At 55.9% G+C, this 136,805-nt stretch overlaps 3 protein-coding genes and 3 non-coding genes across 10 annotated transcripts; 2 read left to right on the plus strand and 4 right to left on the minus strand.

Moving 5' to 3' along the window:
• The first annotated feature begins 4,587 nt into the window (after positions 1-4,587).
• On the plus strand, positions 4,588-91,672 carry ARMC9 (armadillo repeat containing 9). 4 transcript variants are annotated; one of them, XM_051999513.1, is made up of 27 exons: positions 4,588-4,775; positions 5,382-5,434; positions 6,176-6,236; positions 8,166-8,252; positions 9,615-9,740; positions 10,618-10,800; positions 13,271-13,426; positions 19,177-19,269; positions 20,554-20,578; positions 31,270-31,427; positions 32,781-32,879; positions 40,283-40,317; positions 49,992-50,103; positions 51,091-51,183; positions 52,280-52,370; positions 52,939-53,062; positions 54,307-54,446; positions 55,338-55,414; positions 55,695-55,769; positions 61,892-61,982; positions 62,896-62,951; positions 77,048-77,152; positions 78,031-78,149; positions 79,939-80,075; positions 87,757-87,883; positions 89,723-89,895; positions 91,321-91,672. In XM_051999513.1, the coding sequence occupies exons 4-27, from the start codon at positions 8,202-8,204 to the stop codon at positions 91,341-91,343; spliced, it is 2,469 nt and encodes an 822-aa protein (XP_051855473.1). In that variant the 5' UTR covers positions 4,588-4,775; positions 5,382-5,434; positions 6,176-6,236; positions 8,166-8,201; the 3' UTR covers positions 91,344-91,672. The 4 variants fall into 4 exon arrangements, with proteins under 4 accessions (XP_051855473.1, XP_051855474.1, XP_051855476.1 ...); XM_051999517.1 differs by having other exon boundaries at positions 4,594-4,775; positions 10,618-10,788; XM_051999514.1 differs by lacking the exon at positions 6,176-6,236.
• Positions 91,673-104,406: 12,734 nt separating this feature from the next.
• Positions 104,407-106,878, plus strand: B3GNT7 (UDP-GlcNAc:betaGal beta-1,3-N-acetylglucosaminyltransferase 7). Its single transcript, XM_051996477.1, has 2 exons — positions 104,407-104,501; positions 105,642-106,878. The coding sequence occupies exons 1-2, from the start codon at positions 104,407-104,409 to the stop codon at positions 106,795-106,797; spliced, it is 1,251 nt and encodes a 416-aa protein (XP_051852437.1). The 3' UTR covers positions 106,798-106,878.
• A 6,214-nt stretch (positions 106,879-113,092) lies between these two features.
• Positions 113,093-121,049, minus strand: NCL (nucleolin). 2 transcript variants are annotated; one of them, XM_051999524.1, is made up of 13 exons: positions 120,859-121,049; positions 119,610-119,720; positions 117,628-118,063; positions 117,077-117,298; positions 116,852-116,935; positions 116,527-116,665; positions 115,760-115,890; positions 115,538-115,664; positions 114,712-115,014; positions 114,489-114,625; positions 114,141-114,267; positions 113,651-113,886; positions 113,093-113,561 (listed from the first exon to the last, which is right to left on the minus strand). In XM_051999524.1, exons 1-13 carry the CDS (start codon positions 120,874-120,876, stop codon positions 113,494-113,496), a joined length of 2,139 nt encoding a protein of 712 aa, XP_051855484.1. In that variant the 5' UTR covers positions 120,877-121,049; the 3' UTR covers positions 113,093-113,493. The 2 variants fall into 2 exon arrangements, with proteins under 2 accessions (XP_051855484.1, XP_051855485.1); XM_051999525.1 differs by having other exon boundaries at positions 115,772-115,890; positions 120,859-121,048.
• LOC127563596 (small nucleolar RNA SNORA75) lies at positions 113,957-114,091 on the minus strand. The gene has a single exon (XR_007954038.1). It is a non-coding gene; the product is annotated as a small nucleolar RNA SNORA75 (small nucleolar RNA).
• LOC127563614 (small nucleolar RNA SNORD20) lies at positions 114,344-114,422 on the minus strand. The gene has a single exon (XR_007954056.1). It is a non-coding gene; the product is annotated as a small nucleolar RNA SNORD20 (small nucleolar RNA).
• On the minus strand, positions 116,736-116,805 carry LOC127563607 (small nucleolar RNA SNORD82). The gene has a single exon (XR_007954048.1). It is a non-coding gene; the product is annotated as a small nucleolar RNA SNORD82 (small nucleolar RNA).
• Positions 121,050-136,805: the final 15,756 nt, after the last annotated feature.

Raw genomic sequence — 136,805 nt, forward strand, 5'->3', positions numbered from 1 at the left:
TTGCTCGAGTCAACTCATCATGGGGGCGGAGAGCCAATGGTTCCCTTTTCAGCGGGAACATTTCTAACTCAGATTCCAACAGAAGTTGAATGAAAAACCTCCAAGGAAGCAAAGCTGAGTAGCTTTGAAAACAATGGGTTGTATTTTTTTTTAATTTTATGATTTATTTTGATTATTATAAGGTTAGGAATTATGATAATTTTGGTTGAGATGGAAATTTTTTGTTCGTATCAAATCCTCCCATGTTCTGCTGTGTATGTGTCGATGTCCTTTGTTTTCTTTCTCATTTTATATTTTAAGTTTTAAATAATTTTTTTTTCTTTTTGCTGAGGCAATTAGGGCTAAGTGACTTGCCCAGAGACACACAGCTAAGAAGTGCCTGATGGCAGATTTGAACTCAGGTCCTCCTGACTTCAGGGCTGGTGCCCTATCCACTGCGCCCCCTAGCGGCCCCATTTTAAGTGAATTTTCAAAAATTTCCCAAAAAATTGAATGGGGAGTTGGGTGATTGTCTATTTAAGAAAGTGATGCGCAAATTCAACTATTCAGCCAGTAACATGACAAACGCAAGAGAAGAGAAAGTAGAACGATAACGTGAAAGCAAGTGATGTGAAGTAGAATTCAAAGTTTCATTTAGAGTCCTATTTGGGGGGAACGGCGTAGTTTGATTTACTAATGAAAACTGGCAATAAATAATTTTTTAAAGAAGAAAGCGATGAGATTAAATGTAAAAGTGTCATTGGACACGTCTCCCCGCCCCAAACATTGTCCAGTGCTCTCCTGCCTTCAGGAGGAGGGAGGTGATTCCCCCCTTTCTCCGTGGCCACCTCCCATCGGGATTATGGGACTGGGTTCTTGCCGCCATTGTTTAGGAAGAGCCAGTGAGGAAGAGCTGGGGAATATCCAAAGGAGGGCTTCCAGAAGTGTGGAGGGCCTCGAGTTTATACTTTCTGAAGACGGGGAAGGAACTGGGACGTTTACTCTTGGAGCAGGGAAAGTTGCCCCCCTCCCCAGGTTCTTGTTTAAACCCAGAGGGCAGAGTCAAGTGGTGGGGGGGAGGGGGGAGATGCACAAGCCAGTAAGTAGAGACTGCACAAGCTTCCCAGCAGGGAGAGGGTCCCTAAGTGGGGTGAGCCGCCACCTTGGGGGTGGGGGGGCGGTGCGATCTAAGGATGTCGGCTGTGTTTCCTGTTTAACTCCAAACTGTTGCCCAACATAATTGGGTCTGGGCCAGTTAAAGTCTCGCTGTGGTCTTCGGAGCTTGCCTGGGTAGGGAGTCATTGAGTCATGGGTGGTGGGGGAAGGGCAGGATCTAGAGTCTGGGACCAATCCCCCCCTTAGAGTCTGCCGTGGGTGAAGGACATTTCACAGACCCCAAGGCAGGATGTCCTTCTAGGGAAGGCGAGTGAGCGCACCCCCCGTTTCTGGGGAGGTAATTAGAAGTGCAGGGGAAGCGGGAGCTCAGGAGGGGGGGGTCCGGTTTGAGGGCCAAGCGATAGCGGGGGAGATCAGGTGGGGGGGGTGAGGGAAACCTCCCACCGAGAGGGGCACTGGTTTGGAAAAATGATGGAATTATTGTAAACACCCAAATTAACTCTAAAGGTCGTAAGAAGAAAGATGGCAACTGCGTCCAGAGAAAGAAGAGATAAATACAAGTATTAGCGAATGACATATGTGTGTGTAACAGACACACTTATTTACACACACCTAATAGTAGGCGTCTGATAATAGCCATCTCTAGGGAGCGGGGCAGAAAGGTAAAAAAAGCAGCGTACACAACTTCATTATCTGTCTAAAAGGAATAACAAGTCGTGCCTAAGGGAGTTGGACTTTCCCATGCGATTAGCTTTTTTAATATATCATTTAACTGCTTGTTTTATTCCATAAATTAAAAATAAAATTTAGAAAACATTGGTGGGACTCCACCCCCCAAGCCAGCATTCTTTCATGGCAGCCACGAGCCCCCTCCCTTCTGGGATCCCCCCCTTCCCTGGCTTTCTCTGCCCCTTTAAAGCTTCTCCCCCCCACCCTTCCCCCTGATTTATGGCCGATGCTGGGATGTTTGACTGCGTGGCAGTGAGAAGAAGCAGACCTCCCGAGGGACGCGGGCAGTGCGTCCTGCACTGAGGGTGGGGGAGGAGGAGGGCCTGGGAGCCAGAAGGAGCCCTGGGCCCCTCCTTGGTGGGGAAGGCAGCTCATGTGGCAGATGGGAGTCAAAGGCTCTGGGTTCGAATCTCCCCCGGATCACTTGCATCCTTTGCGACCTTGAGGGCCGGTCCCTTCGGTCTCGGTTGCTCATCTGTAAATGAGGTAAGTCCGGGGGCCCCAGTAGGGGGTGGGGAAGAGGCCATGACCAAGGACAGCCATTTCCTTACAGAATGACTAATGGGTGCTAAGGGCCGGGCGCTCCCGGAGCTCTGCCCGGCTCAGGCACAGGAGGAGGAAGATAAGGGATGTGCCTTATCTGGGCCCCAGACTGATGGAGTCATTTCCCAGCCTGGATTAGCTGTCCCCTCTGCAGCCGTTCCTAACCGGACTAGAGCCTTCCCAGAAGTCTTGTAAACACCAATGTCCAGGAAAGTCTGAAGCTGTAGCTGGAAAAGGAGTGTGAGGGGAGTGAGGGCTCGGGTTCAAATCCTGGCTTTGCCATTTACACCTGCACTTCCATGGGCACCGTGGGCGGGTGCAACCCCAGGTCCTTCCCAGCTGCCTGTTCCATCGAGCTGAATTCAGCAAATCTCCGTTAAGCCCCTACTGTGTGCAGGACCCCAGAGCTCATCTCTGACACTCTCTGTGTGGCCTTAGATCAGCCACTTCCCTCTTCTTGGGGCTGGACAGGTGCTCCCCAAGGTCCCTCCCAGCCGTTCCCAAGCCCAAGATCTGACCCGACCCGGTGCTGAGGGATCTGCTGGGCCTTCTCTTCCCCCTTACTGTTCTCATCCCACACCAACCCGGGGCTTCCTGACTCCCAGAAACCCCTTGGGCTGGAGGCCTCTCCGAGGACCCCCCCACCCCAGCCCCTCTCCCCGGCTCATCCCTCCAGGGCTCAGCAGCCCCTCCTGGGAGCCAGTTAGGCCCCAGAGCTCACAGGGGGTGGGGCTCTGACTGGAATCCTACCAAACGGTAACAGTAACAGGCTGGGTGAGGATCTGGGATCCTTGTAAATGGGGCACACAGCAGGCACATCATAAATGCTTATTTCCTCCCCCCTCCTTTCTCCTGTCATGGCAATCAGCACCTTCCTGTAACTTGGGGCTTTAGCATCTGGTTCTTAACCTCGGTCCTGGGAACGCCAAAACCAAACAAAACAAAACCTGTCAATTGTACTGAAATATAAACGGTTTCTTTGTAAGCGCGGGTATTTTATTTTGTTTTTAAAGGTAACTGAGAACGGGGCTTCCCGTTTCCCGACAGCAGGTGAAGAACGAGTGCCGGGGCGGCGCAGGAGTTGCCCGGCTCCCAAGGGTCAGAGGCGGGGCTTGGCCCGGGCTTTCCCAGGCCGCGCTTCCTCCCGGGAAAGGGCAGAGGACAATCCCGTGCAATCTTATCACAGGACACGCGAAGCGCATTTGGTGGGTTCCCAGACCCGCAGGCGGGAAGGCATTGCTCACATCATTCAGTTCAAGCCCCGAGCCCAGAGGGCCTTGAGTGTGCTCCGGGGCCTATAAGTCCTGACACGGAGTCATCAGGACCCGGGAGCCGGGGCTGGGAGGGAGGACCACGGCGCCGGGGCTTGAGAGGAGGCAGAGGGGGAGCTGGTTCCCGGGGGTCCGAGCCTAGTGGAGCTCAATGAAGCAACCAGGAGCATCTCACAAATGCCCCCTGGCACTGAGCCTGGCACTGAGCTGACTCTGGGGATGAGCCGGGCAGGGCGCAGAGAGAAAGCTTCCCCGAGTTGCCTTGGAAACCATCCTCTCCCGGCTTGAAGGTGGAGGGGGACGGACCCTGGCGCTCCGGCTCCTCACACCCCCTCGGCCCAAAGGGCAGCTGCTGGCCGGGGCAGGACGGTGGAGGGTGGGCTAGCCGCTTCAGCTGGGGGGGAACCAGCGGGGAGACGGAGACCTCCCCTGTACACACAGGAGCCCGCGGCCCGCACACATGCAGGCGCACAAACGCCACGGGCACCAACGGGCACGCACGTAGACACGCCGACTTGGAGACGTCAGCCTCGCTTATGTACAGGCACCGGGCCCGCCCACGTGTGTACACGCGGCACAGGAGAGACGTTCAAACAACCCCCCAAAGAACCTTTAAGGGCAGGTCTCTGAGAGCGGGAGGAGAGCCGGGCCACCAAAAACAAAAGACGCCAATTGAACGTATCTTAAAAAAGGGACCGACGCGCACAGCCCCGCGGGGACAAACAGGCCGTGGCCGTGGCCGTGGCCGCCGCCGCCGCCAGACGCCCACGCCCACCCACAAACAAGCCGCAGGCGTCTAGGCCGAGCACTCGCGAGGCTGAGGCAATTACACCTTGGAAGCGAGGCTGGAGGGTGGAGCGGGGCCAGCGCACCGGGGGCGGGGCCTGAAGAAGTGGGCGGAACTGGTATCTTAACGTCCCTCTTTAGGCTGGGGCAGCCCGCTCCGCCTCGGCTCCCTCCCGCTCCCGCCCACGTCAGAGGCTCCGCCCCCCACGTGACTCCGATGCCGCTCAGGATTGGCCGCAGTCACAGTTGCCCGGGTGACGGCAGAGCGGCCTGGCCGGCTCGGAGCGCCCCGTGATCCGCGGCTCCCGGCGTCCCGACGTTCCCAGCGCGTTCCCGACCATTGCGGGCCAGGTAAGCGGCCTCCCCACAACATCCGAGGTTCCGCTCCGCCGCCGCGGCCTCTGGCGACAGCTCGGGCCGCCGCGTGGGTGCCTCCTCGTGGGCTCTGAGAGACCCAGCGGGTGCGCCCAGCGGAGGCCACGCCCCTTCCCGGACTCCTCCCACCTTGGTCCCACCCCACCCCTTCTCCCGGTATTCTCCCCAGCGTCCCCTCCCGGGTTCCCTGCCCCCTCTCTTGTGCCCTTCTCAGCCACGCCTCTCCCCTGGGACCCGTCCCCGGCTCCTAGGTCCCTGCCCCCCCTCTTGTGCCCATCTTCTCAGCCACGCCTCTCCCCGGGGTCCCTCTCCCCTCCTGAGCCGCTGCCCCTCCCCCTCCCTGGGTTCCATCTTCTCCTCTAGGACCTCTCTCCTCCCCTGGGGCCCCTCCCCCATCAGAGGAGGGGGTTTCCTCTTAGGCCTGGGTCTTCACCTGGGGGGTCCGGCCTTAGAAGCGGCTTGGTTTGCGCTTGTACCTAGGCGAAGTTGACCCTTTCCCTCACTTATTTAAACCCCATTTTGAGAAGAGGGAGGGGGTCCCGACCCCTGCCCCCTCCTCACTGGCGCTCCTTCTGTCCTCAGGTGCAGGGACTGCTTCATTTTTGTCTTTTTGTCCTGGGCCAGCGCCCGGCCCGGTAGGTGCTGCCTTTATGCTGATCCATGGGATGGTTGCGGCGATGGGGGAGGGGGTGGGTGGAAGGACGCCTTCTGCCCAGCTTTGGTCCATCTCCCCCCCGCATCCCCTTCAGGCCGCCATTGGGCAGACCCTGATCCCTGCGGCCCCCGTGGGGTGGGGGCTGCACAGGGCCCGTGGGGGTGGTCGGAAGGGGGGAGCCCATGCAGGGATCCAGGGAGGCCCCGAGGGTGAAAATGGAGAGTGGAGGCTTCCGACACTGACCGCCTCAGTGCCCGGGAAAAGTGGCCTGGGATCCTCGTGACCGTCCGAGGGAAAGGGGCCGGGGCAGTAGGAAGATGGGGTCACAGCCGGACCAGTCTCCACGGGGTCGTTCCCGGGAGAGGACAGGGGCTCGTTGTTTGGGGGGGTTGTCCCAGCCGGGTGGTGGCCATAGAGCTCTGGGAAGTCGGGGAAGGGCCAGGGGAGGGGAGAGGAGGGATACCCCGGGGAGGGGGCCCTGAGGAAGCTGCCGAAACGGGGACTGGCCACCTGGGGATGCCAGAGGCGGATGTGCGGTGCAGCCTGGGTGACCCCAGTCAGGAGCTTTGCTCCTCAGTCCCGCTGCAGTCTCCAAGATTTTCTTCGGTGGCTGGTTCTCTCCCCTCTCCGGGGAGGCTTTCTGAGGCTTTCTCCCAGCATTCTCCTTTTCTCTTACAATGGGGGCATCCGTATCATGAGTTCATTCCTCATCCCATTGCAGAAGGGATCTCCAGCCTCGGCCTCCTCCCAGCTTCCCTTCCTCCTCATCTCAAAATAATCAGGTGGGAAAGACCCCGAACCTAGAATTAGGAGGTTCTTGTTGTTCATTCATGACTCCACTTGCGCTTTTCTTGGCAGCAATACTGGGATGGTTTGTCATTTCCTTCTCCAGGTCATTTTACAGATGAAGAAACTGAGGCACGTGGGGTGAAGTGATATTTAGCCAGGTCACACAATCTGAGGCTGGATCTGAACTTGGGGAGATGGGCCTACCAGACTTTAGGGAAGGGTTGGATTTTGTGCCTTCCAGGGTCACTTCCAGTGAAATCTGTGATCTATGATTACTCTGGAGTAATAGGCCCTGCCCATGAAAGTTGGTTGAATTAAAACTTCTTTTTCCAAAATTGATCTGAAAAAAAACAACAAAGTAAAATGGGGCTTGAAAATCTGTGCTATGAGGGAAAAAAACAAAGTTTTCCACCCCTTCAAGTAATAATATGTTTTTGGTAGGGGAAAAATGGATTCAATTTCATTTTTCTTTGGGACAGTTTAAACAATAAAATTGAAAGCAAAAAAACTATCGAATCAATAAATAAAACTAAGAGTATGATTTTATGAAAAAGCCAACAAAATAGATAAACTGTTAGTTAATTTGTTTAGAAAAAGGAAAGAGGAAAATCAAATTGTTAGTCTCAAAAATGAAAAGAGGAAATTAGAGCAATAATTAGGAGTTACTTTGCCCAACTTTATATATAACCTGATAACCTAAGTGAAATGGAGGAATACCCACAAACATATAGATTGCCCAGATTAATAGAAGAGAAAATAAATTACTTAAATAGTCCCATTTTTTATTTTTTTAATAGCTTTTTACTTACAAGTTACATGTATGGGTGATTTTACAGCATTGACAATTGCCAAACGTTTTGTTCCAGCTCTTTCCCTCCTTCCCCTCACCCCTTCCCCCAGATGGCAGGATGACCAATGCATGTTAAATATGTTAAAGTAGAAGTTAAATACAACAATATATGTAGACATGTCCAAACGGTTATTTTGCTGGACAAAAAGAGTCGGACTCTGAAATAGTGTACAATTAGCCTGTGAGGGAAATCAAAATGCAGGTGGGCAAAAATAGAGGGATTGGGAATTCTATGTAGTGGTTCCTAGTCATCTCCCAGAGTTCTCTAGCTGAGCGTAGCTGGTTCAGTTCATTCCTGCTCCATTGGAACTGATTTGATTCATCTCATTGCTGAAGAGGGCCACATCCATCAGAATTGATCCTCATATAGTATTGTTGTTGAAGTCTATAATGATCTCCTGGCCCTGCTCATTTCCCTCAGCATCAGTTCGTGTAAGTCTCTCCAGGCCTCTCTGAAATCCTCCTGCTGGTCATTTAATAATCCCATTTTAGGAAAAGAACTAGAACTAGTTATTAATCAACTTCCTGAGAAGAAATCCCCAGCACCAGAGGGATTTACATGTGAATTCTGCCAAACATTTAAAGAACAATTAGCCCCAGTGCTTTATAAACTATTTGAAAAAATAGGGAACGAAGGAGTCCTATCAAATTCCTTTTATGACACAGACATGGTGCCGATCCCTAAACCAGGCAGGATAAAAACAGAAACAATTTAAACGAAGTCACCCCAGCAAGAAGTGACATGTGCCTGCGGACTCATAGACACAAAATTCTTAAATTTGAAAAAAAACTTGGAGGGCATGAAGTTCAACCGTTTTTCCATTGGGGAAACTGAGGCTTAGGAACAGTGGTTTTCTTAAAGTAACAGAGAAGGAAGGCTTTTGACTCTGCACAGATTATGTTTAGCATCTGTGAGCAGGGAATAACTGGGGATGGTGACCCTGGGGTGGCTAGACATTAACCTCATGGGAAGAAAGGGAGAGAAGACTCATTTCCATTACAAGCAGCTTTTAGAGCTTCATGGGTGGCTAAAATGAAGTGATTTGCAATGTGTTTTTTTTTTGTCTTCTAGGTATTTCTGTTATGAGAGCATCAGTGGGTGTTCAGAATGGGAGATATCCTGGCTTCGGAAGCTGAGTTGCTCGGATTGGTGAAAGAGGTATCCGTCCGTTTGTCGGTGTGTTCCACAGGCCTTTCCTAACTGCATGAGTGTGCAGGAAGCCCAGAACAAAAGGCCCTGCCCTCAGCCACTTCCACTCTTGGGAGACGGAGAAGAATAGGGAAAAAGGAGAGTGGAGAGGAAGCATTTGCTAAGCAAATACAGGGGGTAGTAAAAGTCTTTTTTTTAAAAAGCTTTTGTAGGGAGCAGCTGGGTGGTGCAGTGGTTAGAGCACCAGTCCTGAAGTCAGAAGGACCAGTTCAAATCTGTCTCAAACACTTAACACTGTGACCCTGGGCAAGTCACTTAACCCCAGTTGACTCAGGAGAAAAAAAAAAACCCACTGGGGGGAAAAAAAGCTTTAGTACTTTATTAAGCTTGAATAGAAATCAGGCCCATTTCAAGGGGCAGGAAGGTGGGACAGGGGCTGGGCCAGAAGGAAGCCAGGGATCTATTCCTGAAATTACAGAATTATGGAAAAACCCTGAAAGGTCTTTACAAGTCATAAAATTATTTAGTTGAATCCTTTAGGATAGAAACCAATGTCGTTCTTATTTATTGACTTTATTTTAGAATTTCTGAGCTGTAGGCCAGAGTCATGGATAGAAGGCTGGCTTTGGAGTCAGGAAGGCCCGGGTTCCCCCCTCTGACACACCCTGGCTGACTCTCTGTCCCTGGCCAAGGCTCTTGGCCTCCCAGGATCCCCCAGGGCCCCTGTCTCAGCCTCTGAAGTTACTGCAGGTTGTTTGTCTGCATCTGTGGAGGGAGTTTCCATGCTGGGAGTGCTCTCTGCCAATGAAATGACAGGTTTGGCCTGTCTTCAGAATCAGAGGCAAACCTCCCATAAATCCAAGACAACATCTCAGGACCGAGGCTCTTGGTGCCGTGGGAGGGAAGTTAAGAATACGTTTCTAAGTGACCAAAATAGAGAAGGAAAAACTAAGCAGGCCCTCACTTCTGCGCACTTCCCTCATGGCGTTAGAGCTGGAAAGGTGGCTCTAACCTCCCTAGGGACTCTGAGGAGGACCAGGGGGTCCTGGGCTCCCGGGTCCAGAGCCAGGAGGGCCGGGGGCCAGTCTAACCCTCCAGGAGACCAGAGTGGGTGAGGGTGGGCGCTCCATGACCCAGACAGGAAGGTGCCTCCTGGGCTGCTCCATCCAAAAGCTTCCATCGGCTGGAGGAGACAGGTGTGAGGCAGCTGGGGGCGGCTGGGGGCAGCCAGCGGGCCTGAGAGATGCTCCCTGTGAGCCGGGGCCCGCCCAGGCACCTTCCCCGGCCTCTGGGCCTCCCTCCAGCTTGGTCCGCTCTCGGCCCCCCCTCTGCCGTGGCAGACACCGGAGCCACGTCCTTTCTTTTTGGCAGTATTTAGACTTTGCTCAGTTTGAAGACACGGTGAAGACATTTTTAAAGGAGTGCAGAAGTAAAGGGAAGCCACTGTGCAAAACCCCGGCCGGCGCTCTGAGGGACTCGAAAACGCTGATCATCCAGGTACAGGCCCCGGGACCTCCCACCCGGCCTCCTGGGCCAGGGTCTGGGCGAGGGGTGGGGGTCCTTGTTCTGAAAGCTCTTAAAGAAGCAGCTCCTGCTGTTTGTCTCTGTCCCTTTGAGTCCTGCCAGCTCTCCCATGGGCTTATGGGAAGAAAGGGCTGAAGGTGAGCTGGGTGAGCAGGAGCCCGTGCGGGGATTAAGGTCGGCAGCCATTAAGTAGCCTAAGTAGCCCAGGGCCACCCAGCAGAGGTCACTGGGGAGTGGTACTTCTTGTCCCTGAGCCGGGGCCTCGGGTGCCCCTGAGGCTGCTGCTGGGCCTCCTCAGCACCCTGGCAGCCGCCTCCAATCAGCGCCAACCTCCCCTCCTCTCTCTTTCCCCGGGTTTCCGGCTAGCCTCCTCGGGACTCGTGCTTATATTTGGGGTCCCCCATGTTAATGAGACGAGGGGCCGGCCCTCCTGTCAGGAGAGAGTAGGGTCAGCGGGGACAGCTGGGGGCTCTGCCACTTCCCACGGCTCTCGAGCCGCCCAGTACATTGCCAAGGCAGCCTAATTTGCCCTTGGTTCTTGCCTATCCTGATCTCTGACACCACCTCAGGGCACAGGCTGGAGACTCTCAAAGCCTGGGCCAGAGGCCATTGGCCATTCCCCGGCTGTCGTCCCTGCGCCATCATCCCACAGATGGGGCCCAGCTCCACGCTGGGGCTGCAGACCAGGGGCCACGTCCTGGCTGGAAGAAGGGGGACTCGCACTCGTGACACCCCAGAGTGTGGAGGACGTGTCCTTCTGGCACGGGCCCCGGGGTTCGGGGGCCTTTTCTGGCGTGGATGGGCATTTTGAGCTGAGGTTTTCCAAATGGATTTGTCTCCTCCCCCACAGAAAGATCTCCTCACTGCGTTTGATAATGGGGACCAGAAGGTCTTCTTTGGCTTGTGGGAGGAGCACATCCCCAGCTCCGTGCGTGAAGGAGACACTCTGGCCCAGAAGCTGGAATTCTACCTCCACATCCACTGCGCCATCTTCCCCCTGAAGTGCGCCTCTGGAAAGCCTGTAGGTTCGGAGGTGGGCTCGAAGCTCTCATGGGGGAGGGACGGGCTGGCTCTTCCTGCCTTGGGTTTGCTTGGGGAGGGTCGTTTTCTGACGTGAGTGGATTCTAAGCAGCCCCTGTGATTTCTGCAATGAATTGTTATCTTCATTTATCCCTCTTATAAAAAGTGTGTGAGAAAGAATTAATTCACCAGATCCCTCCAAGAGAGGCCTTGGGATTGGCGTCGACTGGATGGTGTCCAAGTCTTGCCTTGTCTTTGCCAGACAAACCCTGACTGTGGGATCCTGGGCACTTTGTGTCACTGCAGAAGGCCAGGAAGGGTCAGCGGGCTCAGGTGGGGAAAGAGATTCAGGCCAAGAAGTCTTTAGAGGGTCCGGCCGGGGAGCTAGCAAGCATTTATGAAGCACCTACTGTGTGCCAGGTGCTGTGCTAAGTGCTAGGATGCAAAGAAGGAAAAAGGCAACATCCTCAGGAGGCTCCTGGCTAAGTGGGGACACTCCATAAAGATGACTGATCCACACAAGGAAGGCCCTGGCATTGAGGAGATCAGGGAAGAAGCCCGACGAGGCCAGAATTGTGGCTGGGTTTGAGGGGAGCCAAGGGATGGATGGGGAGGGGGACCTTTCCTTGCTTGGGGCTCAGTGAGAGGAGGAGGCAGGGTCGTCTGTCTGTCTGCAGGTGCCCCTGGGGTCCCTCGAGCTCTGGCACGTCAGCCTGCCAGGTCCCATGTTGGCTCCCCTGGGTCATTCAGGCTCTGGGGACAGGATGGGCGAGAGCCTGGAAGGGGATTCGGGGGCTGCCTATGGCAGCGTGCTTCAAGGCTCCTTAGCAGGCCTTTCTGGGCCTGGAATCTTCATTATCAAAAAGGATTCATTAAATGGCCATTCTGCATAAATGGCACCATAGCACAAAAGTGCCTCCTCGAAGCACCTTCCCTCAGGGAGCCTCCAGTCTGAGACAGACCCGCTTCACGTGCAGCCGGGTGATGGTGACCGCCAGTGTCTCCCAGACGAGGCCGTGCCCTCCCCCTCTGCCTGTGGCCCCTGAAGTCCTAGCGAGTCGCCCAGAAGTAGTGCAGACTGCCCAGTTACACAGTCAGTTGGGTTCAAGCAAGACTCGAACCCGGGCCCTCCTGCTTTGGCTGTCTCCCTCCCCACTCCCCCGCCCCCCGGCTGCCTTCAGAAGAGAGAGAACAGAATAAAGCTGTTGAACCCGGAGCTTTGTGAAAGAAGGACACTCGGAGGTAGCCGGACCATGGGAGAGAGGCAGTTAGGGATGAGAGCCGGACACCAGTGGGGGGCCCGGCCCCTGAAGTGGGAGGAGGCCGCCCAACCCTAAGTTTAGTTTAACTTCCTTGAGGGTAAGGCCACTTCTCGCACGGCTTCCCAGAGAGGCTGGAATGGAAAGCATGTTGTAAAAATTATACGCTTGTGGAATCATCCGAGTGTTTGTAACCACTGACTAAGTGTCAGATAAATAGCCAAGAAACAAAATGCTCTCGGCAAGGCCGTGAGCCAAGGCCCCGAGAAGCAGGAGCTGCAGCCGGGCCTCCGGGCCAGCCCTGTGTGCTTCCACGTTCGAGCTGGGCTCAGTGTAGACGGGCCCCTCGGTTGTGGCTTTCCATCTCACTGCGTGGGTGTCCCTTGGGCATTTTATGGCATTGTGAGGTTTTAGGACGGGCTCCGGTCTTGAGCCAGAAGACCTGAGTTCAGGTCCTACCTTGAAGGCTCCCTGGCTGTGTGACCGGGAGTCACTGGGCTCCAGGTAGTTCACCAAGGCTCTCAACAAGGTGTGGAGATTTGGCCTACACTTGAAAAAGAGATTTTCTCCATACCCTTGACATCCCAGGTCTGGATCAAAAAAAATTATATTGGATTACATCGATGTCCTGTGATTAATAACTTAATAGTTGTCCTCCAACTGTTGGAAAACAGTTATTTTCAAATTTGTGCCATTAACATTATGAATACATTTGGTACTTCTGAGTATTTTTTTAATGATTTTTGGGGGGATAGAATTTTAGTGCTAGAGCTTCAGGATCAAAAGGCCTGTTTTTAATCGTGCATATTATTCTCCAAAATGTTTACGCCAAAGTTGGGCCCCCCCCCCCAGCATTGCACTGGGGGCAAAGTCTGGAAGTTGGGGAACGATATAATTGATCGAAGAGAATCCGTTTGTTTGCTTGATTGTCAACCCCCCCACTCCCCACACACATAGCTCATACTTGCATTCACACATCTTACACACATGCTCACACTTAACCTTCCTCTCGGTCTCTGTCTCTGTCTCCTTCCCTCCCTCCCTCCCTTCCTCTGTCTCTTTCTATGTCTCTCTAAAAACCCCCCACATACACACCCTCATGCACCGCCCCCAAAAGAAGGCCCCACTGCCAAGTGACTTTTAGACACTAGAGGCTAGAACTGAGCCACCAAGCGAGCGTGTCTTAAGGCGACCCAGTGATAAGCTTCTTCTCTTGTTCCATAGGACAAAGCCGAGTTTGATGACAGGATTTCTTACTTCAAAGCCTACCTGGAGACCAAAGGAGCAGCCCTGAGCCAGACCACAGAGTTTCTTCCATTCTATGCCCTTCCCTTCGTTCCTAACCCCACAGTGCATCCTTCCTTTAAGGAACTCTTCCAGGTAAGAGCCACCCTTTGCCTGCCATCGCGGCTTGACTGAACACTGGTGGGTTGGAGATGGGAAAATGTAAGCCTTCATTAGGATTCAAGGAGGAGGACCTGGAGGATCTGTTAGAGGAGCTGGTCAATGGAAGAAACACCATTAATGTGTTCATTAGGAATAAGGCTAATGCATTTGTGACAGTGGGGATCCTGGGAAGATACCACAACCTAATGAGGCAGGATTCTGGGCTGCAGGTTGCAGAGCTTTTCATCTTTTAGAAAAACTGTCTGTGGCCTCGCATTGGATTTCTTCAGGGCCCGCTGTTCTGTTTTCCTGTGATAAGTTCATGTGAATATTTCTTTGGAGTGGGATTATAGCTTTATTATGGGTAGCATGATTTATCTGACCCGTCCCCTAGGAGCCCCCCCACAAAGGGAAATTCTTCATCCTGGGATCCCTTGGAAGCAGCCTCTCAATTTAAAAATTACTATTTTATTCTGAACTTAAACATCAAAAAGAGAAAACATTTTCATAAACACAGCAGAAAGCAAAAAGAATTCTATAGGAAACCATGAATTTGCATTTTCTGCCACTTTAGTATATAGTGAAAAGTTACATTTTGCATCCCTTTTTTAAAAAGCATATAATCAAAATCACATTTTGCACTACTTTAAGGATATAATAAAAAGTTTCCCTTTAAATAAGGGTTATTTTGAATAATGTCCTTTTCTGTGCTTCCTTCTGACCTTCCTTCTGTTATTTGCATATGAAAAAACTGCAGTGTCCCTCTTTATAAATGCTTCTTTTCTCCAACCCCATCCTCCAGAGAAATAAACAGAGTCAAGCAAAATGAATCCACAGAGTAGCCATTATCCAAATATACGTCTCTATACTTCTCGTTTAATCACTCTTTGTCAGGAGGTAGGAAATATCCTTCATCCCAGGTTCTTTGGAGACATGGTGAGTCATCATATTGATCTTAAGTTATTGATTCTTAAATTTTTCAAAGTTATTCTTCTTTCAGTGATAGTGCTTTTGTATAAAATTGTTCTGTTCTGGTTCCGTTCACTTTACTCTCTGTTAATTAATGCTATCTAGAACTCTCTGAATTCATCTTTTTTTTCATTTCTTTTAGCACACTAAGATTCCATTACATTTATATGCTGCAATATGTTCAGCCATTTCCTACTTGTCCAGGAGACACTCTGAGGTGACCCGCTGTGTTCCTACTCTCCAGTTCTTATTTAGCCCTGTTCTTTTCTTCCAAAATGCTTGAAGGTCCATTATTTATAAAGATCTATTTTCTCCCCTTAGCCTAATGCTCAGGTTGTAATACAACCAATGCTCTTGGTTGTAAGCCTATATCCTTTTTGTTTTTTGGAATAATATATTCCAAGATCTCCTCTCACGAATGGTAGAAGCTGCTAGGACTTATATGATCCTGACTCTACTTGAACTCCTCCTCTCTGAAAGTTTGTAGGCTTTTGTCTTTAAGGTGGGACCTCTGAATCTTGCTTTCAGAAAGCTTTTGTTGTATTTTGTTTTCACTTTATCCCTCTGGTCCTAATAGATTTGGACGGTTTTCATTTCTGATTTTTTGAAATGTAACGTCCCAATTTTTTTATCATGATTTTTAGAGAGTTTTTTAATTTCTTTGCTCTGTTTTTCAGATCATTTGTTTTTTGTCAGATGCCTTAATGTTTTATTTTTCCAATCTTTTAATTTTGTTCTAATGGAAAATGTTTCTTACTGTCTTTTGAAGTCATTGATGTTATTTATTCTATTATAGCTTTCTTGGCATCTGCTTCTTTAAAAAAAATAATATTTTATATTTTCCTCCAATTACGTGTGAAGAGAATTTTTAACTTTCAGTTTTTTTTAATTTTTCTGTAGTTATTTTATTTTCCAAATATGTAAAGATAGTTTTCAGCATTCGTTTTTATAAGACTTTTGTGTCCAAATTTTTCTCCCTTCCTTCCCTCTCCCGTTCCCCAAACAGCAGGTGATCTGATATAGGTTCAATATATGCAGTCTCTTAAACATATTTCTATATTTGTCACGGTGTGCAAGAAAAACCAGAACAAAAAGGAAAAAACTTTGAGAAAGAAAGAACCAAAAATTGAAAATGCTCTGCTTCGATCCATAGTCATTCTCCAAAGTTCTCTCTCTGAATGTGAATGGCTCTTTCCCTCCCAAGTCTGTTGGAATTGGCCTGAATCACCACATTGTCCATCCCAGTTGATCCTCACATAATCTTGTTGATACCGTGTACGATGTTCTCTTGGTTCTGCTCGCTTCACTCACCATCAGTTCATGTAAGTCTTTCCAGGCTTTTCTGAAATCAGCTTACTCATCATTTCTTAGAGAACAAAATATTCCTTTACGTTCATACACCATAACTTATTCAACCATTGCCCAACTCCTTGCCTCTGCCAAAAGGGCTGCTACAAAGATTTTTGCACATGTGGATCCTTTTCTTTATGATTTCTTTAGGATACAGACCCACTTAACTTTCAGTTTTTTTTTTTTTTAATTTTGAGTTCCAAATTTTCTTTCTCCCTCTCTATTCCCTCCCCAAAGATAAGCAATGATATAGATTATATTTATGCAATCATTGTAAATTGTATTTCCATATTGATCATGTTATGAAGAAACACACTAAAAGAAAAATAAAACACGAAAAAATACCCAAAGTGAAAAATCATATGATTCAGTCTGCATTTAGACTCCATCGGTGTTTCTCTGGATGTGTATAGCTGTTTTTCATCATGAGTCCTTTGGGATTGTGTTGGATGACTTTATTGCTGAGAGAACTGAGTCATTCAACAGTTGGTTGTTCGAGGATGGAGCTTGGGATCATAATAAAATGCTGTCTGCATGTCCCTAAAGACAAAGCGGCTCCTTCTTGTTCTCCTGATCATTCCCAAGCTGAGTCCATTGTTCATTCACATGTCTCTAAGAACTCTATTCTAACAGACCGACATGTGCTGTCCATCCAGCTGCGTGCCGTAATCTGGACAAGAGGCGTTCTCTGCTCAGTTGTTTTTTCCTGATTCTGGACCCCACATTAGAGGGACAAATTGTCTTTGGGGTCACATAGTCCGCACACTGCCATGCTCAAGGGAACATCAGGAAGATTTTCCTGTACATAGGGACTGCCTCTTCCCTTTAGATTTGACCTTTCTCTTTGACACCTTGTTCTTCCCACCAGAGTTTTTTGTCATCAGCAAATAACAAACACACTGGGATCTTACCTCCTTTGTACAGCTGTAAAAAGGTGTTCTCCATGGTCGATCTCCAATAGAAGTAGCCCGCCCATTTCCTTGTTGTCTCCTCAACATGGTGGTTCTCATAGAGCTTTTGTAGATGATAAGGATTAGTTTTTGATATTCTCTCTTGGCTGCTTTTTTTTTTTTTTTTTTTTTTTTTTTGGCAATTGAGTCCAAGATTTCCCCAAACCTTTGCTGTTCTCCTATTGAATACTCTGAGCATCAGTACTTGCCAGACTGTCTCCCATTCAGCACTGGTTTCCTCTGTGCTGGAGGTCTCCTTCCTCTCTTTCCATGTCTCCCCACCTTCCTCGTGGGGCATGTGGGCACTGGGATCTCAGGGCCTAAGGGTGGTGACTCTGCTGCCACTAGTGACAGAAATGACCGTCACCAGCTCCAGCGTCATCCTGAAAGATCCCTGGGTTGTCTTCTCTTGATTGGGTTCTTCCAAGCTTTCTACAAACTTCATGTTTAACCTCCGCTGTTTTATGAGGTGGTGTTGCTCATGATCTTTTGCGTCCTTCATCCACAAAGGTTTGCATTGACATTGCCCTTGATTGCCACAGCTTTCTCTTTGCCAAGGAAACAAACTGGCTAAATCCGTGCTCTCGGCAGAGTATTATAGTAGAATTAAACAAGGCTCTAGTTAATTGTCCCATTTGCTGGGCTCCTCTCAGCCCTTGTTAGGGTTTTTATGCTGTTTGTGGTAGGTACCGTGTCATAACAACCCAATTCTAGAAACCTTTTCCTATCATCAACAATAGTAAAAATCCTGAGAAAATGACCTAGAAGTAGTATTGCTCGATCAAAGGGCGTGCACAATTTTATAGCCCTTTGGGCGTAGTTCCAGGTTGCTCTCCAGAACAGCTGCTTTGGTTCATTGGTTTTCCACTTTCCCACAAATCCCCTTTAATATTGATCATTTTCTGTATTTGTCGTATTGGCCAATCTGAGAGGTGTGAGTTGTAAGTTTTCACAGTACTCCAGTTCTGGGAAACTTTTTTTTATGAAACAATGGCAACAACAAAAGATCCTGAGAAAATGGATCCGGGAGCACAGGCTCACAAATGGGCATTCTATCCCCTCGTGGCACTGCTGTTTGTTTTTACCAAAGAGTAGAGGGACACCCAATTGCCCATTTGCATCTTGGAGAGAACCAAAATTCACACATCCTGCCGCCATATTGAATTGGGACTCAGATGAGCTGAGTTGGAGGGCTGGGATCCTTGGTTGGGGAAGTGACAGCTAAGCTCAGTCTCCGCCCCTTAACTTCTTGGATTCTTGGTTCACTCATCTGTTAACTAATCAGGCTTCTGACCTTAGAACATTTTAATAACTGTTTCAGTATACCTGGTTTTTGTAATCTTTTAGCATTTGACTTTATGCACTTAAAACCATGGTTCTGAGAAGCGCTCTATAGACTTCCTGCCCAAAGCATCCGTAACCCAGAAAAGGGCCAGTGCTTTTGGACTCGGTGATTGCTGCTGGTCCTTTTGGCTCTGAGTTCCACTAATCATAACCTAGAATTCCCAGGCGGAGGCGGGAAGTTTGGGGGGGGGAACAGACAATCTCTCCCTCTCCGCGCCCAGCCGAGTGTTCTAGGCCCAGTCGGTTCTCCGTGCAGTTGTTGAATGACCAGATGAAGGAGGGATGGGTAGAAGGATTGGATACTCCTTGCCTTCGTGGAGATCACTGCCCCGTTTGGGCCAGTGACAAGGCAGCTGGTGCTGTGGATGGAGGCAAGGAGACCCAGATTCTGGTGCTGTCCTGTGACAACGTAGCTCTGGGCTGCGAGGTGGGCTCTGGGTCCCCCACGCTGACGAGAGCTTTCCTCTCCCAGGGGTCACGTCTGGTTCTCAGCGCGCCATCCTCAGCGCCGGGGGTAGGTGGGATGGGAGCGAGAGGGCATTTGGTGGCTAGAAAAGGCTTGGAAGGAAAAGTGAATTAGCAGGACTGATTTGGGAGGACCCAGATTTCCTCCTTTTCTCCCTGTGGGGCTCTGAGGCCCTCTCCAGTAGGATGGAGATGCCTGTCTCCGTGAAGACCCCTGCCAGGCGGACTGACACGATGGCAGCTGCTTAGCACTTGGTGCCACCAGGGCCCGGGGCACTCTCTTCATCATGATGCAGCCGCCCACACGATTCCTTTTCCCTTTGCTTTGGTGATGGCAGCTGGGCCGGGTGTTCCTCCGACACCCTGGGCGTTTCCACCCAGCAAGATGCTTGCTGTCCACGGTTTTAAATTACATGAACCATTCGGATGGTGCGCCGGGATTCTTCTCTCTCTGTTTATGGAGCCGCTGTGCTCATTTATTCCCCACCTGAGTATTTATAGGTCTGCATAGATGAGCCAGACCCTGAAAGCCGTCCGTGGCCAAGCGGCTCGCACTTGATGGCCCCAGGTTGGGGTCCTCGAGCCTGGGTAGCGTGGCGGCTGGATACCGCTGGACATGTTTGGTGAACGGCTCCTCAGCCGGCCATTCCTCTGTTTGCCTTCTAGGATTCCTGGGCTCCAGAGTTAAAGATGAAGTTGGAAACGTTCCTGTCATCGACTCTCAAAGCCAGTAACACGCCCAGGCTCTTCACTCTCTATGTATCCTTCCGACAGTGACGCAGAGCCCGGAGATAGCCGCGCTTTCCTAGACTGCGCCTAAGCCCCGAGCTGCACCAGCGCATCCCCTTTCTGGAAGGGGGAGCAAAACACTGGCCTTCTGCGGGAATGAGCCAGTTCACAAAGCGGCAAACATCGGTCCAGACGTTTGGCCCAAACTCACTTTAATTTTTAATCTAAAACTTTTTTTGATCCAAACGTGAAATTTTGCACTTTAAATCCAGATAGAGCAGAGCCTGCCTTAATCTTGACAGAAAGAAATCTTTGGGGATTGATCTCCTTCTGTGAGCCTGGGGCTTGAGTTAAAGTGAGTTGGCTCCGGCCTCCTTCCTGGGGTTCGGGGTCCTTTCTGTGTCCCCGTGTTGCCTCCTTTCCCTACCAAAAAGCCAGGGCCTGATTCAGAAGGGGCATTCTGTGTGCAGCTCTCTTAGGAGGCCATGGGGCCGGCAGAACAGGGCACTTGGGGTCAGGCCCGGATCTAACCCCATCTCAGACCCTCACTGGGTTTGTAGCCACATCTCAGTTTCCCCAAATGTAATAAAACAGGAGGTTGGGGTAGGGAAAGGGTTGTTTATAAACCCCATTGTACGTCACATCATTGTGACTTGATTGTACCCCTCTGCTGCCTTCCGGGATTCTTCAGAGTCAGACCTCCAAGGGCTCTGAGTGGCAGAACTATTCCCCTTTAATAATTATCCCGGGGGATTGCTATTATGGCTAGGAAATAGCTGTCAGCCGTCCCCTCGCCTGCTCCCATAGCTTGGAGCGCAGATGCGACACCGCGCTGGCCAATGAATGACCTCGGGGCGGCTGGGGGTGGCCCAGACACGCCCCACGGGGCTTTTCCTCCAGTGGCATTGCTCGGCCGGCAGCCAAGTGGCCCCGCTCCTCAGGTGGTCGGGGGGCCCTGAAACCCTAAAGCCCACGTGGGAGCCCCAAGAGAACTCTTGTACAACATAGAGAAGACTTTGGTGGGTTAATGAGCGTGTGGCGGCTGGCTTTCAGTCGTAGATGACCCTCTTGGGGGGACCGTGCCCACTGACCCCCATGGTTGTGCTGGGGAGGGAGGGAGCTCTCCGCTTGGAGGGGTCAGAGGCCTAGGGGTCAAGTCTGGCTCTTCTACTTCTCAGCTGCCCTGCACCTCCCGGGGTCTCAGTGCCTGTCTCTGTCAGAGGAGAGAGGGCCGGATCCCCCTGGGAAGGCTCTTCTCTCCCTAGAGCTGGGACCCCTCATCCTAAGGGATATTTTCCTGAACTTTTTCCACAGAAGGAGAGTGGGCAGAGCAACAAAGGTAAGCTGTCGCTGTGTGTGTGTGTGTGTGTGTGTGTGCGTGCGCGCGCGCACGAGGGCAGTCACGTGCACAAATGGGCCTCCATGATGAATGCCGGCTTGGCTGCTCACGTAATCTCTTGGAATGGGGGTCGGATGGATCGTGACTTTAAAGGGACAGATCTCCATTTCCCGTGACCCTACTCCCCTCTCGCGTTAACGCAGCCGTCAACAGGATGAGCTCAGAGGGCGGGTGAGCTGCTCCTTTGCCAGGAGAAGCCGGTGGACTTGGCAAAGGGGAGCCGTGCAGAGGTTCTGCTGCCGTGTTTGTGATCCTGCAGGACCCGCTTAGGAAGAAGGCATTTGTCAGAGAACCGCCCCGGTCTGCCCAGGATCTCCGGGCCAGAATATGGCTGTGCCCCCTGACCCATAGCCCCCCAGAGTGAGAGCTGCCCCGTCCATGCTTTCCCCGCACTCCTTCCTCTTGGCGCGGGTTCCCACGAGGGCAAACAAAATGGCGCCGTGGTTCTCGTGAGGAGTCGGGGGGGAGGCCGCCGGCCCCTTGTGCCACAGAACGGTCGTCCCGTCTTGGCCGTTGTTTCTTCCTGTCAGGACCTTGCAGCCAAGCGCCCCAGGGCCGGGCCAGGATGTGACCAGGCACTTTTTAGGTGCTTGCTGTGGGCCTGGCCCCCGTACCCTGGGCTGCCTGAGCCACAGGTCCCCAGTTTTCTCTCGACAAAATGGCCCCAAGGCATCAGGAACCCCGGCAGTAGGAACCCGGCAGTAGGGTCCTGGCCATAGGGCCCAGCCGTGGCAGACGCCTTCTTCCAGTTACTTTCCTGGAGTTCTCCCAGGTCGCCCTCCGGGTTTCCCTGCCAGGTTGGAAGCACACACCTGAGGGCATTTCCAGCCTGGCCGTCGCCTCTCCAGAGCCAGGCTTCCCACAGGGCCGAGGGGGAGGCGTGCGCTGGTGGGCCCTGAGGAGGGCCAGCGGGGGCCTTGGCGCTGCTCACTGTCCGGGCCTGGGGGCCCCTGACTTGCTTTGGTGCCTGCCGAGCTGCCGCAGGCTCTCTGGATCCCCTCGGCCAGCCCTGGGGCCAAGTGGGGCCCCTTGCTGCCCTGAATCCCAGGGGGGCTGGCGGGCAGGCCGGGACTCCCCTCATGGCTGAGGGAGGGTAGGTGCCCGTTCCCATCCTATGTTTGACTTTGAAGGAGGGGCTGCCCCGTCGCTGGGGTGGGATTGGAGGTGGGGGTGGAGTGGGCTGCCTCTGGGCTCCTTCCTCCCCGAAGGCTGGCACAGGAGGGCGTGTGCCATGCCCTGGCTGAGGGCACCAAGGGGATCAGCTGGTCTGCCAGCTCCTCTCCCACATGAGCCAGGGCGTGGGCACCAGGATGCCCATTGTCCAGGGGACGGCCCTCATTTGAGAGGGGGAGGGGCAAAGCCTTGGAGGCCGGCTGCCCACCTGGGGACCGTCTGGGCACCAGGAGGACTGACTCTGGCGGTGGGTTTGCCAGTCTGGGAGAGTGGCTGTCTCTGGAGCCCTCTGCTGGCAAAGGGCAGCGTTGCTGGAGACAGGGCTGACCAGCAGCTGGTGGTAGGGAGGTGCCCGCCCTGCTGGGGGAGAAGTGGAGGGGAGGACGAAGATGAGCCTTGGTTTTTTTTTTTGGGGGGGGGGCTGTGCCTTGAGGGAATCTGTGGAAGTGCAGGGAATGCTGGGTAGCCAGCACTGCCCTGCATCAGCTCAGGGCTTCTTGGCTGGGGGGCTGGGGCCTGGCTGTCACTGACGCCCCCGGAGCCGCGGCAGAGCCCCCTCCTCCCCTCCTTCCTTCCTCCCCTCCTCCCTTCCTCCCTTCCTCCCCTCCTTCCTTCCTCCCTTCCTCTCCTCCTCTCCTCCTCCCACCCTCGCCCTCTGTGATGCTCCCGGTAACTGAACTGAGGCCTCCCAGCGTGGGGATTCCGTCTGAGACATTGCCCATAGCGGTCTCCAGCTTCTGGGCTCGGGTTTGCCTGGTCCTCAGCCAGGACGGGTCCGGGGCAGGGGGAGAACGCCATGACGTCCGGCCACACTACGAGGAGCCCCCGAAGTCTTGTTGTTCCCGGGCCTGGATTTCCCAGGTCCCTTGGCGGCGGCCCTCGGCCACTCGGCCGGTTTCTGTTTCAAGGCTGTCCCAAAGCGCTCTTGCCCCCAGCACGTTTCTGGCCCCAGCGTCCGGTTCAGACCGTGGTCGCCCAGGAGTCGTCCCTGCCCCCTCGTCTCTCCCTCTCCCTCTGGCTCCTTCCACTCCCTGGAGCAGAGTCTGGATAATGGTGCCTGAATGGTGCCAGTTAACTTGTACTTGCCCAGGAAGTCCCTGCCAGGCCCCCAGAGTCTCACCTCATCGCCATGCTCTGGGGGGCCCCCTGTGCTCCCAGAACTCCTGGTCCACAGTTCAGGCAAGTGTGCGGCTTGTGGGCCCTGCCCGGGGGGCCTGAGGAAGCAGGGCTCGCCTCTGCTCTGCGGTCGGTCCCCTCACGGGTTAGGAAGTGAGGTCCCAGGGCGGCCCAGACTAAGCGTCCCAGCCCGAGGCAGGTGCTCTGACCCCCGGGGTTTGTCACAGTGACACAGGAGCAGCAGGACTTTGGGGGGTTCACAGCCATAAAGGATGCGGTGTCCCTCCTGGCCAGCACAGAGGGCAAGGGCAAGTCCAGTCGCTGAGCCGGAGGCAGAGCCCGGCCCTCCGCCTGGTCCTGGGCCCTCTCCCAGCTGGGAAGTAGCCAGAGGCACAGCCCCCAGGGAAACTGTGTCCAGATTGAAAGGGCGAGCGTCCACGCCCCTCCCCAGGCCAGGAAAGGTGTCCCCCGCCCCGGATCTGCCGAGGACAGACCAGAATTGGGAGGAGAGCGGCCCAAGCATCCCTCAGGGACCCAGGCTTGGGGTCTCCCACAAAAGCTGGGTGGAAAGGCGGCGGTGTTTTGTGGGCAGGAGGAGGTGGCCCCTCGGGCCCTTTCTGACTGAGATCCTCCAGGCTTCGGGGCCCTCCTCGACCCCTCGGCAGCCAGTGCCACGGTGGGCATTCCCCTGCCTCTGTACCCAGCTGCGTCTGCTGCTCCTCTTGGGGGTGCTCTGGGCAGAGGCTGCCCTGGGGATTCTCGTCAGGGAGGAGTTGGGCCCCGGGGCTGCCGCGGGCCCCTCTGGCCCTGAAATTCTGCGATTGGTCAAGCAGGAGAAAGGGGAAGGCCCGGCTTCCTGGAGTTTCCAGGATGGAAGTGCTTCTCCCCCCCCCCCCCAAATGCAGGTGAGCCCCTCCCCAGGACTTCCTGTCTCAGTGAACTTCTCGAGCCAAGAGATCTGCCTTTGGCCCCGCAGCAGGACCTGAAGCTTGTTCCTTTTTGTTCTAAGGCCGGTCCTATATTTGCCACATCCTGCTCTTTCCTAAAATACTTAAATAGAAGCTCATGGGCTGTTTTTGGGGGGAGCAGGGCAAAGGGGAAACCTGTTATCTCCTATGGACAGACAGCGTGGCGCATGCTGGGAATGAAAGGCAGGCTGCTTGTGTTGTTCTAGGCCGAGCTGGGGGTCCTGGCACAAGAAGGAGCAGCCAGAAGCCTCACGGGGCGCCCACCAGCCACGTCCCGGGGCTCACAGAGGCCCACCACAGAGGGGTGACTCTGGGTGGGCACCTTGGCTTGCTTTTGCTGTTCAAGGCCAAGGACCTGTGAGAAGCCTCCTTTCCCAGAGCTTTGTTCTGGCCCCGCGACAGCAGAGCCGTTGTTGGGCAACATTTAGCGATCGCCAGCACGGGTCTTGGAAACATCATGTTTTCATGACATGATGGAAACGGGCTTCGTTTTGTGTCTGGAAATAATGACTCCTCAGTGGCAAGATTACTGACCTCCTGGGCCAGCAGCTGAAATGTTTTCCTGTGGTTTTTGGGAAATGTTCCCAGTGAGTTGGGTAAGGTGCCGCCGCCTCAGGGGTCTGTCTTGCCCAAGGTGCTAGCACGTGGCTGTATCTAGAAATCTCGCACCTGTAAGCCCCCCGCGGGCACTTGGCAGCCCCCACTGGGACTCGCCAGCAGGAACCAGAGATCTGAATGGATTCTTGGAGTCCACAGAGGAGCCAAATGGCCAGCTCCCCCCTTTGTCCAGTCGGACATAAGGCGTGAGTTTTGTGCCCCCTGTGGTGCTTGATTGCTAGAGCCAGAGAGCATTCCGATGAATGAGAAAAGGAAGGAGCTGGTATGGGCCACAGGCTGTGTAAGTGGGGTGCCCACCTTGGGGGAGCCGGCACGAGGGGAGAAGCGGGGACCCCAGCCGAGGGCAGCCACACACCTGTGCCAGGAAGAGGGGCAGGACCGATGGATGGGATTGTGGCGCAGGGCGGAGCAGGAACCAGGAGATGGCCTGAAGCCAAGGGAGGAAGATGAGCCCTCCCAGGTCAGCGCCACAGGCTCCCTGGCAAGGGCTCCGTAGCAGGCCCCGGATAGTTTGCATCGAGTTTAGGGTTTATTCGGAGCTGGGCACGTGGTTCTGCGGCCTCAGCTACACGTGAGGGCCAGAAAGAATTGAGCGTTTGCAGGGACAGCGTTTCTATTTGTTTCCTTCTCCCAGCAAAGCATCGTGCTTGGATTGTTGGTACCCCATAAAGCTGGACAGTGACTGTCTGGCCACAGGAGGGTGCTCTGGGAGCTTGCCAAAGTGCCTTCTTCCCGAGGGCTTGAGACAGGGTCTGGCCAGAGGCCTTGATTAAAAGGGGCCCCTCCACCATGGCCAGGACTTTGGCTTGGGCTGGCCCATCTTCCCGGCAATAGGACATGTATGGTCAGGTTTCGTACCCCTAGGCACACTGCACGAGGGCTCCCTGATGCTTTAGAGGGGCTTGGAGGCCTTTCCATGCAGATCCTGGTGCCCCAGTGTGGCCTGTGATGGGCCTAGACCATCTGGGCAGTTGTCATTGAGCTGCCCGTGAGCTGTGGACATGGACCGGGGAGGGCTGGTGCAGGTCGGATCCAAGTTGTGTGGGGCAGGGCAGCCTCGTGGAGTTTCTTATAAGAGAACAGCTTTACACTAGAAAGTGTGATGATGTTTTCATGGAGTCCTAGGGCTCGGAGGGAAGTGGGTCTGAGGCATGGATCCTCTGATTCCCTGTAGTGGGGTCAGACCAGCCCAGAGTTGGGGTCCTGAGAGCCAGGGTGCGCCTCCAGGTTTTGCAGTCTGGGTCTCTTTCATGTCCAGACCTCAGTCCATTTCACTTCTGGGGGGGTCCTTGTTGAATCCTATCTCCCCTGGGAGCCATTCGTGTTAAAGAGAAACAAGAGGAGAGCATACAGAGCCTGAGACAGCCCTAAGGCAATGGGAGGCTCTCAAGAAAAGACTCTGATTACCTTTATACCATGGGAGGGGAAACTCCCATGACATCACAGAAAATGAAGCTAAATCTGAAAGTGGGAGCCACCAGGGTGAAGGCTGAGCTCTAGCATAGCTGGGGGGAGTGGGGGGGTGGGACAATATGAATATTCTACTGAGAGGAAGGACTCCCTGTGATCCTGGAGGTTGTGGGCCTGGGGCCCGGAAGAATGGCGATATTCCCAATGGAAATGGGACTTGGAAGATAAACGGGCTTCCTTTTCACATTCCTTTTAAGAAGTCACTTTGGACTGAAAAAGTTAGAATATATTCCTTCTCTGAAGAAATCAAAACCCAGGATGAATGAGATAGAAGGATGGAAGCCTATCTCCAACTCACCATGTCAAAGTGATATCTTTCCCTTCCAGCCCAGCTCCTCTTCCTAATGTCACCATTTCTTTTGAGAAAACACCTTTTTTCCCATTACCCAATTCACAGGCCCAGAACCTTCAGGGTCAGTCAGTCCCCACGTGTTAGCAAAACGTGCTACATTCACACCGTCATCTCTTGTCTGACCTTTTTGTTCCTTTATGAATTTTGTCGTTTTTTTCTACCTCTGTAAAATTATTCTTTGGTAGCTTTGTATGGCACCAAATAAGTAAATTAATTTAGGTAATACTGTTATTTTTATTGTGTTGGTTCAGCCTATCCATAAACAATATTTCTCCAGTTTGTTCTCTCTCATCATTATTTGTATGAAGAGTGTTTTGTAACTCTGTTCATATAGATCCTTTGTATGTCTTGTTAAGTAGACTCCCAAGCATCTCATCCTGTCTGGAGTCATCTTAAATGGAATTTTTCTTTTTATCTCTTCCTCTTGGGCTTTGTTGCTAATATAGTTGAAATGCTGATGATTTATATGTGGGTTTATAGTAAATTCTGCAACTTTGCTTAAGTTAACTGTTTCAACTAGTTTTTCGCTTGATTCTCTGGGAAGTCCCTAAGTTTACCATCATATCATCTATTAAAAATAAGTTTTATTTCATTACCTATTCTGATTCCTTCAATTTCTTTTTTCTTGTATTATTACTACAGCTAGTGTTTCTAGTAAATATTGAATGAGAATGGATAGTCTTGCTTCACTCTTGATTTAATTGGCAAGGCTTCTAGTTTTCCTCATTGTAGATCATGCTTGTCCTTGGTTTTAGATAGATACTACTTAACATTTTAAGAAAGATCTCCATTTGTTCCTATGCTGTCTAGTGTGTGTTTGGTTTGGTTTTTTTAGGAATAAATATCTTACATTGTCCATAGATAGAATTGTATGATTTTTAGAATTATTCACGTGGTCAATCATTAGTTTATTCCAATATTAAATCCGCCCTGTATTCCTGGTGTAAATCCAATCTAATTACAGTGTATATGATATTTGTGATACTTTTCTGAAATCCTAATTAGCATTTTATCTAACATTTTTGCATCATTATTCATTAGGGAAATTATCATTTTCTTTTTCTGTTTTTGTGCTTTCCGGTTTATGTATCAAAACTACATTTGCATCATAGAAGAAATTTGGTAGGGCTTCTTTACTTGTTTTTCTAAACAGTTTATATAGTATTGGAATGAGTTGTTCTTTAAATATTTGATAAAATTTGCCTGTAAATCCATCTGGTCCTGGAGCTTTTTGCCCCCAAAGGAACTCATTTATGTCTCGTTTAATTTCTTTTTTTAAGTTGAATTATTTTATGTTATGTTAATCTGGACAATTTTATAAAAATTTTATAAAAAATTTTATCTATTTTACTTAGAAATGTCAGGTTTTTGTCACATAACTGGTCAAAATAGTTCCTGGTAATAGCTTTAATTCCATTATCAGTGGTTATTCATTCATCCTTTTCATTTTTGAGATTGATAATTTGGTTTTCTTCTTTTCTTTTTTAAATTAGCCCATGGTTTATTTAATTGTGGATTTTTTCCCCATAAAATCTAGTTGTATTTATTAGTGACAGTTTTTTACTTTCACTTTTATGAATCTCTTCTTTGATTTTCAGGATTTCTATTTTATTATTTAATGGCGAGGTGAATTAATTTGGATTTATTTTCTAGTTCATTTTTCATTGCATTGATCTGCTTTTTCTCTCTTTTATTGATGTGAGCATTTAGAGATAAAACATTTCCCCTGAGTACCGCTTTGGCTGCATCCCACAAATTTTAGTACATTGTCGTATCATTGTCATTGTCTTTAATGAAACTATTGATTCTTTCTATGCTTTGTTCTTTAGGATTAGATCACTTAGTTTCCAAATTACCTTTTAGTCTGTTTCAAAAGCCCTTATTGAGTATGTATTTATATATATGTATACACATACCTATATGCATATCTATATACAAATATGTAAACATATATATTTGCATTATGATCTGAAAATGATGCATTTAATATTTTTATTTGTCTGCTTTTGTGGCTTTTATACCATAATAAAAGGTCAGTTTTTGTGAAGGTACCATGTACAGATGAGAAAAAAAAAATTCTCCTGTTTCCATTCAGTAGGCCTATCATATTTAGCTTTTCTAAAATTCTATTCATCTATTTAGCTTCTTATTTATTTTATAGTTAGAGTTGTTTAGGTTGGAGAAGGGTAAATTGAGATTCCCCTCACCCTCCTTAGTAACGTTATTATCTTTTTCCTCGTAGAATTCATTTAACTTTTCCTCAAGGATTTGGATGTTATGCGATTTGGTGCATGTTCAGTTTTGATATGACTTCATCGTCTTTGTTTTTGCTTTCTCTGAGATTGCTATTTCAGACTTTTTTTTTTAACATCAGCCACAGTACACTAGATTCTGCACCAGCCTCTTTTTCTAACTCTATGTGTGTCTCTATTTCAAGTATGTCTTTTATAAACAACATACTGTTGCATTCTGGTTTCTAAGTCATTTTATCATCTTCCATTTTATGGGTGAGTTCATTCCATTCACATTCACAGTTATAATTGCTAACTATACTTTTCTCCATCCTGTTGTCTTTTCTTTTTCTTTTTTTGTGGTCTGTCTCTTCCTCAAAACTCTATTTAGTTTTTAATCACTGCCTCCCTTAATCTACTTTCCTTTAGTCCTTTTTGCTTCTACTTTCTTGTGGGGTAAGATGGGTTTCTATACCTAACTCTGAGTGTGTGTAGATATGTATTTATGTGTATGTCTATGTGTACACACACACACACACACACCCTCATATGTAAACATTTTTCTTCCTTTTTGAACCAGTTCAGATGAGAATGAGATTCAACCATTTCTTGCTCCCCCCTCCCATAACCGATTTCCCCTCCACTGTAATACTCTTCCTTTTGTCTCTTATATATATCTCAGGTGTGTGTGTGTGTGTATATATATATATATCAGATACATTGTATATATCTCAAACATATATGAGACTTATATGACATATAAGAATGTCAACAGTTTAATCTTATGATTTCTCTGGCCGGGGCTTCAGTGGGCGTGCTGTCCCCGGGATGGCTGGTCTCTGACCATGGCTGCTGTGGCTGCCGGCTCTAGGGCCCACGTCCGGGGCCACTTCCAGCACAATCTACGTGCTGTGCTCCCGGGCAGCCCTCCCCCACCATCTGCAACCTCTCTCTCATCTCACTCTGACTTTTTGGCTTTTCCATTCAGAATTCAATTTGGCATCTTCTGTGGGAAAGGTTTTAGGGGGAACTCGCCAATCGTGACTTCATTTTGTCCTCCCGACTCCACCCTCCCAGAAGCTCGTTCTGCACAAAGTATGGGTTAATGCCCAAAGCAGGGCCTAGAGGACGCCTTTCTCCTCTCAGGGAGAATGGAGTCATTAAGCTACAAAGCGTAGCTCAAGAAAATACAAGACAGAGGAGAATCCCAGCCTCCCCAAAGCACGGAGGAAAGAAGGGATGCTAAATGTTGGGGGTGAAGTGAAGGAAGGAAGAAGGGAGAATGAGTCACGAGCTGACCCCGCTGGGCCCCCAGGCTTCGGAGCACTTTCTGGGCCTTCTCGGGTGGGTTTCAGCAGGTCAGATTGAAGCGGTTGCTTCATGCCCAGGTTTTACCGCCTTCTTCCCTCCTTTCTCCTCGGTCGGCCTGACCTGGACCTCAGCAGTCAATGATCCGCCTCAGGCGGGAGTTTCCAGCCTTCCTGCCCCCGTGGAGCTGTCGCCCCTAAGAGAAGCTGGTTTCACGAAAACCAGCGCGCAGCCTTGGCGTTCGTCGCCGTCTCCCTTCTTTCTCCGGAACGTGTTTGGGCCGTGCGGGCGGGCGACCCCGAGTCTCCGTAAATGGCCGGGCAGACCTTCCGCAGGGAGCTCCCTTCCCTCCTGGGAAGCGTTTCCTGTGTATGGGAAGGTTCGGTTTGGGGGATAAGTCAGTGCGCAGGCTGTGCCAACGATGGCCACAATTGCCCGAAGGTGACCTTGTGTGTCCCAGGCATGAGGGAAAGGGTTCCTCGGCCACGGCCTTTGGGCCCAAAGCAGTGAAAGCACCTGGATCCGGGTCCTCCAGGAGACCTTCCCCTCCTCCCTCTCAGCCCCAGTCGCCCGTGTCTCCTGCTCTTGTTTGTAGGGAGGACCTCGAGATCAGCTGGCTCAGCTCCTCCGCTGAGTCATCGCCTTCCTGGTCTTGGGAGGGATCTTACCTTTAGAATCCCAGCAAGAACCCAGGCATGGATCCCAGCCCTGCCGGAGTCAGAGGGGCTCCAGGGTCTGAACGGAGGCTCTTTGTGTCCTGGGTCCCGTGGCCATGATCACTGATGGCTGGTGCCCTGGGGACAAGCCTTGCTGCTCACTAAGCCAGAGAGGGCCCCGCCGAGGGGCTCCACCGGCACTCAGAGGCTCCAGGGCTGCCCTCCCCCCTGGGCCCCGGCAGGGAGATGGGGCCTGCTTCTCGGGGCCCCGGCGGGGAGATGGGGCCTGCTTCTCGGGGCCCCGGCGGGGAGATGGGGCCTGCTTCTCGGGGCCCCGGCGGGGAGATGGGGCCTGCTTCTCGGGGGCCCCGGCGGGGAGATGGGGCCTGCTTCTCGGGGCCCCGGCGGGGAGATGGGGCCTGCTTCTCGGGGCCCCGGCGGGGAGATGGGGCCTGCTTCTCGGGGCCCCGGCGGGGAGATGGGGCCTGCTTCTCGGGGCCCCGGCGGGGAGATGGGGCCTGCTTCTCGGGGCCCCGGCGGGGAGATGGGGCCTGCTTCTCGGGGCCCCAGAAGGGAGATGGGGCCTGCTTCTCGGGGCCCCGGCGGGGAGATGGGGCCTGCTTCTCGGGGCCCCGGCGGGGAGATGGGGCCTGCTTCTCGGGGCCCCGGCGGGGAGATGGGGCCTGCTTCTCGGGGCCCCGGGCCTGCTTTGTCCCTGACGCCCTCGCCCCCTTCACAGAGATGCTGCAGCAGCTGCACCAGCAGCTGGTGGAGGCCGAACGCAGGACCATGACCTACCTCAAGCGCTACAACAAAATCCAGGCCGACTACCACAACCTCATTGGCGTCACGGCCGAGCTGGTGGATTCTCTGGAGGCCACCGTCAACGGCAAGATGGTGAGTGAGAACCTGAGGTGCTCCGGGGGCCGCCACTGAGGGGGCTCTGGGGCCACAAATACCAGCTACGTTTTACAGTGAGGAGTGGCGGGGGAGGGTGGTGACCCACAGCGATGACCACCACCGGCCAGATTGGGGTACAGGGGTGAGTGCAGGCAGGGGGAGCTCTGAGGGCAGAGACCCAGCTCTCAGCCTGGCTAGCCTCTAGAAAGCCTTGATGTCCCCATCTGTGAAATGGAAGCAGTCCTTGTACCTCCTTGCCTTGAACGAGGCAGTGCTTCAGAGCCAGGACAACTTACTGGGTAAACCTGTTTACGGAGGGATGCCCGGGCTCTCTGTGAAGCCCTTTAACCCTGATGTTTCTGCCTGCCCGTTGGTCTCTTTCTTCCCTTGGGGCTGCCTTGCTTCTGGGGGGAGGGGGAGGCTGCTTTTGTACCCCTCCTGCCGCTGCAGCTGTGGCTCCCGGCTGGGGCCAGCTCCTTTCCCTGGGTTCTCTGCACTGGCCCCCTCACAGAAGCCCCTTTGTAAGTCTTCCCACTATCTGTTACTTGTTCTGTTGGGGCCTCCGATTTTATCAGGTTGGGGGCTTCCTCCAATGTGGATGAGCCCCGAGGTCTGAAATCCTTTGGCCAAGTGTGTCAGGGCCCACACTCGGACCAGGGCCCCTCGCTTCTCCCTCCGATATCCTGGGGAAGCGGCCCCCTCGTCTCAGGAGGGACCGTGGGAGGGTTCAGAACCTTCGTCAGAATCGGACCCCCGGAAGAGGAATCTCTAATGGAAAGGAAACTGGGGAGGGGGGCTTTGGGTCAGTGAGACGACCGGACGAGCCATAGTGCCCGTGCTCAGCCAGCCTGCGGCCCAGTGGGGGGGTCTCACAGCCCAGGGAGACTCAGGCTGGAAGTTGCACCTCTGAAGGAGGCCGTGGGCTGGGCCAATAATCCTGGGCCGGGCGGCCCAGACGGGACCCGACAGACACACGGGGCTGAGAAGTCAGGGAGCTCCGGTAACCTCGCCTATGGAGGCCATCTCTGTACTCGAACCGAAATGACCTCTCCATGTTAGCGTCCGGCTGTGGGGTCCGGAGTGCTCGGCCACAGCTCGGGACTGAGCCCCGGGAATACTGGAGGCGGGGGCATTCACCCAAAGAAGGGATGGAGGGAGCAGAGACAGAGTTTGACCCGTTCCTCAGGAATGGCACGTTGCCTTCTGGTTCGACGTCCCTTTTGTCCGGCCCTGCTCTAAAACGGAAGGGAAGGGGGGTTGTGGTTGGGGCGGACAGTCCGGCTGCCCCGCGGAGGGGCCGGGGCACGAGGGCTTTGCCCCCTGACTCAGGCACTTGTGTCCATGCCGTAGATCACGCCAGAGTACCTGCAGAGCGTCTGTGTCCGGCTCTTCAGCAACCAGATGAGGCAAAGCTTAGCCCACAGCATTGACTTCACAAGACCAGGAACGGTGAGTGTGCCCGGGGTGCGGAGCCTGGGCCCCTGAGGAGAGCTTGGGGCACAGAAATCAGAGAAGGGGGAGCCGTGGGCCCCCCAGAACCCGGCACCCACAGGCCTCCGCGGGCTGGAGCGGGCCGGGCGCACTGGGCCCCCAGGCCTCCGTCAGCCCGGCCTTGCCTTGTCCGGCCTTGCCTTGTCCGGCCTTCCACATGGACGTCCTCGGTCAGTCTCCTCTGGACAAGAGGGGCCGGGCTCATCCAGGGTCCATATCAGAGTGAGATGGTCCTGTGAGTCTCCCGGAGGCGCTTTTCTCTGCTGTAGCAGGAAAGGCTGTCTGGCGAGGGGGGATTTTGGAGGCCCCCTGAGCTGATTCCCCTCGGTGAAGCTGCCCCTGCCCAGGGGTGGGTGTGAAAGTCCACATGCCCCGTCTCTCCCAGAGTCTGGGGCTCCTCCTGCTCTTTGGGCCCGGTGGCCAGAAGGGCTGCCAGTGGCCAATGGCCACGGGGTTTCCATTAGGACAGAAGGAGTGTGGCTTGGGGGGATGTGAGGGCGCGCTGCCCCCCTACATCCCCTCTGTGGATACCCTGACCGCCGGCCTCTCCATTCTGTGCTGGGGTCTGGTCTCCTGGGACTTCAGCTGCTTTTTCCTTCCTCCACTGGGGGGCTTCTGCTCCGCTTCTGGCGTGGTCAGCTGTCTCACCCCCCAGCTGTCCCGGGTCCGAGCCAGGCTGCTGGGCGGGGTCCTTTCTACTTGGGAGACTCAGTGCTGACTTTGAGAGAGATCCTTCTTGGCCTTCTTTACCAAACTCGACTCCCCCTCTCTTTTTCTCCCGGAGGATCAGGAGGCAGCCTTCTCCCAGCCAAGGGGCTGGGCCATGATCGCCACTGTCTCTAAATGCTCCCCCCAGGCTGAGGAGGGGGCTCACCTGGTTTTTAATCAGGCAGCTCTCTCTGTTTCTGCCCAATGTTCCATCCTTTTGGCATCTCTGTCCCCTCCTCCTCCTTGGTGGGGACTCTGCTCCCTCCCTCCACTCCTCATGGGCCGTTGTCCCTCCCTGGATCCTTCCTCGATCCTGCGTGGCCGGCGGTGGCCCTTTGTCATCGTCCCAGCAGCCTCCGAGGCACTGAGCGGGCCTCTGAGCTGCACTCCCTTCATCATCCGGACCTCGGGGCTTGCTGAGTTCTCCGTGTAGTTTTGGGCATCTCCCATTTTTTGTTTTTAATGAAATCATTTACTTTTGAGTCTTGAGAATTTAATATTCTTTATTATTCTTGAGGCACTCCCATCCCTCCTGGCTGATTTCTCTGGTCCATCTTTGTCCAGGGGTCCTAGCAGACTTCCCAGGATTCCTTGGGGATTCTCCCTCCCGGGTCCGGAGGGCATCTTGAGGAGGGAGCAGTTGTGCCTCCCTCCGTGTCAGCGATCAGCCTCCACAGCTTGCAGACTCCGACCCGGCCCTGGCTGCTCGGCCTCTCGGCAGGGAACTTATATAAGTTATATAACTGGGGAAGTTATCCGGGAATGGCCGCAATGCTTTTGCTAGACGTGGTCTGGCCAGCCTCTGGGGCGGTCCTGGGCCTGGCGGGGCTTTCCTGAAGGCCTCCCCTTTTTTGTCCAGGTGACCTCCTTGCCCCTCCCTTTCCCCAAAAGCTTCCACCCTTGAGGTGAATGGGAGTGAGGAGCAGAGAGAGCCAGCCTCCCTTCCTCCGGGCCCCAAGGCCGGCCTCCAGCTCCTTGGGGTGACTTTGGACCAGTCGGACCGGGCCCCCCCCTCCCCTGCAATGGTTTAGGGTAATAAGAGTTAGAGATTTTTTCCTGGAGTTTCTTGTATTTCATTCGCCCCCGTCACAAATGACTTTTACAGTGATTCCAGGGCTCTGGGACCTAGATCCAGCCAAACTGGGCCCAGAAAGGCAAGGACCCAGCCCCTGATTCTGAGGAAGGGGAGACCAGGGAGAAGAGCCCTTGTTCTGCCCCAGGCCCCTTCTCAGCCTCAGCCACTGCCCAAGCTGATACACAGGGAAAAGGCATTTATTCGCTGCTTCCTGTGTACCAGGCCCTGCTCTGAGTGAGGCAGCACGTAGGGAAGCAGGAACCGGGGCGGGAAGGGGACGGCAGCCGTGCTGGGCCCAGGGGCAAAGTGTGTTTGTGAAGCCGCAGAAGGTAGGGAAGAAGGGATCCATCTTCCATCCTGGGATCTCTGGTCCAGAAGGCAAGAAGACCTGCCTCAGGTATGGAGCAAGCAGCCAGGCTGCCCTAGGTCCCCTGTCGGCCTCACCCCAGTCCTCCGGCCGCCCCATGTCCTCTGGGGGCCTTCTTGCCCTTTGGTAAAAACCGTGCAGAGACTCCCAGGATGGCCAGCAGAAACCCCCATTTGTAACCCCCTAAAGGGAGGGCAGAGCAGGTGGGGGGGGGGGCAGTGGGCAGGGAGAGCCACCAGGGGGCGCACTTGATTATTCAGTCTTTGTAACTCTCAAAGCATGGCCAAACCCTGCTGAAGAGATGCCAGCTGCCCCCCGGGTACTTGATGACCCCCCGACAGCCAGCCCCTGGGTCCTGGATGACCCCTTGATAGCCAGCTGCCCCCTGGGTACCTGAGACTGGGGGGGGACCCTCAGGACAGCTGCCCTCAGCTGTCTGACATGGGGAGCAGGATTGCACTTTTCCTGCAGAAGCTGCTGGGGTAAATGGAGGCGGGATGAGCTGCGGAGTTGGCCGCAGTGAGAGTTGCCCAATCTGGCGTGGGCTGCCTGCAGGGCAGAGGGTCCCTCCCACCCTGGTGATCACTTGTGGGGAGATGTGGAGGAGGTTCCAGAGTTCTGTGACATGGACGCCTGAGGGGACGGGGCTGGGAGCTGAAATGCTGCCTCCGGGCCAGCTGGCGATGACGTCCCCTTCCTCTCGCATCCTAGTCCTTGCCTCTCCTTGGTCCCCTAACCCGCTGTGGTCTCTGGTCACGGTCAGTATTATGACTGCATATTTAAAATCAGCCAGAGTCAGGAATTCAGGTTAAGGGAAAGATCTTCAATCTTTATTCTTTTTGAGGTGAAGGGGGATTGCAATAGCAATATGGGCAGCTGCTACAGGAAGCCAGCCAACAGAGGTGAAGGGGGATTGCAGATGAAGGGGGGTCGCGATAACAATGCAAGCATCTGTGACAAGACACCAGCCAGCAGTCTCTCTTTCCCCTTCCCTTCCCACTCCCCTGCCTCCACCCACCAAAACCGTCATTTCCTATACAACACATCAGGACTTACACAAAGAGTGGGCAGGGCCATTCTTTCTCCTAGCATATATATTAATAGAGTATGGTCCAATTACTATTTAGCCTCACATGCTTGGGACCTCAGTGCATCAACTCGAGCCTCAGTCCATTACATCTCCTGCTTTCTTTTGTTTTAGAACACAGGTGGTCATGCCATCCCTGACTCCTCAGGAAGGTCAGAGCCCCCAAGGGGAGGTGATCACGACCCCCTGACTTCTCAGGAAGGGAGGTGAAAGCACTAAAAAGGAGATGATCACGCCTTCCCTGACAGCTCAGGAAGGGAGATGAAAAGCACCAAAGGGAAGTGGGGGTTGCTAGAGGGTTTCTGGACTGAATGGTCTTATTGTGCACAAACCCATCAGCATGGGAGGTATTACACAAGCACATAGCAATAACGCAGAGGCTATTAGTGATGACTCTCCCCACAGTCAGTGCAGGCTTAATGTGGTGTAACAAACATGAATTGTACACACAAGTAATGGTATAACAAACAATATAAATCAACATGGTGTTGTAATAGATTGACAGAAGTCCTAGAAGGAGAGTATGTAAATAGCAGTCACACATACGCCTTCTTCAGCAGCCAAGAGATAGTCCAAAACCAATCTATTGTTCATTGCTTCACATATCAGGGAATCCAATGATCCCCCCAAGTTTTTGAAGTCCAGCAAAAGTCTTTTTATGTCTTAGGGAATCCAATGATTCCAGCAGATTTTGAAGTCCAACAAGTCTTATCATTTCTCAGAAAAATCCAATGATTCCTGAGGTCTTTCAAGTCTTATGTCTTAAAGAATCCAATGATTCTTGAGGGTTTTCAAGTCCTACAACAATCTTATGTTTCAGAGAAGCCAATGATTCCTGAGGGTTTTCAAGTCTTACAACAATCTTATGTTTCAGAGAATCCAATGATTCCTGAGGGTTTTGAAGTCCTACAACAATCTTATCGTGTCTCAGAGAAGCCAATGATTCCTGAGGGTTTTCAAGTCCTACAACAATCTTATCGTGTCTCAGAGAAGCCAATGATTCCTGAGGGTTTTCAAGTCCTACAACAATCTTATGTCTCAGAGAATCCAATGATTCCCGAGGGTTTTGAAGTCCAATAATTATTGATGTCCATGAGTCAAACGCCATAACTGCCACGCTCTTTCAATGGTGAGCACAATCAGCAACAGAACCACCCGATATTTCTTGGGTCTTCTCCTTCGTTTCAAGGGTCTGCTCCGTCTCTCTGCGATGGGCAAGGCGAATACGGCTCGTTAGCACCCCTCTGATTCCTTCTCCATGTGTAGAGATATAAGCAAACCCTCTCCCCCAAGCAGTTAGCCTATCTGATCCTTTCCATTCACCACTCTCTGGATCTCTCCACATCACCTGGTGATTATCTAAAGATAGTGGAGCCGCTCGCACTGGACGCTGCCCTTCCGGTGGGTTGTAAAACCTGTCTGCCGGAGCCAGTGCATCTTTGTCAAAAATCAAGAAGTTAATAGTATAAAGGGCTAGATTTAGTAGTTCTCTAGGGTTACCTGTGGCTCCCCCTTTCTTTTGTTTTTGGAGGAGCTTCTTAATGTCTCTGTTTCTCCTCTCTACTATTGCCTGTCCTTGAGTGTTGGAATCTTTACATACTGCTAACTCATTAGAGTTGATAGATTATTGATCTGATCTTACAAGAAGATGTTTTGGGCCAGAACCTGAAACAAGGTACTAAGTAGAACTAATTGATACAATGCTTGTGTTTGCACCTTTACTCATTGGAGTTCACACGTTTGGGAAATTTCAGGGTTTAGTATGAGATAGCTGAATTCGCACCTCCCTTGAAGCTCTTAGGGCTAGAGAGCACTATGGGAGAAAACCCATAATCCCATTCTCTCAGAAGAGTCATATATAAGCCAGTGAAGAGTGATTCAAAAGGATATTTTCCACTTGGCTGGCTGGTGGTGGAAGAAGAGTTTTCAGAGGAAGAAGCTACGAATTGAGAGCTCAGTGAAGATTGAGAAGGCTCTCTCAGAGGCACAACCAGATTCATCTTCCTCTCACACCACTGTGGTGGCTGGACTCCTGCACTTCCCCCACTGAGGCCAAGCTGGTCTGAAAGACTCCAGAAAGCTAGCCGAGCCCCAAGTGAAGGAGACACGAGATTCATTCCATCTTTGTGCTGGCTCTGGAGGCTGAAGAAAGCAGAGGCAGAGGCTGAAGGACAAAACCTTTGGATTTGGAGACATTCAGAGGGAGTTCTTGGAACCGAGCAGAGAAAGAGGCCTCAACTTACCAGGCTACTTTGGAAGGAGAAAATAAACGTTTGTATTTTTACCAGCTGGCTGCATTTGGGGTAGATTATTGATCTGAACTGATACTAAGACTGCCTCCAAGAAAACCTCCCCCGAGAAACCTACCCTCTCTCCCAGAGAGAATCATCTTATATTATTTAAAAGAAGAAAAAGAACACCACACTTGAGGATTAAAGGGTATGCTAGTGGTGTGTCAAATCTTATACTGTGCACAAAAGTGTGCAAAATGTTTGGAGGTGTATGCAGGACCATTGTCTGTTTTTATTGCTTGTGGCACAGCCATAATGGCAAATGCTTGCGTGAGGAATTCAGTGACCACTCGGGCTGTCTCTTTTGCTGCTGGTACGGCAAAAGTGAATCCTGAAAAAGTATCTACCACAACATGGATAAAAGACAGACGAGCGAAAGCTTTATAATGGGTCACATCCATTTGCCAGATTTCACTGGGTCTCAAACCACGATGGTTCTTCCCTGGAGGCAGTGTAGGAGCGGGGAAAGGAAGGCAAGTTGTAGAGTTTTTATCATGCTTCTAACTTCCTCTTTTGTTAGCCCAAATTGCAAATGTAAAGCTGGAGCAGCCTGATGAGATTTAGAATGGGATTCCTGGGCTTCTTGGAATAAAGGAGTATTAGCCAACATAGTTAGAAGGCTGTCTGCCAATATGTATATTAATAGAGTATGGTCCAATTATTTAGCCTCACGTGCTTGGGACCTCAGTGCATCAATTTGAGTCTCACCCCATTACAGGTCAGTGTCCCTCCTTCATTCAGGTTTCTTTTAAAGAGTTGTCTGCCCCTAAATGGGAGGGAATGCGCATTCATTAAGTGCCTGCTGTATGCCAAGTGTGTGCCAACTAGAGCTGTCATCTCCTTGGCAGGCCAGCACACGTCGAAGCCTCCCTCCCCAAAGTCCCCGAGGGACCCCCGACACCCAATCCCCTGGCCTCTTGTCTAGGCCATCCTGGAGTCTGCGTCCTTGGGGAGTCATGTGTTCTCCTGACCTTCTCTCTCACCCTCTCCCTGTCCCCATGAGGTCACTGCTCTTTCCTCATCTTCCTCTTGGCAGAAAAACTCACAGTCGTTCATCTCCAGCCTCCAGGTCTTTGGTCTGATGTCTGAAGTACTTTCCTTCAACCCACCTGCCCAGGTCCCTTCATCTGCTCAGAAGCGCTCTTTTCCACCAAGTCTTCCAGAATCCCCCTTCGGTAGAAACTTCCTATCTCCCATCTTCCTTAGCACTTTGTTTGTGTCTCTTATACATCTCTAATGTTTTATTTATTACTATTATTTGTGTAATTTCTCCATCCCTCACCGCAGACCAGGGCAGCTCCCCCAGCCCCAAATGCAGAGCTCTCCCTATATACAGTAGAGGCCTAATAGGTGTTTGTTACTGATTCAGAATATCTGTGATTTTATTCTCATTTGAGGTACTACAAAGGCAGCTAAGAATAACAATACGCTGGAATAAGATATAACAGAGTTGATTTGATGGAGTAAAGCCCTTACCTCTCTCTAAAAGCTCAGGAAGATTGGGAAAGAGTAGCCCCAAACCCATTTGCGTGTGCCACCCACAGATTCATGTCTTTCAAACTGGAGTTTGTAAAAGACAATCTTGGATTAGGGGGACATCGATGTAGGGTGATGGCCGTTCCTCCTGGAGGCTCCCGTCCGGTGATGGCTAGAACATGCATCTAGAGAATCCTCTCTGGGAGAAGCTCTGGTAACCGGCTGAATGAGGAGTTGGCTGGTTGGCCCAGAGTCTTCTGCGAGTTTTTAAGGTCCCTCTGATCCTTTGGGACACCCTGAGTTTATTGCATCTGTATTTGTGCTAATCTGCTCTTTTTCTTTGTTGTTTTTTCCTAGGCGTCCACCATGTTGCGAGCTTCCTTGGCACCTGTGTAAGTAATTATTTCCCAAATCTTTCCTGCGGGGCTCTATTAAGGGCCCTCTGTGTGAGAACAGACTCCAAAGGTCGGTGAGATAGCTGGGTAAATAAGGCCATTCCTCTGCTCCGTTCTCTCCTTTCAGAAGTTGCAGGAAGTTCTGCCTCTGGGTACCATCGACAGACCAGCTGACAGGGACAGAAGGCGGCTCTTTGTGCCCAATGATCGCTTAGTGGTGGGAGGAGAGTGGAAGATAGTCCCCCCAGGCAGCTCTATGCTGCCAGCAGCTGAAGAAAGGCAGGGTGGGAGAAAGCAAGGGCTCCTGCCCACCCACGGGGCGGCCACGGAGGGATAGGTGGCTTTTGTCATTGGCCTGGCGCTCGGCGCACAGAGGGTGCTTAAGGAGCACTTGTCCGTGGCTTGGTCGTGTCTTGGACATGGTTAGTGTTTGGACTCAGGATCCTGTCACATGCCAGCTGCAGAACGCGGGCTGCCAGGGTTCCTGTAAGCCCTGATCTGGAAAAGGCAGAATCGGGCTCTGCGTGTTGCTCTAGAGAGAGCCACCAGTGCCCCGGAACTGGGCCGGGTTAAGGAAAAGGAAGAACTTGGCTGTGATTGGCGGGTGGCCCCTAGTAGGTCCCCGAGACCTAAGAGCAGAAGCTAGCCAGCTCAGTCTCCCCAGCCCCGGCTTTCCAGGACATAGGTGTGTGAGACACTTTGTGGGAAGGGGGCCTTAACGTGGCCTCGGGCGCCGCTGTGATACCCCTTTGTCTGCCTCCTGACTTGTCCATCACGCCCCTGACTGCTGCAGGGCCTTGTGAATGAGGCCATAACCTCCCCATAGAGTTCAGCTCGCTGTTTTTCAGAGGACAGACCCAGTGACAGGGGCCTGCCGGGTCCGTAGGTGTTCATAGGTCTGCATCTGCACATGTGGGCCCAGAGTCCAAGAGGGAGAGAACCAGCTGCGTTGTCTTTCTCCCCCAGAGTCTCCTTTTCACACCAGTCTGCTTCCTGCCTGCTTCCCAGTCATAGTGAGGTCTAGTTTTGGGGGACCTAAATGAAATTAGGGTTTAATTAAGGTCTAGTGGCAGGTTTGGGGTACAAGGAGTCAAGCAAAGCTCCCCTGCAACTCCCTTGGATTCGGCGCAAGGATACGGCAGTAAATGGGGTCTAGTAGTGGCATGTGTCCCCAATAAAAGCATTTATTGGCCTGAGAACTAGATTGATAAAAGAGGTTTATTAATTGGGTTTGGAAGTGAGGAGATAGGTGAAGGTAGAGATAAAGAAGGCACCGGACAGAGGGTCCTCACATGGCTACCATGTCTGGAATCTCTGCAAAGAGGGGGTCCCAGTATCTCCCTTTTATAATGGGAGACTTAGCTTGAGGGGCTTTTGGGTGTAGCCCCAAATTTGGCTCAGATCCAGGTGGGGCTGGGACAGGTCCAGATTTTCTATTGGAATTCAAAGGGACCAGGATTTGGGAGTTAAAGGGTAATTTATATTAACTGGGGAGGGTTGGGAATTAAAGATAGGAATCTTTCCCACATCATTCCTCCCACAAGCAGTTGGAACTTAAATTCATTTAAGGAAAAAGACACGGGGCAAAATCGAGACAGAATTGAGGATTTTCTCCTTCCAGGATCTTCTAAGTTCGGGGGTCCCCTCTTCATCCCCCCTCAAGCAGTCACCTCCAAAGGCATGTGGGAAAAGGGGCACCGATCTCTTCTTAACTGCTTCGAGCTGGCAAGGGTCGTAGGGATTTGAGGGTTCATGCCAAGAAGTGAAGCATGAGGTGTGGGCTTTGGGGATGGCAGCAGGGCATCTAAGGGGTGTGTGTCCTGGTCAGTTGTCCCATGTTCTCCAGGCAGAAGTGCAGTTGAGAGGCCAAAGGTTGAAGCCCAGCTCTCGGGAGCAGGTTAAAACCGGGGAGTCATCCAGGGTGGAGATGGGGACAGCAGGAGATGCATCAGGTCCCTTCTGTGGGCTGCCTGTAAGAATGCTGATGGCCCATCTAGCAAGGATTAGTAGGAGAAAATGCTGGGAGCAAAAGATTATTTGTCTATAGTAAAAGTGTTAAGTAGCCACGAGTTTAGCTCTTTCACTTTTAATTTCCAGGAAAGCTAATTTCTCCTGGTGTTGGTTCAAGGTGTGGACTAAGAAGTCAGGGTAGACAAGAGGCCTATCTATCTAATCAAGATAAGAATGCAATTTAAGCTCTTAGAAATCTTTGAACGGTGCTGCCTTTCTTTAAAAGAGTTGGTTCCTCAATAAGCAAAGATCCTAAGCCTTCCCCCTACTTTCCCCACTCTTATGGGGGAGGGGTGGAAGGAGTCAGAGGGAGTGCAAAGTATCTCAGCACTGACAACCCAGCTTACAGGCCCGAGGTGTTGGGACTGTCCTGGGATAAAAAGGGAAGCAGGGCCAGACCCCAATTCCCTACCGGGGAACAGGACACCGGGGGCCAATTCAGCCCCTGTGGTGTGCTGCAGTTTCTCCGTTGTTCCTCCTGCTCGAACTCGGGACAGTGACTGGGGTCTCCTCGGATAGTTTCTGGGGCACCTTCGGGCCTAAGTCTGGGAGAGATTTGTATTAAAAGGCGCTCCCGCTCCAAATGTTTTTTCAGGAGGCAGAAGTTGCCCTGAGAAGAAACGAGCTCAGTGTCTCAGGTTAGTGTTAAAGGGAAACCAACAGCTGTTAGCAGCAGAGTGGAAGAAACATTGAGGTTTGGACCCCAAAAAAGTTGAGGTGGTGGGTGGGTCCTAGGTCTCACTAGGTTGAGTCTTTCAGCTTTAAAAGAGACAAGAGTGCTGGGTGTGTTTTGGCTCTCCACTTTTGTCTGAGGGCATAAGTGTTAATCAGTCCCAGGATTAGAAAGAAAAAAGTATTTTAAAGGATGTACTTGTCCAGAGAGATTGGAATTCAGCTAATCTGTTCAGAGTTCAGGTGTTGAGATGGAGGCATTTTTCTCAAGCCCAGTGTTTGTCTCTGCATTAAGAGACAGCTTAAAATCTCTACAGGGATGGGGAAGAAAGCCAATTCATGGCAAACCCGAAAATTTTCCCATTCTATAACGTAACCTTCCCAGACGTCTCTAGATGGTGTCACAAAGGCCCTCCCAGAGGGCCGTTTGCCAAAAGAAAAAACAGGATTTCGTCCTCTCAGTGTCCTATGAGCGACAAATCCCCCCAAGACTGCAGGAGTCTCCCAGCAAGCTCAAATTAGCCCGGGAATTTGAGCCGCCCCCGTTATAGAAGCACGATATGGTGGGTTTGCCTCGGTGGAAACCTCCTAAGAGGACCACCAACATTGAGGGCAAGTTGGCAAAGGAGAGATGTGGTAGGAGTGGGTGTGTTCTCCACTTCAATAGCTCCTCCCTTAACTCTAGACAGTATGTATATTCTGTAGTCCCTGGGCTCCTTGAGCTGTAAGTTAGGGGTCTAGGATTGGGGTTCCAGAGATAGCCCTGCCTTCCATCAACACACAGTGTAAAAGGCTCTAGCCTAAACATTAGCCTAATCAGGGCCATGAGATTCCCAGCTTTCTCAAAAGGCAAGGTGGGAGTGGCCCCAAGTACTTGGGCGAAGTAAACCTTTAGATAAAGAAACTCTAGCCCCAGAAAGTAAAAAGGTTAAAAGATTCATAGCAGCAACCAAAGTCTGGCCACAAATTAAAATATCTAAGGCAGTTTTACTTCAGGTAACTGTCCTTTAAGTTTTAACCATTCCACCTTATGACCTATGCAGCCACACCTGAATTCAAAACTCCCAACAAATATTAGCTGCAGTCCCAAAGGATTTTATCTTCTACAGCAATTATCATTAATCAAGGGCTTCAGATGAATCTAGTTCTCAAGAATCACAGTAAAGGGTTTTTACAGCTTATCCAGTTATCTTTCTTATTTAAGTAGATAGTTTTAAATTTAACATTACACAGATCATTTGCCTTTAAAAAACTCAAATACAAAGAAAAAAAAATTCTAAATCGCATGTTGTGTATCCCATTTCCACATCAAAGAAACTTTTCAATCGTTCAGATTTAACATTAATAGTCTCTTCATTCTAAAAAAGAATTTTTGGAAATAACCCTCTCAAATTGCTCTAGATTTTTTTATCATTTTTCTTAAACAAGGAGACTACCATACACGTAAATAAGCATTAAATAATTTGCTTTAGACAGATGGGATCTTAGTAGAAATAAATCACTTTCAGATAACTTACAGTTCCAACAAACTTCTTAGAGCAGACTTGAAAAACAAAAATACAACATTCAGTTATTAACACCATATAAATGTAGGCTGTTCCTTTAAACAGTAGAAGCAATTGATAGCCGAACCAGCAAGGTGTTGTAGCCACCATACTTAATGGGGAAGGGGGATTAGATCACCTGACAAGGTCCCACTCCATGTGGCCACCCTTCCCCCATTCCACCATGCTTCCCAACCCTAACTTATCACAGTTAACTATTTTTTAGGGTGCTAATTTCCCCAGGATCCAATCTGCCAGCTCAAGACAGGCCCCAACCTCATGGGCTATATCTCCTTTTCCCATGGCAAATGGCAGATTCACTAGGGAATTGTGCCTTTTTCTTCCCCATTTCTGGAGAGCTTTTTTCCTCTCTTTCTCTCACACCATCTCTTTCTGTCCCATCTCTCTCCTTCCAAAGCTTATTTGCTTAAACCTTTTTCCGACATATATTAAACACTCCCAAACCAATACTAGATGCTCCATTTAAACTATTCATTGCTTTTGCAAATCAATCTTTCTTGTCCCTTGTCTTTAAGTCAAAGAAAAAAAAATTATTTTTAACTTTAAACTTCAAAGTTCGCAAGTAACTGAACCAAATTTCATATAACTTCTAATTGCCCAACAGAGATGACAAATTTTAAGGCATAACTCAGTTACAAATTATCCAATACCTCTCGAAAACACACCATCTAAGTAGGAAGGTAAACTACCAGCATTTTGTTTTAATAACCTATATTTTATATTCCCATCTTAGTCCCTCAATAACTTCTCAAAGAATGGAGGAGGGAAAACAGGGAACAAGTCTAGAGAACTTGAGAAAAGCACACAGGAAAGACAGACTTCTTTCCTAAAGGTATTCGCCGAATTCTTAAATGGCTTCAGTTTCTTCCATTAACTCATTTCTTGCTGCAGTCAAGGAATGAGGGGAGAAAAGAAAAAAAAAAAAGTCATCTTCTAAAGAATTTAATTTGGGGGCAGCCAGATAGTGCAGTGGATAGAGCACCAGCCCCGAAGTCAGAAGGATCTGAGTTCAAATCTGCTCTCAGACACTTAATACTTCCTAGCTGTGTGACCCTGGACAAGTCACTTAACCCCAATTGTCTCAGCAAAAAAAAAAAAAAAAAAAGAATTTAATTTGCCTTGACCTGGAATTTTATTCCCCAGCCATCATTCCAAAGGTCTTTCTTGAAGCTGCAACCTGGCCAGGGTAAAAAATAGAAGCCTTTTCACCTGTAATGCAAGTAGGGTGAGACGGAACACAGATATTCTCCCCACTATCTTAGAGATAGAGTGAGACCAAAGAAAGAACGCAGATTCTTCCCAAAAGAATACTGCGGAAGCACCTCAAAACCCAGATTGGTTCTGAGTGCCCCAAAAAGGTTGGGGTTCGGTTTGATCGCCAAATTATCTAGCTTCCAGTGTTCGTTTCGTCAGGGAACCAAATGTTGAGGTCTAGATTTGGGGGACCTAAATGAAATTAGGATTTAATTAAGGTCTAGAGGCAGGTTTGGGATACAGGGAGTCAAGCAAAGCTCCCCTGCAATCCCCTTGGATTCGGCGCAAGGATACGGCGGTAAATGGGGTCTAGTAGCGGCGTGTGTCCCCAATAAAAGCATTTATTGGCCCAAGAGCTAGATTGATAAAAGAGGTTTATTATTGGGTTTGGAAGTAAGGAGATAGGTGAAGGTAGAGAAGAAGGGCACCGGACAGAGGGTCCTCACATGGCTAGCATGTTTGGAATCTCTGCAAAGAGGGGGTCCCAGTGTCTCCCTTTTATAATGGGAGACTTAGCTCGAGGAGCTTTTGGGTATAGCTCCAAAGTTGGCTCAGATCCGGGTGGGGCTGGGACAGGTCCCTATCTTCTATTGGAATTCAAAGGGACCAGGATTTGTGAGTTAAAGGATAATATTCATTAACTGGGGAAGGTTGGTAATCAAAGATAGGAATCTTTCCCACATCAATGGGACTGAGCAGGCTCCCACATGGTGATGCCCAGGAGGAGCAAGTGTGAGACAGCCCCGTGTTATGGTCATTCAGTCAGCCCACAAGTGTTTGGAAAGTGTCCCTTTTAACCTGGGCCCTGTGCCGGCTATTGAGGAGGCCAAAGCAAAGGTGCTCCTGCCTCTCTCCTGGAGAGAAGGTGTGGTGGAGGGAAAGGGCTATCCCAGGAGAGGAGTGACGGACAGGTCAGTTCTTCAGGGTTTCTGTGCCCTCAGGAGACACAGCTAGTGAGTGTTTGAGCCAGGATATGGACTGGGGTCTTTCTCTTAAGTCCAGCCCTTCCTTGTGCTCAGGCACAATCCCACTGAGCTGCCTGTAAATTTTTTTTAAATAGCCTTTCATTTTTTCCAGTTACATGTAAGACAATTGTTAACATCCATTTTTTGAAAATGTTGAGTTCCATATGTTCTCCCTTCCCTTTCCTGCGCCCTAAAAGGCTGAACAGTTTGATGCAGACCCTAGACGGGCCGTCCCATAAAGCATTTCTGTATTAGTCATGTGGTCCAAGAAGAAACAGCGAAAGGGAAAAGCAAAGAGTGCAACTAGGCTGGGTCGGTTCTGCCTCCGACAGACCACAGGCTCCATCCTGATCCTTTGGGATTGTCTTGGATCCGCCTGTTGTCATGGCAATACAAGATCGCGAGTGAGGAGCCGAGGATTGTGATAGGGGATGAAGTTCAGACTTGGATAAGAAATCGTGTGAGAGTAATGGCTTAAAGAGGCCAAAGGGAAAAGTGTTTGAGTCGGTCACTTTGTGCGACTGAGGAGCAAATTCACCCATAGCCGATGTGCTCCATTGCTAGGTAGACCCCCAGCACTTCCCTCTCCCTCTGTACCCCCCGCCCCAAACACACCTCACTGAACCAAGAACTCTGGACTCGGAGACTCTGAGAGAGTCCCCAACGGAGATGAGCCAGAAGTCTTTCCCGCAAGGTCAGGGGTGAATCAGAGGTGTCCACAACCCCATCACTAGTCAGTATTGTATAAGGAGGGCCAGCTTTAGCCCAAAGACCAGGAAAAAGAAAGGAAGAAATCAGCATAAGGCCCGAGGAAACAAGATTATCACTCTTTGCTGACAATATGATAGTTTACTTAGAGAACCCTAGAGAATTCACAAAAAAATGTTAATTTCAGCAGTGTTGCAGGATATAAAATAAATCCACAGCAATTATCGGCATTTCTATAGATCTCTGATAAAATCTAGGAGGAAGAGACTGAAAAATTACATTCAAAATAGGGAGAGTCAGGAAGTCTTGGAATCCACCAGGCACGACACATCAGATCTATATAAACCCAATTACTGAGCATTCTTTACAAGATGACATGGAGTGGTCATAATTTTCATTTGTTAGCTGAGCCGATACAATAAAAATGAGAATACTGCCTAAAGCATTTACTTCTTCAGCCTAACAGAATTCTTTTGTAGGGCAGGGAGAAAAATAACAGTGCATATGGAAAGAACAAGAATAACAAGAGAATCAATGGGGAAAAAATTGGGAAGGAATTGGGTGGGGGAGTATCATGTCACAATTACAAAGTGGTAATCCTCAAAACACTTTGCTGCTGGGTATGATAGAGGCTAAATGGCGAAATAAATTAGGTAACCTAGTATTGATAACTCAAAAACCTCAGCTGGTGAGATAAAACTCACTTTTTGAGGAAGACTGTTGGGAAAACTAGAGAATAATCTAATAGATTAGGCAAAGACCACGGTTTATGGCTTATGTCTTATACCGAGATCGATTCAAAATGGTCATGTGATTTAGACCAAAAATCTGACATCATAAAACAAAAAGGGTTGGGGGGGAGGGCAGAGAACAAATGACCTGTTAGATCTATGGGTTAAGGACGCCCGAACAAAATATTGTCATTTAGAGGAAGTGAAATGGATCATTTTAATTACACAAAACTAAAAAGGTTTTGCGCGAACAAAATCAATGCATCTAATTTTATAAGAAAAGCAAGAAATGGGGGGGGAGAGGAGTTGTAGCAAGTTTTTCTGATAAAATTCCCATTCATAAAACATACAAATTTGGTTGCACAAATTCTTTGACTGAGCAGTAGCACTATTTTATCCTAAAGAGATTTTTAAAAATAAAAAGGGAAAGGCTGTATTGCACCAAAAATATTTATGGCAGCTCTTTTTGGGTGGGAAATTATTGTACTCTAAGAAATGTTGGTGTTCTAGAAAAAACCTGGAAACTGACGCAAAGCAAAGTGAGCAGACCACTAATCTTAGAAGAGAAACAGGAATAGTGAACTTTGGTGGTGGCGGTTTTTCTTGTTGTTTGGGTTTGGCTTTTTTTCCACCCAAGGCAATTGGGGTTAAGTGATTTGCCCAGGGTCACACAACTACTAATGTCTAAATCAGATTTGAATTCAGGTCCTCCTAATTCCAGGACCAATGCTTTTATCTACTGTGGCATCTAGCTGCCCTGGACAGTAATATTGGGATGCTGATCAATTGTGAAAGATTTGGTAAACTTGAGCGGCATGGTGATCCCCCACAATTCCATGGGAGTCATGATGAAATCCGCATCTTCTGATTACCTCAGGGCACAAACGTTTTTTCAGTTTAATTCAGGGTACAAATTAAGCATGTTTTCTTCTCTCTCTCCCCTGCTTCCTTGCACGTGACATATATTTGTAATGGGCTAAATAAATGGGCAAAGGAAGGAAGAAAATTTGGAAAACAGAATTTTAAAAATAATATGAAAGAACCAAAAAAAAATGTAATTCCCATAGAAGGCTGTGTACCTTTTTTTGGGGGGGTGGGGTGGGGATCAGGAATCAGAATTTCAAAGTAAGGGAAAGAGGAAGGTCACATGTGGACCCTTGCTGCCCCCGGAGGAGCAGGCCTGGTCCTCTTACCGTGTGACCCCTGGAGGCCTCAGGCAGCCCGGGCAGGAGATGGGGAGGTGTGGGGACAGCCAGCTTTTGGACCACCGTCCCCCAATGTCAGTCAGCCACGATTTTGAGTTAGGATGGGTCGAGAATACCGACCGTGCGGTCAGGAAGACCCGGAAGCAGAGTCGCCTCGGAGACTAGCCGGGTGACCCTGGACAGCTCCTTCACCCGCCGCCTGCCTCAGTTTCTTCCCCTGTAAAGTGGAGACAGTGAGAGTGGATTTCTCACAGGATTGTTGTGTGGAAGGGCCGAGGCCGTTATAATTGTTGGCCCAGATTGGTGAGCCTGAGCAGGGCTGGGGCCTCTCTTCTACAATCGGGGGTTCAGGAGGGATGCAAGGAGCTGGAGGAGACCCGGGGAGGGGCTCAGCCGGGGCCGGCAGAGGGCCAGGGCGGTCTGGGGAGCAGGAGCTGACCCTCTGGCCTCAGGAAGGACAGGTCGAGGCCAGATGCCCCTCCCCAAGTGTCCGGCCTCCCCGGCTCGCTAGCTGAGGCGCCCCACCAGGAGTCTTGTTCCTTTTTCTCTTGTGCCGCGCAGGAAGCTGAAGGAAGTCCCCCTGTTGCCGTCTCTGGACTACGAGAAGCTGAAAAAGGACCTGACCTTTGGCCACGACCGGCTGAAGGCCTTCCTGCTGCAGGCGCTGCGCTGGGTACGTGCGCGCCGGGCCGCGTGGGCACAGACCCGAGGCCCGCAGCCCGCCGGGCACTCGTCAGGCTGGCGGCCGTGGGGTTCGGCTCCTCGGGGGCCCTTCCTGCAGTCGGAGACCGGGGACGCTGGGGCTCGGCACCCCGGCCCACGTTTTAGCCCTGGAGGTGCTGCCCGGAGGAAGCTTCCAGCACAGGAGCCCAGCCCCCGGGTCAGAACCAGACCTGCTCTGCCAGCCCCGGCTCCCGGGAGAGAAATGGCAGAAAGTCGGCCAGTGGGCCCGACGTGGGGCGGGGGGACCGAGACAGAGAAGAACAGGGGGAGAAAGAGAACGAGAGAAAGGGAGAGAGATGGATGGTGGGGCTGAGGTGACCCCCAGTATCATCATCACCCCTGCAACCACAACAGCCACAAAGCACTTTATCAATCCCCCATTTTATCCTCTCAATCCCGGGGGACAGAGGCTGCTGGCCCCATTGCACAGACAGGAATGGAGGCAGGGGACTGGCCCAAGATCACTCAGTTGCTGCCCATTCATTCTAGTGACTGGCACCGGCTGCCCAGAAGACAGGGGACAGCCCAGGGGCACAGTCCAAGCTTCCAGGGGGCAGAGGGGGCGGCTGGAGGAGCCCGGCCTGGAGCCCGGCGTCCTGGTGCCTCCCTGGGCTGCCGATGCCTTGTTCTCACGGGCATGACGCCGCCCTCCCTGTGTGGGCAGCCTCTCTTCCCGGGACTTGACCAGGTGCCACCTTTGAGGTGAAGCCTCCCGTGGCGCGTTCTCGCTGGCTCCCTGGCGCTGACGCGGTTTCCCTTTGTGACCTCGGGCCCTTGCACGCGCCTCGAGGTCAGGCCTTGTTTCCCTTTTGCCTCTGGCTCCCCAGAACCTGTTCAGCACACAGTAGGCGTCTCATAAGTGCAGCGTGAGAGTCCGGGCCCTTTGAACCGTGTGAGAGAATGACCTTTGCACCCGGCCTTTCCCCTTCCTTCCTAGCGCCTGACCACGTCCCACCCTGGAGAGCAGCGGGAGACGGTGCTGCAGGCCTACATCAGCAACGACCTGCTGGAGTGCCAGAGCAACAGCCAGGTGGGGGCGCCGGTCTGTCTGTCTGTCTGTGCCTCCAAGCGGAGGCGGGAGCTGGTGCCGCAGGGGCCCTGAGGGGAGGGGGCCACAAGGAGTTGGGGCACAAGGGAGACGCCTTCGGGAGAGCACTTAGGGACGGAGGCAGGCAGGCGCCCTCGGGGAGCCCAGGAGGGAATCAGTGGGAGCCAACGTGGAGCGTCCAGGCTCAGGGGAGGATTCGGGGGGCTCAGGGCTGGGAAGGAACCCCAGGCCATGGAGTCTGCCCCGACACTGGCCTGGACCCTGGGGTAGCTGCGCCCTGTGGGGCAGCCCCTTCCCTTCCCCGACCCTCACTCTGCCTGCCTTAAGCAAGGTGCCCAGATAAGAAAACAACGAGACCCCTTTACTAAACGCGGGAGCTCTCGGGACGCCCCTGGGTGAGCGGGCCGGATGCGGACAAAAACAGCAGCCCTGGAGGGACTGAGAACTCAGGGAGCCAACGGGCTCTGACATCTGTGTGGGAATCTGCCAGGGGTCCTGCCCAGTCCGGGGGTCTCCGGGTCTCCTTTCACCTCAATGCCTCCAGGCCCCCCAGGACTGCGCTGTCTGAAGCCCCCTCCGCAGGCAGCCACAGCTGCTCTGCCCCCCCCACGCTGGCCCCCTCCCGAGCTGCCGGGGACAGGGGATTAGGCTCCCCCGGCCCCTGGTCATTGAATGGCGGTTGCCTCAGACAGACAAGGTCGGGCAGAGACCCTCATTTAGGAAGCGAGACTGCGGCCTGTCCCAGCCCTGCTGCCGGCGGACCCCCGGGCTCTGGAGGGGCCCTTCGGGGGCATATTTGGGGGGTGGCCGAGGGTGGAGAGAGAGGGATGGCCACCGCCCACACACGAAGCAGCGGGGCCCAAAAGGATGTGGGGGGGGCCGAAGTGCAAAGATTCATGTGCGGGCCCCCCCAGAGGAGGCCGGGCAGCGGTTAAAGCCGGCGTCCCATCCGAAAATGATCCGAGGGCCCCAGTGGTCAGTGTGAGCGAGGAGCTGGAGCGGGGCGGCCCTTCCTGAGCCGCGGCCGACGGTTCCCGGTTCTCCCTTCGAGTTTCTGCGTTTATTCTCCCCCTTCCAGAGAGGCGTGCTCCAGCTCCTGCACTCCAAGAGCGACGTGGTCCGGCAGTACACGGCGCGGCTCATCAACGCCTTCGCCTCCCTCGCCGAAGGTGAGCCCCGGGGTCCTGCTCCCCCGCGTGGCCACCAGCCCGGGGCCTGCGATTGGCCGGGCCTGCTCCACGCCGCCCGGGGGCCCCCAGCTGGGCAGTGCCCTCCCACACGGGCCAGCCTGGGAACGCCCTCGAGGTTCGGAGCCGGGAAGGCAAGCTGGCGTCTCTAAGCACGAGTCGGGCCGGGCTTTCGCCCGCTGGGTCGTGGGGTCAGAGCCGTAACGTGCTTCCTTGGTTTGGGGATCCCGGGGGCGGTCCCAGAGGCGGCCGTGGGGGGCGTCTCCCTCGGGGCATTTGCTCCCCGCTCGGGATCTCCTCGCACGGGTGCTCCAGGAAGCTTTGGGGAAGCCTCAGAGCGGGCGAGGATGCAGCCCTTGGGGCCTCTCGGGTCCCCGCCCGCTCCCAGATGCCCGGAGAGCCCCTGCTGAAGGAGGAATCCTCGACCCTCGGCTTTCGACAACGCCCCGCCCCCCCCCAAGCCGGCCCGCGCCAGCACGGCGGAGAGACTCTCCACGCAGGGATGGCCTGGAGGGCGCCCCCTGTGCAGCTGACCCTCCCCCCGTCCTAGGTCGCCTCTACCTGTCCCAGAACACCAAGCTGCTGAGGATGCTGGAGGAGAGGCTGAAGGCCGAGGACAAGGACCTGCTCACCCGGGAGAACGTGCTCGGGGCCCTGCAGAAATTCAGCCTCAGGTGAGGGCTTGGCCGGGGTGGGCCGGGACCCCAGGCGGGTACAGCCGCCATCGCTGATGCCGCAGGAAGGGCCGGAGCGGGGGAGGAGCCAGCCCCGTCACAGTCTCAAAGTCTCCCTGGGATCTTCACTGTCAGCACCTCCTCCTCCTCCCCAAGTCTGCCTCTGCCCTAGAGGCAACAAGCAAGAGAAATGGCAAAACAGGGCAGGGGCTGCGGCCCTGGGCCCCCATTCTCCTGCTGGGGGGGAGGGTCAGTGGCCAGCAACCGGCTGCCCCCAGAACGGGTCCCTCGGTGCCTGTGTGTAAGAGGGGGCACCTCCTTGTTTGCTGAGAGCCCGTCCGGCCATTTGATAGCAACTTTCTCCCCTTTCCGGCTGCCCTTTGGGCTTCGGGGCTGCGGGTTTGGGTTCCCCGCGGGCTGAGACGTCGTCCGCAGCTGCCACGAGCGCTGGCGCTCTGACGCTCGCACGTTTCCCAACTCGGGAAGCTCAGGGGGCACCCGGTTCTGTAAGGGCCCGGTCAGTGAAATCCTGATGTTCTCAGAGGCACGGGCGGGGCCAGCAGCAGGGAGGGAGGAAACTGCCAGGCCCAGGGGAGGGGGCAAGTGGTGCCGAAGCCGAGGGTCTGGGCGGTTCTAACGGAGCCCACCAGGGGGCACGGCGGCTCCAGGGTCGGTGGGGCCCCTTGGGGCTGGAGCACCGTTGTAGGGACGGCCATCCTGGCCTCTCGGGGCTGACTGGGGGCTCCTCAAAGCCCAGCTCCCTCACTTACAGAGAAGGAGACCGAGGCGGGGGGTTGGGGCGGGGGGGGAGAGGGGCTGACCACGGCAGACATTTGCACCCGTGTCTCAGGCCCGGATCTCGCCCCATGGTCCCCACGGCCTCCCCCGCATGGGCTGGGCAGCAGACCAAAGTGTGAAGAGACCGGCAGGGGATGCCTTCAGGACGGCCCCTAGGCTGGAGCCCCAGGGCCAGGAGGACACGGGGGTCTGGAAGCCCACTCTTGTTTTCTGCCGCCTAAAATGGAGTCATCTCCTGGCCCCATCTGAGAGCGTGGGTCTGTCCCCCCTGCTGGTGGCCACTAAGAAGCAAAGGAGCGTGGGGGGCAGCTCGGACCCACCATCTCGGCTCCCCCCTTTGACCATCTCGGCCCCCCAAGCGTCTCAGGCCCCTCCCGGCCATCTTGGGCCCCCCTCGCCGTCCCGGCCTGCGCCAGGGTGAGTGATCCCCGGGTTTTCCGTTCTAGGCGCGCGCTGCAGTCCACCATGATCCAGGACGGCCTCATCTTCTGGCTCATCGAGGTGCTCAAGGATCCCGACTGCCTGTCCGACTACACGCTCGAGTACTCCGTCGCCCTGCTCATGAACCTCTGCCTCCGCAGTGCAGGTCGGGCCCCTCTGGGGAACGGGGGGGTGGGGGTGGGGCGGCCACCCGGGAGGGCCGGGTCCTGGGGGTCCCTTTGCTCTCTCCAGTGTGCAGGACCAGCTCTCCCAGTAGGAGGCGTCTGCCCCGGGGAAGCCCCGGCCTCGTCCCTGCTCCCTCCTGGATGCCCTTCTCACTCCCCTTCCCCCCCTCGTGCCCTCTGACCCCCATCCCCATCTGTGAGGTGGAGGGGTTGGGCTCAGTGTCCCCCAGAGCTCCCTGCTGCCCCGGGCAGGGTCTGGAATAGCATTTGGCCCCTGGTCTCCCTTGGCCCAGGACCTCACTCCTGTCTTTGTTTTTGTAGGAGCAGGGCCCCGGAGTGGGGTGGCAGGGAGCCCTGGGGGGGGGCCAGGGAGGGACAGTGGGGGGACCTGGGGTGGACATCAGGACTGGGAGATAAGCCTGAGGCTCTGGAGGCCCCTCCCAGGCCCAAGTGCAGGGCTGCCTGGGAGCTGTCGTGCTGGGGGAGGGTCAGCACAGGCCCAGCCTCGTCCCCTCCCCACTTTTAGCCCATTCCTGCTTGGCGCTCACCCTCCCCCACTTCCAGGAGAGCCGGCCTCCAGGTGGGCAGGGCCTGGGCTTGGAGTCGGGGAGACTCGAGTTCCAATCCAGTCTCGGACCCTGGCTTAGAATGACCCTGGGCCATCGTTTAACTTCAGCCCGCCCCCGTTTCTTCCACCTCCCAGCCCCCTCGCTCCCAGTGGTCAGAGGCTGAAATGGGAAGTCACTGGTAAAGCTCCATGCGCACCCCTCCCCGGCGCTTGCAGCCAGCGCTGTCCCCAGGGAGGGTGGGCCCCGCGTGGGGCCGGCTCACGCTCCCCGGGCCACAGTCCCATCTGCCATCTCTTCCTGCAGGAAAGAACATGTGCGCTAAGGTGGCCGGCCTCGTGCTCAAAGTGCTCTCGGATCTGCTCGGCCACGAGAATCGCGAGGTAGGCGTGGCCAGGGTGGGCTCTGGGTGGGCCCGGGGGTCCCGCTGCCTCCAGGGCGGCCGCTCCGTGTTCTTAGACCCATGTTGATGGCACGTCGGAAAACTAGCGCAGAGAGAGAGAGCTCGGCTGGGGGGCGGGCCGGTGGTCGCCCAGCCCCGTGACTTGGGACTCCCGGCACATCCCTGCGTGTAGGGCTCCGCCGTGCGCGGGCAGCGACCCTCGCTCCTGTTGCAGTCGGGTTACAGAGGCCATCGCTGACACCCCGTGTCTCTTCCTGCAGATCCAGCCCTACGTGAATGGCGCCTTGTACAGCATTCTGTCCATCCCGTCGATTCGGGAGGAGGCGAGAGCCATGGTGAGCAACGAGGAGGGGGAATCGTGTCTGGCGGGGCCGGGACCTCCCAGAGCCCCCGAGGCTCCCAGAGCCCGAGGGAAAGAGTGGGCGGTTTTAGGGGGTGTAGCTCAAACCCTCCCCTTGGAGGCCAAATCAAGCCACAAGTCAAGGGGATAAGTGGCCGGGCCCCCTCGCTGGGGCCCTGGGAACGGGGTCTCTGATGGGACGGTTACTGCCGTGGGAGGGGTCGCGGCTGTCCGGGTGGGAGCCAGCGCCCCACGTAGGCCCGTGGCTGGGAGCCCTCGCTGGACAGGCCTTTTCCTAAAGTAAGTATCGGTGATTTGTTTGTTTTTTATTTATTTTTATTAAGGCTTTTTATTTACAGAGCCTGTGCGTGGGTAATTTTTCCAACATTGACCCTTGAGATGTTGAAATACATGTTAGATCCAAGCATTGGTGATTATTGTTAAAATCCAAGAGGTTTCCTTAAGGACCGTTACGATCGGTATGATCGGACACACGATTTCAGCTGTAAAACAAGGGTCAGTCGGCCCTGAGTTTCTGCCCCATCTCGGCATTTCTGTCCCCGCGGCCTCCGTAGTGACCCTGACCTGGTGCTTTTACTTGGGGGTTCTTTGGGAATTTGGCTTTATGGTATTTCTTGCACACCCGAGCTCTTGTCTGACCTCAGACTGAACCTCGGCCTGCCTCAGTTTCCTCCTCTGTAAGATGAGCCTCAGAATAACCCCTCCCTCCCAGGGTGGTTGGGAGGGACAAAGGAGATAATGCTTGCAGAGCTCCCAGAGCAACCTACCCCCCCCCAGGGGTGTAAGGCGACGTCCCCTGGGCGCAGGACCCCCAGTTCATTGTTAACACTTGGTTATTTCCAGTCCCTGAAAGATCAGCTTTTTTCATTGATGACGTCAGTACAAAGACCAATAGAGGGAGTGTGCGACAAAAAGGGACCCAAGCTGGGGGGCTCGCAGTCGATCCTGGGGGCGCTCGGCGCACGAGCACGGCACGGCCACACGGGAGACTGGAACGGGGTGATGTCTGCCTCTGCCGTGGGGCTGCCGACCATCGGAGCATCGGTGTCTGAACGGAGGTCCAAATGAGCCCCAGTCACAGCTTCCATAGTTAAGGCTCCCCCGGTCATGGCTGCACCATCCAAGCTGCTCCTGTGGGCGGGTCTGGGGGCTCGGCAGCGGCCCGGCCCACCCAGCCCCGGGCTCGGCCCCAGCACCAGGTCATCCTCCCTGGATATGCCAGAAGGAGAAGGGGAAAGCAGCCGGCACGCCCCAGCCATCCCTGTGCAGGCTTGGAGCAGGGACCCGCTCCTTCCAGAGAGCAGATGCGCCTCCAGGACCCCCGCCACCCTGTTGGGGGATGGGCTGCCTGGAGAGGCGGAGCATGGCCCCCGTGGTCTGGTGGAGATGACCCCTGGTGCCCATGCAACTTGGCTGGAGGGCCCGGCAGGGGACCTGTGGGTACTGGAAGGCGTTACACACCCATCAAGGCCATCAGAGGAAAAGGGGGAGGGGGCAGCAGGCTGTCCACGACCTCCTCGACCTTCCCTCAGCTTTCTATCAAAGGCTCCTCCCACAAGGCCTCTTCCTCTCCCCCCCCCCCCCCCCACTGGACAGTGTAGACGACGACCTCCTCCCTCCCGGTGAAGGCGCTCTCCCGGAGGCTGACTCACAGATGGTCTCCACGGAGGCCGGTGAAGGAGTCTGGAGCTGTTTCCTTCGGCTTCCAAAGGAAACAATGACATCATTTCCTGGAAGCTTGTCCTTGGCGCGCCTGCGGAGCGATCACCATGGAGCCTCCTGCACCGACGCCTCAGTGAGGATGTGGCCCCCAGGCTGCGCCCGCCCAAACCACGGCGCCCCCTCCCCCTTGACAGGTCAGAGTGAAGGCGTTAAGAAAATGAGGTGGTAAGGAAAGATTTGGCCCATAAATCTGGGGCCTGGGCCCCACAAACACGCAAGCGTCGGGGGACAAACAGGAACATTTAGGGCAGGTGGGGAGAAGCACCACCCAGGGAGGGTGTAGCCAAGGCCAGGGCCTCAGGCTGCTCATGGGGGTGCCCAGAGCCCACTGGAGCCTGGCAAGGGCGGTTCCCCTGCCTAGCCTGCGGCCTCCTGTGGGCCTTCCCTCTGCCCAGCCTGGCTGCGGCTCCGTCGGAGGCCTCGCTGCCTCCCGCTCAGGGGAATCAGGCATTCTTCTCTCCAGGCCTCTGAGCGCCGGCTCCGGCCACTCACCCCCGGCCCCCTCCCGAGGCCTCTCGACTCCCTGCTGGTTGTCCGGGCCCATCTCCGGGGTCCATCAAGCTTGGCCGTTTCCTTGGCCTTCTCTTCCCGGGCCAAGCCTGTGCTTCCAAGCTCAGGGCTTTAACCCGAGGCCTCCGAACTGGCTTTTGTTCTGTTTTTTTAACTTATGGCTGCGATTCCCCCAGTAATGCCAGACGCCTTATTTTATACATTCAGAAACGTGATTCCGAGAGTCTCCGTGGGCTTCAGGCCCGGCCGCCCAACTGGGGACGCCTCCAGCTTGCGGCCGGCCTTCCTTCTGGAGGCTCCCCACGGTCACTCCCTGGCACCTCCCTGGAGACCAGGCCACGGTTAGACCAGCCCAGTAATGATCAGAGAGTTCTGGGGCTTCTGGGTCCCCCAGCTTTTAAAAACCCTCAGTAGCTGAAGGGAGGGAGCAGCAGGTCAGTGTCTCTGGCCGGCGGGCCTCCCTTGTGCAGAGGCCTCTCTTCTGGGTCCGAGAGGGCCTTTGCTGGGTCCCCCCTCCCTCCTCGTTCACATCTAGCATTTGGGGCCCCTCTGGGAAATCTGGGAGTGGAAATTCAGATAAAGCCAGAGGGTCTTTTCCCCACATTGGGATCTTCACTTATTTGTAAACTACACATAGAATTCTGTTCATGGAGCACCCCCAAAACATTGAGCTTCCAGACCGACGTCAGGAACTGGCTCCAAAGAGAATCTGCAGGCTCGGACCCTTCTCCACGTCAAGGGGCGACGTTTGCTCTAATTTTACACCCATTAAGGCGGGCTGCGTTCCGAAAGAAGGTAGCCAAGAACCCGGAGCGAGAAGATAAACTTAGAGGAAAAAGAGAGACCAGGAGCTTCATTGTCCACCAGTCAGCAGTTGGTAGAACTTTTGCGTTCCCAAGACCAGGAGCCCTTGGGCTTAAGGCCAAGTAGCCCACGGGTTAGTGCCGCACCCCCCCCCCCAGGAGCTGTACCCCATCCTTCCCTTCTCCAGGAGTTGGGAGGCAAAGGGGCGAAGGCTCATCTTCTGGAGCCATGTGAGGCTGATAAGGGGCAAGGAGCTGGCCCCCCCAGCTGAGGCCCCACTGAGGAGGGGGGACTGGAAGATGGCGGCGGCGTCCCGGGGACCCAGAGTCTCAGAGTTAGGGAGGTGGTGACATTCGGGAGCCTAGAAAAGAAAAAGCTGGTGAGAGGCACAGAAGCCTGAGCAACCCCATCCTTCAAGTAGAGGCTCTCTTCTCTGAGCGTAAAAGCCTTGGGAGGCTCATTTATTAAAAATCGTGCCTGTACCACGGGATATATGGTTATTTCCAGTAACAAACTGGAATCAAATGACCTTTTTCATTGACGTAACACAAAATATCCCATGAAGTCACAGCCCTCTAAGAAAACCGATGGCGCCAAAATTCTCTTCTCAGAGTCGCGCTGAAGATGTTTCCGATTTTGTTTCAGTGATCAGTGGACTCCCCATTAGGCCCATAGTCAGTGTGTCCATTTACAATGGACCCTAATTTCATACAGGTGTGCGTCTGATAACAGGCCAAATAAAGGCTCCTTGCCCGCCAAGTACGTAGGATATGTAGATTGAAAACGGCAAGATTTCCATACTTGTACCAGGCTCGTGGCTTCTACTGACCACTCGCTCTGATTATAGAAATGGGCTGCGAGAGATAAAAATAGGGACGTGATTATAATAGCATCGAAACGGGCCCTTCAGGCTTCGGGCCGAGAGCGCACACATGACGGGAGAAGGCGTCCTTAGCTCCGTTTGACGGCCAGTCGTGCAGTAACAATCCCACCTCGTAGCCAGGCTCAGGAGTAATGGGGTGGGATGTAAACAAAGAGACAGCTGGGAAACTGAGCAGAGGCCAAGTGATAATCATTAATAATATTTTCATAAGATTTCTAAGATTAAAAACATTTTTATTTTTGAACCTCTTGGTTTAGCACCTCATTCTGCAGTAACGATTCAAAGATCTGGATCCCAAGGTCATGCTCTTCCCTTTCTTGCTTATGAGAGCTGTCATAATCGAAAGATGCTGCCCCCAAATGGGGAGCTCCCAATGGCCAAAGTGCACTGTTGACTGCGTTGACCGAATTGTGAAACTCTTCCGACCCATCTGTCAGGCTTGGGATGGTGTCGGTCAGCTGCTCTTGCAAACAAAGCAGAAAGTGGTCAATCTTTTAAAAATTGGTTCTAGGAAATGGGTATAAAACTCTCTGAAAAGCTTTACTTTTCAGGGCGCGGGGGAAGGAGAGGAAAATTGGAACATTTTTAAGTAACTTAGAAAAAGTTGTCTCCAAGTTTCTTAAATGGCCCAGTAGGAGAGTTTTTGTAAATCAGTCATTCAGTCTGTAAACATTGATTAAACTCATCTTGCGTGCTGGGTCCTGCGCTGGACATGCAGAGGAAGATCAGCGACACATTCTGTAGTTTTACGATGTCTTGCTTATTAATCACGGTTCACCACTTTGGGTCATTGTTAATGGTGGCTACCAAAATCGTGTTTCGATTAATCTTCTTGATAATTTCAAGTCTTTTTCTCCGCTTGTCGGTTGAAAATCTCGGAATGTTGGCTAATGCTCCTGTCATCCTTAGCCCCAGTCGGGACATCTTTATAGAAACCTCTTACAGCCATTTGTCCATTTGTGACGGATAGTCGAGTTAAAAGTAGAGTGCCGTTGTCATCCACATAAGCAACACTTATGTTCCCGTACACCCTTTATGTTATGTTTGGGGGCTCCCAGGCCCCCAAAGCAGTCAGGATGCCCACCCCTGACACGGCCTCCTTCCCTTGGGATACTACATACGATTAGCCGACATCCAGAACAAGTGAAGACCCTCAGGGTTTGAGAGAAAGAACACCGGCTCTAAATAAGAGGCATCCAAAGTTCCTTCCAGCTCTAGGACTGTAATCCTGGGGTGATTCTGTGACCTGGTAAGGCAATACTGTAAGATTATAGAAAATGGCAGCAGTTAGGGAAAACTATTGTTCTGTAAGAAACGATCAGCGGGATGATTCAGGGAGGACCGGAGAGACTTATGGGAACCGATGCTGAGGGAAGTAAACAGAACTAGATCATCATTGTACACGGCAACAACAAGATTAAGTGATGATCAATTCTGATGGATGGGGCTCTCTTCAACAATGACATAATTCAGGCCAGTTCCAGTGGTTTTGTGAGGGAGAGCCGTCTACACCCAGAGAGGACTGTGGGAACTGAGTGTGGATCACAATATGGCATTTTCACTCTTTTTGTTGTTGTTTGCTTTCTCATTTTTCCCCATTCTGATTTGATTTTTCTTGTGCAGCAAGATAACTGTATAACTATATATTCACATATGGGATGTAACATATATTTCTAGCATGTTTAACATCTATTGGACTACTTGCCATCTAGGGGAGGGCGCGGGGGAAGGAGAGGAAAATTGGAACCCAGAGTTTTGCAAGGGTTAATGTCGAAGAATTATCCATGCATATGTTCTGATAATAAAAAGCTTTAATAAAAAAAAAAAAGAAAGAAAGAAAGTAGTAGCAGTGAGAATAGAGAGAATGGGAGGGAGGATGGGAGAAATTTCTCAGAACTTAGATTTGGAATCGGGAGGGACTTTGTCCACTCACTTTTTCCAGATGAGGAAATTGAGGTCCATAGGGCTGAGCAAGCTCTTTGTTGAAACCAAAAGTAGATTTTTTTTTTCATGGTGGGTTATTGAAGGGGCTGGACAACATGGTGGCAATTTTCCCTCGGTAGTTTTCCCTAACCAAATAATTTCTTGGAGAGAGGGAAAGACCCCACGGCAGAGCCGGGCTTCCTTCCCGAAGAGGAGAGCGAAACCCTTCCCGTTCTTTTCTCCCAAACATCTAGGGAATGGAAGAAATCCTTCGCTGTTTCATCAAGGAAGGCAACGCCGAAATGATTCGCCAGATCGAATTTATTATCAAGCAGCTTAATTCAGGTCAGAGGAAATGGCGGCCGCCCCTTTGTGCTGGCAAGATCCTTGCCATGTCCGTGGGCTAGACTTCGCTAAGAAAAGCCAGCTGGGCGGGTTATTGAGCCTGCAGGCCACGGGCTCTGTGGCCACTTGGGGGATTGTGGAGATTCCTTTTAATAATTATTTCTCAAAAAGGTTTCAAAGGGAAAAATGTAGCATGAAAGCCGCCCTCTGGGGACCAGATGTCGGACCCCAGGGACGGACGGGAGCTGTCGGAGGGGGTGGCGGCGAGACCCTGGGCATAGGCCGACCTGGCTCCGTCTCGCCCGGAGATGAGGGGGTCGGGACTTGGGGGGAGGCTGTTCTGAGAAGTCTCTTCTGCTTTCCTCAAGAAGTGGCGAGGGCAATGTCACATGAGACCTCCTGGCAGAGAGGAGAGTCCCCAGGAAGGGCTCGGGCGCTTTCCTAGGCACAGAGGCCCTGGCACTCTATCTTTCACAATCTCCTTTTGGCATTCGGTGCACCTTAGAGGCGATGAGCACTTTGCCACCCGGGCTCCGGCCCTGGCAGATCGCCCCAGTTGTCTGCTCCCTGCCAGCTTTGCATCCCGCTCCATCCTTTTCACCCTTTGCCACCCCTGCCCCCCAGTCGCTCCTCCCCTTCCCTGGAGATCTTCACGGCCTTCCACATCTGTCCCATCCCCACCTTTTTTCTTGCTGACAAGGCCGTCCTTGTGTCAGCGAAGGGGGATGTTGAGCCACGAGGCCCCTGAGAGTACTCTCTGCTTTAAGAAGGGATTCGGCCCCGCTCTCCCCAAAGGCGCCGCAGTCGGGAGCAGGGACTGACCCGGCCGGCTCCCCGGGGGTAGGGGGGCGCCCTGAGTGAGGCTGGAGGGCCGGGAGCTCCCGTCCTTATCGACTTGGTTCTTGCTTTGTAGAAGATCCACCGGACACGATTCTCGAGTCTGATGATGAAGAGGAGGAAGATGACGAAGTAAGTTGAAGGGTCTGTTGAGCTCCTGTAGCAGCCGACAGAACTTTGGCTGTAAATATCGCGGCCCAGGTCTTTCCCTCAGAAAGCCGATCCGAAAGCAGGGAACGAGGGTCCCAAAAGGTCTCCCCAAGTCAGAGCGGTAGATGTGAAGAGGTGAAATTTCCCAAGGCGACCATTAAAGTCATGGTTAGAACAGTTATCCTCTGCGGGCAGGAGGTGAAGGCGAGCTGAGGGTTTCAGTGGACCACAGACTTGTTTATAAGGGAACTTACTTGGAACATTTGTTAAAAGCAGAATCAGCAGACTGAGCCCAGCTTGGATTGGGCTGGGGGGAAAGGGGGGGGGGGAGGAGGGCGGCGCTTGTGGACAGGGAAAACAGTGATGCCCTCAGCCAGGACAGGGAAGCTGTGATGATGGAGGGAAAGGCGGGGGAGGAGGAGACCCAGTCGAGTGTCAGACATGGGATTATTAAGAACAGAAGCATCTGCTGAGAGTCAGAGATGTTGAGGCCTCTGAAAATGGGAGGCAGCTCGGCTCCGTCCGGGAGAAAAGCGAGAGTGTCGTGGGAACGAGGGGGCTTCGTTGGGAAGTCGTGAGTCCTCTGTCACCGATGGGCAGCCATTTGTCTGGGCGAGCCTGCAAACGATCAGTGCATCCTGTGGGGGGGGGGGGTCTTTTTTTTTTTTATTTTTATTTATTTTTTTTTTTTTGGTACGCAGGAAGTAGTTTAAATAGAATATCGGCTTTGGGTGTTGATGGTGGGGCGTAGTGCCTTCTTCCTGATGGGTCCCAGGAAGGAGTTTTACCTTCATAGCTGGCTTACGGGGCCAGTATTTTGGTTAAATTACTTGGACTCTTCACTTAGGTTTTAGTCTATGGTTTTCAAACAGGCCTGCAAGAGGTATAAGGACAAGGATTAGAAGGAAGTAGTTCAGGTGAGCGTGATTAGGTTGGCGGCGGGAATTCAGAATAGGGTTTGAGAAACTGGTGGGAATATTATGCTTCGTGGATTGGCTGTGTGCAGTAGGGGGATGATAGGAGGATTAGGATAGAGGCTAGGAAAGCAAGAACTCCTCCTAGTTTGTGGGGGATTGGCCGGAGAATTGCACCGGCAAATAAGAAGTATCATTCTGGCTTGATGTGAGGTGGGGTATTTAGGGGGTTGGCTGGTGAGAAGTTGTCCGGGTCTCCGAGTAAGTCTGGTGAGAATAAGGCTAGTAAGAGGAGTATGAGAAGCAGTAGGATTATTCCTAGGGCGCCTTTGAATTTGTCTGAATCTGGGTTAATGCCTGAGGGGTTATTGGAGCCTGTTTCATGGAGGAAAAGGGGATGGACGATGGCTAGGGCTGTGATGATAAAAGGGAGGGTAAAGGCCCGAGAAGTGGCCATTCCGCGCCCCACGCGGCAGGCTGTGGCCCTCAGCGTGGATTTCCTTTGGCCTCCAAGGGACCGGGCGGCAGCTGCCAGGGAAGCCGCCACGTTACCTTTACTGGTCCCTGTGTGTCTAAGGGGTCATTCCTACCCCTACTGTAGCAAATATTTAGCACCTACTGTGTGCAGAGTGCCAGGTAGGGCTCTGGCTAAGAGGCAAAGACATCCTTCCTAGAGCATCACTGGGAGGGGGGTGTAGCCCCAAATAGCCAGAACATATGGGGGAGCAGAGGGCGCTGGAAGGTCCCAGGGAGGAAAATTCTCAGCGATGGCAGCTTTCGGGACGTCTTCCCAGAAGCCCTTCGGAAGCTGGGGAGCAAAAGGGGGATCCAACATGAGGCACAGTTGTGAGCTAGAGTGAAGAGGCTGGAAAATGTGGCCCAGGTGGGTCATGGTCAGCAGCGGGCGGGAGTGGTAGGGAGCCCAGAGACAGGCGGCTCACAGCCAGGGGCCAAGGCTCGACCAGCCTTGATCCTCGAGCCGCAGCGGGGTGTGGAGGCTGAGGGGTCGGGTGGAGAGCAGCCGGGCGCTTCCTCACCGGCGGCCTCTGGGACGTGGGGCTCCCAGTCCCACTTCCTGGGCAGGAAGTGTGGCCCAGGAATGCAGGCCCCCACCCCGAGGAGCCCCCTCAGGAGCCCAGGGAGTGAATGGCCTCGGGGGGACCCTCCTTTGCTTTGGGGCATGTGGTCACATGGTGTTGTCTGACCTCATAGAGTCCTCCAAGCAGGACTGTGTGTGTCAGACGGATCTGCTCCCTCTGTACAGACTGCTCTGCAGCACGGCGGCCCGGGGCGGGCATGGGCTTGGATGGAGGAAGGAGCAGGCAGTCTCCGTGGGGGGGACCGGACCGGCCAGGACTTGGGACGCCGGGCCAGGGCGGTGGTGAAGGGAAGATCTGGGCAGATGGCGAGGGGGAGGGGGGCCAGTCTGGGGATTAGCATCCGGGAAGCAGGTTTGAATGGGAAACAGCAGCCAGCGAGGGGCTCGCCGGGGCCACTAGTCAGGAGCCACTCCTGTTCTCGGGCCCAGGAGCCCAGAGTCTCGGGGACTGGACGGGCCTGCACCCCCAGAGGCTCCCCCCACTGGAGCAAGTGAGAAGCATGGCCGCCGTCAGCGGGGCTTCTCCAGCCAAACCCCAACGCACAGCTCCCGGGACCCTCCCGGCCAGCCTGCCGTGGAGGCCCTTTCGCAGGAGCCGGTCACACATGGAAGGGCTCCGGGAGAGCTGACGAGGCCCCCAGTGGCTCCGGGACTTGGCAGTGGGGCTCGCCTTGCGTCACGTGCCCTTGAGGTGCCAGGTGGGCCGGTCACATTCCCCGCTCCTGCTTGGGCCACAGCCTCCCGTCCAGGGGAGGTCCAGAGTGTGCCCGGGGGGCTGACTCACAGCTGCCGCCGCCTTTTCCACTCCCGTTTCTATGGAGATAGACATCACCCCAAACAAGGGGGAGCTTGTAAGTGCCCGAGGTTCCCTCAGTGTTTGTGGGGCTGTTTGTGCCAGGGGCTGCTTCTATGGAAACAGAGGCCAAAGAGGAGAGGCCGGGAGCCTTTTCTATGGAAATGGAGACTAAAGAGGAGAGGCCAGGGGCTGCTTCTGTGGAAACAAAGGCCAAAGAGGAGAGGCTGTTTTTATGGAAACAGAGGCCAATGAGGAGAGGCCGGGAGCCCCTTCTGTAGAAATGGAGGCCAAAGAAGAGAGGCTGGGGCAGATGGGTGGTGTCTACTGCCTGTGAAATGACCCTCCTTAGAGAAGCACTGGCTTCCAGCCTCAGAGCAAGAGGCGGAGAAACATGTTGCAAACGGGAGAGCTCCACTTCAGAGCTGTTCGCTTCCTGCTCCCTCGCCTCGTATAATCCCATTGTTGCCGCATGCAACGTTCTGGTTCTGCTCGCTTCCCTCAGCTTCGGTTCTTATAAATCTTCCCAGGTTTTTCTGAAATCTTCTGCTCATCATTTCTTTTTTCCCCCTCAGTATTATTTTATTTTTCTCAATACGAGTGAAATCGTTTTCAAGACTCGTTTTTATGAAACTTTGTGTTCCAGAGTTTGTCTCTGTCCTTCCCGAGTCAGCGGGCAATCTGCTGTAGCTTATACGTGTGCGGGCTTTTTTCTCATGGCTTCAAGAAAAATCAAATTAAAAGGCAAAAAATCACGAGAAAGAAAAAGCGAACGACCCAAAAAATGGAAACGCCCCGCTTCAGGCCACACTCGCCCGCAGTTCTCTCTCTGGGCCGGAATGATGCTCTTCAGCCCAAGTCTATTGGAATTGCCCTGAATCATCTGATTGTTGAAGAGAGCCACGTCCGTCACAACTGAGCATCCTATAATCTTCTTGTTGCCGTGTATAATGATCTCCTGGTCCTGCTCATTTCCCTCAGCATCAGTGTCAGTCTCTCCAGGCCTCTCTGAAATCCTCCTATTGGTCGTTTCTTACAGAACAATAATGTTCCATAACATTCACAGACCAGAACTTATTCAGCCGTTCCCCCGCTGACGAGCTGCCACAAACATTTCTGGGCATGTGGGTCCCTTTCCTTCCTTTAAGATCTCTTTGGGGGACGGCTAGGTGGCTCAGTGGAGAGAGCACCAACCCTGAAGTCAGGAGGACCTGAGTTCAAATGTCAGACATTTAACACTTCCTGGCTGTGTGACCCTGGGCAAATCACTTAACCCCAATTGCCTCAGCAAAAAAAAAAAAAATCTCTGGGATACAAGCCCAGGAGAAACACAGCTGGGTCAGAGGGTGATAACTTTTTATCGGTTCGATAACTTTTGGGGCATAGTTCCAGTCGCTCTCCAGAATGGTTGGATCAGTTTACAACTCCACTAACAATGTCTCAGTGTCCCAGTTTTCCACATCCCCTCCGACATTCATCTCTATCTTTTCTTGTCGTCTTCCAATCTGACAGCTCAGAGTTGTCTTACTTTGCATTTCTCTGACCAATAGTGATTTAGAGCATTTTTTCATATGACCAGAAATGGCTTTAATTTCCTCACCTGAGAATGGTTCACATCTTCTGAATGGTCCCATTTCTCTTCGAGTTCGGCCTCTGGAGCAGCGTCTCCCCGGGGCGAGGTCTGGAGACGTGGCCTCTCGACCTCATTTAAATCACTGAGGAGCTGCCGAGTCTCAGCCAGACCCAGAGAGGACCCATTGCCCCGTGGGGGTTAAGCCCTAGGTCCGGCGCTCCGGCCGCGGCTCGTGCCAGGGCTCAGTCGCTAGGAGAGAATTTGCGCCCCTGGCGTAGGAGAGTCCTGGCTTTGACACCGGGAGGCCTCCCTGGCCTTGGTATCTGACGGCCTCCCTCCCGGGGCTCCCTCTCTGTTTGACCAAGGGGTGAGTCAGCCGGGGAACGAGGGCGATAATCTCTGAGGCAGCTGGCGGACCGGCTGGGGCGAGCCTGGGATCAGATAGCACGGGGAAGGGCTTTCTAATCACTAGGCGCTCTGTAAACATGGATCCTCCTCCTTCCCGAAAGTGTCCATGGCAGCCCTGTGACCGCAACCCTCACGGAAGGGTTTCTTCACACATTTGTTTGACTCGCCTGAGGGGGCACCGGCTATCTCCATCATAATCTATTCAGGAGTGCTCCATGTGACCAGCATTTATTAAGCACTTTCTGTGTGCCAGGCACAAGCACAAGGGGTCCCCCCGGCCCGAATCGGCCCTTCCCCATGGTTGAATATTGGGACACTGAGGAAGCTGGGCCACTGCCCGAGGTCTATAACTCCTCCAGCATGACTGACACCGGTTCCAGGATGGGCCTGTGTCCCTTCAGCACCCTGGGCCCAGCTCAGCCGCCCGCACGGACCCGAATTGCTTTCACCCCACTTGAAGAAGGGCCGAGATGCGTTTCTTGGCACCTGGAGGAGATCCAGAGGGGGCCCCAAGAGCGGATCCTCTGATGGAGAGTCTGGGCCTGGAGAAGCCTCGGGAGAGCCATGGCGTCCGTCTCCGCCTGTCACGCTCTGCCACGTGGAAGAGGGCTTTGCTTTCTCTGGTTGCCCCAGAGCAGCTAAAAGGAGGGACCGGGGGAGGAGGGGAAGCGCTTCTGAGGAGCGAATCTCTTTGAGTCGGAGTCGCTTGCCCCTTACTTGCTTGGCTGTGTAGCCGGGGGAGACCCCGTGAGATTTTGTGACCCCGTTCCTCTTTGGCTCCTGCCCTTGCTCAGGGGCCCCTGTCCCCCTTTACTATATTTTAGGTTCAAAGAAGAGTCTCCGTGAGTGCTCTGTTGAGGGCAGGGGCAGACTTTCCTTCCTGGACTTGGGGTGGGGGGCTCTCACATGGCCCCCAGGCCGTTACCGAAGCCCAGGCTACAGAGCAGCCCATGCTGGGTAGAAACCTCCGCTTAGCTCGCAGGCACTGCCAGGCAGCCACAAACGGGGACGCCAGGCCGGGCCAGCGGTCATTTGGAACAAGTATTCTGCATAAGGCTTTGTGGGAATCTTGTCTTAGACCATCAGCTGGCAGCGGCCCAGCCCCAAGCGCCCACCACAGGACGCGGCCCCGGCCAGCAGCCTCCCTGGATCTGCACGTGTCCAAGAGCTCCGTGGGCTCCTTCCCTCAGACAGAGCCTTCATGGGTCCTGTCTGCTCCGGCAGGTGCCCAGGTGCCCGCACGCCAGAGCCCCGCGCCCACTGCCTGGCACAGAGGAGGCTCCCGAGCAGCGCTCACTGGCCAATTCACTACTGACTTGACTTGGAGCTGCCGCCATTTTTAAGAGCAGAACACACTCTGGATTTGGAGTCTTTGTTGAACCTGGATCTTGACTTGTCCCCTCTGGATCTTGGGCTTTTTTCATCATCTGTGACATGAGGGGCTCTAAGTCTGTAAGGCTTTGATGGCTCTGGGCCTCCCGTCCTTGAGCAGAGGGAAGCATGTGGGAGAGTGATCGGGGCAACGGGCAGCAGCAAGTTGGGGCCCGTGGGACAGGCGTCCCCTCCTTTGGGTCCTCGTCCTCTCACCAGAATGACCCTCCATCTCTCGGCTGCCCATCATTACTCCAGAAGGAGCTTCTTAGACTCCTGGCTCAGAAGTAGGCCAGCCTACAGGAGGCCCAGCAAGGTCCGTCCATCTGCTCGTGCAGGCAGGAAGCCAGAGGCTTTTCTGAACTCCGGTTCTCTCCTCTGGAGATTGAGTGGAAAGGGTCCCTAAACCCCCTTCCCACTCTAAGAGTCTTGGAGATCAAGGGTCAGGAGACAAAGTCCCCGGCCCTTAGAACATCGGACCGAGACTTTGGGGAGAGGACTGGGGAGCGTGCTCTGTATGGCGTGCATCCCAGCACAGCACAGCCCCTCGCCCACGCTCAGGGAAGTTGTTCTGGGGGCGGGGGATTCCTCCAGAAGTGAGGAATGAGCCATGACCACCTCGAGTGCCTTAAATAAGCGGTTCTTGGGAGCCGGTCACTCAGGGCCAGCTCTTGGCTTAGAGACTGCCCATCGCCTCTCCCCTTACTCCTGGGCGGTTTGGTTCATGCACCCCGGAGTCAGCCTCCCCTCCCTCAGTACTTTGTATTTCCTGGGTACGTCTGGGAACTTAACTGTGTAAGCTCCTCTTGGGTCAGGCAGACGATGGAGATTTGGTGGAGACCCACCTCCGAGGTGGGCAGCACCCAGGCTCTTCCATCTTGGTGACCTCTTCCCTAGAAGGGCCTTGTGAGGACAAGTGGGGCATTGCCCTCTGGGCCGAGCCCGCATCTGATCTCGGCTCCTCACCGGCCCTCTCCTATCCCCTTGGATCCCAGCCACCCTGGGTGCTGCCCAGATTGGACTCCTCCATCCACTTTCTCCAGTGTATCTTCATTGGACAGATGAGGAAACCGAGGAAGTAAAGACTAATAACTGTCTGAGGCTGGATTTGAACTCAGATCCTCATGATCTAGCCTGGTGCTCTTTCCACTACTCCACCCAGCTGCCCATTGAGCACAGTGAATCAGTGTTTATCGATTAATAGATCAATATTGTAGGTGGGAAAGTTACCCGGGGAGGGCCCTGCGGGGTCTTGTCCTTAACACAGGGGTCCCAGGAGTCATAGTGCAGTTTGGGGGACACTTCTGGCTCTGCACTTGAGGGACTCTGTGGCAAAGCCTTTGGGCGTCTTTTTCTGGAAGGAGCTTCCCCGATTCTCCGATCCTGCCCGGAGGCTCTCCCTCACTCCAGAGGAGCCTTTTCTTTAGGACCCAACTGGGCAGTGCCTTTCTTAGCGTGGCCAGGGAGCAGTGGGTAAGATGACCTGGATGACTTTCCTCCCTGGTTCCTGAAGCCCAGCTCAGTCTCCTTGGGGAATCTTGGTGTCCCCGCCCTCGGGTTCTCCCCCAACCACAGCTTGCCCTGTACCCGCTGTACCGCCCGGGATCGGTGTGGGCAAAGTGCTTTGGGACCTGAAGGTGCCACAGAATAACCCAGCGAGACTGTGATAGGGGCGAAGGACGGAGCCAGACCAAGGGGAGGAGGAACATGTGAGAGCCTGGAGCTGTTTTTGTGGAAAGAGGATCCTGAGAGAAGAGAGAGCAGAGGCAGCTCCAGGGATGGGGAGTGCGGATTCCCAGAAGACGGGGACAGTTGCTTCCCGGAAGACGGGGACAGCTGGTCAGAATCAAGGAACGGCAGCCACACGGAGAACGACAACAAGGAGGGGGAAGGAGGCTCTTCACTGCTCTTAGCTTCTTAATGAAGCTATTGTTCAAAGGCCTCGAGAAGAAAAATGACAGAAAAAAAGAAAGTAAATCATACTTAATTCAGCACCACGGCAATTAAACTACCAAAAATCACTTTACAGAGGTAGGAAAAACAATCATTTAATTCATCTGGAAGAAGAACGGGCCAAGAATTATCAAAGGAATCAATTACTAAAGGAAAGCAAAAATAAAGGAAGGCGGTCGAGCAGGACCTGGTCTTAAACCATATTACAAAGCAGGAATCATAAAGTCGGCTTTGTACTGGGGAAGAAACAGAGTCATCATGAGTGGAATACATCAGGTATGCAATATTCAGAAGCAAGTGAGCACAGTAGGCGGGTCCGAAGATAGCGGCTCTTGGGACAGGGCCTCACCGTTTGACAGATCCGTTGGAGAAAATGGGGAAGTGACCGAAACTAAGCACAGAGCAGTATCTCCCATCTTCTACCAAGATCTGCTCAAAATGGGGACGTCATTTAGACACAGAGTGATGTCGAAAGTAAATTAGGGTAGCGTGGGAGACCTTTCACAGAAAGAAGTTAGTGACAAGGCAAAAGAGAGAGGGAGATTCACAGGAGGCGTAGGGGATTGTTCTGACTTCGTAAAATTAAAATTGGTTTTATACAAACAAAATCAGTGCAGCTAACATTATAAAAGGCTACGAGAAAACGTGTAGCAAGTGTCTCTGATAAAGGTCTCCTTTCTCAAATACGTGGAGAAGCCAAAATTTCTAAAACTAGAAGCTTGTTCCCAATTGATAAATGATCAAAGGATATGAACGGGCAGTTTTCTGAGGAAAAAATCAAAGCTGTTGGTGGTTATGATGCTCTAAAATCACGAATCATTAGAGAAATGCAAATTAACTCTTAAGATGTCACCCTCTACATATCAGATTGGATAATATAAGAGAAAAGGAAAATGACAAATGCCTGAGGGGATGTGAAAAATGCACCAGTGTGTTGTTGATGGAGTTGTGAATTGGTCCAACCTTTGGTTTTTTCCCCCCTGAGGCAATTGGGGTGAAGTGACTTGCCCAAGGTCACACAGCTAGAAAGTGTTAAGTGTCTGAAGCCAGAATGAATTCAGATCCTCCTGACTTCAGGGCTGGTGCTCTACCCACTGCACCACCTTGCTGCCCCTGGTCCAAACCATTTTGAAAAACAATTTGGAACCGTGCCAAGGTTATAAAACTGCATACCCTTTGACCCAGCAGTACCACTACAAGGTCTGTGTCCAAAAAGAGCCACTAAAAGGGAAGGGAACCTGTACATAGAACATTTACAGCAGTTCTTTTTGTGGTAGCAGAGTCGGAAAGCAAGGGGATTGCCCATTAATTGGAGAATGGCCAATTTTATGATTGAGATGGAGGACTAGAGTCTTATAAGAAAACCTGGGAAGACTCCTGTGAATTGACACAAAACTAAGTGACCAGGACCAGGAGAATGCTGGATGTTGTAACGTCAATCCCATCATGCTCATCGATTGTGAAAGACCGATCCATTTCATGATCTACCATATACTCTGGTGACTCAACACTGTAAAATGCTGTCCGCTTCCCGACAGAGAGCCGCTGACTTCGGTGCAGATAAAAGAAATTTTCCCTTTTCTCTTTCTTGTTTTGTTTCGTAACGTGACGACACGTCTTGCGTGACGCTCTCTCTATAAGAGATTTGTGGTTTCTTGCATTCTTAGTGGGTGGGGAAGGCGAGAACTTGGGACCAAACCTGGTAAAGTATATTTGTTTAAGTGCTCAGGAGAGACTTACGAGGGCCGGCGGGGACAGTGGTTTTGTGGCGGGGGAGCGAGATTTGGCGACTGTCCACATGGGGAGGGATGGCAGCTCTGGGAGTCGGGGAGGACTGCAGTTTCAAGGCTGGGATTATTGTGGCCCTTTTAGCAGCACCGAGGAAGCTGGAAAGAGGACTGGATTGAAGGGGGAGGGAGACCATTTCTGTCCTTGGCCATGTGCTGATGGCACAACCAGAAAGTAGTTTTCAGGAAGCCACTAGAGGAGGGCGAGAGGCTGGGGCTGGATATGCTCTAGCAGTGTGGGAGTCATCTCCCTAAAGATGATCTTGGAGGGGCAGCTAGGGGGCGCAGTGGTTAGAACACCATCCCTGAAGTCAGGAGTACTGAGTTCAAATTTGGCTTCAGTTTTGTGCAGACCCTCCAAGGGGATCCATTCCCTGTCACCGGCCCGGCCTTCCCTGGAGTCCCCCTTTCCCGTGCGCCCCTCCGGGCTACCTTGACGACTGAGGTCTCCCTGGCCTTGGGAGCCGGCCTGGAGCTGGGCCGAGGCCCCGCTGGCCAGGAGGCTACGTGAGAAGTTTCCCAGGGGGATGATGGGAGAAGGGGTTTTGCCTGGCATGGAATCTGGCGAACCCACAATGCTCTTTGAGAACCCTAACTCGGAGAACGGGGGCCCAGTGCGCTGGCCCGAGCTTTTCCCCCTGAGAAAGACCCTAAAGAGAGAAGGCGATCTGGTTTAGAACATCAGAGACCGCCACACCCGAGGACCACAACAGGATAGTCAACAAGACAAGAAGCAATGGGAAAAAGACGGATGAGGGGGAAGAGAACAGTCGTGTTCTTGATGGGCTGCAGCATTAAGCCGAATTAAATAAGATGAAAATCAGTAAAATAAACACATGGTTCGTATTGCGCGTCTCCTCCCTTTCGGACGGAGCTCCCTTTTAGTCAGGCTCTGTCCTTCCACCAGGGACCAGCCCTCGGCAGGCTTAAGCCCAGTGGGCGGCGTGCTGGATGTGGCGCCGAAGTAAACGTTGGTCAGTGGCCTCCCAGAACCTCCAGGCGGATGGAGTGTGGAGTGGAGGAGCAAGATGCCCCCAGATAATGAGGGGGACAGTGGCCAGGGATGCTCCTGGAGGCAGCCTGGTAGAGGGGAGACCTGGAGGGTGGCTTCGGTCCTCACTGCCATGTGGCCTTCAGCTCCGGGCGCCTCTGTGAGGGCCCGAGGTCCCTTTGTTTCTGCGATCTGTGATCCAGTGGACACTGAGGGAGGGCTCCGGTCCAGTCGGGGCGATCTGGAGGAGCAGGCGGCGGAGCTGGGCCGCAGAGAGAGGGGGCGGCAGGGCGGGCGGTGGGGAAAGTTCACGGGAGGCCTGGGGCCCAGAGGCCAGAGGAGGCGGGAAGGAGGTGTTCCTATGGCTTCACGTATCAAATGTATGGCGATAAGCCCTGCTTTTTCTCCTTTTATCCCCGAATGCCTTCCCCGTCTTCACTTAGCGTGGGGAAAAGCTCGGGCCAGCGCACTGAGCCAAGTAAGCTGGCCCCCGGCCAGCAGAGCCCCCGTTCTCTGAGTTAGGGTTCTCAAAGAGCATTGTGGGTTCGCCAGATTCCATGCAAGGCAAAACCCCTTCTCCCATCATCCCCCTGGGAAACTTCTCACGTAGCCTCCTGGCCAGCGGGGCCTCGGCCCGGCTCCAGGCCGGCTCCCAAGGCCAGGGAGACCTCAGTCGTCAAGGTAGCCCGGAGGGGCGCACGGGAAAGGGGGACTCCAGGGAAGGCCGGGCCGGTGACAGGGAATGGATCCCCTTGGAGGGTCAGCACAAAACATCCGTGAGCAGAGTGGATCTCCTCACCGGACCGGTGGTACCAGAAGGCCCCTGGACACCCCGGGAAGAAGCCTCGCTTCCCACTCTCTGGGTGACCCCTCGCGCCCCAGCCTTCAGGGTTCGGTTTGTGGCGGGCTCGAGCCCCCAGAGCCGCAGTTAAGGATCCTGCGGTGTCATGGCACGGGTTGGGGGTGGGGCACTCTCCTTGGTATCAACATTCCCCTCGACTCAGGGGATTTCCAAAGATGGGCAGGATTTCACCATGGGGGAGCTGGGTCATGTGATGCATCTGGCTGCGATGGAACCGTAGTTTCTGGGGGCGAGGGTGTCTGGGAGCCGCCTTCGGGCCCTCACTCGGGAAGCCTTTCCTTCCTTCCCAGGACCTCGGAAGGCTCGGCACCCCGGCCGGGTTCACAAACCCGCCTTTCTACTCCGAGCGCCCCGACGCCCCCGAAAGGACGGTGCCCCGCCTCGCCCCGCCTCGGGCCCGGCTCCCTCTCCAGGGGCCTTCCCGTGAGGGCGGCCGAGGGCCCGGCAAGCCGAGTGCAACCGAATCCCTTTCTCTTCTGCGTCGGGGAGGACCCGCGGCAATTAGAAAGCGGCTCTCTGTTCCCTGGCCCCGAGCCCGCACAAATCTGGATAAGGATTCTTCGTCTCTTCGCCCGCTCGGCTCTGATGGGAAAGGTGGCCTTTGTCCCGGGGAAGGGTTCCACGGGCTATCCGCTTACGCCCTCCTTTGTGGGACTTAGCGGAGGCTTCGCTCTCCCTCCCCCGGCCCCGGCCTGTGCGAGGTTCCCAAGTCCTCGTGGAAGCCAGTTGAATGGGCGCAGTTCAAGTCTGCGCGCTCTGGGTCACTCGGCTCGTCTTATCTCCTCCCCGCGGTCCCCGGAGCCGAGAGCGGGCCCTGGCTCATCCCCAAGAAGGGGGTGACGGCAGCGAGCATGGGAGAGACTCACAGCCCGTTATCTCGCGCTGCCCGTGACCCGATACTCCCAGGGAGAATATTAGTCCCATCACACAGATGAGGAGACTGATCCCGCCCGCTGTTACTGTTCCCTCGAAACCAGCTGGGCGTCCCCCTGCGCGTCCGCATGTTGCTCCTCAGCAGCGAGGAGCTCCCCGAGGACGGGGACTGCCTGGCTGGTGTCGGGGCGTCCTCTCCCCCGCGTCCAAGCCTCTGGCTGGGTGAGCTGAGGGCGAGGCCGGCCCCCCGAGAAGGCCGCTCCCAGCAGCCTGGGCTCACTTGATTGCTCTGTTTCTTCTTTCACAACCTGAGTGGTTTGGAAATAGGTTTGACAGAATTGCACGGAAAGAACCTGTGTAATTGCTGGGTGGGGGGTAGGGGGGAGAGGGAGAAGGTTTGGAAAATTGTCATTACGTGTAATTGGGAAAAAATAAAAGACTCTGGTTCTTCGGCGACATAATCGGGGTTAAATGACTTGCCACGGCTAGGGAGCATTAAGCGTCTGAGGGTGGATTTGAACTCGGGACCTCCGACTCCAGGCCTGTGCTCTGTCCACTGCGCCATCTAAAACAAAAACAAAATGCTATTAGAAGGAGCAGCAGCAGCAAGGGCATCGTGGGCCGGACGTGGGGCCCCTTCCCAGGCTCATCCCTTTATAGAGGGACTGTCCTGTGGGCCCGGGCCCAGATCACACGGAGCGGACCCGCAGCGAAGCCCCCCGGCCCGGCCCCTGCGAATGCACGTTTGCTGATCGGCAGCCCCGGGCCCGGGCTCCCTTCCGTGGGCAGCTCCCTGGGGGCCCCTGCTGAGCCGGGAGGATCTCTTTGTGCAGGCGGCTCAAGGGCACCCTGGGTGCTCGGACGGCTCCGCCGCGGGGCGCAGGGCGGGGGACGCAGCCCGGACCTGCCCCGGCGGAGATGGATGGGGAGCGAGGGGCAGAGCCAGGCCCGGAGCTTCAGCCTGGCCCCTCTAGTCCACCGTCCTTCCAGGGAGAAGGCCCCGGAGGCTAGAAAAGGGCCCCTTTGGGCCGGCACCTCTGGGTTCTCGCTCTCCTGGTGGCCCAGAATGAAGAGCTGGCAAAGGCCTGAGGAGACGGAGCCCCTTCCCGGCCCAGCCCGAGGCCCCTGCCCCCCCCTCCCCCGGACGGCACAGGCCTGAGCTTGACGAGCTGCTAAAACTCAGCTGGACCGAGGCCGCGGCCCGTGCAAACCAAGGCTCCTCGGGCCCGCAGGGAGCCCACCCCCGGGTGCCCCGTGGCCCGGAGAATCGGGGTTGAACCTTTGGGGGCGGCCCTGTCTCTCGCCGGGGTGAGGGGAAGTCCCTCCGGGCCTCCGGACCGCCCCAGGGCACTTGGGGGTCCCCACCTGGAGAACAGACTTCTGGGACGTCCCCCCCCCTCGGAGCGAGGGCAGAGGGCGCGGGTCCAGGTCACTCGTCCTTGTCTCTGAAACAGGAGGACCACGACACTATGGAGTCGGACTTGGACAAGGATGAGGTGATTCAGCCCCAGCTCGGGGAGCTCTCGGGGGAGAAGCTGCTGACCTCGGAGTACCTGGGGGTGAGTGCCCCCGGCCCCGCCTCCGTCGGCCCGGGACGGCTTCCCTGTCGGGGGCCGCCGCAGAGCCCCGGGCTGCCCAGGCCCTCCCTGGGGACCGCGGGGACGTCCGCGGGTGGGAGCGAGGGCTCGGCCTGGGGACTGGGGGGGGGGCTCCCAAGGGGCTGCTGTGGAGCCGTCAGAGTCACGGCCACGACCCCTTGGGTGCCCTCGGCCGAGACGCCGGCGGGTTCTCGGCTGGTACGGACGCCCGGGGTGAGGTGCCCAAGGTCACACGGCTCGGAAGGCTCGGGCAGGGTTTGCATTCGGGTCCTGCTGCTCCGGCCGTGGCCGCCCAGAGGAGAAAGTGGCAGCGCCCCCCCCTCCCCCCCGGGCTCTTAGGGGCAAAGGTCGGTGTCCGGACCAATGGCTGGAGCCGCGTGGGTGCACGGGGCTGCTGAGGGGCGGCCTCCTGGCCCCTGGGAACCTCAGTCTCCTCCTCTGCCCACCTCACACCCTCGGGAAAGCCCTTGGAGGCCAAGTGGGCGTGACCTCAGCTCCGCCACCTGCCCGGGGTGGGGGTTGGCAATCAGGGTGTGGTCCAGCTGTCCCCTCCCCCTTCCCTGGGCGACCCCGGAGCTCTGCTGAGGAAGCCGCAGACACGGGGGCGGGCACCCACCCCGGGCGCTTTTCCCCGTGACCTTGACCTTTGTAATTTGCCCAAACCTTCCCTCCTGCCCGCTCTGGCCGCTCCTTGTCCCCCCGTTCCCGGAGGCCCTTCCTGGCCCGGGCTCCGCGCCCTTTGGGGCTCCCTGAGTCGGTGCCAGGACCGGGGGCCCAGCCCGGAGCCCCAGGGAAGCCCCCGAGAAGGTCCCTCAGGCCGCCGTGTCTCCCCGCCCTAGATCATGACCAACTCGGGCAAGACCAAGCGGCGAGCGCCCCCCGGCGGCGTCCAGCAGAGCGTCGACGAGCCCCTGCAGAGGCCGGTGACCCCCGGCTGCCACAAGAGCGCGCACCCCACGTAAGTCCCCGCCCTGCGCGCGCTCGGACCCGCGCGGACGCCCGGAGACCCCAATAAAGATCCGTGTTGAAAAGTCTCCTCCACTGTGGTTCTTTAGGCGCTTTGACAGCGGGAGGTGGCGGGGGAGCCCCGAGGCCCCGCTCCCCTCCCGCCGGCCTCAGTGTCTCCATCTGTAAAGGGGGGAGAAGATGCCGGGCTCGTTTTGAGCAAAGCGCTCGATAGACCCCAAAGCGGGAGCTGCCCCCGGGCTCGGGCCACGTGGCTCAGCCAGATGCTGGGACGGAGCTCAGGGGGGCCAAGGGGGTCCCCAGGGCATCCTCAGGCTCCCCTAGGCCTCCCTTGGGGCGCAGCGGAGGGACGGGCGGGGGTGCAGGCGCCAGGAAGGCCCCTCCCCAGCCCCCAGCCCCCAGCCCTGCTGCCGTACTCCTCGGGGCCGCGTCAGGGCCACCCCCAGGCGGGCCGGCCTCCGGGAGCCTGCGATCGCGCCCTCGGCCCCTGCACCGGAGCGGGTGGGGCCCCCTTAACCTTCCGAGCCGGCCGGGGGGTCACAGGCTCGGCGCCGAGATCCGGCCGTGGGGAGGCCCGTGGCTGCGGGGGGGCGGAGGCCCCAAGTCGGAGGGACCCCCGGGACTGGCTCCGGGTGGGGGAGGGGGGTTTCCAATTCTCTTTCAAAGGGAGGCCCCCCCCCCCCGAGACCTCCAGAACCTCCGCTTAAAGGGCAAAAGCGTCAACCGGGTTTGTCGGAGCTCGTCGGGAGCCGCCGTCTGACCCCCCGCGGGGCCTTCCCGGGCACTCCTGGTCTCGGGCTCCCCGTCTGTAGCGCCGAGGGCCGGGCCGACGCCTCCTCATCGCAGACCCGCCGAGAGCCCCCCCGCGGGTTCTGGGGGCCGTGGGACCGTCCCTGCCGTTTCTGTTTGTCACTAAGACTGGACCCAGCAAACGTCCAAAATGCATTAAGGGCCCAGAGGAGAGTCAGAGAGCACCAGGCCCCCAGAGCCAGAAGCCCCGAGTTCCGGCCCCCCCAGCCCTGACACGCACTGACTTTCTGACCCTCCCTCACCCTCCGGGTCTGTCTGGGGAAGGCCCGAGGTTTTCCGTCCCTTCTGCGCTTTCAAGGAGAGCGGGGACCCTCATGCCCATTTTAGAGAGAAGCAAACCGAGCCTCGGGTCAGATGAGCTACACTGGTCAGGGGTAGTCGCCGCCCTGGGACCCGAGACCTTCCCCTCTGCCTTAAGGGGCCCAGAGCTCTCCGAGGTCCCTGGAGGTGCCGCCCCCGTCCCCTCCCCCCCACGACCACCCCCCCTCCGCCGGGGTCAGCTCTGGGGGCGTCCGGTCCGGCTGCAGTCGGTCTCTGCGTTCTCCCCCCGAGCCCCGGGTCAGCCCGAGCCTTCGACGCCGGAACCAAAGGAAGGAGGAAGGAGCCGAGCACAAATAACGTCCCTGCGGGCCCCCCCCGGGACCCTCTCCTTCTCCCCCCCACTTCTTCCCTCCCCCCCCATCTAACGCGGCGTCTCGGTGGGGACACCGGTGGTCCCGCCTCCCTCCGTGTCTCCTCACGCGCCGGGCCCAGCCCCACCCGGGACCTCTTGGGAAACCTCCCCGGGCCTTGTGCTGCTCCGGCCCCTAGAGCGGCCCCGGGGGGGGGGGGGGTCGGGCCTGTCTCCAGGGGCTCCTGCTGCTCCCGGCCCCGGCCCGTCCTGCGGCCCTCGGGCAGCTCCAGGTCGGCCGCGGTGGCGCCGCCCTCCTGGCAGGCTTGTTGCTCACGGTCTCTCTGTTTGTTTTCTCTAGGCTGGAAAATGATTTCCTTTCTCCCTGTGCAGCGCGTCCCGTCCACGGCAGCCTGCTCCGGGCCCCGCCGGGCCCCCGGCCCCCCACCCGCAGCGGGACCAGGTCCAGCTCCGGGGGCTTCTGCCCCTCGTCCGCACGTAAGGCCTCGGGGGGAATGCCGGGGCGGGGGCCTGCTTGGGGGGGTGCCCCCGTGTTCTTGGGCTCCCGGCCCGTCCCCCAACCCAAGCATTGAGCGCCTACTGTGTGCGATCCCGGGGCCCGGCAGGACCCTGTTCCTTCCGGTGACCGGTTTTTCCGCAGGAGATGGGACAGAGAAGCCCAGCGTGGGGGCCGGAGCCCGCTCCCCTCCCCTTTAACCCCCTTCATTTTCTGTAAAACGAGAGATGGGGACTGAATAATCTCCTCGTGGGTCGGGAGAAGCAAAGCCCCGCTCTCTGGAGGCCAGATCCGCCCCTGGCCAATGCCCCGGAGGTGGGGGCACAGGGACGGGGCAGTGCCCCCGGTGTTGTGCCAGTGCCCGCCGGGCTGGCAGTGCCCGGGCACGGGTCAGGCGCCCGCTGAGGCTCAGGCCTTGTGGCCAGTTGGGGTCCCTGGGGTCTCAGGGAGATGTCGGGGGAGTCCGAGAGCGAGGGCGGCCGGTCTGGGGCCTCGGGGCATCCGGCGCGTCCCGGGCTCGTGCGCAGTCACGGGCCGCTTGGGAAGCGCCTTTCTCCCCCGGGGGGGCCGGCCCACAGGAAGGCGGCCCGTCCTCCTGCTCCCACATCCGCGCCCTTGTTTTCTTTTCATTTTCTAGAGGAAATGAGAGGCCTCGTGCCCGAGGCGGCCCAGGCTCACTGGCTCTGGCGCCGCCTGCGAGCAGCGGAGAGGGTGGGGGGGCCCTCGGCCCCAGGCCCCCCCCCCCGGCCCTTCCCCCACCTGCCACGGCTGCCCCCGTCGTGCCCATTTCACAGATGCCCGTGGGGAGGGTGGGGCCTGCAGTCCGGAGCCCTTCAGAGCAGCGGGGAAGGCGCCGTCCGGGTGTCGCCCTGCTGAGATTCAGAGGCCCCGAGGCGTCTGCGGCGGCCGGTGGGAGCCAGGGGGGACTCGGAGTCTGCCCCGCTGGGAACCTTCCGCCTCCCGGGGGATCCGACTAAATGCAGAGAGCGTCCCGCGGGCCGAGTGCGGCCCCCTCAGAGCCCCCGCCGGGGCCGGGCCCTCGTGGACGTGCTCGTGGCCCCCAGGACGGCCGGCGTGGAGCAGCAGGAGCGCCCCGGGGGGCGGGGTCCGGCCGAGCGGCTCCAGCCCAGGGCTTTGGGACACAGGTGGTCCCCAGGCCCGAGCGAGCGCCCAAGCGGGCCCGTCTGGGCCAGAGCCCGGGGGCCCCTCAGGGACCAGACACAGCGAGGCTCGAGGACGGCTTTGGCCCGACCCGGCGTCGCCTGCGTCCTCCGCGGTCCCAGCATCCTTCGGGCTGTGACGTTCCACGCCGGAGCTGCTCCCGGGCCCTGTGGGCCATCTCGCCGGGCCTTTGGGGCCGAGTCCGGGAGCCCGCGTGGGCCGGGGAGTGGCCCAGACGTCCTGGGCCGTGGCCCCCCAGTCTCTGAAGGGGCCCGGGAAGAGCGCCTGCCGGGGTTAATGGGCCCGGGGCTCCCTTCGTGGCTTCCGAGGGAAGCGGAGCCGGCCTCTGGGCCAGGCTGCCCGTCCCCTCCCAGCAGACCCGGAAGGTCACCGGCTGACCCCCTCCTCCGTCCAGTCAGGGAGGCCCCGGGCTGTCCCCGTGCAGTTGAGACTGGCCCGGCCCAGGCCCCTCCTCGGGCTGCCTCCTTCAGGGATGGGTCCCGGCAGAGCCCAAGCCCCCTGCAGACGCTCCCAAGAGACCCCGCTGACCCTCCGCCCCGATCGCTGCAGGTCCTGCCTCTCCCCGGACTCCCACACCCGCTGGCCCGTGGCCACCCCCAGGAGGAAGCGGGAACCCGAGGCAAAGAGCGAGCGGCCCCCTGCCGGGATCGGCCTCCCAAACTGGTTGGACCGCTCTGGACGCGCCGCCCGGCCCAGATCCTGTTCCCAGGCCCGTGGATTCCGCGCCCTGCCCATTTCCTCATGCCTCAGGTGGAGCCGCCCCCCCCCCCGCCCATGACCCCGGGCCCCCCACGCTGGCCAAGGCTTCGGCTTGGAGGAGGGTCCCTCAAGTCACTAAGTCAGACGCTAAGAAAATGGCTTTTTTCCTGTCAAAAGAGGCTTCCCCATGTTGCGCGTGAGCGCCTGGCTCTGAAAAAGGAGAGTTTGGGTCGGGTTACGGCGCCAGCCCGGTGACCCTTCGGGGACCCCGCGGGAGTATTTGCGGCCCCCACTTCCCCGGCTGCCGCCTCCTGGAGGGTCTCCAGGCCTTCCTCCGAGCCCCCTCGCTCCCTAGTGCCGGGTCCTGTTGGCGAGGAAGATCCCCACGGGGTCAGACCGGAGCTGCTTTTTTCCATTTAGAAAGAAATGGGGGCTCTGGGGCCCGGCATCCTCACTTGTCGCCTCGTGGACAGTCCCGGGGGTCACGGCCAGCGCCCCCGTGGGGCCTCCTGAGGGAAGCTCTCATCGGGAGAAAGTTCCTCCTGCCCCCGTGGCCCCTGTGCCCCCCGCACACGCCCCCACCCCCACACAGCGCGAATCGGAAGGAAACGGCCCGGGCCGAGCACAGTGCTGGGCACACGGGCCCTTCCCGAGGCTGTTCGGAGCCTCTGGCTGCATCCCTGAGGGCCCAGGGGCCTGCTCTGGGTCACTGCTGAGGAGAGGGTGGGAGGAAAGGAGCCCCCGGCCCTTCCCAGGCGTGCGCTTGCTCCGAGGGCTGCCGTGGGGGCCCAGGGGCCGGGAGCAGCGGCTCCTCGGCGGCACAAGAGGCTCCCGGGCTCTGCACCCCGCTCACCCCCCAGCCTTGGTGATGTCCGCCGGGCCTGGGCCTGGGAGCCGGGACAGGGGCCGACGTGGCCGCGGCCCCGGGGGCTCCTGCTGAGGGGGATGTCCTGGGCATCTGTGGCCCAGCGGTCAGGGCTGGGAGGGGCTCGGTCACTCGCACAAGTCAGGCCCTCAGCCAAGGGCGCCCCGAGGCTTCCTTTTCACGTATGACCCGGACTGGCCAGCTTGGGGGGCTCCTCCCAGCACGGGGACGGGAGGCTTCCCACGGGATGCAGGCTCGCCGCTCGCTGCCCGAGAAAGTGGGGGTGACCCAGAGTCCCTCCTAGCCAGGTGCTCTTTCTCCCTTCCATTCTCTTGTTCCCTTCTCTCCCCCCCTTCCTCTTTCTTCCTTCTTTCCTTCCTCCCTTGCTTTTTCTTCTTTCCATTCTTTTGTTCTCTCCCTTCCTCTTTCTTCCTTTCTTTTTTCTTTTCTTCCTTTCTTTTTTCTTTCTCCCTTCCATCCTTCTTTCTTCCTTTCTTTTTTCCTTCCATTCTTTTGTTCCCTTCTCTCCCTCCTTTCCTCTTCTTTCTTTTCATTTCTTCATTTTTTCTTTATCTTCCTTCCTTTTCCCTTCATTTTTTTATCTTCCTTCCTTTATTTCTCTTTCTTCCTTTGTTTTTTCCTTTATTTCTTTATCTTCCTTCCTTCCCTCTCTCCCTTCCTTGCTTCCTTTTTTTTCCCTTCTCTTTCTTCTTCATTCTTTTGTTCCCTTTTCTCCCTCCCTTCCTCTTTCCTTCCTTCATTTTTTCTTTATCTTTCTTCCTTTCTTCCTTTTATCTTTCTCCTTTTCCTCCCTTTTTCTTTCTTCCTTCTCTCCTTCCCTTCTCTCTTCCTTCTTTCCTTCTTCCTCTCCTTTCTCTCTTCCTTCTTTCCTTCTTCCTCTCCTTTCTTTCTCTCTCTTCCCCACTGCTCAGTTTTCTGGCAGATTACCCCTGTTCTAGAAGCAATTCTGAAGCTCCCTAGTAAAATCCCAGAGCAGGTGACAGTCAGGATTTGAATCCGAGTTTCTGGGCTGCAAATCTGGCGGCCTTTTCCCAGCGCCACATTTGCTACCTTTTTGTAGATGCTCATTTCCTGAAGCCGCCGCCCCCCGCGGCCCTCCCAGAGCAGGCCAGGCTGAGGAGGCCTGGGTGTCCGTCACTGCCTGCTCCGCGATGAGGAAGGCGCCTTTCATCGCCCTGTTCCTTTTTCCCGAGGTTTCTTGGGCACCTTGTGGTACCTTGCCTCGATTTCTCCTTATTTCCTTCACCCCTGCCCTCTAAGCCAAAGAAGAAAGTTGCGCAGACCTGCTCAGGCAGTGGAGAAAGCCTCACGTTACCAGGGCCCCCCAGCTCCTCACGTCCCGCTTGGAGGCCAGGCCCGTTCTCGGGGGCTTGGGTTCTTCCCGCATCCTTCGGGCGGGCACGGCCCAGGGCCCGCTGACTTCCCTGAGCACTAGGGACAAAGAGAAAGAAAAGAACTCCTGTTCTCAAGGAGAAAATAAGCCAAAACTAGGTGCAGAAAAGCTGGACCCAAGAACAATGGGACTCTGGGGGGGCGCTGGCCGGCACGCCCCCAATTCCCCTCCAAACCACTGTGGGCGACACCTTGTGAGCGCTTGGCGGGAGCGCTCGGAGCACTTCACACCTCTACCAAGAATTAGTGTTTCTGTCTCCCCCGGCCCCTAGTGGGGACCCTGGAGGCAGCTCCAGCCTCTGTAAAACGCAACAATGACAGCATCTCCTGGGTGGCTAATTGTAAAGTGCTTAGGACAGTGCTAAGCCCTGTGTGCACTTAGCACTTAGTAGGCTCGGTTTGTGCACTTAGCACATAGTAGACTCGGTTTGTGCACTTAGCACTTAGTAGGCTCGGTTTGTGCACTTAGCACTTAGTAGGCTCGGTTTGTGCACTTAGCACTTAGTAGGCTTGGTTTGTGCACTTAGCACATAGTAGGCTCGGTTTGTGCACTTAGCACTTAGTAGGCTCGGTTTGTGCACTTAGCACATAGTGGGCACTGTTTGTTAGCTGTTATTGTTGTATGACGGTACATTTGGGGGGCCTTCCTAAAACAGGATTCTGCTCTCGCCCCTCTGACTTACGCCCACATTCAACAAACTCTTTGCCCTCTTATCACCTCCATAAGCAAATGTCAAATCCTTAGTTTGCCACTTAAAGCCCCGGAAACCTGATCCCCTTCCTCCCCCCACATGGTCTGCGGTCTTCTCCACCTCTTGGCCGTGGCCATTTTCTCCGGCTGCTCCCCAGGCCTGGAACGCTGTCATCCCTGCCCTGCGGCTTCCTTCAAGTGCCAGATAAAACTGCACCTTTTGCAGGAAGCCTTTCCCAGGCTCTTCAGTGGCCCCCCCCTCTCCGTCCCCCCCTTCCCTCGGTTTGTCCCGGGTATTGCTGAGGTGCGGTTTGTGCTTGTTCCCCCATGAGATTGTGGTTCCTCGGGGCCGGGACTGTTTCTGCCTTTTTTTTTTAAATATCCCCGGCACTTAGTGCGGTGCCTTACACACAGTAAGTGCTTAATAAATGCTGGTTGACTTAGTGATTGGGATAGAAGATAGTGCTGGAAGGGACCCAAGGACTCCAAGAGCTCAGGCAGGAAAGCATTCGAGGGATGGTGGGTGGAATGGAGAGGTGAGCGAAGCCACCTGGGGGGAGGCAGGGAGCTGGGGAGGGGGACCTGGCGATGTGAGGGGGGAGACCTGGAGACATGGAGGGGGAACAAGGCAACGTGGGAAGGGAACCTGGAGACGGGGGAGGGGGAACCTGGCAATGTGTGGGGGGGGACCTGGAGACATGGAGGGGGGACAAGGCAACGTGGGAGGGGGATATGGAGACAGGGGGAGGGAGATGACAAGGTGACGTGGGAGGGGGACCTGGCAATGTGGGGGGGGGGGGAACTGGAGACATGGAGGGGGAACAAGGCAACGTGGGAAGGGAACCTGGAAACGGGGGGGGCGGATCTGGAGACTGGGGGGGGGGGGACATTACAAGGTGATGTGGGAGAGGGACCTGGCAATGTGTGGGGGGGGACCTGGAGACATGGAGGGGGGACAAGGCAACGTGGGAGGGGGACCTGGAGATGGGGGGGAGAACCTGGAGATGGGGGGGATATGGAGACAGGGGGAGGGAGATGACAAGGTGACGTGGGAGGGGGACCTGGCAATGTGTGGGGGGGGACCTGGAGACATGGAGGGGGGACAAGGCAACGTGGGAGGGGGACCTGGAGATGGGGGGGAACCTGGAGATGGGGGGGATATGGAGACAGGGGGAGGGAGATGACAAGGTGACGTGGGAGGGGGACCTGGCGACGTGGCGGGAGAACATGGACTCTGAGGTTGGGAAGAGTGATCAGGGAGCCATTTCGATGGGGACGAAGGTGGGGGGAGGGAGTAGAGAAGGCCACGGGGCCAGTTTTGTGACCCCACAATGGTAGGATGTGGGGAGGGCAGGGATGAGACAGAAAATACTGACGGGGACCTGAGGAGTGACCAGAGACCGGGCCTGGATCTTCCTGTGAGAGGAGCCTTGGAGGCCCCGAGTCCTAGTGAGGAAACTGAATCACGAGAGAAGTAACAGACCCGTTAGCCCAGTAAATGTCTGCTGCTCGAGTCATTATCAACGAAACCGGGAAGTTAGAGGGACGAGCAGAACCGGGGAAAGCCCCGTGATTCTGGGGAACTCCTGGCACGTTTAGGGCGCCGGGGGGCGGAGATTGGAAGTTAAGCCGGCATTTAGATGGCGCAGGCGGAGGAGCTGGCGGAAGCGGTGGGGGAGGTGCCCAAGGGCAGAACGGTCAGACTGGCACGCGGGGGTGAGCCGGGGACCAAGGCCGGCGCTTCTCCGGGCGGGGCCGTCTGAGGCCGCCCGCCGCGCCGCGGCTTCCCCGTCTGTGACCGAGGCGAGCCAGCGCTTTCCCTCCCTCAGACTGGGACTTCTGCGTCCCGGGAACCGCCATGACGTCCCGTGTCCGTGATCGCGGCGTCCGCCTTGGGGATCGTTGGGCGCGGCTCGTCTCCGTTTCCCCCTCTCCCCTCCTTCCGAGGTCCCGGTCATCCTCCATCAGCCTAACACGGAAGGGGCCGCCCTGGGAGCAGCGCTCCGGCCAGACGCCGGACACGGGGCGGAGTCACGGGGGGACGGTCAGGCTACAATCACCGTGTAATGAACGGTCACTTGTTCGTGCTTCTTGGCCACTGTCGTGGCTGCCCCGGCCCCGGCTGCCCTTCGGCTTGTCTAAGTATCGCTCCGGCAATCAGCCTTTACTAGTCCTGGGGGCTCTGCCCAATGGAGGGGACAACGTGGAACCGACTGGACAAGCTCCCGAGAGGGCCGGGAGGAAATCCTGGCAGGGAAGGGGCCAGAAGGGCTCTTGTGCCCTCAGGAGAATGGGCCGAGCCAGCTGTGCTGGAGGGGGGAGGGACAGCCTTGTGAGGGGGTCTGGGCATCCCGGCCTGAGGGGGTCTGGATGTCCCGGCCTGAGGGGGTCTGGATGTCCCGGCCTGAGGGGGTCTGGACATCCCGGTCTGAGGGGATCTGGATGTCCCGGACGAGGGGGTCTGGATGTCCCAGTCTGAGGGGGTCTGGATGTCCCGGACGAGGGGGTCTGGACGTCCTGGTCTGAGGGGGTCTGAATGTCCCGGCCTGAGGGGGTCTGGATGTCCCGGACGAGGGGATCTGGACATCCTGGTCTGAGGGGGTCTGGACGTCCCGGTCTGAGGGGGTCTGGATGTCCCGGACGAGGGGGTCTGGACATCCTGGTCTGAGGGGGTCTGGACGTCCCGGTCTGAGGGGGTCTGGACGTCCCGGCCTGAGGGGTTGGGAACGTCTGGGAACCCACTTCTCTCAGCTGGGGGGCCTGGGTGAATGGCCAAAGTTAGCCTTGCAGCAGTCTCTCTCTCCCCCCGCAGCCTTCAGCCTGGAGCCCCACAAGCTGTTTGCGGCGGTCCCGCGGGAGGCCCAGCACGTCCTTTCGGCTGAGGAGCCCAGAGCGGCCCTGGAGCCGGCCCGAGGCCACGCGGACAGACAGTCCAGCAGGTAGGGGCTCTCTGCCTCTGGTATCCACACTGGGCCGCGCTTTGTCCCTTTGCCGAGTCGGACGATCGGGCCTGACCGCTGGGCTCCCTGCAAGTCTCCGGCAGCCCCGAGGCCCTCCTGCTCCCTCAGAGGCCGGGCCGAGAAGGAAGCGTCCCCACGGCCCCCACGGCCTCCGGGAGAGAGCCAGAAGCTGCTTCCCTGCCATGGGGGTGTGGGGGCCCCCGAGGCCTGGGGGGGCTTCTGAGCAGCCAGACAGGCGCGTCCCCCTGTGTATTTGGCTATTTTTAGTGACCAGCGTGAGCATTATTTGCAGAGCTCTTCCACGCCCCCCCCCAAGTGAAAGCTGGCTGGTCACGGGAGCTGGGGAGCCTGTGGGAGCCCCTAGGAGTCAGGGAGCCCGTGGGAGCCGGGGAGCCCGTGGGAGCCGGGGAGCCTGTGGGAACCCATGGGAGCCGGGGAGCCTGTGGGAGCCAGGGAGCCCATTTCAGTCCTTTCAGCCATTTGGGGCTTTATTGGTAAGGACAGGGCTGTTTCCTTCTGCTTTTACAGATCTTACAGGTGAGGAAACTGAGGCAGATAAGGGGAAGTTACCCAGCTAGGAAGGGAGCTCCCCAGGAGACGCCCTCTTGGCTTGAGGGCTCCCCCCAGGCACACACACCCCCCCCCGCTGCCCCCAAATTCACAGGCCCGATCTTCGAATGCCTCCTTTGGCGGCTGCTCTGTGAGAAGCTGTCATGGGCAGGCGCGCCCAGAGGGAGCTCAGGCAGGAAGCCCTGGATCCCCAGGGCCTGACACGCAGTAGGGTCTTCGTAAATGCTCGTTGGCCTCGAGGGACCTCCTCAGAGGGAGGAAGCGGCCGCCCCGGCTCTCCCAGGGGGTCCGGGTACCCCGAATCTCCCCGGCTCTCCCTGGGGGTCCGGGTACCCCGAATCTCCCCGGCTCTCCCTGGGGGTCCGGGTACACCATCTGTGTGTCTCCTGTCTGTTTCCCCTTCCCTCTCCTCCCCCATCACACACTTTTTTCCTCAGACTTTTTGCACCTTCCCATCCGGAGGGTCCCCCCGGGTCATGTTAGACCTGGCTCAGGAGGGGTCCAGAGGAAAGGGAGCCTTTGCCCCCTCATCTCTCAGAGAGAGGTCGGCAGGGCCCCGGATGAGGAAACTGAGGACCCTCAAAGGGGCCCTATTCTGGGCGTAGCAGGGCCCCGTTTCCAAGAGGAGAAAGTGGGGCTGGGAGGTCGCACAGGAGCCGCCCAGGCCTGAGTCCTCACAGGACCCAGTGCTCCTAAAGCAGATCCTCCTTTGGCCCCTCCCTAGCCAGGTCCTCCTCCTCCTCCTCTTCTCCCTCCCTCCTCCTCATCTTTCTCTTCCATCTCCTCTTCCTCTCTCAGGATCCTCTGTAGGGGACCCTCCAGAGACCCCAGAACCGAGACGAGGGGGGCCCACTTGGGAGAGTCCCCTGGCCCTCCGGGGGCAGTGCTGGGTGTGGCTAGGGAGGCCCGAGGCTTTCTGGGCCTCGGTTTCCCCACCTGTAGGCCGCGTCCTCGGGCCAGCTGACCCCTAAGGCCCTTCTGGTCGCTCTGTGGCCCTGTGGCCTTAAAAGCAGAAGCCGGGGCTCGGTTCCAGGCTCCCCTTTTCTGCTCTTCGCCCTCCCTGGTGTCCGGAGGCTTCTGCTCCCCTCCCCACCCCCACCCCCGTTTTCCCGGCTTCTCCCATGGTGCTCCGGGGTCACTCCAGTCCGCGCTGGAGGCCTCTGCCCTTTTGTTCACTCTCCCCGTGGGGACGCTGGCCAAGGTGGACGCCCAGGGTCACGTGACCAGAGACCGTCAATGTCGTTCTAGAGAATTCACCGCGGCCTTCGCCAGCAAACCCCGGATCCCCCGCACCCCCGACCTGCAAGGACTGAGCCCTCGAAAGACCAAGACCCCCGCCATCGCCCCCCAGTTTTCGCACTCGGGGCCCCAGCAAACCAGCCGCCCCAGCTCCACGGGCTCCTCCATGAGAAGCAGGCAGAGTAAGTGTCGGCCTCCGGCCCTCGGCAGGGAGTGGGGACAGTGGGGCCTTGGGCTGGTCCTGGGGGTCCGCTGTGCGCCCACATTCTCGTGGGGAGAAGCCATGAGCACGAATAGGAATAAATATGGGGGGGGGACCTGGGGGGCTCTCAGGAGGGAAGGAGGGAGGGCATCCTCCAGCAAGGGGCTTGGCTGCCCCGGGGCCCAGGAGCCCAGCGGCTTCTGCCTTCACGGCCCGAGCGGGCAGGGGCGGCCGGGAAGTGGACGTCCATCTGGGGCTGGACCGTCTGGGGCCGCGGCCTCGGCCGGCGCTGTCGGTCCCGTGCCGGTGCCGCCCTCCTGGTGCTCGCCCTGCCCCCCTCTAAGCGGGCCCCCTGCCGGTCAGGCCGGGGGAGGTGGCCCGTGGTCACTCCCCCCAGGGCTCAGGCCCCGGCATTTCCGGGAGGCCCGGCCCCGTCACCTGGAGCACCATCCGTGCCGGCTTCCGCTCCCTCGTGGTCTCCGCGACCTCCTGGGCCCAGAGGAAGCTCTGGGAGGAAGGGAGGCCGCAGCAGCCTCGGACCTTCGCTTCCCCAGGCCCGGACCTCAGAGGCCTTTCTGCCTTCCCAGAGTTAATGCTACTGCGCAGACTTTTATTAAACTCCGGCTGTGTGCAGAGAGTGGGGGAGGGGAGGACACAGTCCCTACCCACAGCTCCCACAGCACCAGCCTCAGTCGGTGCCTAATAAGTGACTCCCACCTCCCTTCAGGGACCAGGCAGTTCTAGCCAGAATTGGGGTCTTGGGGCTTAGCCAGAATCAGGAGGCCGGAGAAGTGGGGAGTAGGGGGCTCTCCCCGGTCACACGGAGCAGCCTCTAGGCTGGGTGGCCAGAGTGGACCCCAGGGTTACCAGGCGCCCTGGCTCCCGGGGGCAGACCCCTGAGTCCCCAGCGAGAGCGGGGCCTCGAGAACGGGGCGCTGGAGTCAGGAGCCCCTCGGTGTAGATGCAGCCCCCCCAATTTGGGTCCCAGTTTCCTCCTTTGAGAAAGGGGGGCCGCCCTTGAGGGCCCCTCCTGCTCTCCGGTGACTTTCCTGCCTCTGGGAAACATGGGAGCCCTGACAGAGCCCAGGTGCCATCGGCTCAGCTCAGCCTGACTACGCAAGCACTGATTGAGCACCTACTGTGTGCGTCCCCACAGCTCTGAGGCCCCCCCCCATCCCGGAGGTCAGGGCTGTCTCTTGCCTCTGTGTCCTCGGGGCTTAGCCTGGAACCACGAGGTGCTTAACACGGGTTCCTTCTCAGCTCAGAGAGGAGGGGGCTGGGCAGGGGGCGCCCCCAGGAGGGCAGGGGGGGAGGGAGGGAGGGAGGGAGGGAGGGCAGCGTCCTGGCCCGAGGGGCTGGCACGGGCGCGGGCCCTGACGAGCCGTTTCCTGGGTTCTGTGTCCAGGCAGCCTGTCCTACAGGAAGTGAGGACGGATCCTGTCCTCGGCGTCCATCAGTGAGCACAAGGTCGGGGAGAGCAGACAGGCGGCGGCTGGCGCTGCCCGGAGCGCGCCGGGGGCTTCCTGGGGACTCGGTGCCAGGGGCCGCCCAGCACACAATAGAGTCCCGGGGGCTCCTGGGACAGCCACAGCCCAGAGCACTGAGCGGGTGCTCCGCCTCAACCCCCCCTGAAGACCACGAGGTTCTCCCCAAGACCCCAGCCTGACCCGGAAAGATTTCTCTCACTTTTGGGGTGGGCCGGGAGGGCGCAAGGCAGAGAAAAGGGAGCTGGAAATAAAGTGATCCTGACAGCGGGAGCGGACTCCCTTCTCTGGCGGGAAGTTGGGGCATTTGTAGGGGAGGGGCCGGGGAGGGCACATCCGGAGGGCAGCAGCAAAGTGCCCCTCAGGCTCCGCGGGTGGCGGGGCCAGGACCCCCCCTCCCCCCCCCCCCAGGCGAGCGGAAGCGGCTCCGTGCATGCAGAAGGGCCGTTCCTGCAAAGCTCCTGCTCAGTCGGGCCCCCGGGGAGCTGTTCTGGGTTCGGTTCTCTCCATGGGGGGTGGGGTTCTAGGTTCGGTTCTCTCCTTGGTGGGGGGGTGGGTCCCGGAGCAGACCGCACCGCACAGCCCCGCCCTTGCGGTTACCGCGCCCGAGGGAGCCCCACCCACCCGTTCATTGCCGCGTGTGAGTCACGTGGAAGACCCATCCCAGCCCGGCTCCGGAACCCATCGAGGGAGCCCCGCACCCTCGGCCCCGTGGGGGGAACCCTTTCCCTCCGCGCTCAGCCTGAATGCCCCGCCCCCACCCGAGACCCCCTCCTCGCACCCAGTCCCGAGGCACCAGGGGCTGAAGGAGGGAAGCCCAGGAGGAGCGACCCGCGCTGGGAGTCCCCTGTCCAGGCCCGGGCTCCTTCCCACGGGGGCTCCGGAGGGCCGGTTCTCCGAGTGTGTGAGTGTGTCAGTCCCCACCCAGGATCCTTCTCTAGCCCCAGGGCCCGCTGGGAAGAGCAGACCCGGCTCCCCCAGGCAGCTGAGTGAGCGGCCCCTTGAGGGCCCTGCGTCTCCAGCCCCGGGGATGGGGGAGCGGCCGCCCCTCGGCCCGGGGCGCCCCGACAGCGCCTTCTCTCCCCAACAGTCGGGAAAATCCGCCCGCAGAAATGCCCTGGCTGGCTTCCTCCTTCAAACCCAGCAAATGTGAGCCGGGGCCACAGCCTAGGCACACGGCTACCCCGGCCTCCCCTCCCAGCCCCCCCCCAAGCCCCACGAGGGGGAGGGCCCGGCCGCTTCACCTCCCACGGTGGGGGCTGCAGGACCTTGCAGGCCCCATCCTGCCCCCCTCCCCCCAGGACTAAGCCTTGGAAAGGAAGGGCTGGTGGCCGGGGGGGTGGGGGTGGGGATGGGGGGAACACGTTGGGCCTCAGGCTCGGGGGGCTCACAGACATTTGCGTGGGGCCCGTACCCACGCAGGAGCAGTTCCAGAGCGGAGACAGGGGAGACACCAAGTCAGATGACATTTCCCAAAGTCCGGCCAAAGGACATGCTCCGGACCCATCCCCCCCACCCCCACCCCCGGGGGCCCCCGGGCGAGAGGAGCGCGCTGCCTTCGGGCCAGAGGAGGGTCTCACGGAGCCGCACGGCCACAGACCAGCCGAGTAGCCCTGCTGGAGAGGACCCCCAGGGACCGCAGAGGCCCCCAAGGAGAGACGGGCTTGTGGGTAAATCAATTCAAACGGGGGGGGGGGGGAGGGAGGGCAGATGCCCCCCCCATCCCTCCTGAAGGGGACGCTTGAACCCAGCCCTAAAGGGCGGGGCTGAAGAGGGAGGAGCCACAGGCCCGGCCTGTCCAGAGGGCGGGAGATGAGACCTCACGTGGAAGGACCCACCCTGAGAGGGGGAAGGGACACGAGCGGGAGCCACTTGGGAGGGGTCCATCGGAGCAGCCGGGAGCCCCCCTGACGGTGGGGAGGGGGCTCGGGTCCGGAGGATGAAACCTCTGTGACTAGAGATGGGGCGTCAGTGACCTCTGGGACCCCGGGATCCTTCCCTACGTCTAAACCGACGGAGTGACCCCGAGGCCCCTCCCACCCAGTCTGCCAGTTTGGACGGTACCGGAGGCAGCGGGCGGGGGAGGGACGGAGAGGCCCCGTGGGGCCCAAGGAGGCCGCTCTAGGTCCTACGTGCACGTGGAAGGCCGCCCCTCCCCCGCCCCTTGGAAGCCCCCCCCACCCCCAGGGTCTCTCCGAAGCCGGGCAGGGCATGAATGGGCTTTTGTGAGGCTGCTTTGCCCGCCCCAAGCGCCAGCCGGAGCCGCTCCCGGGCCGGGCGGAGGGAGAGCGCTCATTCAGCGGCCGCCAGCGCTGCTGGGGCCGGCGAGGGGTGCGGAGAGGAGCGGGCCCCTCCCCCGCCGTGACTCAGAGGCCGGGCCGGGAGGGGCCTCCGGAGCATCAGGCTTTCTCCCCCCTCCCCCCCTTCTCCTCAGGCTTCTCCTTTTCCTCCTCCCCTTCTCCTCCCTCCTCCTCCTCTCCCTTTTCTTTTCCCTTCTTCCTCCTCTTCCTCTTCTTTCCCTCCCTCTCCTTTCTCCCCCCCCGCTCCTTCTCCTCTTCTTTTCCTTTTCTACCTCACCCTTTCTCCCTCTTCTTCCTCTCCCCCTTCTCTTCTTCCTCCCCCTTTTCTTCCCCCCTCCCCCTCCCCGTTTCTCTCTGAAGTCGGATTCTGCGCTTATCTTTTTTTAATCTTTCCCTTCCTTGCTGGAAAGAGAAAACCCAGACCCTGAAAGTGGGGGGGCGGGGCGGGGCGGGGGTCGCCGTGGCCCTGGAAGGCCAGCAAGGCATCCCCACCCGTCCGCCGGCCCACAGCCTCCCTTCTGCATTCCTGGGTGGTTTCCGTGCCAGGCGGGCATGCCTTGGGGTGGGTACCAGAAGATTCCAGCCGCCTGTCCACCTCGGTGCTGGGGGGAGGGGGGAGGCCAGGCCCGCGGTGCTAGGTAAGGGCAGGCACAGGGGCTGCTCGGCTGGGGAGCCCTGCCCAGCTCTGGGTGCCCCCTGGCCCCGGGCGCCAGCTGCGGGAGCCCCACGACTCAGCCTGGGCTTCTCCAGCTGTAGATGCAGCCGTGCCCCTTGCCAGAGGATCCTAGGACAATGGGGGACCCTATCTGGCCCAACCCCCACACTTAAGGGCCTGCCCACAGAGAAGCCCCCTCAGCCCTTCCACCAGAGGGCCGGGGGAGGTCCAGGGCAGGGGGAGGTCCAGGGCAGGGCCGGGCCCACAGGCGGGGGGTGAGCACAGTGGGCGAGGTCTGGGGCGGGTGGCGGGCGGCCGGGCCCAGTGGGAACCGGGCTGCTCTCCCCGGGGGTCCATGGGAGGCTGGCAGACTCTGCAGCCGCAGAGAAGTCACATCACATGCCTGCCCGGCACCCGGGATTTCGGACCTTTCCTGAGGTGCCCAGACCGGGAAGGCCAAAAGGAGGGGGCCGGGGTCTGCAGAAACTCCCCGCCCCTCCAGCCGCTCCTGTTCTCTCCCAGCTGGGACCAGGAGCCTCCCTGGGCACAGACGGGCAGCGGCTCTGGCTGAATCCTGAGACTCAGAGCTCAGGGACCCCAGGGGCCTCTGGGACTGACACCCTGGACAGCGCCCGACCTCCTCTGAACGCTCCGGGTTGGGGAGCTCCCCACCTCTGCAAGGGGATCTTTAGTTCATAGCCCTCCCACGGGCTCTGTGAGCTGGTATTTTATTATCCCCCCAGAGAGCCGGGACTCCACGGTTCCTGCTCGGCACCTGCTGGGCCGCAGGATTGGAAGGCCTGTGTTCCTCCCAGGAAGGAAGCCCTCTGATGCACAGCCGCTCGAACCCCAGCTCCTGGGGGGAAAGGGCTGTTTCTGGCGCTGATGCATGCTACTGGCACATAGTAGGTGCTTCATAAATGCTTGTCGATGAGTGACTGGTTCCTTTCCCAAGGGGCTCTGGGTTCTATCCCTACTGAGGTGGAGCCCATAGGACACATTGGACCTCAAGCGTGATCAGCCAGGAGAGGCTGATCAAGGACACAGACCCAGGAGCTGGACTCCGTAGCCCCATCTGTAAAATGACAGGGTTAAGCTCAATCACCTCTAAGACTTGGCCCCTGGAAGGCAAGAGCCATTTTGTATTAGTTCCTGCAATCCTACTAACTGGAGTATCAACGCATAGTAGGTGCTTAAGAAACGGTCCAGTCTTTGGACAGCAGTTGCCGTGTGCTGCCAGAAAAACCCAGGGAGACTGACTGCAAATCAGCGCAAGCCGAGCCCGCTGCTTTTTTCTGATTTTTCCTCTCCCGAGGTTTTTCCCTTTTGTTCTGATTTTTCTTTCCCGATACGATTCATAAAGGGATGTGTATTAACAAGAAATAATAATAATAAAATGCCGGCCGGGTTGCCTCTGCTTTTCAATGCACTCGATGATTCCTCTGGCTTTATGGACTCTTCTATTTGTTTTGTCCCAAGGCATGGCGGCTTGCTGGGTAGGAAAGCCTGAAAGTAGGTTTTAAAGAACACACCTAAGTCATGAAAATGGTTCAAACTTTGTTGGGTTAGAGGCCTGTGGGACCCAGGCCCTGCCCACTGTGCCCGTCCTCCCCCTGTCCCCCAAGGTGGAGCCGCCCGGCGTGATGTGGGGGCCTGGCCTTGACCTCCAGCCACAGTCCCCCACCCCCCACCCTGGCCAGCTGATGAGCTGCTGCTGGTCGGCCAGCCCAGGTCTGCCCGGCCCCAGAATGCACCGGGAAAGGTTCTGAGCATATAAAGGGACTCTATGCAGGGGCGTCGCTCTGCCCTGCTGGCCAGGAGCCTGGGTCACCGAGAGGAGAGGAGCAGGAATGGCGGGATGGGGGAGGAAGTTCATGGGAAAGGATTTAGATGGGAGTTCTGAGCTGGGGAGGCGGAGCCAAGAAGACTAAGTAGCCACTGTTCGAGGCTCCATCCTGAAAGAGCACAGTGTGTGTGCTTGGAGTGAGTCATCCCCCAGAGGAGGGCCGGAGCTGGGGGATCCAGCCCGAGGCTCCGGGGCCTGCGCCCCCCACCACGGGGACTGGAGTCTCCCTGTCCCCGAGCCTGGGGCTGAGGCGGGTCCCTCCTGGCAGCGGCTCCCTTTTAATCCTGTCTGCCCGGGAACTGCCAGGGCCGGCTGAAGCCGTGCCCCCTGGGCCCAGGCTCTCCTGTGGCTGCTGAGGCCATCACAAAGCCAGGAGGCCCCAAAGAACCGGGAGGTCAGCCTGGCGTGGCGGCTGCTCTATCCACTGAGCCGCCTGGATGCCAGGTCAGAAATCTATCCAGGGACCTGCCCTTCCTCACACCCATACACCCCCTAGATCTACTCTACATGGTCCAGAGTGTGGCTGCGCGGAGGAAGGCCTGCAGGCCCAGAGAGATGCTCAATCACACGGCTCAGGAGGGGCAGGGGAAGGACAAGGCTTTCCCGTATACAAGGTCTTTTATCATGAAGGTCATTGTCACCCAACTGACAAAGGGCTCACTCTTCGGGCTATCTCAGGACGGGCTGTATCAGGGTGGGCTATCTCAGGACGGGCTATCTCAGGGTGGGCTATCTCAGGACATGGCATTAGATATGGTATGGAAGCTTCTTGAGGTCAGATTTTGCATCTCCAGCATTTAGCCCATTACCCAGGCAGGCATTTGATAAATGCTTTTTGAATGGATACCTTTAATAAATACTTTTGAATTAATCGCCTTTGGATTAATAAATTAATACATACCTTTAAGTTAATAAAAGTAATAAATGCTTTTGAATTAATAAATGCCTCTCAGAGTCAAAAGAGGTCTTAGAAATCATCACCTTCAACTTTACAGAGAGGGAAACTGAGGCTTGAGACCCGGCTAGCTAGGCAACGGAAGGAAGTGGCTTTGTTCTTCAGAATTCTGTCTCAGATGTATTTCTGCAAGACCCTGGACACGGACTTTGGGAAAATTGCTCTCCGTGACTCAGTTTCCTGCACTATAAAATGAAGGATAATCCGAGATGGCCCCTGGCTCCAAAATCTCTGTTCCCGAGGCTTGTCGGGCCTCAGCTTCCAAATCTGTAAAGGGGGAATGTTGGGTTAGATGGGGTTCTTGACTTCTGGGACTGCGCCCAGATTTCAGGGACCCTGGGGGGAGGGGAGAAATGGCCTCTCTAACTTGGCCACTTCTTGCAGAAGGCCTAGAGGCTGGCCTGGTCGGAGCAGCTCTGGGGCCACCAGGAAGGAGACTAAGCTGGCCCCTTCTCGGCAGCCAGACAGCCTTGCTGGATCCCCCGGGGAGATCGGGGCAGAGTAGAGCTGGGTGTGTGACATCCCGCCTGCCCTGGGCCTCTCCCGTCAGAGCACGGCTGGGATTCCAGACAATCCGCGAATGGAAAACAGAACTAAGTCAGGGAATCCCGATCTGGGAAGAAAACCGGGGCCGGGACCCTGGGTCGACACTCGAGGCCCTCTCCCAAAGCGGGGCATCCCTTCAGACACCCCTGTGATAACGCCGATGGACTCTGGGCCAGTAAAACCTGGGAGGGGAGAGAGGGGCTGGGAAGCTGAGAGACCTGAGCCATAAGGCCCCTCACGCTGCCATCTTGGTGAATCACATTTCCTGTTCTCCCAGACTTGGTTTCTCCATCTGTGAAATGGGGCAGCCTAGTGGCGCACTGGCTGGGTGCGGGGCCTGAAACTGGGAAGGCGCCTTTTCCCAAGTTCAAATCCGGCCCCAGACTGTGCAGTGATGATCCTGGGCCACTCCCTTCACTCCATTTGCCTCAGTTTTCTCATCTGTCAAATGAGCTGGCAAAGAAAATGGCCAGTCACCCCAGGATCTCTGGCAGGAAACGGCAAGGGGGGGTCCCGGTGAGTCTCACAAGCAAACAACAAACGTGGGAGTTAGTCTAGGCGCTCTCCAGGTCCTGAAATCCCCGGCCAAAGCCAGTTTTCTGCGGGGACTGACCTCCCTGGGAGGAGGAGGAGGAAGAGCGGGTCCAGGACGGAGGATGGCGGGTTCCGAGACTAACCTTCCTTCCGGGTTCTTTTAAGATTGAGTTCAGTTCTACAAATGAAACTGTTTTCACTCCTCCGTCCCCCATTAGAAAAAAAAAAAAAAAAAGAAACCCCAAATGTGCAATAAATGCGCAAAATCCAACGCGCCCAACCTGCCTCCTCCCAGGCCTGGGCTGTGAGGTTCGAGCCTCAGAGGCTGAAGAGAATTCCAGATTGGGGACAGACGCCGATTGAGGCAGAAGAATCGGTGCGAAGACCCAGGACCCGGTAAAATGGAAACTCCCTGAAGGCAAATCCCCTCCCTCTCTCGGCCTGTTTCTGTTTGTCTCTCCCTGTCTCTTCTGTCTCTTTCTCTCATCTGTTTCTCTGTCTCTGCCTCTCTATTTCTCTTTGTCTCTCTGTCTGTATCTCTCTGACTCTGTCTCTCCCTGTCTGTTTCTGTCTCTCTGTATCTCTCCCTGTCTCTCTTTCTGTTTGTCTGTCTCTCCCTGCCTCTTTGTCTCCCCGTCTTTCTCTCTAACTCTGCCTCTCCCTGTCTCTATTGGTCTGTCTCTTTCTCTCTGTTTCTGTCTCTCCCTGCCTCTTTCTCTGTCTCTGTTTCTGTCTTCCTCTCTCCTTGTCTCTCTCCGTGTGTTTCTGTCTCTCCTTGACTCTGTCTCTCTGTCTCTATCTCTTTCTGTTTCTCTATTTCTCCTTGTCTCTCTGTTTCTGCCTCTCCCTGCTTCTTTCTCTCTGTCTCTGTTTGTCTCTCCCTGACTCTGTCTCTGTTTCTGTCTTCCTCTCTCCTTGTCTCTCTGTGTTTGTCTCTCCCTGTCTCTGCCTCTCTGTTTCTATCTGTCTGTCTCTTTTTCTGTTTCTCTATTTCTCTTTATCTCTCTTTTTGTGTTTCTGTCTCTCCCTGCTTCTTTCTCTCTGTCTCTGTGTGTCTCTGTCCGTCTCTCTCCCTCTCTCTGGCTCAATTTCTCGGAGCCCTTGGCACACAGTAGGCACTTCCTTTAAAGATTACAGGTCCCGGCCCTCACGACTTGGGTGACTCTGGCCCCATTTCTTCTTCATCTATGAGACCACAGATCTGGGACTCGTGTCCCGATTTGGCAGGTGAGGAAACTGAGGCCGGGGGTGGAACCTTCGCCGAGCTCACCCCAGGGACGGGCCAAAGGCCAAAGGGGGAAGTGCCCCTGTTCCAAATGCCAGCGCCTGACCTTTTGCGGGGGAGGGGCCCGAGAATCCTGGCCTTTGTGTCGGTCTGGGGGCATGTGCCGGTGGCTGGTCCTGCTGCGCTCCCGGTTGTTTGGCTTGGCTCTTCTTAGGGCCCGCCTCCGAGGGAGCGGGAGGGAGCCGGGAGGGAGCCGGGAGGGAGCGGGAGGGAGTGGGAGGGAGCCGGGAGTCCCCCTCCTCTCAGGACCCGTCAGCCCCTGATGAGAATGAGGCTTTCTGGCAATCTCCAAGTGGCTTGGGGCTCATCCACAAAGTCCAGGCTGGGAGCTTGCCCCGCCCAGAGCCCATGAGGGCGGAGCTTTCCACGGGGAGGAGGGAAGGGGGCTTGGCGAGAACACCTTCCACTTCGGATCATCTGGTCCCTGGATGCTCAACGTTCTAGATTCTGTTCTAAATGAACATCTTGATTGCTTAAATGCTCCATGTTCTAAGGTCCCTCCTGGCTCTGACGGTCCGTGTCCTGTGTTCTAAGGTCCCTCCTGGCTCTGACGGTCCGTGTCCTGTGTTCTAAGGTCCCTCCTGGCTCTGACGGTCCGTGTCCTGTGTTCTAAGGTCCCTCCTGGCTCTGACGGTCCGTGTCCTGTGTTCTAAGGTCTCTCCTGGTTCTTATAGAGTTGCTGTTCCTCAGTTTCCCCATGTGTCAGAGGAGGGGTGCTATGTCAAAGACTTTCCCTTTTTGTTCCGCAGCCTGGCGGGCAGAGTCAGCTCAGGAGCCTTCTCCGAGGGGCAGAAAATAAAACCAATTCCCTGGAACCTCTCATGGAGACAGGAGGACCCCCTTCCCCACCCCCCACTCAACCAAATTCGGGCTAAGAATGCCGGGAAAGATCTCAAAAGTCCTTCCCCGAGGGACCTTCGGGATTCCAGCCCCCCTCCCCCACCCAATCCACATTCAAAGGTTCTCCGGGCATTCAACGCTCTCAAAGACAAGCATTTATTAAGCTCTTATTGTGTGCCCGCAGGTCTCCATTCCTGGAGTACCAACTCAAAGGAAGAAAGGATCCTTCCTTTCCGAGTTTGCTCGGGCTCTCCCAGTCCGGCCCCGGCCCCGTTCTAGGTCCCCGCTGGCCCCTCCACGGTCCTGTTCTAGGTCCCCTCTGGCCCGGCCGCGGGAAGTCCTCAGGTCCCCGTTTCACGTTCGCGTTCTGACTTGCCAGGTCCCGAGGCTCCTCAGTCAGGCCCAGGTATGTCTGCAAAGTCCTCGGGGGACACGCGACCCCGCCCCCTCCCCCATTCCCCCAGGGCTCGATCTCTGGTCCGAAGGATTCCCGAGGGTCCTGGTCACGGGGAGATAGGGATCTGCGCTCGGCTCTCCGGGATCCGCCTTCGTTGTCCTGGTGGAGAGTGATCACCCCACACGGCCAGGTGGGCGGCGGCCACGGGGGGGAGGGGGGGAGGGGAGCGGCTGGCTCCTCGCACCTCGCATTTCACTAAGAGGAAGAGGGGGAAGGAGGGAGGAGAGAGGCTTGGGGTGGGGGTGGGGTGAGGGAGACAAAGGGGAGGGGGAGAGAGAATGGGGGGGGGGGGTTGAGAATGAAGAGGGAGAGGAGGGGGAGGAGGAAAGAGCGAGGGAGAAGGGAAGGGGAGGAAGGGCTGAGGCTGCCGTCCTTCCATCCCCACCTCGTCTGATTAGACAGGGCCAAGCCCTCAGGGCCGTCTGTGGCACGTGCTAGCCCTGCCCTTCCTCAGGGCTCGCCCAGCAGTGCCAGGATCCCGGAGTTCCAGAGCTGATGAACGGAGGCCCAAAGGGAGGCCCCCTGAGCTACATTCCAGGAAACCGAGGCCCAGAGGCGCTCATGCGGCTGACGTGACCCCTCCTCCGCCGGAGGTCACTCGGAGTGCCGGGATCTCCCCAACAGCCTCAGAGGCCTCCTGCCCTCCCCGGCTCCCGGCCCTGCGAAGGCCGGAGATGAGTCCCGGGGGAGCGCCGGGTCCCTCCGATGGTGAGCCCGCCTCAGTAGGCCCCAAAGCTCCTCCCCGCGCCAAGGTCTAGTTCTGCTTAGAGAAAGGCAATTATTGGGGCAGCATTTACTGGATCGGAACCGCCCCGGGCCGGGCTGGGCGTCCGCTGGCAGGAAGGCCTTCCGAGGGGGAAGGGGAGCAGCCCCTGCCCACCAGGAGTCTGGGGAGGATGGGGGAGGGGGCCATGCCCGGAATCCCAGAACGCCGCTTCTTAGCGCTCAGAGGCGGGGCTTGCCCGCTCCCCAACCTCTGCCCAAGACCCTGGGGGAGGAGACGAGGAGAAACCCCCTCCTGGAGAAGCCCACTCCACACTGGGACAGCCTCGCTCCTTAGCTTTTCCCTCGGCCGCAAGGTGAGAAGTCAGGAGGCGGCTGTCACAGGATCTCGGAGTCAGGGAGTGGGTGGGAGGAGATTCGGTGTGGAAAGACTGGGGGGGAGGGGGGGGCCCGCAGGCTGGAAAGGGTTTCAAAGGCTAAACAAAGGATTTTCTATTTGCTCCTGGAGGAAATAGGGAGCCATGGAGGATTACTGAGGTGACAACTGAGTGGAGCCTGGATCGGAGCTGGGAGATCTGAGGCAGGCCGACTCGGCGGCCACTTTTGCAAAGCCCGGGTCTGGCCCTGGGCGGGGGGCGGGGGGCTGATGGATCCAGCCAGAAAAGGCCGTGAGGGAGCGAGAGTCAGGGAGGACCCGGGGGTGGGGGTGGGGGGCGGCAGCTGCAGAGACGCCTCCGCCCAGGGCGCAGACAGAGCGGCGATTCTCCCTGGGGACTGGGGGGGCAAAGACTAAGATGTCGGCTCGGGACCCGCCGTTTCGTGGGAGGCCGGAGCGCGGGAGAGAGGCGAGGGCTGGCTCGGAGCCCCCGTCTCCCCCGGCCGGCGGGCGCTGAGCCGCGGTCTTCAAGGATGCTCCGGGAGGCTGCGGAGCCTCTGGAGAGGTCGGAGGGGCCGGAGCCCGAGCCCCGGCCGGGAAGGGTTAAAATACCTGCCTCCCCGCGGGGGCCCTCCCGCCTGGCTCCGCCCCCGAGGCGCAGGAATCCGCTGGCGGAGGGGGGGGCCCGCCCTCGTCCCTCCCCTTCCCTGTGGCTCTCCTCCTCCCCGCTCGGGCAGTCAGTACCCCCGGCCGCGGCAGCCCCACTGGTTGGGCCGCCCTGCCTCCTGCGCCGGCTCAGCCAGCCCTCCGCCGCCCTCCGGCAGCGCCGGCATGTCCCACTGGTGAGTAGCCGGCGCCTGGGCTGGGACGGCGGGGAGCTCCGGAGCTTTCGGTCCCCTCTCCCCCCCCCCTCCCGCTGCCCCGCGGGGGAGGGGGGAAACCCGCGGGGGGGGGGCGCAGGTGGGGACGGGGAGAGGGCTTCCCGAGCGCCTTCCCCACTGTCCGGTGCCTCCGGCCGCGACGCGGAGGCAGGGAGGCTGGAGGACAGCCCGGCCGGGCTGCTGATGGGGCTCCGGCCCCCCCGGACCTGGCTCCCTGCAGCCTCCGCGGGGCTCGGGCTGCCCCGGTCCAGGGGCCGAGCCGGCGGCCGGAGGCGGGGCCAGGAGGGGCTCGCAGGAATTTGGACCGGGCTCTGTTCCGTGGCGTGGAGGAAGGGGAAGGGCGGGGTGGGGGGGCAGGACGTGCCCTCGGACACCTGCCCCCGCCCCCGGCCTCAGTGCCCTCATCTGGGAAAGAAGGGGCCGGACGGCGGCCCGGGGCGAGGCCGCCTCCCGGCCGGGAGCTATCTCCCCGCGCCCCGGCTCTGGTTCCGCTAAACCCCGGTGCCTCAGTTTCCTCTTCTGTAAAGGAGGCCGCGCTTTTTTGCGTCCCGGCCGGACCCGAGCTGGTTCTGGCCGTGACAGAAACAAGACTGTGAAGAATCTGCCCCGGGCTCCGCTACCTCCCCTAGTTGTTTTACAAATTTAGGGCGGGGCTGAGCAAGCGACGCCCGGGGCCCGGAGTAGAGAAGCTCTCTGCCCTCCTGCCTTTTCCCCGACTCTCCCAAGGTCTCCGGGACCGGACCTCCCCCTTCCCCCTCCCGCATCCCATCTCTATTTCTTCCTCCGCCGAACCGAGGGCCGAGCTGTGCTCCCGGGGTAGAACGGGAGGTCGGAGCCGCCCCTCGAGCCTCCCCCTCACACCCAGACAAGTTGCATTTGAATGAAGCGATTCGCTTCCCACCTGAATATCTGAAATATCTGAAGCCGGATTTGAACCCAGGGCTTCCGGACTCCCGATGGGGGCTCCGAGGCAGCTCCTACGGGACCACGTGGTCTCCCAGGCTCCCCCCGAGGGGAAGGACCCAGGGCTCCCGGAGGGAAAGTGGTCAGATTCCCAGAAAGAGCTTCCACCTCCGGGAACAGAAGGGCGCACTGTGTCTGCTCCGCACAGGCGCACACTGTCTCTGGATCTCTCTTCAATGCCCCACGGTGGCAAGGGGCCACAGCGGGGGACGGGGGGAGGGGGGACACGCACAGGTGCCCGCTTCCCGACAGCCCCTTGGGGTCCTGACAGGGCCGGCCTCTGACCAGCCCGTCTGCCCTCGTCTCTCCTGGGCTCCCCACTCCAGTGGCGGCCAGCAGAAAGGTCCGGCGGGGGGGCGGGGCGGGGAGGCGCTGGCCGGAACTGGCTGCCCCTGGCCCGGGGGTGGGATGATTCCTGGCCCAGAGAAGGCGGCCTCTCGGCCACTTCGCCTCGGTTCCCTTGTCGGCGGGAGGGGCTCGGTAGGAAGGTGCCCTCCATCTGCAGCGCAGCCTCCCCCTCGGGAGCCCTCCGGGGTCACAGATGTCTGGGGGAGCCCCGGGCTCCGGCCAGAGCCGCCTTCTTCACCGGGCTGTGCCTTGGGTGGGAGGCCGGCGGCTTCTTGTCTGTTAACGTTTGCGCAAACACATGTCGGAGCGCTCTGAGAGGATCCGGAAGCTTCACAGGCCTCCGGGGCGACGGCTCCGGGGTCTCCGATCACCGATGGGGGCGCCGAGGGTCAAGTGCTCAGCTGGCATTTTGACTGCCATTTATTGCCCATGTGGCCTCTGCCTTGGTTTCCTCATCTGTGAATTGGGCTCATCTAGATGGCTTTGAAGGACACTCCCTGCTTTAGACCTGTCGTTTTCTGCAAAATTCTAAGCATCTGTCTCTGCCTCAGTTTCCACATCTGCAAATTAAGTTCATCTAAATGGCTTCTAAGGTCTAAAAGATCACTTTTAGATCTGTGGTTTTGGCAAATTTCTAGGCACTTCCCTGTCCTCTGCCTCAGTTTCCTCAGAAAGCTTCTAAGGACCCTTCCACCTTTAGCCCTGCGGCTCTGGCAGATTTCTGTAAGATGAGGCCCCTTCAGCTCTGTGGTCACTGACTACCCAGGTGTCCCCCTGTCCTTGGTACTGACGTGGCCTTGCATCCGCAGCCCTCCCACCGCCCCATTAGACAGTAAGCCTCCGATGAATCACATGACCCATGACAAACTACACGGTCAGACCGAACTGAGGGCCAGGCCGAGGCTTGCTGACCCTGGCCCGTCCCCTGCCCTCCAAGCCCGCCCCCAGGCCCCGTGGCAAGCGTGGGAGGTCAGAGGGCAGGCCTGGCTGGAGCGTGCTAGCCTGGAGGGCCTGATCCCAGCAGCCCGGGCTCCCCGGCGGAAGGGCTGCATTCCTGTGGGTAGGAAGTCCCTCAGCGCCTGGGGAAATGGGGCTTTTTATGAATTCATGATGTGCAGAGTGAGGGCCCCGGGGAGGTGAACCCAAGTGAGCCGAGAGACCAGGAGAGAGGGAAGGAAATCAGCCGCTGGGAGTAGCTTCCCCACACGGGAAGGGGAAGACCCCGGAGCCAATCATTTTTAAGGGACAGATGGGCAAATACCATAGTCTCTGTTCCCCTGTTCCCCAGCCAGCTCCTGGTGGGCCCAGAGACGCGGGAAGTCCCGGAAGGAATCAAGGGCCCTGGGGAGGGAAAGCCTAGTCCGGGGGCTGCCCGGGGCTCCGTGGGCAGGGTCCTGGGCCCCAGTTAGGAAGGCCCGCGTGCCGCTGGATTGCTGCGTGAGCCCGCAGCCTGCCTCAGTTTCCCCGCCTGCCGGGGATCCCGTTAGCGGCCTGGGGGACAGGAAGTGACCGGCTGCTCCCCCTTGCTCCTAGGAAGAAGACGGTGTACCGCTCGGCGGGCCTGTCCCTGCTGCTGCTCCTGGCCCTGACGGTGCTGCAGCGCGGCCTGGCTCCGGGCCAGTTCCTTTACCCTTCGCCCTCCAGCCTGGTCAAGCGGGCGGACTCCGGGTTCTGGAAGTTGTCCGGGAACACCCCGAGCCCCGCGCCCCCCACGGCCACAGCCGCCGTCTGGGACGTGGCGGCCTCCAACTGCTCGGCCAACACCAACCTGTCGCGGCAGGCCTGGTTCCGGGCCCTGGAGCCGCACTTCCAGCAGTTCCTCCTGTACCGGCACTGCCGCTACTTCCCCATGCTGATGAACCACCCCGAGAAGTGCGCCGGCGACGTCTACCTGCTGGTGGTGGTCAAGTCGGTGATCACGCAGCACGACCGGCGCGAGGCCATCCGGCGCACCTGGGGGCGCGAGCGCGAGGCGCCGGGGGGCCGGGGGGCCGTGCGCACCCTCTTCCTGCTGGGCACGGCCTCCAAGCAGGAGGAGCGCGCCCACTACCAGCAGCTGCTGGCCTTCGAGGACCGGCTCTACGGCGACATCCTGCAGTGGGACTTCCTGGACTCCTTCTTCAACCTGACGCTGAAGGAGGTGCACTTCCTCAAGTGGCAGGCCGCCTTCTGCCCCGGCGTGCGCTTCATCTTCAAGGGGGACGACGACGTGTTCGTCAGCCCCGAGAACCTGCTGGAGTTCCTGGCCGACCAGCGGCCCGAGGGCGACCTCTTCGTGGGCGACGTGCTCGCGCGCGCGCGGCCCATCCGCAAGAAGGACAACAAGTACTACATCCCGGGCGCGCTCTACGCCAAGCCCGTGTACCCGCCCTACGCGGGGGGCGGGGGCTTCCTCATGGCCGGCGGCCTGGCGCGCCGCCTCTTCCGCGCCTCCGAGCGCCTGCAGCTCTACCCCATCGACGACGTCTTCCTGGGCATGTGCCTGCAGGCGCTGGGCGTGCGGCCCACGGCGCACACGGGCTTCAAGACGTTCGGCATCACGCGGGACAAGAGCAGCGCCCTCAACAAGGAGCCCTGCTTCTTCCGCTCCATGCTGGTGGTGCACAAGCTGCTGCCCGACGAGCTGCTGCGCATGTGGGAGCTGGTGCACGGCAACCTCACCTGCTCCCGCAAGCTGCAGGTGCTCTAGCCGCCGCCCCGGGGCCTGACCGACGGCTGGGAGGCCCCGCCCCCGGCCCACAAGCCCCTGGGACCGCAGGCAATGGGCGGGCTCGGGGGCCGGGCCCCCAAGCCCAAGGTCCCGCCTCTTACAGTTTTTAGGACCTTCACCTTCCCCTGGGACGGGGCAGGTGGATGGTGGACTGGGGGGGCCGGCGTCCTCTCTGGCTCTCTCAGCGGCTCCCCAGGTACAACCCCGGCAATATTCCGGTCCCAGGGAGCAGGCCTCAGGTGTCTGGCTTGGGGGCTGAGGCTGGCCTAGGTCCCTCCGGCCCGAGGCCCTTCCACAAACAACCACCTCCCTCGCCACTAGGTGTCCCCCCAGCCATGCCCGCTGAGCGGGACCCCCCCGGGCTCGCAGGGTCTCTGCCCAGGAGCCTCGGGAAATAAAGCTGTTCACCGACTACCTCAAAGGCTCCCCTCTCCGGAACCCTTTCAGGCCTGGGGCGCTGGATGTCCCCGGCAATGACTCCCAAGCCTCGAGGGAGGCGGCCTGAAGCTGGCCCTGGCCAGGGAGAGCAGCCACCTCTGTCCCCGAGCGCTGGCCACGCTGCCCTCCCGTGAACAGGGGCGGCCACCGGGGCCAGTGAGCAGGGAGTTGGCGTTTCTTAGCTACTGTGAAGTTTTATTTATGAAGGCCTTCAGAGTGGGCAGAGACTCCCGGCAGCACAGCTGCCCCCTTTCCACGCGCCCATGTTGCCCCATCCCCACAGGCCAGAAACCTCGGTCTCTGGAGGAAGCGCCTCCATCCTCCCGCCTCCTCATCCTCCCACCTCCTGCTCCCGGGAGCTGGGATGGGGGTGGGGCCCGTATTTAATAGTATGTGTGAGAGGAGGGTCTCGGGGTGACCTCAGCCCTCCCCAACCTGGGAGCCAAACGTACAGATCCCAGTTCACAGCCTAGTTTCGTTATTAAAAAGTGAACAGTGAAACATCACACTGGTCCTGGCTTTGCTTCCTCCTACAGCCCCAGCAGGGCTCCGAAGGTGGGGTGGGGGAAGAGGGACCCCCACTTTTCCTTGGGCCCCTCCCGGAGAACAGCACCTCAGAGGGCTGAATGAGAAGGGGAGGCCCTCCTTGCCTCTACCTGCTTTAGCACCAGAGGGTCTGGGTCAAGCCCGAGGGTTGCTGGGAGCTTCTTGCTGCTCAGGTGCTCAGGGCCACAAAAGGATTCTGGCCCGTCTGGTCCAAACACCATCTTTAGAACTGAGCTCATGGACAAGCCCGGTGGCCCCTTAGCACATGTCGGGCCCCCGGCCGCGGCCGGGAGCCTTGAGAGCCGGACTTTGTCTCTGTCCCAGACGCATAAATGTGCGTTAACTGAGGGTTAGCGCCCTTGGCCAAGTCCCGATGGAACAAGAGCTCCCACTATGTTAGTGGAAAGAAATTGTAACTGACCAGTGGGGGTGGGGCCGGCCTCTGAACCAAGGCTTCCCTCGGGTGCTTTTAAGGTGTTTGAGCCTCTGTGCTGTGCTCTGGACCTCAATTTCCCTATTCTGTAAAGTGGGTTCCTGCCAAGTCCTCAGACATGCTGGGCTGGAAGACTAGAATTGAGCATCCCGGTACTTGGGTGACCGAGGTCCTGCTTCCAAGGCAACTGCGGGGCCGGGCTGGGCTGCAGGCCATGGCACCAGACGCTGGCGCCCGTCACTTTGACTTCACCTAGGTTTCAGGGGCTCCTGGTCTGGACCCCTCCTCGCTGCCCCCCCGTAGGCCAGAGTTCAGGGCCCCCATCCTGTGTGGCCAGGCCTCGGGAGGCCCTCTCCCAGCAGCCTCCTGTTTCTGAGGAAGCTGACCCTGGAGGGCTTTTGGGGTCGTCTGGAGACTGCTTTCCAGCAGCTGGAGGGCAAGGCCTCTGGGGGTTACCTTGGAGGGGGGCCCCACACAGAGCTGGGCCCGAAGCCTCTTCCAGGTGCCTCGGGCCAATAAGCAGACACTCCCTTCATCGCTGCCCATCCTCATGCCAAAGCTTGCCTGGTGCCCAGACTCGGGAAGGCCTGGCTTCAGTCCCGCCCTTGTCACACTCGGGACCGGACCTTGTTTCTCAAAGCCCCAGTGTGCTAGTAAAGGGCCCCTCCACGCCGGGAACTCCTTACACTATTAAGTAGGGCTGGAGCAAGACAAGGTGGACAGGTCTTTTGCCCTCCCATTCTGCACATCCTGGTTTTTTGCTCCCCCCTGTGCCAGGGTCTTATTTAATGAAACACTGATGTGTTGGAACCCCCAAACCTCCCACACTGTCAGCCTTCCCCTTCCCCCCAGTTACAAGGCTTATATTCAGAATTTGGGTCCAAGTACTGTTGGCGCCGTTTCCCTGTAAAGCAAGGAGGCCACCTTCATTCTCGAGGGTAACTTCCAGCCTTGTAGCCTGTGGACCCCCCCCCCCCAAATCTCCTTCCAGCTGCTAGAAAGCAGAAAGCCTGGGGTGAGCCAAGTGCCAGCATATCTGCTATTTGTTGGGAGAGGGCCACTGGCCCATTGGCACAGGGACGTATCAATCCCATCACCACGGGAGTGGGTAAGTGCCCAATAATGGCCCCAAAACAAGGCAATAGTGCCAGGGAGAGCGTCTCTAAGTTGGGGTCTACGTGGGCTCTTGTGGATTGAAGTCTGGGAACCAAGGACTGCCTCAGAAACCAGCCAACTTCCCTTCTTTTCCTTACCTGTGAAAGGAGGGTATTCTTTTCCGGTTCTAGATGTGTTGCCGTCTGGGTTCCTGCCCTCCCTGGCTATTCCCAGAGGCAGAGAGAGGAGGGCTCATGGCGAGACTAGGTCTCTAGGACTGGAATCATCCAAGAGCTTGCTCCTATACACACTATGTCCACAATATGGACGACTTCCGCTCCAATTGGTTTCTTTCGTAACCTTCCATGTTTTGTGAATTTAAAATCATCCGAGGAGTCCCCGAGTTCCACCAGACAGCACCAAGGGGAACGTGACACCAGAAAAAGATGGAGCTTCCAGGACCAATCTTACCTTATTGAAAAGCTGAAGAGATCAAGGAGAGGGAGCTGGCCTGTGGAGGACCAAAGCAGAAGTACCCGCGGGGGGGATGGGAGAGGCGAGGGGCCCTCTGACCAGAGGAAGCAGGGGAGCTCAAGAACCGGCCAGAGATGCAGCCTGCTCTCACCTGGAGTCCCCCCCCAAGCGGGCCGATTCTTGGCTTGTCCTTCTAAGAGGGAGTCGCTATTCTGAGCAGAATTAGGCTGGCAATTGCATTTGGGGGGGGAGGGGGAGAGAAAGGGGGAGGGCGAGTAACTTCCATCTAGGGAGGCACCCAGACCCATCCAAAATTTGGGAAAAAATGTGCAAAGAGCCGGTCGAAGGGCTAAAGCCAGGCTGGCAATTCTCAAAGGGAAACCGGCCCACAGAGGGGATTATGGGAATGAATGGGAGGCCAAAAGGGGCAAGTGGATGCACAGGGCCTCTTGCACAAATTCAGATTTTGTTCAAGCTGGAAGCAGGCCAAGTGATGAATACAAAAACATCCCACAATCTTGAAAAACATCAGTGGGTCTGAGGGAAGCTCAAAATAAAGCATTAAGCAGATATTTATTCATTTTTGAATTGTTTTCCCCCAATTACATGTAAAAATATTAACATTTTTTTTTTAAAGTTGTAGTTTTAAATTCTCACCCCCGCTCCCTTTCTGAAGGCAGTTTGATAGTTTATACACGTGCAGTCATGGGAGACCTAGTTCCACATTAGCCGTGTTGCCTTCTGGGCCCCCAGTGACACCCCCACAAAAAATGGTAGTTTTAAAGTCTGCGCCCAAACTCCACCTGTTCCTCTCTGAAGCAAGGGAGCGTTTCATCATAAATCCTTTAGAAAATCACTTATTAAGCACCTACTATGTACCAGACACTACTGAGCACCAGGGATTCAGAAAGACAGAGAGCTCTCACCAAAGGAGGGGACAATAAACAGGAAGTAAGCGCAGGGCTCTGGGACCCCAGGGGCCACTAGAACAGGTCTGCACAGTTCCCATGCGGAATCGCCTTCTCAAGGGCCGGGCAAGGGGCAGACAAACCACAATTCTTTAAAAGGTAATGTTGAACATGGGCAATATGAGGAAATCCTGGATGTTTCCAAACAATTTCGAGGGAGTTTGGGCCCACGGAAGATGGCATTTGGCTGGGGACCAGAAGCCAAAGCTTGGGGCCTGGGGGTCGCCAGCTGCCAGTCACTGGCACCCATTGCTCCGGGGCCAGCAGGAAGGGCTCAGCTCCTTCAGCTTGGCTTCCATAGGGATGTCTTAGTTGATGGCGCCCCCTAGAGGCCCATCAAGGAGCAGGCCCTTTCTCCCTTCTTGGGAGTCTCTTCACTCCCCAGACCCATCTTGGTCCGGGTCCCATGGTAGTGCCCCGGCCAGGTGAGGGCTGGGCCCTGAGTCCAGAATCCCTGGACAACTCCTCAGGGCACAAGTTCCTGAGCCAGCCTGGGAAGACAGGGCTCAGAACCTGCCGACTCCCCCCAAGCAAAGAGCTCCCACCCTGGGCAATGAGGTAAGGAGCCTGTCCAGGACCCCCTGGGGCCGTTTTCTTCTCCCTGCCCGCACGTGGGGCGCAGTGGGCAGGGAGGGATCCCGGGCCCAAAGATGATCTCAGCAGTTTGTGGTCCTCAGCTGACAAAAAAACCACAAAAGGCGCGTCTGGGGGAATCCCAACTCCGAAACACAATTGAGGAAGACTCCTCAGGACCCTGCTGGGAAGGAGCCTCGATGGCGTCCTGTAAGAGTGCTTTGGCACACAGCTGGTGCTCAATACATGATTGCAGCCTCAACACTTGCAGGGAGGAATGACTGGAGACTTGCCACCAGCCTGGCTTATGGAGGGCAGCTGTCTCCTGTCCCTCTGAGGAGTTCTGGGTCCCAGCTTGGGGAGCTGAGCCTGCACCTGGAGAACTTTGCTCCCCCATTCACCCTAAACAGGATCATTCTGTTGGCCCTTCTTCCCTACAAAGGCCTCCGGGCCCTTCCCCAGGCCGAGCCCTTTGGGAGCAGAGCCTGTTTGCATCCCTAAGGTGGGAGACCCAGCTCCCCGGGCCTGCTGTGATGGAGCCTTTTGGGAGGGGGATGAAGGGCCCCCAAGGTCCCATCCTAGGTCCAGATTCAATCACCAAACCCTTCTCCACATTTAAGAACCTTCCCAGTCTTGGAACAGACTCGGGAAGCTTTTCCCTGGTGCTTCTGGCTGGCTCAGGCCCCCACTGCAAGGTTCTTTTGGTCCAAGCCACCTACTAGGCCCTTTGCCCTTAGCTGTAGGAGGGGGCCTGGGGTCCCAAGCCCGTATAAGCCTCAACCTAGGAGCCCGGAGAAGTGGTTGTTCCCACCCCCAACTCCTTCCTGGTGAGCCGGACCACAGCGCCCAGCAGCCTCGGTGCCCCCTGGCCCAGGCAGCCTGCCTGGCTGGCCAGAGGTCCTATGGGGAACTGGCCCTGCTCAGGGCCCTCCTCAGATGCCGTGGTGCTGGCCAGCCCAAGGGCAGCTTGGCACTGAGGACTGCCATGTCTCCAGCAGGGCCATGCTGCCCCCTGCTGGGCACTGACTGCAAGGCCTTTTCAACCATTTGCTAGCTGCCCCTCTTCTAAAATGGCTGCAGGTTTCTAATGTGCCAGCCGGCAGGTGCCCCTCATCCTAATGCTGGCCAAGGGCTTTGACTTGCCTAAGGCTTTCTGCCAACAGGGCACCCTGGCAACGCCTGCTAGGATACACTTGCTCCCAGCCACAAGAAGCCCCACCGGCTGCTGACTGGTCGCCACCCACAGGCCCTTGGCCAGCTGACCAAACAGTCCACCACCTCCCCTCCCCCACTGAGGTCCAGGCAGATTTTTAAGCCCTTGGCCTCCTTGCTACCCTAGTGTGGTTTGGGGGTCCCACGGCAGGCCCCCTTCTTGCCACCAATTTAATCCTGGATTCTCTCACAGGACACAGAAGGCGGCGCCTTCACTTACCTTCCCAGGAGGAACTGCAGCGTCTCCCAAGGGGGCTCTCCTTGCTCCCATCACTATCCTAGGACCTTTGGTCCATGTGTCACCCCAAGGCTGGCCTTCTAATTCTAAGAGATTGCGCCAGGCCTATGCCAAGAGCCCTGCCAGGGAGGGGGGGTTCCCACTGCCCCAGAACAAAGAGCTTTGGGTCCCCAGGGGCCCGAGGGGGATGTGGCCAGCGCGGCGCTTGGGCCAACCGGGCCCGGGCCCATCCGGCAGGAGTCCGTGGCGTCTTCACTCGGTGCCTTGGTCGAAAGCCCTTTAGGAAACAATCCGGCACCAGGTTAGGCCCCTTTAATGAGTCCTAAGACAGGCTGCGAAAGCAGGAACCATAAGCAAACATTTGCCTTTTTTCTTTACAGCCAAAAAGGGATAAAAAGGAAACAAAAAACCACTACAGGTATTTGTAGGAAAAAAATGGTTTTGTACATGGGGTAAAACATTATAAACTCAAGACAACTCAAGACAAGAGGTGAACTCCCACAGCTATCACCCGTCTCTGCAAAAAGTTTATATGGAACATCCGTCCCGTTAGAACTGCCGTGCTCTCCCTTGAAATGTCATCCAGGCTCTTCCAAGATGGCCACGGGCGCCCCCGGCCCGTCTGTCTTGGAATGACCTCACAAGGCTCTGATGTGACCCACAGAGTCCGTTCACGTGGCAGGGGAAGAAGGGGGAAGCTACTCAAACTTCGTCTTCTTTCCTTGTGGCTTGTTGTCACCTCGGCCTCCTCGGAAACCGCCGCGGCCTGTGTGTGCATAAGAGTGTGATCATGAGCCACGGCGGGTGCCCACAAGACCCCCCCCCAAAAGCCCCCAACTCAAAGCCAGAACTCACCTCCAAAGTTCCCTCGGCCTCGGCCTCCAAAACCTCCTCGGCCCCCTCTGCCGCCTCCTCGGCCCCCAAAGCCTCCACGGCCTCCGCCGCCTCCTCCACGGCCGCCACCTCGTCCCCCAAAGCCACTAGGCTTCGCCCAGTCCAGGGTCACTTTGTTTCCGTCGATCTCCCCATCCTCCATGGCCTCTTTTGCGGCTTTCGCTTCTTCCTCCGAGTTGAAGTCCACAAAACCGAACCTAAGAGTCAGCAGCAAGCGCAGAGGTCAGCGGGGGCAGCACCCCAACATTTCCCCGACCCCACCCAAGTACTTGTCCCGCGGCCTGGCAGGAGCCTCCCCCGAGATGGCGGGGGAGACGACCACGCAAGGCGCGAAGTTCATGTTCTTCTCGTGCGAATCCACACCCCGTCACTGGCAGACAGGGAGGAGCTCAATGAGAAGGCCCCGAGACCTTCCCACCCCCACTGTGGGATCCTCCCTCCCACAACATACCCTTTAGAGGACCCCGTCTCCCTGTCTGTGACTATCCTGGCACCGACAGAGCCCTGAAATGAATCTTTCAGTGTCTCTTCCGTTGTGTCTTCTGAGAGGCCTTTGACGAACAAGGTCTTGTAGGACTCTGGGGGGAGAGAAGAGCACTTGTCAGAGCATCTTGGCACACAGTAGGCCCACAGGCCATGTGACGCCCTGATGAGCTGGATCAGAACTTGACTATCTAGAGGAATTTTCTAGAGATTTCATCAGCACTTCTCAGAGAATTAGTCATCACATCCGGCCCTTCTTTGGAAGGCAGGGGTCTGGAATGAGGCCCCCGGTTTAGCCGCTCCCCCCTTCACTTACGGTTCCTTGGGGCTGCGTTGGAGGACTTCTGTCCCTTCAGCTCCAACCGGATGGCTCTGCCCTCGATCTCGATGTTATTGCAAGTATTCAAAGCTTCTTTGGCGTCTTCCACCGAGGCGAACTCGATGAAGGCGTACCTGGGGGGGAAGGCAGGAGGGTCAGAGAGCCCGCCGCAGAGCCCAGCCCCGGGCCCTCCCGCCGCAGCAGCGCCCGGCCCGCTCACCCCTTGGGCCGGCCCTGGTTGTTCTGGGGCAGGCTGATGGAGGTGGCCTTCTCGAACACCTCCTGCAGACTCTCCTCCGTGGCGCTGTAGGCCAGGTTGTTCAGCACCAGGGTCTTGGAGTCGGCCGGCTTGCTGTTGCTGCCGCCCCAGGCATTGTTCTTGCCGCCCCTCGAGTTCTCCTGGCCCTGGCTCTTCTCCCCAGTGTAGTCCAGGATGAGCGCCCGGCCATCGATCTCCGTGCCCTGTTTCTCCTCCAAGGCCTTGTCCACGTCTGCTTCCGTCTTAAATTCCACGTAGGCGATTCTGGAAGACGGGACCAGCCACTTACTCCATGTTTCCAGGAGAGGAAGGAGGTGAAAAGTGGGTGCTGCCCATGGGGAGTCATACACCCAATCATACCGGGGTCAAGGAGGCCCAAGAGGGCAGAGGACAAGGTGCACTCTCCACTGGCCCAGGCCAAGCCAAAACCTGGGGCCCTTGGGGATTATGGGTGCCAACAAAGGGGCAGTTCTGCTGTTCCCATTTCCTGGATTCTCAGGTCAGGGACCCAGCAGTACAGTGGCAAAGTGGAATCTAGGGAAAGCCCCCTGCATCTTCAGAGGGCCAGATAGATTCTAAGTGATTTACCCAGGGACATATAAGGCTGAAACTTGGGCTCCCGACACCGTCTTGCCCCCAGATTCACCACTCCTCCCGGCCTTGTCAAGGGGACACTCAGTGTACTGTACTTCTGTGGTCATTCCGCTAGAAGTGGACCCAAGCCTCCCTCTAAATAAAGCCAGGTGCTCAGTGTGAGGCTCCACGGCCTGGTACCCCCCCAACCTACCCCTTAGGGGTCCCATCCTTGGTGCAGACCAGTCTGATTTCAATAGCATCTTCAAACACTTCCTTGAGCTCCTCTTGAGTCACTTTATATGGCAGATTCTTCACAAAGAGCGTCCTTGCATCTCGGTCTAAAGAAAGGAGGGGCTGTTAGCCAGGTCTGAGGGGTCAGGAACGCCCCCCGCCCCAGCAAAGACACCAAATAGGGGCAGCAGTTCAGTCTCACCCTTCCACACACCTTTCTTGTTCTCCTTTGCCTTTTCCAGCTTAATTTCAGAGCCAAGCACTTTGGAGCCACTGAGTTCCATGGCCTTTTCCATATCTTCAGCAGATTCAAATTCCACATAGCCAAACTTCCTGGAAGGGAAAATAAAAAGGAGGAAGACCCAGAACTATAACCAGATAAATCTTTTTTTGGGGAGTGGGGGTGGCAGCAGCTGTCTAGTTCAGATCAAGAATCCAGAATTCCCCAAATAATTCAGACAAATTTGCAAAGATGTGTTCTATGAACTCCCTTCTCCACTATTTCTCAGGTCTGAGGGAAGTGGTTAGTCAAATCCTAGCAATGGATTCACAGAAAGCATTAGAAATACAGTGACTGGTCCTTCTTGGTCTGGTTAGATGACATGGCGCAGGTCCTACAATATCCCAACTGCTCAGACCAAGGTGGCCACTTGGCTACCAAGACCGCAGCCAAAGCTGGGCAGACTCGACAGATATGGCTACCCAAGGCAGGAACTCCGGGCACAGCCTAGCTCTAGCCCTCAGCTGCAGCTGCCTAGAATGTGCGGCTGAGTCGAGGATGGCCTTGATCCCCATCTTCCATGGGACGCCCCTTGAGTGAGTTAAGTCCACCATGTCTGACTGAACACGCTGAACAAAGACCAGGCCTTCTGTACTTTTTTTAAATGCCTTGGGGGCCTTATACATGAAAATAGCTCCCAGCAGCCCAGGTGGAGAGCTGAGGGAAGGCTCCAGACCCAGGCCACTTACCTGGTGGCACCGATGCGGACGTCCACAACGGTCAGGTCCTTTTTGGCAAAGAAGTCGGTGATCCCAGTTTTTAGCTCAGTAGCGCTTTTGTTGAAGTTCAGGTTACCAGCAAAGAGATTGAAATTTGTAGAGGCTTCAGCTATTGCACAAAGAAAAAGCTGGTGTTAGGGTAGAAAAGTGACTCCCCTCTGGAGGCCCAGAGGCACACGGCACATCAGCCTGCAGTGAGGATCCATCAGGCGTCAGCATTAAGTCCCTTGGCAGATCATCACTTGTGCCCCGCCACAAGTCACCGGCCCCAGGTGCCCAAGCCCGCTCCACTCACCATCCAGTTTCTGCTTCTTGGCTTCAGGAGCCTTCTGTTTGGTCATTTCCTTTTTCCTCTTTCCTGGAGCTTCTTTCACAGGCACTGCAAGACAAAACCAGCAGTCACCACTGAGATGGCCACAGCCTGCTTCTAGGGCCACCATGCACATTCTCTGGTTTGGGAATAGAGCCCTGATGGAGCCATCAAGAGCTGAATAAATTCCCATCTGGGGAAATCTATTACCTTCCTCCTCCTCCTCTTCCTCTTCTTCCTCCTCCTCCTCCTCTTCTTCATCATCATCCTCATCATCGTCATCATCCTCATCATCTTCCTCATCGTCATCCTCCTCCTCCTCCTCTTCTTCCTCCTTGGCCTTCACAGCCTTCCCGGCTTTCCCCACAGCAGCCTTCACAGCAGCAGCCTTTCCTTTGGCCGGTGTGGTGTCCATAGCTTCTTCCTCAGAGTCTAAAAAGAAAACTCTTCAAGTCCTCCCCCAGGATAATGCTCCCCAGGTAATGGAATGACATCAGACACTGCTAGGGACCGGCGCCTGTCACACAAAGGGACCTAGGAAGAACCTGTACTTCCCCCACGTGGAGAGATTTCTGCCTGAGCAGGAGTGTCCCAGTCCACATTGTCCCAGATCACACCCTGGGAGGCCGACCCCAGAGATGAGCTCCCCCAGTGAGGTCTCCAATTCTAGACAAGAAAATTTAAATTCTAGTGGCAAACTGATGGGTTTCCTAACAGGTTCTTTACCAATTAAAAAAAATTATAACAGAAATGATGATTACCATCCTCGTCATCTTCATCCTCATCACTGTCCTCCTCCTCGTCATCCTCCTCCTCCTCCTCCTCAGACTCTTGTTTGGCGGCAGCAGCTGCTTTCTTCTTTGTGGCTTTGGGAGGCTCAAATTCTTCATCTTCCTCTTCGCTGTCTTCCTCCTCCTCGGACTCACTGTCCTCCTTCTTGGCATTCTTCCCATTTTTAGCCCCTTTGGCCGGGGTCACCACTGCTTTGGCCGGGGTGGCCGCCTTCTTTCCCGGGGTGGCGACAGCTTTGGCCGGGGTGGCTGCCTTCTTGGCGGAGGCCATGACAGCCGCCTTCTTACCAGGAGTCACGGCTGCTTTCTTAGCGGGTGTGGTGGCAACGACAGCTTTTTTGGTCGGTGCAACTTTCTTGGCTGGCGTAGCCACAGCCTTCTTGCCCTTCTTCTGAGGAACCACAACCTAATTGTAAAAATTGATGTTTGCAAAATGTTACAATTTACAAAGCCCGTTTCTACCTAGAGGGAAGAAACCACCACAAGTGCAATATTCAAGTTAGGAAATACAACTCAAAACACACAACTCTCAAGATGGGTGGGAATGAGCTACGGAACCAAGAGCATAGGGGAGGGTGTGGAAGGCAAGCAGGTGGGCACCTAGTGCCCCGCCCCCTCCCACCCTCAGGCAGGGATTCAGAGTCTGAACCACCTACCTTCCACTACAACCTGCAACCCTGAGGATTTGCTCCTATGGGTATGAAGTGCTGGGATTCAAAAGCCAGGCCTGGTCTAAAAACAGTTTGAAAGGGGGAGTCAGGCATCAGGAACCAGATTATTTTCCATGGCCAACTTAATCAACAGTGTAATCTGGCTGCCAAAGAGGACAATGCAATTCCCCCAGCTACTCCACTCTATTCTGAGCACGTCATCTGGAATCCCATCACTAACATAATGTCCTGCACGCCCAGCTGGGTCTAAGGCGCTCTGAGTACAAGCTGCCTAAGGCAGAGTTTGGTCCTGACCTCCCAATGCTTGCCAGGGCTCTGCACCCAAGAGGCCCGAGCAAGGGCTGCTGTAACTTTCCAGGCCCTCTAACTCTGGATCTGTGACCCTCTGGACTAGGTTCTGTGATTCCAGCTTCTCAAAAAGATACTCCCTTCAAGGACCCTGGATTCAGAAATTTCCAATACTCCAAGTCATGTGAGAGCTAGAAAAAGGACTTGGTCTAGCCTGTTTTACAGATGAAGGAACAAAATCATATGGAATGGAACCAAGTCTGTACTTTTAAGTACGCTTCTTTAATGACCTCAGTTTTGGACAGAACCTAAATCCAAACAATTTTTAAGACACATTAATGAAATGCCACATTTTTAAAAGGTGTCTAAATCAGTAATGCTTTCTATCAACCATCTTTATTTCTTACCTTTCAGGACATCAACACCCGACCATGAACAATCTAACAGTATTCAGACAGTACAAATCAGAATTAGCCTAACAGTCCACAACTCTAGTGCTATGAATGGACTCAACCACCTCAAAAGAGGTGGAATCCTGCCTGATTCTAAGTATTACTTAGCTCACCTTTACAAGAACCAGGTAAAGCAAAGAAAGTCACAAAGACCCTGTGGATTTAATTCCTTATTAGCTGAGATATTCTGATGTATGTTACCTAGCACCTTTCTTAGGAAAGACAGTATTACTCAATGTGCCTCCCCCCCAAAAAAAAATCACTACTGCCCTTAAATGAGAATTGAATTAATGCTATCTATTCCCCCAAAATTGTTTGAACTTTAATAATTAAAATTTCCCTAAAATCAAACCCAGATTTGAACACTGTTGACACCAGGCTGAAAATTGCCATTTTCATAATAAACTTTTAAACCAGACCATGCCAAATCGGATTTTACCCAAATCCCTGCACACAAATTCCCTTTTGATTCTGAAAATAACTTGTTGCCCTCATTTACAGAACAAAACAAATCATTTCCGGGGGAGGGCTACAAAGTTACCTCTTCTCCGCTGCTCTCCTCTTCATCTTCAGACATCTCCTCATCTTCACTATCTTCTACTTCTTTTGGGGGAGGAGCCATCTTCTTGGGCTCCCCTTGATTTTTAGCAGCCTAGAAGGAAAGACCAAAAAAAGGTATGACATGAGGTAACTGTAATCCATTTACACTCGGGCTACCTTAATCAAGGATAGGATTCACATTAATAAAATCACCTGCTTCAGAATGTGATCAAAACCACGATTTTATGGTAGTCAGTCCTCCTTGGCAAAGTCTACCCACCTTTGCTAACCCCCCCCCCCCCCCAACCCTTCAGAATATGGGAAACTTCTGGTTACCTGTAAACTTAGAAACACCAGAAGGGGCAGCTCACACGGTTGAGCCGGCTGACCGCAGCTCCAGTAAATAGCTTTACAGCCTGTTGTTAATCAGCACTAGTTTTTTCTAACCTTTCTCTCACTTGCCGCTAAACTTAAACTTGTTTTTTAGAACTTGGGCAAGACTCATTCTGGCTTCAAGGCACCCCCACAGCAAGACCACGTGGTTAAGTAGGGAAGCACGTGCTAAAAGCGTGGTCCAAGCTCCGGCCCGGCCCCCTCCTTTACCCTCCCCTCATCTAGGTCGCCTGTGGACCCTACGTCTCCAGTTCCCGGAACCATCAGCACAAGGTGGAGATCAGCAGGACCATGAGACCACGTGGTCAAGACTCCCCTTTTGACAGAAGAGAAGGCCCTAGAGTCCACAGCCATTTGACCCTGGCCTGGAATCTGGCTCATCCCCCTCTCTCCCAGAGGCTGCCACCCACGAGTTCAGACTCGGACCCAGGGCAACGCTCGGCTCCAATCGGCCTGGCCAGGCCGGGGCCATATGGTAAGAGAGCCAGGCACCCACGTGCACACCGCCCAAACACGTGCGCCCGCGGAGCCCGGGCCCGGCGCTCAGAGATGACCTCACGCGGCCCTCGTCCCAGCACTCCCCTCCGGGGCCCAGCGCGCACGCGCGGCTTCGCTCCCCGCCTGCCCTCCCGCCGCTCTCGACTCTCGACTCCCGTCTCCCCAGGCCCTCCTCCTCCCCAGTCCAGAGCTAGCGGCGGTGGCTGTAGCGGTAGCGGCGACGGCGTCGCGCGAGACTTCCCGGGAGCCCCGCACCGCGCACGCGCTGTCGCGCTCCGCCCCGCTCTCGCGCGCTGGGGCCCGCTAGGCCCCGCAGCCCCGGGGGCGCGTGGCTGCCTTAGCCCGCCGCCGCCTCTCACCTTCCCTAGCTTCACCATGGTGGCGGTGCGAGACTAGGGCGCGGGGGATGCAGATCCGTCGACCGAGGCCCAGACAGTGTCGGTGGCGGCGGATAGAGCGGGGAAGAGTCCGTCCGCGAGCAGCTCTTTGCTAGCCGAGACTGAGACGAAAGACTGAGCCTGCCCCCTCGGCGCGACTGGAAAGGAGCTCGCCCCGACCCCGTGACGCCCCCGCGGCCAACCAGCGGCTGCTCCCCACCCCCGGGCCCGTACCGGCCAATCCCTGAGCTAGCCCGGATGAGGGGGTGGGGCCAACGGAGGGGGTGGGGCGCGCCGGGGAGGGGAGCGGGGCGCGCGGGAGCGCGGGACGCGAGGCGGGAGCGGCATGCTGATTGGCCGGCGGGCGGGGCGCGCTCGGGAGCGGAACGGGACGCGGCGGAACGCGGCGGAGCACGTGGCGCCGGGGCGCAGCCTGCCCACGTGTGGCCTCTGGTCGCTTAGCGGCGGACATCTTGAGCCCTGGGGAGCCGTGCCTTCCGGAAGGGAGCTGGCATCTGAGCCCTGGAAGGGAGCCAAGCGTGGGGCGGGAAGAACGGGACCCGAGCCCCCGGCCAAACTCGGACCCGCCCTAGTCCACTGACCCTGGGCGAGCCACGCGTTCCGCCTCAGTTTCCTGGTCTGTCAACACTCTCTGAAGAGCCCTTCTATCCTTGAGTGAAACAGGGCTGCCTCTGAACCTCAGTTTTCTCCATCTGTTAAATGGGCTGAGCCCCATGCTTCCTTGGGAAGGTGCCTTCTGGGTCTAAGTGAGACATAAAAGAAGCTTGTGTGTGTCTGTCTGTCTGTGTCTATGTCCCCGTGTCCATCCATCTGCATCCCACTGTCCCGTTGTACCTGCAACTCAGCCACCCCCCCACACTAACCCAGCGACCCTGGACCAGTCACTTAAGCCCCGGTCCTCTAGAGCTCTCTGCTGGAGTGAGGGGGAGGGGCGGCATCCTCCTGGTGTTACAGGGCCGCAGGTACTGCAGCTGGAAGGGTTGGGGGCGCCTCTTTGTGCCCCTTCCAGCCTGGCTTGGGGAATTCCCCGGCGCCCGCTGTCCGTCCGAGGCTCTCTGCTCTCGGCGCCTGCCATGGCTGGAAGAGGTTTCACCCTTTCCGTGAGACCCTGTGAGGGCTTTCCGTGAGGCTCCGCAAGCGCCCTGTGTGTGCAGAAAGGGGCACTCTCCCCCCTGCCCCCCCACTCACCCCCACTCCCGGGCCCAGTGTCTCTGAGGAGTGGGGCGAGCTGGTCCCTTGGGGGGCGGGGATGAGGAAGTCGCCGCCGGGCGGCCCCCAGGGGGAAGTCCCGAGCAGAGGACTCAGCGGGGGACCCGCACCCACGGGAGGGGGCGGGGAGATTTCAGCCTGCCTGGTTCCGTGGGGCAGGTGACACATGAGTCCGCGGTGGGAGGTTCCCTGGAGATGCCCAAAGCAGGCCCGCGGCCCTGGAGCCTGGCGCTCTGTCCTGGGGAGGCTGTTTCCTTCTGGGGTTCAGAGGGCTTCGGCCCCAAACTTAGGGGGCTCAATCTGGAACTCAGAGGGGCTGAGCTGCCCCCTGGAGCCCAACCCTGAGCGGTTGTGGAGGAGAATCAGCACGTGCTGTAGAGGGAAGGGACCCAAGCGGGCCCAGAACCCTCTAGAGGAGGGAGGCAGCCCCGATGGGTCAGGACGCTGGCTGTGGCTTAGCCAGCCCTAATAACTAATAATGTTATTCTTTGGGGAACTCAGGCCAACAAGCATGTATGAAGTGCCTGCTGTATACCAGGCACTGCACTAAATCTCGGGGGATGCAAAGAAGGGCAAGAGGCGGCCTCCGCCCTCACAGTCCAATGGGGAGACCGCCAGAATCCATGGCAGATGAGCCTGGACAGGCAGACCGGGAGAGGAGGGACCCGGAGGAGGATGGGAAAGAACTTCTCATGGGAAGAATTCAGTCGGGCCACTCCCAGCCACAGCACCTTGAACAAAGTGAGCCTTTACAAGTGTTTCGTGACTGTAGAGGCAACGGGAGCCTTCTGAGACTTCTCGGGGAGACTTCGTAGGACCAGGGAGCTGGGAAAATCACTCTGGCAGCAGCTGTGTGGAGGATGCAAGAAAGGAGGCAGGGAGACCACTAAGGAGGCCATTTATTATAGTAGTTTAAATGAAAGAAGCCCAAATGAGGAGGGGGAGCTTTCGGGGCTGGGGGACAACCAGAGGTGGAGTATAAGCGGGCAAGGAGGAAATGGCTCTGCGCCCGAGCAACAGCTATGAGAAGATGGACAGGGTAGGAAGGAGCGGGACGCAGGGGGCTTGGAAGCCAAAGGGGATGCTGTGGCTGAGCATGAAGGCAAGGGGGGTCCGAGAAGAGGGAGTGAGGGGGGGCCTTGGTGGACTGGAGGAGGAGGGGCTTGAGGCGGGTGGCCCCCCAACAACTACTGCCACAGCCCCAGGGTGAGGTGATGAGGGTCTGAGGAAAGAGGGCAGCCTTCCGGGGAGATGCCGGGGGAGGATCAGCGGGTCTTGGCGCCTGAGCAGCCAGAAGGTGACACAGGAACGGGACAGTTGGGATTTGGGATCTACGCAGAGCATCCCCTTTGGGGGCTCAGTGAGCGGCTGGTAACCCTGGAGGTCCAGAGAGAAGTGAGGGCCACATGAGGTCGCCTGAGATAAAGTGGTTTCATGGTAGAGAGGGAGGAGAAAAGGGGGCTCGGAACAAGCCTGGGGGAAGCCACAGCTCCCTGGGTATCCAGCAAGAAGGGAGATTGAGAAGGAACCATCAGATGGGGGAAAGCCGGAGAGGAGGGCGAGGGGCCGTGCCCCCGGCCACAGAGGACTCAGAAACGGAGGGTGGGAGGCGTCTGGGCGCCTGATGTAGCTGAGCTCCTAAAGGTGGGAGAGAGGCCTGCAGGGGCTGCTCGGGACTTCTCAGCCTGCCATTTCCATCTTGGGCTTTGCCACAGACTGAATTATTGTTTTGTTGACTCTCTATACTTAAGAAAGGTTTAATAACTTAGGTTATGCTAAAAAAAAAAAAAAAAAAAAAGTCTCCTACCTTCCATTTTTTGCCCTGGAGAAAGAGTTCTTAAACGTTTCCCAGCACCCCCTGCACAGGAGTGTTTGCAGGAGGAAAGCATCTAGTAGCCTGGGAGAGAAGCCCAGAGGGGCCAGGAGGTGAGCTCAATGGTGGTGGTTAGGAGAGATTCCTATAAGTAAATGGGCTGACATTTAGCCCCAAAGGCTCCCAGATGTCATTAAGGGTTTATTGCTCTTGCTTTTCTTTGACAACATAACCAGGGAAAACTCCAAGACTTTCCCACTCTGACATCCGGTGTTGCTGATTCCTAGCGCACTAGAGACTTTGCCGTTACACTGGTTCACAGTTCTGGGGGCTTCCTCGACTCTGCCCTGTGCATTCTAGCTCCAAAATCTCACTTCCCTCTCGTTCTCATGTCAACCCTCTCCCCGTTTCTTTCCATTCGTGTCAGGACCCCTTCTTCTTTCATTTAAACTACTATAATAAATGGCCTCCTTAGTGGTCTCCCTGCCTCCTTTCTTGCATCCTCCACACAGCTGCTGCCGGAATGATTTTCCCAGCTCTCTGTCCTACGAAGTCTCCTCGAGAAGTCTCAGAAGGCCCCTGTTGTCTCTACAGTCACTAAACACTTGTAAAGGCTCACTTTGTTCAAGGTGCTGTGGCTGGGAGTGGGTACAAAATGAAGCACAAGACAATCCTTCCCTCAAAGAACTCAAGGTCTAAAGGAAAAAGAAACAACCATGTACAAAGTATGATGGGGAAGTACAGGAAATGGTCCATGAGGGAAGGCACTAGAGTTAAGGGAGGTTGGCCATGGGAAGATGGGATTTTAGTTTTGGGATTTATTGGAAGCTAGAGGTCAGGAGTAAGAGGTGAGAAGGAAAGTATTCCAGACAGGGGGAACAGGAGGATTCTCAGAGCCCAGGCGGGAAGGATCTTGTTCCTGAACCTGCCAAGAGGCTGGTGTTGCTGATCAAGGAGAAGGCATCAGGAAGGTGTGAGAGGAATGGACCATTTGTGAAGGGCTTTGAATGGCAAGTAAGTTGTAGTTGAGGCCATAGGGAGCCAATGGAGTTTCTGGAGCAGGACCTGTGCTTTAGCCAGGTGGTTGAATGGGAGGGACAGAGCCTTGAAGTGGGCAGACCCTGCAGCGACTTTTGCAATCTTTGGGCCTTTCACCCACTCTGTGCTTCATGCCTTTATCCCCTTTCTTTGCCCCCTAAAAGCCGCAGACCTCACAACTCCATTCAAATGCCCCTCATCGCTCTCCCGTGAGTCCCTGAAATTACTTTTCATACACCTTGTACACAGTTTGTGGTTCTCTGGGGGAGCTGGAATCAGGAGGACTCATCCTGAGCCTGGCCCTCACTGGGTGACCCTGAGCCGGTCGATTGACCCTGTTTGTCTCAGTTTCCTCCTCTGTCAAATGACCTGGAGAAGGAAATGAGAACAAGTCTGGGCCAAGAAAGCCCCAAATGCGGGCTTGAAGACTTGGATATGACTGGGGGGGAGGGGTTACCCATCCTTGTTTTCCTCAATGGTCTTCTAGTATGAACTGGAGTGTGCTGGAATCTTTACAAAGTGTTAAGTCATTAGAATTGATAGAGACAATAATTATCTAATTCAGCATGGTTCAGCATGATTGATTTAATCTTACGAGGAGATGTTACGAGCCAGAATTTGAAACAAGGTGATAACTCAATGGAATTGATGGAAGCAGCGCTTGTGTGCTTGGGTTTGCACCTTTGAGAGTTCACACATTAGCTCACACACATTAGTTCACAAGTTTGGAAGATTCACAAGTGTTCACAAGTATTGGAGATAACACAAAGTTAGCTTTGTAACTTTGTGAATTCACACCTCCCATAATCCCACTCTCGGAGGAGTCGACCTTTGAGAGAGCATAAAAAGGAGCTGGGTCAGTGAATTGAGCTAGAAACAGAAGCTGCTAAAGGTAAAAGATTAGCAACGAGAGCTCTCGGAACCAAAGAAAGCTCGAGTGAACTCAGTTAAGGAGATGAACAAGCTAGAGACTGCAGTCAAAGCTACAAGAGCTCTTGGAACTGAGGAGGGAGAGAGGCCTCTAAGAAAGCTTTCCGGGCCCAAGGAAAGAAAGACTTGGAAGGAGAAAATAAACGTTTGGATTTTATCAGCTGGCTGCATTTGAGGTGATTATTACTCGGAACTGAAACTAAGGCTGCCTCCAGAAAACCTCCCCAAGAAACCTGCCCACAGAGAACCATCATATACAAAAGAAGAGAACACCACAGGAGTGGATGCCCTCCGAGGGGAGGGTCCCAAGTCAAAATGGCAAGCATTTATTAAGAGCAATCTCTCATCTTCCTCCTCACCATTACTCTTGGGCCCAGTGCCCTGGCCTGGATGTTCCCGAGCAGCTACTGAGCATTCCCTGGCTGTCCCCCATGTCCCCCTCTCCCTTCTTCCTTCTGCCTCGTGACCTCTCCAGGAAGCCCTCCCCCACTCTTTTAAATTCTAGCACCTCTTCTGTTTTATGATTTCCCCATATTTCTTGTATGTGGCTTGCTTCGTGTTTGCTCTCCCTCTCCCAGCTGTAAGCTCCCAGAGGGCAGGGACTGAGTTGTTTTTGTGTCCTCAGCATCCTTCTGTAGGTGTTTGATAAGTGTATACTGATGGGTGGTTTGCTGGCTTGCTTACTCTAAACCCGGTTATTTCCTGAGCATCGGGCGTTTCTTTTCCTTGGTTTAAAATGAGAATATATGAGGAGGAGGAGCCCGTCATCTTTCATGGCAGCATCTGGGAGAAGAGCCTCAGAGTTGACAAAGAATACAGGGCAAACAACAGTGAACAAAGCATTAGGCGGGGACCTTCTTAGGGAGACGGGAATAAAATGCTGTACTATTATTTTATAGAGATATAATAAAATTGTGTACATTGTCAGCAAGCATTCTGTCATGTGTCAGCCAGGGTGCTAAATGTCGGAGCTACAAAAAGGACAAAAACCAGTTCCTGCCTACATGGAGCTCCCAGTCTGTTGGGGAGACGCAAGCAAACAAATGTGTACAAACCAGACGGAGATGGAAGGAGAGGGAGATGGGCTCTGAGGGAAGGTGGGCTCTGCTGCCCTCCCAGCAGGGAAGGGCAGACAGGAACAGTCCCAGGAAAGGCTTCTTGCACAAGTCGGGATTTTAGCAAGAAACTAAGACGCAGAAGGAAGGAGCGTGGGATGGTAAGTATCCTGTGCCAGGAACAACCGTGTGGAGGAGAGCAAGGTGTGAGAAGCTTAGAAATGTAGGAAGAGGCTGGGCTTAACAAATAGGATATCATAACTAGTTGTGGGGGACGAGGGTCAGGAGTCGCAGAGTTATTGAAGATGATGATGTGTATGAATGAGCTCCCTTCTGCTCAGAGACATAGCCAATCCTAAAGTCTGTGGCAAAAATAGGAGGTTTTATTTTTCACTAAGGGGCTTTCCCTTAGCAGGCATATTTCTTTTCTTTCTTTTTTTTTTTTTTTTATTATAGCTTTTTATTTACCAGTTATATGCATGGATAATTTTACAGCATTAACAATTGCCAAACCTTTTGTTCCAACTTTTCCCCTCCTTCCTCCCATCCCCTCCCCCTAGTGGCAGGTTGACCAATACATGTTAAATATGTTAAAGTATAAGTTAAATAAAATATATATGTATACATGTCCATACAGTTATTTTGCTGTCCAAAAAGAATCGGACTCTGAAATAGTGCATAATAATAGTGTGAAGGAAATCAGAAATGCAGGTGGACAAAAACAGAGAGATTGGGAATTCAATGTAGTGGTTCCTAGTCATCTCCCAGAGTTCTTTCGCTGGATGTAGCTGGTTCCATTCATTCCTGCTCCATTGGAACTGATTTGGTTCCTCTCATTGTTGAAGAGGGCCATGTCCATCAGAATTGATCATCACATAGTATCATTGTTGAAATTTATGATGATCTCCTGGTCCTGCTCATTTCACTCAGCATCAGTTCCTATAAGTCTCTCCAGGTCTCTCTGTATTCATGCTGCTGGTCATTTCTTACCGAACAATAATATTCCATTACATTCATATACCATAATTTATTCAGCCACTCTCCAATTGATGGGCATCCACTCGGTTTCCATTTTCTGGCCACTACAAAGAGGGCTGAGCTGGCATATTTCTTAATGAAGAAATTTTTGCAAAGAATGAGCTGACAAAAACCTATTTTATGAGCAAATCTGGGGGCAGTTTGAATTGATTATCAGACGGGGGGATCTCCCAATTGAATGAAAATAGAGTTTTCTGAATGAGGAAGCGACTCCCCAAAGATCAATGGGAGTTGATTTGCCCTTGAAGCAATCTGGACAGGATGTGACTTCTTTCTAGCCTCCTTGGAGCCTGGGAGACCCTGATCTGTCTTCTTTTGCAGATCAAAGGGGACATGGTTTCAGTGATTATTTTGTACAATTTTTGATGCATTTAATGTGGTTGGTGGTGCATTTAATACAACAATAATACAAAATACAAACATTGGCATGAAGAGAAACTTGGAAAGAGAATGAGTTGTGGACACTTTGACGTTGGGGGTTAGTCCAAGTGATGGCACTGAGCTAATGTGTTTAAATACCCTATACATAATTTATGGAAAAATAGAAATCATTCGTGGTGAGCTCTGTTTTCTCCCTCTCTCCATCCTCAAACTTCCTGGCATCAGTCTTGGGCCTCCTTATTCCCAAATGTGACAGAATAAGGGAAAGCCGCGAAAGCATGCTCCAGTTTGACAGGATTGAACAATTGGAAAAGGCTGCCCAAGCCCATTCCCAGAAGGCTCCCCTCCATCACACAACTGACAAGCATCATCCCGCTGTTGGGTAAGACCTTCAAATATCTCCCGGCAGACCAGGTGACTTAGGGATAATTCTAATTCCTCAGGAGAGAAACATTCAAAGGATAAAAATAAACAATGCGAATAGCTAACCACCAGAAAGAACATTCCAGACACAGATAATACCAACAACCATCAATCTAACCCTAAAGTTTGACCACATTCCCTGCAAATTGGCAATGGGAAAGGTCAACGGTGGGACTCCGGGAATAACCCCTGCTCCAGAGACCTGCTGATGGACTATTAGTGGAGTTCTGAATCGGTAGAAGCGTTTTAGGAAGCAATTTGGAATGAGGCAAATAAGGAACTAGAATGTCTACATATTTGACCCAGAGATTCCACCACGATGTTTATACCCCAAAGAGATCATCGGTGAGAAGAAAGCACCAAGTTATTTTGTGCTCACCGAGTGGGGGATGGCTAACCAGATGCCAGCACATGAATATAATGGAATATTCCTGTGCCATGAGAAATGACAAATGTGATGAATACGGAGAAGCCGGGAAAGAGTTACATGAATTGATGCAGAGTGAAGTCAACAGAGCCAGGTTCCAGTCTGTGAAAATCTTCTGGGATCCTGACTCTGTCGTTCAATGTCTTAACTCTCCTTCCCATCTTGAGATCACGTCCCGATAATATTAATATGTGGTCTGGGCCTTTTATCCAGGTCATTGATAGTCATTTACAGTGACTCATTTGACTTGGAATATGAGAGCTTTGGCCATGAACATTGGGCACGAGGAGAGGGACCCTGAACCACCTCCCTGCAGACATTCTACTTATAATTGAAACAAGAAGACATGATAAAGGTGCGGCTGAAAGAAAAGATTGCGTAGAGGTCCTTGCAGAGGCAAAAAAAAAAAAAAAAAAATGAATCAGAAGAGTTGGTTTCTCTCTAGCACTCGATGTTTTATGGGATTCATGGAAAGGAATAAGCATTTATTAAGTGTTTACAGTGTGCCAGCCACTGGGCCTGAAACTTTGCAAATATTTGATGATCCGCCCTCAGAGATAGATGCTGCTTTTGTCCCTTTTCCCTTGAGGGGTCATATGTGGGTGGAGTGAGTCCAGATTAGAACTCAGCCTTCCGGATTCCAGGCCTGGTCCTCAACCATTGGAGCGCCAGCTGCCTGACTGATTCTTTCGCCCTGCAGTGTCTGTGGGGGGGGTTTACAGGGAGTCACTGCTCACCCCTAATCCCTAAGAGGAGAGTGTCAGAAAACTGACTGATATAGCCTAGAGTCTCTGCCTGCCCCCTAGACCAAGAAGCCACTGTAGCTGTCAGCCTCAATTCCAGCGTTCTAAATAGCCAGGCCCCAGGCTTCTTTCTCCCCCCTCCTCTCCCCCCCTCCCCCGAAAACCTTCCCATCCTGAGGGAGGCTGCAGAGAAATAACTCACTTTTTTAAAGCTTTATAGATGAATATTAGTCAGTGAGAGGATCCGGGAATGTCACAGCTTGGAGAAGATTGGGGGGAGGAGAGGGATCAACTACTTTCTTCCAATAGTTAAAGGATTAGATTAAAGAGATTAGATTTCTTATGCTTGGCTCCAGAGGCAGAATTAGGAAAGGGGGAAGACACAGCTTCCTGAGGCTTGATGTATAGAAAAACTTCTTCAAAAGTGGAGCTGTCCAAAATGTTTGTAGCTGCCCTGTTTGTAGTGGCCAGAAACTGGAAAATGAATGGATGCCCATCAATGGGAGAATGGTGAGTAAATTGTGGTATATGAACGTTATGGAATATTATTGTTCTGTAAGGAATGATCAGCAGGATGAATACAGAGAGGCTTGGAGAGACCTACATGGACTGATGCTAAGTGAGATGAGCAGAACCAGGATGAGCAGATACATTGCAACAACGATACTGTATGAGGATGTATTTCTGATGGAAGTGGATTTCTATGACAAAGAGACCTAACTCAGTTTTAATTGATAAATGATGGACAGAAGCAGCTACACCCAAAGAAGGAACACTGGGAAACGAATGTGAACTATCTGCATTTTTTATTTTCTTCCCGAGTTATTTTTACCTTCTGAATCCAATTCTCCCTGTGCAACAAGAGAACTGTTCGGTTCTGCAAATATGTATTGTATCTAGTATATACTGCAACATATTTAACATATATAGGACTGCTTGCCATCTTGGGGGGTGGGGGTGGAGGAGGGAGGGAGGGGAAAAAATCGAAACATAAGAGAGTGCAAGGGATAATGTTGTAAAAAATTACCTGGCATGGATTCTGTCAATACAAAGTTATTATTAAATAAAATAAAATTTAAATTAAAAAAAAAAAGTGGAGCTGTCCCAAGTGGAGTGGTTAAGGGGGAAGGGGAGAAGAGAGTCTTTCATTTGTCCCAAGGCCTCCCAGGACCCTCCAGCACCAGGAGTCACTGGATTCTGGGAGACCCTAAAGCCCTCCCCTTCCCCCAAATGTCAGCTCTTCCCTATGTGGGCTCCAGAGCCTCTCCAGTGTCTCGGGGCGGGCCTGGCCCCTTCCCCTTGCTTCCAGCTGGAGGGTGGGGGGCGCAGTTTGCTCTGGACCCTTCCAGTGGGTCCTTCCCCTCTTCGGCTTGAGCCAAAGCCAGAAAGCCCGCCAGCTGGCCCCTTTAGCCTTTAATGGAGTGGTTGACCTTCCCGTTCTGGGCCGCAGAGGCAGCCCCAGTCCCCGGTGTGGCCCCCAGGGCCTCCGAGAGCCCCCGCCCCAGGCTGCCTCCCCTTTCCGTTCCTTTTCTCATCCTGAACCTGAAGGCAGGTGAGCCCAGCTCCGCCCCCGAGGACGGGCTGATGAACACCCCCAGCGGCCAATAAGGAGCAGGCACCTGAGTCGGTCCCAGACTGGGGAGCCAATCTCTGGCCCCCCACCCCGAGGCCCGCGCCCTTAAGGCCTGGGGTAGTTATAACCCCTGCGAGTATCTCAGCGCACTCAGAGTCTGCGTTTATGCGGGGCCGCGCCATCCGCCCGGCTATTTCATCCCCTCCAGCCATTTATCGGGCGCATTTCTCCGACTTTGGGGCAGACCCCGGCCAGACCCTGGGAGAAGAGGAGAGGAGCCGCCGTTCTGCTGGGCGGAGGACCGGAGCACGGAAGCTGTGGGTGCCGCCTCCCCCGCCAGAGCCGCCCCCCCCCAGAGCCAGCCGGCCCCCGTTGCCCCGGTGGGAGGAACCGCCGCCCGCCGGAGCTGGAAGCCGGGCCTCCCTCACCGACTGCTCCGGGAGCGTTCGGGGCAGTGTGGCCCAGTGAATAGAGAGGTAGAAATGAAGGTCCAGTGGGAAAATGGTCTTCCCTTCCCGGGCACGAAGTGTCACAGTCAGAATTCGAACCCGGGCTTCTGCCCAGATCCTGCCGGAGTTTTTCCGCCACTCCTTCCCACACAACGACGTTGAACTGTCCCAGGCTGCTCCCGCCGAGGCCCAGGAGCGCGGCTGCCCTGGACTTAATTCCTTTGGGGGGCCGGGGGTGGGGGGTTCTGCCCACGGGGGTCCTGCCTCCACTCCTGCCTGCCAATGACGAGGCAGGATCGCCCCCTGTGCAACCCCCTGCCCCCTCCTCACTCCACAAAGCGGAGGAATCGGCCAAAGCTCCTTGGCCACTGCCGAGGCCTTTGGTGGTCGTTGCCACCCGAGGGAGGCCTTGGTGTTGGCCCCTCTGGGTGCTGCCAAAGGGCAGCCGGAGTTTTTCCCCAGAAATGGCGAGCTGGAAACGGCCTCGGTCCGTCCTGTCCCCATCCCAGCTGCCTGGGGACTGGGCGGCTCCACAAAGTCTCCCAGGGGCCGCCTGGGATTTGACCCAACCCATAGCTTCTGGCCTGAGCTTGGGGCTGCCCTGCTCAGCCTTCTGGGCCTGCCTGGGGAAGCCACAGTCCCCCAGCCACGAGGCTTCGCCCCTTCCTTTCATCAGGCTCCGGCCTCTCTTCTGTCTCAGGAGCAGCTACGGGGCTGATTCTTACCTAGGGATCATGGGCCGCTAAGCCCAATGGGGAGGAGAAGGAGGGCCAGGGAAAGTAAAGAATTCTCTCCTTTATCTCCCTCTCTTTTTCCTCCTCCCCATCCTCCTCTTCTTCTTCCTCCTCTCCCTCATCTCCTCCTCCTCCTCCTTCCCTTCGCTTCCACTCCTCATCCTTTTCTCCCTTTCCCCCCCCTTCTCCTTCCCCTCTTCCTCTTCCTCTCCTTCCTTTCCTCCTCCCTCTTTCTCTTCCTCTTTCCCTTCCTCCTTTCCTCCTCCTCCTCTTCTTCCTTCCCCTCTTTTTCTTCCTCCTCCCCCTTCCTCCTCTTCTTCCTTCTCCTTTGGAAGAATTATTGCTAGGTTTTGTTTATATTTCCCTATCTCCCCCCTTCCCCCCCCATCACCACCAAGTCTTCCCTTTAGGAACAAAGGAAATCAGGCGGACTCTACAGTGGGCAGGCAGCATTTCCTGCCCGTTGTCTGCCACCTGTAGTGGGAAGGGAGGGGGTTTCGAGGCGGTGAGAGAGCGGGAGGCTTGGGTCCCCGGGTGCTCAGCTGAATGCTGAGGGGAAGGGCCTGGAAAGCAGCTTCTTGTTCAAGTCAAGGAGCTGGAATCATAAGATTTAAAGCTGGAAGGTCAGTGGAGACAATCTAGTTCGCCCACTCATTTTTACAAATGGGGAAACTGAGGCCCGGGGACAGGAAAGGGTCTTTCCAAGGGCCCCATGGCAGAGCTGGGAGGAGAACTGGGCTCTCCAAGCCATCTTGGAGGATGACCTGGCATCCCTATTAGACCAACCCCTCTTCCATCCAAATTTTGCAGACAGGCCTTCGCCCTCCACCCCATAAAATAAAAAGGAATAAACAAATGAGGATTTGGGTTAAACCCGACTGGTCCCTGGCAGGTGGTAACGGGGTGCCCCAGAAGTGGGATGTGAGGGGAGTCATGCAGTCAGCCTGGAGGGCGGGAAGAGGTCTGGGGAGGAAGGGCCCGGGACAGCTGCTTGTGGCAGGGGAATGGCCTGGGCAGAAAATCACTGGGGGCAGCGGAGCCTGGACCCAGAGGAAGGAGGCCCGAAGCGGAGCCCAGTCAGAGGCCGCGGGGCGTCCAGGCGAGGGGAGGGCCCGGCCCGAAGTGCTCCCCTTAAAGCCAAGCCCCAGCTCACCAGCGGGGAGACTTCCTTCCTCTGACACCAGAGAAATGCGCCTCTCAAGGCTGAGCTTCCTCCTGGCTTCTGCAGGGGAGCCTCTGGGAGGGGTGGCAGCCACGCTGGCCGGGAGCCCTTCCAGGACAAGTCGCGCCTTCTCTCTGCCCCCCCTCCCCCGGCGGGGCCCTTGAGTTAGGGGAGGTCGCTTCTGGACATTCCCAGCGTGGGCAATCTCTCCCGTGACTCAGACAGAAACCCTCCCACGGCCAGATGGCTTCTGCGAAGAGGACTCTGGCTCTGGGCCGGGTTCAAATCCTGCCTTGGCTGCCTCGGCCTGTGGGGCCTTAGGAAATGAAGTCACTTCTCTGGGGTTTCCAGGCTCTGCCTGAAGTGCTTTTTTCCTTAGGGACACCTTGGCAGGGGGTCACGTTAGAGACTTGAGGCCCACTTGGAGGCTGGGCCTCTGTCTGGGGCCTTGGGAGGAGGGTCCGGAGTCCCTGCCCTGCCCAGAGGCTCCATCACTGCCCCGTCCTCCCGGACTGGGGGTCAGTCTGCCCCCAGCCTCCCATCGCGCCCCCCCTCCCCACCTTTGCTCTGAACTTCCCTTCTCTTCTAGAGTCTCTTCCTCCTTTGGAGCTTCAGGAGCCTTTTCTGCCCCTCCCCCCATTTCCGTCCCCTCAGGTTTTTGACCGTTTTCATTTCCAAATCTCTCTGACCCCGAGTGGCCGCTGCAGCCCCAGCCTGGGCGCCTCCTGGAGGGCGGGGCCGGTGGGAGCAAAGAGCAGGGGCTTCCCTGGGAATGGGGCCCGCGGGTCTGTGCTGCCAGGGGGCGTGCTCGGGACCTTGCTCAGGTTTCTGCAGAAGCTGCAGAGGAAGTGGGAGCAGAGCCCCCCGACCACAGCAGGGGCTGTGGGGGCCTGTGGGCACCATCAGGGGCGGGGGGGCGGGGCTGGAAGCTTAAGGACCAAGGCCCAGCCTGGGGCGAGGGGCAGGGTTTGGAGGCAGAGGGCAGCCGCTGCCTCCCTCCGGCTCTCCCTACCTCTGAGAACTTGGACCAGTCACCGCCCTCAGCTCCCTCCTGGACCTTGGCTGCCACCGCCCCCTGCAGGGAAGGGGGCCAGGAGCTCCTACCTTCCCCCAAGCCCCAGGGCTGAGTTCCAGCCATCTGAAGAACCTGCCCCTCCACCTTTCCTGGGTCCGTGACCCCCTCCAGCTCCCCCTGGCGGACTCCCCAGCTTCCTGCAAAGCACAGAGACCGCCCGCCCCCTCCCAAACAAGGGCTTTCTCGACCAGCCAGCCCGCCCCTCCTCCCCCCGTGTCTGGGACATGGGAGTGGGATGAGGGTCTGGGACATGGGAGTGGAGAGGAGGGAAGAGAGGGCCGGAGCCATGGGGAGGGAGGAGAAGGGGTGAGCCCTGGGGGAAGGGGCTGCCCCCGTTACCGACAGAGCCAGAGGGAGTGCGCTTGGGGAGAGGCAATGGGCTTGGGGGGCCACCGGAGGGGCCCGTAGGAATCCTGGGTGCCCACGGGGAGCCCGGGCCAGGATGCCTGTTAGATATTGGGAATATGGGGCCTGGGACAGGAGGACGGAGCATCTAACAGGAGGAATGGCTGAAGCTCTGGGGCTGCCTGGGGACATGGAGGGCGGCTCAGGAGGCAGCTCAGGGAGAATGGGAAGCCCATTTGGGGACGCGGCTCCCGGGACGGAGAAGGAGTCCGGGGTTTGAGAGATTGGAGGCTCTTCCCATGGAGGCCGCCTGAAAGCTTCTGGGGATTGGGAAGCGAAGCTGAGGTCAGGGAGATGCTGATCCTGAGCCAGAGACTCAGAAATCCAGGAGTCGGCGGGTCTGCTTTACAGGGAGGGAAACTGAGGCCTTGAGGCCGAGGGCCTTGTCCACACCCCCAAGCAGCAATGTCAGAGGCCCGAGCCCTGGATACGTTCGCAGAGCTGGGAGAGAGCTCAGCCGTGCTGAAACTGGATCTCACATCTCTATCGAGAGGCCACAGTGTCCCGTAATGCCGGGGAGGTCATGGGGGGAGGGACGCCACAAGGGACGATTCAATTCAGTGAGCACTTTCTGAGCATCTCCTGTGCGTCAGGGAACCGGGGAACCGGGGAACCGGGACGGAGGAGGGGCCTGCCCCAGGAAGCTCGCCTCGGCCTGGGACCTCGGAGATCCTGCTTTCACCAAACTGAATTTGAGACCCAGAGGAAGGAGCCCACATAAAACAGAGAAGGCGCCCCAAGTCCTGGGGACACTTGAAGCTTTTAAGCTACTCAGACTAAGAGGCTGGAGTTGCCTTGTATACAAGTAAACAAGCAATTTCAGGGATTAGTCAGGAAGCTCCAGTGTTGGAATCTTTACAAACTGTTAAGTCATTAGAGTTGATAGAGACCATAATTACCTAATTAAGTATGATTGATCTGATCTTACAAGAAGATGTTTTGGGCAGAACCTGAAACAAGGTACTAAGTAGAACTAATCGATACAAGGCTTGTGTTCACACCTTTACTCATTGGAGTTCACAAGTATGCCAGATTCACAAAGTTAACTGTAACTTTGTGAATTCCCACCTCCCCTGAAGCTCTTAGGGCCAGAGAGCACTCTGGGAGAAAACCCATAATCCCTTTCTCTCATATCCCACAATTCCTCTCTCTCTTCTTGGTTCTAAGAGCTCTTGCAGCTCTGTCCTTTGCTTCTGCCTCTGCCTCCAGCCAGCACCAAGGTAAAAATTGTAAATGAATCTTTCTTGCCTCCGAGAGAGGGCTCTGGCTCTCAATCTCCCAGAGTGCTCCCTGTCTGTCCCAGAGTGCCTCTGTGTCATGAGTAAAGGTGTAAACACAAGCGTTGTATCAATTAGTTCTACTTAGTACCTTGTTTCAGGTTCTGGCCCAAAACATCTTCTTGTAAGATCAGATCAATCATACTAAATTAGGTAATTATGGTCTCTATCAACTC

Source organism: Antechinus flavipes, chromosome 4 (assembly GCF_016432865.1).
Source record: "Antechinus flavipes isolate AdamAnt ecotype Samford, QLD, Australia chromosome 4, AdamAnt_v2, whole genome shotgun sequence".
Classification (NCBI taxonomy): domain Eukaryota; kingdom Metazoa; phylum Chordata; class Mammalia; order Dasyuromorphia; family Dasyuridae; genus Antechinus; species Antechinus flavipes.

What these genes read in the sequence shown, in the direction of transcription:
- NCL (XM_051999524.1), bottom strand. An exon ending in GGAAGAGGAGGAGGAGGAAG is followed by an intron (nt 116,936 to 117,076) that starts GTAATAGATTTC and finishes TTTGTCTTGCAG; the next exon opens with TGCCTGTGAAAGAAGCTCCA. An exon ending in AAGGATGGGACCCCTAAGGG is followed by an intron (nt 115,015 to 115,537) that starts GTAGGTTGGGGG and finishes CCCGTCTTCCAG; the next exon opens with AATCGCCTACGTGGAATTTA.
- B3GNT7 (XM_051996477.1), top strand. Translation starts at nt 104,407, where the DNA reads ATGTCGGAGCGCTCTGAGAGGATCCGGAAGCTTCACAGGCCTCCGGGG. An exon ending in ATGGGGGCGCCGAGGGTCAA is followed by an intron (nt 104,502 to 105,641) that starts GTGCTCAGCTGG and finishes CCTTGCTCCTAG; the next exon opens with GAAGAAGACGGTGTACCGCT.
- ARMC9 (XM_051999513.1), top strand. Translation starts at nt 8,202, where the DNA reads ATGGGAGATATCCTGGCTTCGGAAGCTGAGTTGCTCGGATTGGTGAAA. An exon ending in TGCTCGGATTGGTGAAAGAG is followed by an intron (nt 8,253 to 9,614) that starts GTATCCGTCCGT and finishes TCTTTTTGGCAG; the next exon opens with TATTTAGACTTTGCTCAGTT. An exon ending in CTTCGCCTCCCTCGCCGAAG is followed by an intron (nt 52,371 to 52,938) that starts GTGAGCCCCGGG and finishes CCCCCGTCCTAG; the next exon opens with GTCGCCTCTACCTGTCCCAG.